Source organism: Zosterops lateralis (genome assembly GCF_965231275.1).
Source record: "Zosterops lateralis genome assembly, contig: SUPER_6_unloc_1, whole genome shotgun sequence".
Lineage (NCBI taxonomy): Eukaryota > Metazoa > Chordata > Aves > Passeriformes > Zosteropidae > Zosterops > Zosterops lateralis.
Window position 1 is genome coordinate 1571877 of NW_028154616.1, and position 144179 is coordinate 1716055.

Here is a 144179-nt window from a genome sequence, read left to right on the forward strand (position 1 = left end):
GTAGTGCTCATAAAAAAAAGTTTACATTCTTCCTCCAATTGCAGTAACTCACCAGAAAAGAAAATATTTTGCTGCAGTCCTTACACAACAGTTAATGTTGAAAATGCTTGAGCAGAGCATGCAAAACCCCTTATATTTGTGGTGCTGCTCCTTTAGTAACTGAGAGCCCTTGGCAACAGACTGAGCCACTTCAATAGTAATGGTAATAAAAAAATACATCTTAATGCAATTTGAGGAAGACAAAGTCTTTTATTTTATACTAAACTCCTCGGACTTATGCAGTCCCAACTCTTCAGTTCCTAAATCTGTCAAGTCCTATTATAGCATTGACAATTACCTAAAAAGTACTACTCACTGTTTGATAAAGAGACAAATGTGGGCTATTCGTTCAGTTATCCTAAACTCAGGTACAGGTTTTTGTCACACCCCCTTTCATGAATGTAAACCTTCACAAAATAAGTGACTGAATTGTGTAGTGAGAATTACAGAGAAATGTTGCCCAGAAGAAATGAAGGACTCCTCTGATTCTATTCTATAATCAACAATAAGTAAATTGAGACTGAGGAAAACAAGAGGTAAAACAAAATGAGATGTATCCTTATAGCCACAGCCTAATAGAATCATTACAGCACTGGCTGGCTCCTGCCAGAGGTGGAGGCATGAAAAGTGATAACTAGATGGGGAAGAAACAAATCAATATGGATCACTGAAAACCGATTTAGAGCACTAAGCTCACTCTGACTTGTCTTGCATTTTCTCTTGATTAGGCTGGCAGGAAGTGAAGATGAAAATGTTAAAACCTGACTTTGGCCTTCCATGCTGCACTTAGGCTGCACTCTTGTGTTAGAGTACCTTTCCTTGCATTTCTGCAGATCAGGCAGAGCTCTGACAGCTGGAACCTGCCCATAAGGGTGCAGAGGGTGTCCTCTGGCAGCTGACATCCTTGTCCAAGCCTGATCATAACATGATTTTATTTGAGTAGCTCAAGTTAATTAGTTGATGATAGTGCTCAACTCTCTGGTTGCAGCAAATGAGGAATCTGCAAGGAAGTTAGGATTAGTATAAAGTATAGAAAATACACTTGCTTTTACAATGTATTTCTCTTCCCATTAAGAAGCTGTGATGTTAGGTAGAGAAAAATCGGAATTCCTGTCTGCCTATAACTGCTAGAGAATATTAAGTTGAAAAAAGAACCGGGGGGGGGGGGGGGGGGGGGGCAAGGGAGAGAAGAGGTGAAAAGAAAATTCCAGAAACATAATTCAAACACGTGTGGTCAAAAAGCAAGGTCTCAAAGAAGGCCCTAAGGTCAATGTAACACACAATGGAAGGACTACAGAGTTTGGAACTCTCCCTATGACTTAAATTACAGATAGATTCCAAGAGTTTCCTTAATCAAATTTGTCTAAGGAGAAAATATTGGTGTCAGTGAGGGGAAAAATTCTGATTCATGGAAAATGGAAAAGAGAAAGGCAGCTTCAACCAGGAGTCAGTCATCAATCTATGGCTTAGACAGACTCTTGGCAAAACCCATTCTCCTGGTGGAACTTGCCTGGAGTAGAGCAGATTGATTTGACAGTCTCTTAGCCTAATAAATGCTTGACCCCAAGGTCTGCTGAATTCACTAAATTCAGTATGCAGAGAGAATTGGGAACCAATCACCTCTGGGGAACATCCTGTTCCCCAGCCCTCCCCTGCTAAAGGCCTTGACTGCTCTCAGCCTTATCGAGATGACGAGATGGAAGCTGCTCTCAAAAGAAGAAAGGTTAATCGACTACACTGCTGTTAATCAATCACTTGGAAAGATTCAGCACTTAAAATAGGTAGGTCTCTCTTCCTGCCAAGAGTTCTTGCATCTTAACCAAGGACCATCTTCTCCAGCTTGAAGGATGAGTAACAGACAGAAACACAATCCAGAGAGATGCCAGGTGCCTGATCCAGAGCCAGCTGAAGTCAATAGAAAGACTCCTGGTGAGTTCAATGGGCTTGGACTAGACCCCAAAGAAAGACTCATTACCCAAGGTTTATTCTACATACACGTATCGAGCTACTTTTAGAAGTGAAAGATCCTTGAAAAGAAGCAGATTTATCACACATTTGGCATCCCTGTGAAACCAAACTTCTACAAGCCATACTGTGTCCCAGTTACCCTGATTGTCAGATATGGCTGACATCCAGCAAAGGAAAATTACCTGCCTGGGACAGCACAGACAGACACCTATACATTTCAAAATCTCTAAGGAGCACAAAAAGAAAAAAACCCAAACTGCTAATATTTTCCTGGCCTCTTTGTAATTGCTGCTAGTCAAAATGAGAGCTTCCTCAGAAGAGGAAAACTAGATCAATTTCTAAAAAGATAAAAACAACCTGAATGAGTAAAATTAAAAACTCTCTGGCATAGAGGAGAGCAAGCTCAGTGCTGAACCACCAGCAAGGTGAAGATGACAGAACCTGAAAGAAAAAATACCAGGAAAAAACCCAAGGTTAGAAAGTATCCCTGAAGACATACTTCTATAAATGACCAGCTGCATTTAGCACCAGCATCCCCTGATGACAAAGCAGTCACAATCCTCGATGTGTCTAAATGGAAGGGGGAAATCATAGTCTGTTGTTACAAATCCAGGCCCTTGTATCCCAGTGCAGAACCACTTAGTAATAGACCTGCTGCATCACACAGCCAAAAAGCCACATGGCAAAGAGCTGAAAGCAAGACTGACACCTTTAGGACACCTATGGCTACGGGTAGCAGTTTAGAGCTTATCACAGAGTTTGTTACAGATTTGCTCCTTCACGGCATTGCTCCTGGTCTGTTCTCACTACCAGTCTTACCCAAGGCAGACTCCTGGATGAACTTCCACTGCCATCCACTCATTTTGCTGACAGAAGTCTGCTCAAATCCTAGAACAAAGCTGCTGTTGGCTTGGAATTTCTGGTTTTGGAATAACCCAGTTTTTAGTAAGAGGCAGAGACATGACAGACTGGTGCCATGGACTATTCCTGCTGTAGCTAATGAAGAGGTGCCAGGTTCTGCAGAGGGCTGGAGAGCAACACAGATACAGTGGCTATTCTCTGCTCATCTGAAAGCTCATGGCACTACAGAGCATCTGAGGATATGGGTATTTCCTCCTTATGCAGAAACAAGCAAGTGATCAGTGAAACAGAACCATCTAAGGTGTGCTACATACATGATTTCTGTGTGCTCCAAGAACTGTTTTTTTACAAGGACAGCCATCTCAAAAGTTCTTTGCCAGTAGACAGCTGTGACTGTCAAAACCTATTTCCTTGTCTTCTCACTGCTAGTTGGAAAAAACCCACAAGACAGATCCTGCATCTACATCCAAAAGTAAGGACTGGTATTTGGTGACCTTTCTTCCTTTGGCTCAACTGATAAAATAACCAGCACTGCAAGCAAAGTGAGGCAGATATCATTAAGGAGTGAAGGTACCTATCTACTTCATAAGGAAACCTGACAAGAAATTCCATGTACAGAACAAGAACTAGATTTAAGAGATACGGCAGCTTCTTCTCCAGAAAAGACTTTGGTATAGCAGCCTTATAAATCTGAATATTTCAGCCAGCTCCACAGATATGTGTCATGCACATCAAAATACAGTGGCCCACTAAGTTGTGCTCTGCTGTAAGAGTGTTGGATTTGTTTGTCTATAAGCTTTTTATCAAAATAATGTCAACAATTAACAATCTGTTAAGATAAATGGGGATACTCCAGGTCTTGTTGATGTTACTGCGGATGCAGATTCATGAAAACTGAGCCTTATTTTCTCATGTTTGAAACCAGATTTTTGCAGCTATAGCTCCTGTTTTGGAATGAGACTGTGATTATCTCTATAACTATATATATGTGCCTGTTGTATGCAGAAACACCAGCAGGTCCTGCAGTGTTTGTCATTCCAATGGCACACACAGACCCACACTGCCCTGCGATTCCTCTGCCAGTGGTGAATCCCACTGCAGCCACAAAACTGACAAGAGATCCACATAAAAAGTGATGTATTTCACCTATTGACTATTCATTTTTAACCCAGAGTGGATGAGCTTAAGACACCTGCAGCTCAGTGCTAATGACCAAGTGAGGAAGCAGAAAGGTTACTGCCTGATCAATTCTTCCTTGTGTCATTTGGAACAGTGTCCTGCAAGGCTTAGCAGCACAAACTTGGTCACATTGAACCATCAGCACCTAAAGAGAAAACCCCTTCTGTCTAAAAGGAATGGAGAGATGGATGGCAGGGAAACAGAAGGGAAACTGAGTGCTCTACTGACCAACTGACATCTGATGGATGATCTGCAATATAAATTTACTGAGAAATAGAAAACTTCTTACTCACCCTTATCATCACTCCCTCCAAAATTGTTCAGGCCACAACAAACCACAAAATTCCCTTGAAGCATGTATTTAAAAATCTTGCAATTTTATTTGCATATAAAGGCCGCTAGATATAATATCACAATAAATTTAAAGAAACAGCTGCTTTTCTAAATTCCATTAACAAGGTAACATAAAACAGAACAAAGCTCAATAGCATTTACAGTGGTGGAACAGAAATAACTATCTGCAACAATATTTTGTGCTAGTGAGATTGCATTTACACACAGTGCAAAATAAGAAAAAGGAAATAAAAAAGACAAGAAGAATATTTAAATATAAAGGACAACTAAGCCTTATTTTATTTAGGCTTGATTGTATCCATTTGACTCTATAAATGCCTGAACTACAACAAAGATTTAACTTGGGCTCTTGAAGGCCTTGAGCACTTGAAAAATGTGTCACATCCTTCATAATTTAGATGTGCTGTACAGCATAATTTTGCAGATGCCATACTGGCAATATTAAATCCTAACTTAGTTATAATGCACAAAAAATACATATATATATAAATTCATATTTAAAAGGAGTCCGCATTTACAACTTTTTTTTTTTTTTTTTTTTACTGCATGAAATACCTGCTCTTTGCAGCTTTCACCCCCAGTCTTTTAAAGCTAAAATAATTTAAAAAAGAAACAACAGAAGGTAAATATCACATACAGGCTGTGGCTATCTAGGTTAGTCTTTATAAAGCAGATAGAGACAAACAACTGAGAAGTCTATTCTCCCCTTGCTGCATTCTACCATGAATAGAACCAAATTTAAGTACATGCACACATATCAAGAGGTAAATGGACCCCAGAACACTGTTTGTGCTACTAGAAAATATTATATAAATGGAGATAAAAAGCTAACATTTAAACCTAGGGAAAAAGAAGACACTTTAAAAAAACCCAACAGTAACACAAGTTGTGCAAATTTGGGTGTAAATGCTGCCTATTTTTTAGCTTATAATTTAATATTAAAATAAGGTCTCTCACTTATTAAAAGAAAGCTTGGCTGTCCTTTTGAGAACACTATAACAATTTACAATGGCAAATTTATTGAAAAACAAAATTTGTTTTACAAATTCACAATGCTTTATCAATTTAAAATGAATGCTGCATTTCCAAAAAGCACAACCTCTAACTTTTCATCATGTTTCTTTTGCACCAGCAATTTACAAATTAAAAAAAAAAAAACAACAAAAAAACCTCAAACCCCACCCTGGAACAAAAAACCCCCACGGCTCCCCCAAAATCCCCCCCAGCCCCTATTTTGAAATAAACACATAACTGAATGTAAGTTTTGTAATTAGAAAATGGCAGTTTATAGACCTTCCCCAGTAGTGCTTCAGGATCCTTGAGGGGTGGGAAGGTCGAAGATGATGGGAGGGTTGGTGGGCTGGAAGCTGACTGTACACGTGGAGGCGTTGATGTAGGTGGTGTAGCCGTCTGTCATGATGCCATACCCTGTGGGGACAAGGGGCACAGTCACAGCCAGGGACACACGGGGCACCCAGCACTGCTGGGGGATCCCTGCTGTGCAATAAAGCCAAATTAACCCCTTCAAAACAGCTCCTTTTGCTACCTCTGCCACAAAGGCTTGACTGGAAAAAATAGTGTGTACTGTGTACTGTGTTTGAGATAGGAATGGGTGCTTTTGGTTTCTGTACAAACTTCTGTTCACCCCTGGAAAATCCTCTGTTGCAACTGGGTGTGGCAGAAACACAAACCACACATATCCTCTTTCTAATTAAGTAATTAGGGAGTTATAGTTTGCATGCTTGTCATGTCTGTCAGTAGAAAATGACAATTCAGAAGGAAAAGATCTAGAAGTAACTTTGGTTTAGCCTAAACACCCCCTCTCCAACAAATTACCTGAACTCTGCTACCTCTCCTGTGCTAGCCTTAATCACCCAGTTCCTCATCCTAGCACTGCCCAGCTGGTGTTCACACTCAGGAACTCAGCATCTGGTTAAAAAATACACACATGAACATCCTCAGGTTGCCCAGGGGAGCTGTGTCTTCCCCATCCCTGAAGTGCTCAAAACCAGGCTGGACAGGGCTCTGAGCAACCTGCTCTAGTGGAAAGCATCCTTGCCCATGGCAGAGGGTTTGAGATGAGATGGTCCTTAAAGTCCCTTCCAATCCAAACCATTATATAACTGCATTATTTTATAGATACATACATACATTTATATATATATATGTATATGTATATATGTAAAAATAATTCTAAAACTCTGTGTGTTTTCAGCTGACACTCACAAAAAGCTAACAATAAGCCTGAAAACATCTAGGGAGTATTTGCCCCCAAATGTATTAAAAGAAAAAAAAACAAAAAAAAACAAAAAACAAAAAACAAAAAACAAAAAAAAAAAAAAAAAAAAAAAAAAAAACCACCAAAAAACTCCCAGAGTTTCAAGGAGGAGGAAAGCTTTCCATTGCAAACCCTCAGAGAAAAAATGGTTTTCTTTAAAACCATTATGATACAGTACAGATCACTGCTGTCTGAAAGCTACGATAAATACAGCTGCCCACAGTGCCTATCAGAAAGAATAATTACTTCAGAATTCCTGCACTGTCCACCTGTATTACTTTTTATTTATTTAGACTGGCAATTTTAATGTACAACATCTCATGGTGGGAAAAACTTTGTTTGTGGTTGTTTTGCTTATCAACCACTGGAAAAAAACCTGCATCACCAAAATGTGTGTATAGCCTCTGTTGGGTCAAGGGAATGTGGTGCATGTTCACCTCAGCTGGAGCTGGATAAAAATTAATTGCACTTAAGGTAACGCTCTGAATACTTTGTTATTTCTTCCTGTACTGAAACAAGCCATTCTTATGTCTTCTGTGTAAGTACTAGAAATAATTTTAAATTTTGTTAGTATTCGTATAAGAATTTATTTGAATGTTGACTTTTATTATGTCCTGCCACTTTTACCAGGAGATTTAAATGTAGGGTGCTGCACATGGCTCCTCGGTGCTTTCTCATAATGATGGCCTTGTATATTCAGACACCCTCCTCTCCCATCCTTAGCACTATTTCAACATCAAGCTTCACCACCCAATGTGCCTACAAAGGCTGTAGACAATTTACACATTTTAGCTGCAAGTCTTGCTATATTAATTTATTTTTAATATGCAAGGACTAATATTTGTACAAAATACCCAATCTTTTCCTGGGTGCATTAAAGGACTGTTATTTATGCCTCTATGCAGAGGGTCATGTCAGTATTCCCAGTATAAACTCTTTATTTACAGATGCGAGGCATGGGAACCATTGTATGAAGTCACAAGAGTTTCAGAAAAACCAACTAGCAGAGAAAGCTGTCCTTTTTTCATTTTTCTTTTATAAAGTCCTTGAAATCTTTAGGCCTATGGAGAACCTAGTTAGAGACAATGGAGAAACCTCCAGAGGCAAGAATATAAAACACTTAATGTGTAATTTTGAGTTCTAGGGTCATGAAGTCTTACACTCCCAGGCAGAACTCCTAGTGTTTGTCTCTCAGCCACATGAAAGCTACAAAATTGTATTAAATATTTAAGTAACTCCAGAATGTATTTAATCTCTCAATCTCTTCCACTGCCACAAACTGAGCTCATTGTTTCTGAAGTGTCACACTCTGCCTATCCTGGCACTGACAGAGGGAGAATATCTCTTCTAAAATGTGAGACTCCTGAAGGGTGACACAGAGAGTGTAGATTGTATTACAGGGTGCTTTTAGAAATGTGTTTAAAGTGAGTTCTGGCAGTGGCTCCTCCTGATGCCTGACATGAGATGCCCTGCTTTCTGCTTTTCCTCATATGCTGAGGGAGGTGAGCAGAGGCAGCAAGTTGTTTTCACATTTTCTTTTTTTCTCTAGCATCTTTCTTAGCTCCTGTACTTGGAGTAATGGGGATAATTTTCATTTTGGCTTGCAACTGTGGGGAATCTCATCTGTTTCTCTAACCAAGTTTGTCAAAATTTGAATTGCTTTCAAATAACCTGTATAGAACAACCTTTGCACAGTGAAAGATGTAGGTGGCTAAATGTAGCACATATTCCTGAAACAGTCTGTTTAAATTCTGGAATAAATTTACAAAGTGCCGCGCACACAATCACTTCCCTGAACTCCCTCCCTGCTTTAATCCAATATGCCATTATCCACTGCAATACCCCATCAAAATGTGCTTCTTGAAATCTGAGATGAAGCAGGGAATAGCACTGCTGCTTACCTTCATGAATCCCACCAAAGACATGCAGTTTTGGCCTGACTCGCCTCTGCACCGTGTTCAGCAGCTCCACACAACCCACCCTCTGCAGCTCCTTTGGAACCCAGTCTCGAAAACCTGAAGGCAAAACACAATCAATACCACTAATTTTCCCTATTCAGGTAAGGTTTCACACAGTCTTTCAGGAAGTCATAATTCATACAGGGTTTATTACATTATCTCTAGTCATAACCTCTCCATTAAAGCACACAATGGCTTTTAAGATATGTTTCGCTGTCACTTTGTCTTCCTTAATATTTCCTCCCTCCATCTGCATTAATATTTTTCTGGATGTGATTTGTTTTTTTAAACTATAGGTTTAAACTCATCTTCCACCTTGAAATCCCAGGACATTTATTCCTGGCACTGCTGCAGATTTTTCTTCCCTTTCCCCTGGCTCTTACAGCAGTCAGCTTCCCAAGCCAGCTATGTGGTTACTCCAGAAATGAAACAGCTCAGAAAGATGAACTGAGCTACAACTCAATACAGCTGCCACCCCAAAGATTTAAAGTACAGACTCCCACAATTTCTGGAGGGCTGTGGTCTGCAAGCATCAGGTTACTTCTAAGCCCTCATCACCAGCCTCAAGCAATGCAAAAATTGCAAAACAGCTTCCAACAAGCCAGTGTTAATTGACCACATTGCCACTTGGTCTTATGGATAATACAGAAAAATGTACAAAGCCTGAGATGAGTGCCTACAGGAGCCTGCTGCCCAGACTGGCATGGAAAAGGATCAGCAGGGCAAGGTGAACAAGGAGCAGTAAAAGGGAAATCAGATGCCACATTCAGCTGTACCACCATTCTACTGACTTTAGCATAATTACAGCCCGTGCCAAGTTAATCCCAGGTAGTAAAAACATGATGGGATGTGAACTTGGCTAAATTTTAGAGTGACTAGAGAGTCCAGTTACAGCTTTACCTCCCTTAATATTTACTTAATATTAATAAGTAAACACTTATTTAAAAAGCAGTGTTTTGTCAATATTATCATGCAGGCTGAGAGCTAGAAGCCCTCATTTTAGACACAGTACTGACACCTAACCTGTGTCTGTAGTTAAGATACAGTGCCAAGCTTTTGAAACTTAACTTCATTATCTCCTTCAAAGACAAAATTTAAGCACAAATATTCAATGGCAGCACTCGTTAGTGTCTGCAGCGTCACAGGATTTCTGTACCAACCCAGTTCAGAGCAGATGGATGAACAACCCATTTAAAACAGCACCCATGAAACATTATAAACACACTTGTGGGGTTGGTGGTTTTTTTTGCTTCTTTGGGAAAATGAAGCAATTAAGAAAATTATGTTGAAGGCCCTGGTTTGCAATATCCAGTGGCTCCGCTGTCAGGGGATGCTGTGTCACTGCCTGAACACAGCAGCATGCTGGGAGCTCCAGGAAGGTTAAAAGGGAATTTGCTGATCACCTTACAACATTCTCTAAGTAGTATTAAGAAATTAACCAGAATATAAAAGGAGCAGTAAGTACATTGGTCAAAAACTTTCTGGACCATTTTTTTCCTTAGCTCGGCTTAGATTGCTGGCTCTTAACTTAATTGTGGTAAAAAAAGATAAGCATGCATTAATTCCTGACTCCATGATCACCAAGAAACACTATGAGAACACTGAGTCAGCCTGTAAGCACTTAAAATGCTGGTTTATAATGGCACCATGCAATTCTGAGAAGATTTTACATATTCACTACCATGCATGTAGTGAGTGACTGTAATTCGGTCACTTCCTGTGATTGTGTGCTCTGACTCCTTGGATTGCAAGAGCTTACTAAAACCCTGACAAAATCACTCTTCTCACAGCAAGGGCAATGAAGGGACTGCCACACTTCCTCATCCTGATCAGTCATATTTACAAAAGGCTCAGTTGTTGTAAACCCAGCTGAGAGACTTAAAATACAGTCCTAGGCTGCTTTCCCCATGTGTCTCAAAGGCAGTAAATAATAGGAGATGTTGTCTTGTGGGGCACAGGATAGAGAAAAGACAGTGGGACTTCCCAAATGGTTTTAGTGTGGGCTTTAACAGCTTCAGATATGCCAAAAGTGAGTACTCCTGCCTCTGCTGAATGAGTGCCCTGGTGTCCTTCTGAGATTATCAGAATTTAGTTTAGATCTTAAGAGTTAAAAAGGAGATTGGCAAATGACTCATATTGACAAGACAAGCAAAATTCAACTAAATGAGAAACTTTAGCTACCTAATGAAGAAACAAATTATGCATTCATAGCCTGGTGCTCACTTGTCATTAGATCAAGTTAGGAACAATTATCTAAGAACATAATTTTATTCCTTCACGAATTTTACATATTTTAAGTTTACAAGGACATTATCAAGGAGAATATGTGACTACATAGTTCCAAACTCTTGACTGCTACTCTCAAACCTTAAAATAACATGACACTGTAGTGAGAAAAGGTTTCAAAAGTTTTAGTCAATCTCTAAAAAGTCACATGGGATTGGAAACTGGTTGTCAGATGAAAACTATTCTTAAATAAAATGTCGAACTATAATGGTTATAGAGTCAGATCTTTCCTAGCTTGAACTTAATAAAAAAATTCAAGTTTTTTATGGAAACAGATCAGCTAAGCCTAACCATCATTTTCCACTTCTTTCAGAAAGGTTTTTAATCCATAGTTTTTAGTTTGGGTGCAATTACAGTATACCTTACAGCATTATCAGCTTCTTATTTTGAAAGTAATATTCTCATGCAAAAAATCACACAGAACTTTTGTTTCACTTACCAAGGGGAGGTCCATGTGTCATTAGTATATCAATTCCCTCAGGAATAAGGTTCCACTTGTCTAGCAAAGACTGACCTCTGGGTAGATTAAAGCCCCATCCATTAAACCATGGTGTCCTTTGGGGAAAATAAGACAAACTGCATCAGTTTAAAATAAAAATCTCTTCTCTTATCCAATTTTTTTCTGAATTAAAACTATTTCTGTGCGTCAGAGATTACCTGCAGACAGCCTTTTTGAAGGGGATGCCTCTTAACAGACACTGATTCAAATACATACATATGTTAAAATATACGTTTGAATATAGAGTAATGTCTGATGTTATTTTTGTACTTCAAGAGCATCCAGCCCTGGGAACATTTACTCACTAGAGAGAAAGGAAAAAACACTAAAATAACAAAGTCTAAATCTTGAGCTTTTAATCGACGTTTGAGAATGCTCAAACACAAGAAATCCTTCCCTATGATAACTACCAAAACAGCCCAAAATTTTTTTTAGAGGCAAAAATCAATTTCTCCCAGCACAGGGCAGCAGTTAACAGTTCAACAAGAGGCTCGATGTGGCAGCTAGAGGCAGCATCTGTGCCGTGACATTTGACTAAACTCAAACTTCCTCCTTTTAGCACTTTTAATACCAGAACACTGCCACCCAACTGGGTTTTGAACTCCTGAGCCTCTTCGAGATCTCCATCACACAATGTTTAGACTCACAGTGACTTTTTAAAGAGATCTTATAATTTAAAATTTATTTAGTATTTCTCAAGGGAAACTGATACCCTCAGTTTTCTCCAGCATAGCACAGAGTTATTCTGAGACACTGGTTTATCCACCAACCCAAGCATGTAGCAATGACAAGTACATTTTCTAGGAGTACTTTATTGACATATAACTTTTTCAACACATAACATATAGTTTTGATACAGGTATATCATGATAAATTCTTTCCCTATCAAATAAGTACACAAAACAATTGCTCTGATGAGATACAGGAATATTTGGATTTGCTACCGATAACCTTTTATACAGCTTTTAGTACAGTACTAATTTTAAGAGTTTGCATCCATGTGTGTGTTTCCTAGAGCTCCGGCAACAGTTTTAGACTTTGTTTTCTAGGCAGGATATTCCTGTCCTAGCCCTAGTCATATTTCTGAAAGTTTGAGCTACTCCTGAAGTCTTCTGTGTGCTGCAGTTTTGAAAACAGAAAACAAAAACTGGGGGCAAAAAACAATCACAAACCAACCTTGAAAAAACCCATACCTGTTAAAAACAGAGATTATTAGAGTTCTATGTAATTTCATTATGTAATCTGCCTCCTCTACCCACTAAATTATTCATTTTTCCAGCCTCAAATAGGCATTTAAGTGGGAATGTCCTGCTGAGATTATATCTCTAATTTTTACTTTTTTATAATTAAAGCATTTTGTTTTCCTGAGATAATAATTTGCCCGGTGAGGATTGCACCCAGTTATATGGATGATCTGCATTCCTGACAATCAGCAGTATGGAAAAACAGCAGGCGCTGCTAATATAGGGGCAGGAAGGTCACTGGTGCCTTTGTAACAAATAATAGACATATCCCATGTAGTCCTGCTGGATAATACTCATACTACACACACACACAGGAACTCATTCAGGCTAGCAAGACTTCCTGAATGAACACTAACAAAAGATAGGAAAATTAGATGTTAGTCCAACCTTTTACGTGAGCCGTGGGCTCCTTGTGCTCAGCCATAGAGCCTCACTTCTCACACCTTCTTCTGCCTTGCTTTGCACCCACTGGAGCACCCAAAAAACTTCCTGTGGTGTAAAGCAAGGTCGGTATGCCTCACAGGAGGTTTGCATGCAGCTGAATAAAAACCGAAGGTTTTGTCTTGGCTTTAATTCAACCACAAGAATTTCTGCTTTAGTAGGATTGGCTTTCCTGAAACGTGTATCTAAGCTTCCTTTCCTACAACATTCCTAGGTTAATAACCTGTCAAGATTATTGTAACCGTCAAGGCTGCAGTCAGAAGTTAAAATATCGTCTGGCTAAACATTCAGCTGCTTAAAACAAACAAACACACAGAGCTTGGGTCAAACTTTTCACTGTCAATTAATGATTCTTTCCCCACTTGCATATCTCCTGCAGATAAGACTGTAGTTATTACAACATAGTTAAACCTGAAACATGAAACCACATCTGCGATTTCTCTGGAGCTCTTTGGAGACTATGATCACAGAAAAACCTGGATTTGTCTGCAGGATTTTTATTTTATTTTCTTCTGAAGCACTGTGGAAAGAGGAGGAGGGGAACCTGAGCTCAGATATATTCCTCATTTACCAACCTCTGTAATTAGCTGTGACTAACAGGCACCACATGGGAATCCACTTGCAAGAAAACTTTTGAGAAACTGTCCTCATTATGCAAGCATGTGCACAAAAAAAGATGGTCAAGTACTTATTTAATATACTAAAGATTTTCATTCAAAATGGGTAAATGAAAGAGAAGAGACGGCATGCCTGGAAGAACACCTGGATTACAGATTTAAGCTTCAGGCATTTAAAACATGAAGCAGTACATAATTCCTGACAGCATTGCAAGCTGGCCAGGCAAACTGAGGGTCCCTGCCTTTCGGAGGGAGTTCAGGCCTTGCCAGAAAGCAAAGCATGTGTTCAGAGCACCACTAAGAAGCCAAAGAGCTGTATGGCACAGGCTCAGGTTTAGGTGGGATCACAGGGAAGGTGACCTGATGTTTGCTGTGTTGCAGTGAAGACAAGATGGGGTCAGTGTGCTGTGAATCCCGTGAGCAGACAGTGAACTGCTGCTTATCCCAGAAAAGCTTAAATATGTGCAGGAAAGACAAAGCCTGCCCTGTAGGTAGGTACTGTCCAGTCAAGGGGTATCAGAGAGAGATATTTTACTCCTGTTAGTGCCTTTTTTTGCATACATAAGAGTTAAATAGAGTACTCTCAATGTCTAAATAATTTAGAAGAAAAAAACTGCACATGAAATTAGGTGCCTTCTGCAACATATTTTCAAGCTGATTACTTACTGTGAGAAAACACTTCCTATCTAGGAAGAAACGTGGATAACTGCCATGGTTTAACTCCATGGCAGCTGGCATCAAGCACCACACAGCCCTTTGCCCATTAACTCCCAGGGGGTGGGAGAGAGAATCAGAGGGGTAAAAATACATATATCCACTCGTGGTAAATTACAATCAAGAGCAAGTAATTAATGAAAGCTACTTAGTCATTAGTAGCAATATTTCAGATCTGACCTAATTCTTTTTCCTATGGATCTCTAAGTAAAAGAATTTCAGTTAACTCCTAAACTTAGTTTTTAAGTCTAGCTGGCAATAGCAGGAAGTTATTGGCTGTTGAATAATGCCACAAAGGAGGCAGAGATGGGAAATCTACAGGGACTGGTAATGAGAGATCACAAATGATTTTTTCATTTTCCGTTTGACGGACCAGAACACGTCTTCACACCCGATGTCAGGCATGTGCAGAAGAACCTAATTGAGGCTCTGCTCATCAGAACCACGCCACACTCCAGAGCACCCCTCATGTGCCATCAAACCATCACAGGAATTCCTGATCCCCTGCTCACCTGACAGCTCAGCCCTCACCTCGACTGCAAAGCTTCCTTATCATTTAGGGAGAGCAGCTATGCTGGCACCAGATGTGACACAGGGAATATCCTTATGAAAGGCAGACACCTGGCCCATCCTCGCCCTCCTCAGTTCTTCATTTCTGCACAGGAATCCCCACAGATCCCCCTCCACCTGGCGTTTTGGAAGCTATGTTTTCTGCAATTAAAAGAGTGCTTACGCAGGAGGCTGCAAATTATCTTCACACCTTGTGCTGTGAGAGATGCAGACATGACTTGACATAATGCCAGGAAGGAGGGAATGTTAAGGTTCCCAACAAGACTCATCCTCCTTTTACAGGTGCATTGGGAGAACCCTCAGACAGGACACACAAATCCATCTGCTTTTAACAGCAGAGAGCTGCAGCTTCAGCAGGTGATCAGATCTCCCTTCTCCCAAGTAAGCACTGTATGACTTTATTATTTTACTAATACATTAAAAAAACCCAAAACAAACCCAAACCAACCTGCAAGGAAAGCACAGCGAATGGAGCATCATTTTGTGACACAAAAAAATCAACTGCTCCTTGGTGCATTCACCTCAGAAGCAAGGAGACACAAAGCCACAGCCAAGTTCATCCAGGTAACACACAAATGTCAACTTCTTCTGGAACTTTAATGATTTTAAAGGATGGTAACTCCTACAACATACTTTCATCTCTTCTCTGACTCATGAATTTCATTACCTGATCCTCAGAGTTCAACAACTCAAAAGGTAAATGTACAATGAGACCTTCTAGATTCACATTTTCCTCTTTACTCCACCAGTAAATCCATTTGTTTCAATAGTTACTTCTAAACAGGATTAGAAAAGATATCTCATAGGTCTTTAATCCCAAGTATTCACTCATTTTTAAGGCTACTCAGTCTTTTAGAAAAGCTTCAATTTTATCCTTAATTCAATGAGTAAAGTGCACAGGAGGCTGTAATTTGTCTCCTTCCACAGGAGAACAGCTGAGGGAGCATCTAAAAGGCATCCCAGTGGGAAGCATTTCTACACAACCAATAACAATATCAAAGTGCTCTCTATTTTTATCAGCATTCAAACTGAGCACACAGACCTGCCTCACGAGGGAGGGAGAACAGAAATGCTGGGACAGGACAGGGATGTGCTCCCCCAGACTGGCTTTGTTGTGGGACTGCCCTACAAACACATCCCCAAAGCTCCTGCTCCAGGCCTGGGCCAAAGCTGTGCCCTTGCTGTGGAGCAGCAAAGGGACAAACCAGGCACAAACAGTGACCTTTGTGTAGGGAGAAGGAGAGTTTTCAGTGCCCCCCCAGCTCCGACGGCACTCAGGAGTTTGCCAGGGCCAGCAGCACACACGACTCCATGCACAGAGTGCACAAACAGGGACAAGGGCAGGGAGGAGAGACAGCCTGGGCAATCATCAAGACAAAGGACTGAGCAGGGCAAGTGCACAATGGATTGAGGAAGCACATTTTACACCAGCTTCTGTAGAGGCTCTGAAACTTGCCTTCGGTGCCACAAAAGTACTTTTTTTTTTTGTTAAGCCCCTTTTTATAGTGAAGATTCAAATGCTTTTTCATAATGTAACAACCATCAGGAAATGGTAAAGGCTAAATTGTTTCCTAAATGTGCTCATTATATGCAATGTTGTGACATCAGTGAGAGGCACAGCCTGGGGGGCTTGAGCTGAATGTCATTCCCACTAGCACTTACCTGCTGTGCCTCAGTGTCCCATTTAGAAAGTGAGAATAATAACACAGAACAGAAAGAAGCATCACGAAGCCTGGTTCCTTGGGATTTTGCTTATCCTGCATCTTCAACCAGCTGAAGCACTCACAAAATTGAATTATCAGTATTGCAATTATATTACTGTGCTACTGTATGTACCTCCTTATTACCAGCCTGCACTTAAGTCAGGAAGTCTCTAAAACATAGTTCAGCTATTTTCACAAGGTTAGAAAAACCTGAAAGCTCAACGACCTGCTGGTTGTTTTGCAGGTTTTTTTTTCTCTCTCTCTCTTTTAACTCACAGTCTCTAACCTCTGAGTGCTGGTTATCTAAATGACAAAGCATTTGAGAAGCACGACCCCCCATCTTCCACCGTGTTTGGAGGGAAAGAGCCCATGCAGTGCCTCCTCCCCAGGGAGCAGTCCTTCACAATGAGAAACTGCAGGATCACCTCACCAGCCAGCGTGACCTGGCATACTCCTTGCACCAAGTCACTCTCAATCTCTAACTCAGACTGTACAAACTGGTCAGTGCAGGTTTTAGTTTAAACCCCTGTCAGATAGAGATTCATGCCTGGATCTGTGAGAGCTATGAAAGGAAAGAAAAATCCAGGACCTTTACTGCTGCCATACATCATGTTCCATGGATGTGCTGATCTGGACCAGATTATCACATAAAACAGGAACAGGACAGGAGCAAGTGCAGCTTTAGCCATCCGACAGCAGGAAAATGGTTCATAAAAAGAATTCCCTCCTGCATCTTTCCTCTATCAGTGTCTACACATCTCTGCCCTTGCTGCCCCAGCTGTTATTTTCAGGTAACTGAGCTCTTAGTCCCCAAATCTACAGTCTCCTACCTCTATGGATACCTTTCACTTATTTCTCTTCTCTGATGGTCCACACCAGCCACTGACCCACTGACCAGCCATCTTCTACCCATATCTGGAATGCTTAGTGATCCTTTTTGGCACATGATTGTCCATTCAGTTCACTTGTTTCGTGTTAACAATACCAGAACACCACAGACAGTATTTAAGAACACTCATCTGTGGGGAAGACATGTTTTAATAAAATCAAAAGAAATTGAGTAAAGAAACACATAAAAATACACAGGGGTTTAAGAGACTTGAGAGCAAAGAGCAGACAGGCAGGAGGCTGAAACTCCAGTAATGTCCCAGAGGATCACAGGACACTGAGGACAGCAGGATGCAGTAGACAGGGCTCTCAGAGGACAGCAGTAGAGAACACAAAGAAGCAGGGCAGTGAACAGCACCAAGAAGCCAGTGGATACTGGAAATGAGAGGAATGGAGTAGGTGAATTTCTCAGGCTTATGATCCACACAACTTTTGCCTAAGTATCCAAACTGCTCATCAAAGCGGAAATTTCCTCCAAACCTTCTGAGGCTTTCCAATCCCTAACTGTATTGCAATTATTTTATTTAGGGCTTTACTTAATGAGATCTGGGAGATATTTTAATATCCCCAAAATATGAAAATAATTCAAACTTGACTCAAGGGCTAATTTCATTCTACTTTTAAAAAGAACAGAATTACAAAGGCCTAGGAGTAGAAGCAAGTATCAGACCTTACATGCTTCTGTGCTCCATATAGTTGGGGCTGGCTTGAAGGATAGACCCAGTTTAAGTTAGGACCAGACTCAAATGGATCCATAGGTTAAGTACAGGGTGTTCCCCCTCATGGCAGTGGTGTTGCACTGTGGCAGCAGCTCAGACCTACAGAGTACATCCTGCACTGACTTGTAGAACTGCTTTTCACTCTGGAGTGAGCACATTTACTCCTTCATTCCCATACTGCCTCCCAGTGCAGGGTGCATGCGCCCTCGAGGCAACAAAGGATGCTGTAGCACTGAAAAGAAGTTAAATGACTCAAGCTCTTATGGTAAAATTTTGTGCTCTTCATAAAAACGCAGAGAATCTTAAAATACCTGTCTAAAGGAAGGAGCTCTCTGGTCCTGTAGCTCACCACAAAATAAATCAAATGTCTGTTCCCAGGGACATGCCAGGGGAAAGAGGAAACAAAAGAAAAAAAGAACAGCTGTCTAAAATTTTGATTCAATTTTAGTTCAACAACTGTGCATGTTTAAGAATGATGCTTGGACTCTTGATTTCTTACAGTAAGCATGATCATAATATGCTATTTTACCACATCTTAAATTAATTTTTTACATTCCTCTTATTATCTGTACAGGAAATGTAAATTGACAAAGCTTCCACCCCAGGTCAGTCTGGGAGAGGTTTTACTAGCAGTTCTGCTTCTGTGATGACAACACACATTAAAGTATAGCAAAATAAAAGTAAAGATCTCTCCACCAACACACAGTTAATAGTGAATCTCTCCAATCCACTGGGGTAGGACTGATATCTGTGTTTGACATGTAAAAAAGCAAAATCTGAACAGGTCTAATTACATCCAATAGTTTCTGTTAAATATTTTATATATTTGTAAAAGCAGCATTTGGAAAATATTAACAGAAACATGTTGGCCTTTAAAACAAATAAGCTAAATTTCAGTGAATTGTGAAAGAAATGTTGCCAGATATAAGTTAGTATAACAAATAAAACACTCCAAAGTAGTTATGTTAACCTGCCCTATAAGTGAAATTGGTTCTCGCTCCTAAAAAACATCCTCTAGATATTTAATTATTTGGAATGCACCTTAAAACAGAATTCTTTAGCATTGATAAAGTCTCTGTAGTTCCTCCAAAAGGCTATGAGGGTCAGCAGATGTGATAGCTTGTTCATTAATTAATGCCACAGAATAGACAAATTCCAGACACATATTTTTATGAAGCGTTTCAGCACTATTTTATATGTCTATATCTGCAGCCTGTACTGCTCCAAATATACACATTTAATGACACCTACAGGAAAGGGGTGTCTTTTTTATATTGAGGAGCTCTACCACATAACACCATGAAGAAAAAGGTTTGGGTCTTTGTGCCTTTATTATCTGGCTTAGTTGCCCATGTTTTCCCCATTCTAATTTCCACAATTATCAAACCAGTTTGATGTTTCTGAAAAAGAAATAAACCAAAACCAACCCAAAGGAACACACTAAGCACAAACCTACATCACAATCACAGGAACTCGAAGGCCTTCAAAAACTCTTTCAAGTGCTTTAGAGGTAATAAATAATTTAAGCTCAGAACAGTCTAGACCGAGCACTGTTTATAGAGGTAGTGTGCAGAACTAGGTTGGCTAACTCAAGAATATATTTGCCAGAATACATGCCTAAGTAACTTGCATAAAGTCAATCAGATGGTAGACACAGAATTCTGCCCTCCATGATTTTCACCATTAGTCTTTACCAACAACTCAATTATTGTCACCTACTCCAATGACTTAAAATAAGACACTGAGATTGCTTATTGCCAGATGGTGCTGTTTATCTATAAATATCATCACTATTTTTATTTATGTTTTGCTTAAAATGCTGGCTAGCATTCCTCAATAAGAAACTGAAACTTTCCAGAATGCCTGCTAGGAAAACCAAACAAGGCTCACATGTATTAAGTCTTACAGACATGCACAGCCCACAATATTTAATTGTAGGAACTTGTAACGTAATCTTCTAAATATTTACAGAAAAGAATGGAACCAGTTATAATTAGGTCACAGGATACTCCCAGCATTTCTTGTTTGTCTGAAGTCTGTGCTACCTTCCGTTCCAGCTTATTCTTGAAGCTCAATGTAAAGACTCTTACCCTCACTAACCAGATGAAAACTGAGTTTTCAGTGTCACAATACATGCTTAGTTGGCATTTAGATACAGTGTAAAATATCACAGCTTGGTCTTAAGCCATCATTTACTGGTTTACTGTTCACTTCTAAGTTTTAGGAAGTGTCCTTTATTTGAAAGCTATGCAGGTTTGGTTCATTTTCTTCATTTATTACAGACCTTGCTTCATTCAGAAATTTAATGTCTGGCATACTTGAAATTTCACCTTTGCTGAAAACCATGATCCAGCTTTGGAGTCTGCAGGAAGGGAAAGTTACCAGCTGCTGTCCAGTCTTCATCAAAAACCACTGCTACCCTATTTGCCAAATTCTGTCAACCAACAAACTTTCTCTCTGAAGTCATCTGGGGAAAGGGATGATCATGGATCTCAAAATGCACATCACACCACCTCCTGAGCTCAGAAAGCCTCAGGAGACTTGATTGCAAGTGAAGCTCATGCAAACAGAAAATCCCATACCTGATGCATACAACACGTGCACTTGTGTGTGGATACATTTATATGTATGTATAGTATAAATAAACATTCATTCCCTGCTGCTCTGCTTGTATCAGGAAAACTGAAAAACAACTTGCAGAAATGGCACAGGGCACTCCCAAGCCAATGAGAATTCCAAGTGCTGCAGCACTCAAGCATGGCCACAGTAATGTGACAAATGTTTCCAGGTTATTACCTGGAGGAGCTGTCTTATGTACGAGCCAATTCAGCAAATCAATTAAAGTAATGCAGTTACTTGATCAACAGATGAACACAAAGGGAAAAATATGACAGGAGAGACTGAGGAAAAAACAGAAGGGTCATGAAAAAAAAAAAGCAGCTGAAAAGACAGGAGAGAGCATTTGACATCACAGAGGTAAACAGAGCATTATTTTAACTGAAAAGGATCTGTTTAAACAATGGGTCACTTGTTTTTGTTGCCCTCAAGATTAAACAAGGAACTCTGATGACAACTGGGTCATTTACACAAGATTTAATTTTAAGGCCCCCACCTTCATGTTGTCCTTTCAATGAGGTTTGTGGGAGATGTGGATTACCACAGACTGAAAGAGAGTTAATTTGACTCTTCTGGTGAAAAAACTAATAATAATAGAATAATACTTCTAATAATAGAATGATTAAAAACCAATGTAGCAGAACTTCTACATCTGTGTCAGTTACTTGATCAACAAAATACTATTCATGTTCGTCCCAATTCTCACCTTGAGGGAAAGAAGATTTGACCCCCACATCTCTCTGGGGCCACACCTAATTCCTCTCAAAAGTGTTAATGGAAAATAATTAAGTGGAAGCAAACAGCAGAAAAATTATGCAGGGAAGATGTCTTTCTCAGTGACCACCAGTCAAAATTACAGATTTTATTAAAAGGCCAAATTGCCTCCTAGAGGATTGCAATGTAGTTCAAAAGGCTGATGAAACTGCTCCTCCTGGAACCACAAAGCAGCAGCTCCAGCCAGAGGCACCATGCAGTGGGCAACAACTGGTGTTTCTGGTGCTACAACCCATTGAACCAAGGAATGGTTTGGGTTGGAAGGGATGTTCAAACCTTCCCAGTTCCAACTCTCTGCCACAGGACCAGGTTCCTCAGAGCCCCATCCAACCTGGCCTTGAACATTTCCAGGGATGGGGCAGGGACAGCTCCTCTGGGCACCCTGTGCCAGGGCCTCACCACCCTCACAGGGAACAATTTCTTCCCAGTCTCTAATTTAACCCTACCTTCTGTGGTTTGAAGGCACTCGCGTTGTCCTGTCACTTCATGCCCTTGTACAAGTCCCTCTCCAGCTCCCTTGCAGCCCCATTAGGCACTGGAAAGCTGGAAGGTCACCCTGGAGCTTTCTTTTCTCCAGGGTGAACAGCCTCAACTCTCTCAGGCTGTCTCCACAGGAGAGGTGCTCCAGCCATGCTGCAGTTTCACAATTCCATATTCACCCCTTGGGATATTATATACTCATATTTTTTAAAAAGATGTATTCAAAGAAAAGTTGTAAGCTCACATTACAAGTTCTCAGCTGAAGTAAATTTTTTACTGATGAGTTACCAGCCTATGAACTGGTGGTTTATAATAGAAAGGCAGACTGACATTTAAATAGAGTGGCACTAGAATAATGGCTTTACATTAGTATTTTATGGGAGGCTGAATAACCACAGAGTTAACATACTGTATTTTCTGGCAATAAAAAAATCCTTTGAAAACAAAAGGTCATTTTATTTGATAATGTAAATGAATTAGATTTGTATTGTATGGCCAAGAGACTAAAGGAAAGATTAATTCTTAGAGAAGAAGTCAATATATCAGGGTGGCTAGGATTGGTATGGTTTTAATTCCTTAAGCATGCTGTAAAGCCTGCAGTTCATAACCCACAGCCCTATATTGCTGTACACTGGGGGTTTTAATACAGGCCCTGGACTTCAGTCTGATCTGATAAAAATCTGAAACTTGCAATGGGCCACTATGTGGGCAAACTATTCATTTTATATTCACCTCCTTGTCGTGTCAGTGCAGAGGTCATCTAAAGAGGGGGCCTAATTAATCAAACTGTCAGAGCCCATGAGGAGGAGCATGTTAATGGGACTTTTATTTCACCCAGGAAAGCAGTGGTCTGACAGGAACCAGAAAATATGGCCTTGATGTTGCTGTTTATTAGCAATGCTAAGATCAGTAGTAATAGGTTCCAAGCAGCCCATGTTGATAAAGCACTGGATGTCAAGAACCTGCACCCACCAGAAATCCGACAGACAAGAGACAGGAGTCACCACACAGTGATGACAGCTGCTGAGCACAGGTAGGGGTTTGGTGTGAGCACAGAACCTGAGCCTGCACAGGACACATCATCGTTTCTTCAAAAGTAAATTTTAAAAACAACAACAAAAAAAACCCCCAAACCAAACTACCCCTTGCCCTCAAATCCCACAACCCAGCAGCTATTTTCCTGCACTTAGAGGTGAGACTTTGCAATACTTCATTCCTATCTGGCTTGCCTACCAGGCAAGCACAGTGGCACAGAAAAACCCCTAAATTTGGGGGAAGAGTGCTGAACTTAAATGATTGCCTTGATGAGAGGCCATGGTGGTGCAAGGCCAGCACACTGCTGATACCCTCTGAGAGTTATCAGGACTGTAAAAGCTCCAAGACCAGCACAAGAGCTGACACTACCTGAGCCAGATCCATGCAGGATGCACCAGATGAAGGAAGCACAACACTGGCAGGAGTCAGGTTTGTGCACCTCTTGCCTGTGCCAGATCAGGCACTCCATGAGTTCAGCCCCGGCCCCACTAAACACAGTGATAATGCTAAAATAAACACAGTGAGGATTTAATTTCTTGCCCAAAGCCTTTCTCCAAAACTGATGTTCTTAACACAAAATGCATGCCCAGAGTAAAGAAAACAAGGATATCTAAAAGGGAGTGAGGGGAGATATAGGAGATGCTCAGTTTTTGAAGGGCTGGATTCATTTTAAGCAGCAGCCAAGGCATTTGCTGTGTGGGTGATATATGTAAATTTTTAAATTAATTATTTTACTAATGGTCCCCTACATGATTTCTCAGACTGCAATGTATTTCATACTGCAGGCCATAGTAGGCTTCATAATTAACTACTTTCTGAAGCCATTTTAATTATTTTTCCCCCCAACGCCATTATTTCCAAATTAATAGAGAACCAGCATTAAATAGCCTTCTAAATAGAGAGCTGCAGGAATCTAGTCTTGTAGGATAAAGCACTTGGAATCACTACCCTAGCAATGCCCCCAAAAAGGTTTAAGCAGCTGAAAAGAAATATGTTGTTGCCAAAGGGAAACTTTGGACACTAACAGGGCATGCAAGTCCCCAGCTGAGTCAAAATTTTTCTTCATGGAAAAGGAAAGCTATTGTGGTTTTGGCTGCTGCCATAGATCCAAACATCCTCTCCCTGAATTCTCCTTTTCTTTTCTCCATTGTCTGGGTCTTCATCTTAAAGCCAGCTGTACTAGAACTGGAATGAAAAGATTCAGAACCAAGTTTTGTGTCTCTGACTGGAGTGACTCAGCCTCCTGGGCTGCTGTGCTCCATCCCAGAGCTCTCAGCAGGCTGTGGGACAGCCCAGGGTGGCCCTGCCTGACCCCTGGGAACAGCTGCCCCTGCAAGTGGACAGGCACAATTCTATCTACAGAGAGATGGTGGCACAAAGGTGTTTTTCTCTGTCAGCAAAACTACTTAGAGAACATCCTGCTCCTCTCCTGAGCCTCCCCTGCTCCTCCCTGCCACAGGCACTGCTCTCTTCTGGTGGTACTGATGAGCCTAAGATAAGACTTCTGACAACACCCTTGTTGAAAAAAAATGGGAAGATCTTTTTGGTTATTTGGTTTTACAGGGTTCCAAACTTCAAGCAGCCCAAATCTGGGACTGGAGAATGATAGCACTGGGCTCAGGACTTGTTGTTCAGGGCAGGAACTGCTTCCCTGACAGCAAAACTCACAGCTTTACCATCGAACTACAGTTTTAAAGGGAACAGTGCACTCCTGCTGTAAATCCACAAAATGAAGAAAAATAAAGCCACTCTTCCCATCCTAATCTTCTGCTGTTGACAATGCCCTTTTGAATGGTCAAAATTGTATTTTCCCTTATACTTTCATGCTTTCTAATTTAAACATAAGGCACATCCCCTATACTTCACAGGAAATACATCAGATTGAAAATACATGCAGAAAGCTAAAATGTAGTTAAAGTTTTAAAGTTTAGATGGCTGCTTTCACAGCTACAAGGAAAATAAATGTTGATACGTAAAACCTTAATGGTTATGAGTCGCATTTTTATATTTCTCATTGGCAGTGGTGCTAAAAAACATTTAAATCCGTTCACTATTAGCAAATGGAATAGTACAAAAAATTGGGACTATGATGAGTATCTTTTGAAAAAAGTACTGAGGAGGGTTTTCAGTCGCCGGCAGTGTATTACTTAGCCATCACCATGGTACTCTGTTAGTGTTAGGATTTTATTACTTATACTGTACTTTAGCTTATTGGAGGGGAGGTCTGAATTTTTTGTAATGTCACACCTTCATTTACAAACATTGTGTCGTCAAAGCATGATCATAAATTCCTAGAATGCCTGCCTAACTTCATGGAGATATTGCTCTTATTTTGAAACAAAAGAAAACCTGCACGTTAATCCCAATTACATTGCTACAGGAACCTTATTTACAGTATGATTAAAAAATGGTCCTTTCTTACAGCCTCATTAAATCTAAGCCTCATTTAACTACTAGGACATTTTTACAATGGGTTTACTGACATACTATTATAAATGACTGTATAACATCCTTCAACAATAGCCCTGACTGCAGCCATAACCACAATGTGTATAAACACTGCATCAGCTCTAACAATGCACTGTCCTGAATAGTAGGAAGTGAAGTACCACTAAAGACATTTTTACTAAGCCCCACATCTCCAAACCTGTGTTTTGCTTTAGTTTTTTTATTGGTTTCTCTTTTGTTTTACGGGACTGCTTTGTTTTGCCTTCTTGGTGGGAAAAGAAATGTTCTCCTTAAAATGACGAGAATTAAGATGTTAAACTTTTCAAATATTACAGGACCCTTTGAAATTCTGACCTAGGCAGAAAGGTTTCCTGAAATTTGATTCTTTAGTGATAAAAGGGTTGGCAGCCAGATGAAAGCAGCCCTACCCTTTTTTCCATGTCAGAGAAATGAATGGAACAGCTTATGAATACATGTAACTCACCCATTCAGGAGCCACGCTGGTGCCTATTTGTCCTGAAATATCAGTGTCAGGTTACTGTGCAAAGCAACATCACTGTGAGCAGGCATCGACTCCATCCACGGGAACAATGAGGGCCACAATAACGATTTTGGAGATTTAACAAACTTTTCAAACTTCAAGGCAAGGCAAGGAATTAAAAGACATTTCTGTGGGAACTATGCTTTCAAAACACCTCTATAAATGGTTATCCCACTGCAAGTTACTCCTTCAAGGCACAACGATCAGGAGCACCAGAATTGTAAAACAAACTAAAATTGAACAGGCTCAAATGCTTTCCTCCTCATGGTTGGCCTCTGATTTAATTTCACATCAAATGATATCACAAAGCTGGACATGGTAAACCTACAGTATTTTCACTGGAGGCTAGGGTCTGACATTCTGTCTAAATGAAATTTCCCAGTTGTCCCAAACACTTTTTATCTTATTTCCATGCTGGCAGTTTGAAATGTCATTATGCATTGCCACAATGACAGATGAGCAAAGGCACAAGAAAACAAGAGAGCTCCTTTTTCCAATGAACTGTGCCTAGCAAATGTGAAAATTCACTTTTGCCCCTGGCTCCTGAATCCCTCCCAGGTATTGATGGTAGCAGGGGGAAGTCCTGTAATGTGACTTCATGCAGGTTGAAATATAGAGCATGAGATAAGAAAACTTTGTATGTATGTATATGTATACTCACATTATTAAAAAAAACCAAGGGTCAAATCTTGCAAATACTTTTTACTTTATTACCAGAGGTTATCAGACACTGACAGCAATAAACACCCTGGAAACAGGAGATTAAGTCACATGGCCATAATACATATTTTATGTGGATTAATAGACTGAGACCTACATGGTAGTGGTAAAAAAAATAAACATCTTTCAGAAAACATTTTTGTAAGAGGTGATGCCTCATGCTCGCAGGGATTTCAGAACCTACAGACATCCCTTCAGTGACAGTGGGAAGGAGAATACAGTAACATTTCTCACTTTATGTATTCCTACCAACTACAGTGAATTGTTCTAAGGATGACTTCAAGACCAAACTGTGAACTAGGGTTTCTCTTTGCTAAAACACTTTTTTCCTGCTGTAGTGAAATAATAATCTTCTGCTTCTAAAAAGCAACTCCTTTCTATAGGCTTGCTTATGTCATAGAGCTGACAACCAGTAGAAGAAAAATAGATGGGGTTATATTACCAATTAACACCTGGATATTGCTTACTCTCTCCCATTTGAGTCACTGCTCACTCTGCCACTCCTGTTTGCCTCACCTCAGCAGACAGGCAGAGCTGCCACTCCCTGCAGTGACTCCTCCTGTCTGGTGCTGAAAGGAGCAGGGAGCATTGGTATGCAGCAACCTTCACCCAGGAACACTCCGCACCGGGATCAGCCTCTGTGAAATGCTGCTCTCACCCAAGTCAGGCCTCGAAATTTCACCCATGATTTATTTTTCAATAAGTCATCTCTTGCTGTCCTGCTCTTTGATATTGCTTTGCTTCTGAGAGCACGGAAGATATGAAAAGGTGCATTTCTATTAGCAGTATCACTTTAAAACTTTGCACGCTACCCTCTTTTTAAGGCCCTGCTGCCTTCCATTCTCTAATACGAGCTGTTACTCAGCCTTCTCCTGCCTTTATCATCAGAAGAAATCATTTTGACTAGCACAATAATAACCCAGAGGTCACCATGATGTCATTTATAAGCATTAGGAAACAAACTTTTTAGTAGAAGGTAGGGTAAAAAATCAAGTTCTGCACCATATTTTGGCTACATTCCCCTGAAGAAGTTCATCTACACAACTCTTTTCTTTGAAAGTACAAACCCAAGGCCCCAGATGGCCAGAATTTTCTATGACTGAGATGATACAACTGAGTTATCCCATATTTTGGGGATATACTTTCAGAGCATAGTGGGATCCATCTGAAACCTTCCTGTTCCAGGGATGCAGGAGATTATAGCTGCCCCCTGCAGACCCATTGTCAGAGTCATTTCCTTAGCTTACCATTCCCCTGCTACCAAAAAAAAAAAAAAAAAGAAGAAAAAAAAGCAAAGGGATGGTGGGGTGCTGGGATGGTGACTCAAGTTTATACAATACCCCAGTGGTTAAAAAAACTTCCTCAGAAAGTTCTCATTCAGGAGGTATGAGCGAAACACTCTTTAAAAACCAAAGAGAAAACTGGAGGAACACCCTTGATGTCTCCTACATACAAAGCCAGCACCTCTATGCATGTGTGCAGAAACACAGTTACATGCAACACAGTCCATATAATTTTTCACATCTACCTACATACATATAGAGACAAGGGACTGAATAATATGCTCTGCAATTGCAATCAGGCAGTGAAATCAGCATGGTTTGGCAGGTTGAAGTAGTCTGACACACTTTGCCTATCGAGACATACAAGCCCCACCAAACTCTGCTCATCGGATTGTTAGAGCAGCTCGACTTCTGCCTGCAAATATGAACTTATAAAAGGGAGAGTAATATTCACTGTCATGGCTCTGCCTAGTTGCTTAATTGCAGTGTGTATTTGGCCAGATGAATTAGCCAACTGCTTAACACACAAGCAATGGCTGTCAGTCATTCTTCCATTGTGTTTAACATTTTGCAATGCTTACACCACTTTCATGATACCCTTACAGAGATAGCTTGATTTCTTACAAGGCATCAGGACCAAATATGACCCGTTTTCATTAGCTAGTGCATGCAAGTCTTTTAATATTGCAGCTAAATTCAGCTGTTCAGAAGTCAAATGTTTGCTGCAAGGCAGTTTCATTGGCTCCCATATGAGCAACAGAGAGAGATAAGCCCTTTTTGCAAAGGGTACAATTAGTTCATAGGCTACTGTATAAAGCAGCTGGGATGGATTACAGGTGCTGCTTTTGGTCTCCTTTAATGAGAATAGGGAGCTGAGGAACTCTTGCTTAGTTTGATCCTGTAACTTTTAAATAAAAAACAAAAATCAAGCCTCCAACCCCAAATTTACTGTACCTTAAGGGACATCATACATTATATAAAATAAAGCTTCTGCAAAAATGTGGTGAGATAGATGTTTGTTCACATGAACATGCACATATATATATACAGCACATAAAATCTGACACCTAAAAATCAACTTCTGGCAATATTGAAAACCCTTCAGCATGTTTCTTGTCTGCAATGCTTATAAGAAGGCAACTGTGATACTGCTTTTAAGCTATTTTAGCAAGGGCCCTTGACAAGCTTCACATAAAATATTCAGCATGGATGCTTTCAAGTCCACACAATCTAACTTAAAAAGCTCTCTTCTTCAACCCACATTATAAACAGGTTTATTATAAAAATGGAGTGTGGATTAGATGTTTCCTTTACCTTTCCCAAAGCATGATTGTATTGGGCTGCATCATAAGCACTAGCAGAAATCCAAAAACATTTTCTTCTTGAATTAAAATTATTTATTGAATGTTTTGACAGGTTTTAAGAAATTCAGAGGAATTTCATGTACTGTTTCAAATAGTTGTGTTTACATCTCCAACAAGTGAATGGCTGAAAAGCAGTCAGAATTAGAAGGGTACTTTATTAATTTAGTCTTCTACTATGAAACTTTATTGCCCATGCCTTCATCAGAAAGAATTTGTCTTCCAAACTAACTTTTGAAATTACATCCTTTCTTTACAGAACTGAGGAGCAAATGGTATTGGTTTCAGAGAGAGTTGACTTTCACCCTTATCTTTTCTTTTTCATCTGCACAATGAACAGATAACCTGCTCAATGTAAGGAATTTGTTTAAATAATACACTGAAATGCTGAAAAACATAGAAAACATAGCATGCACATGACTTACAGACTACAGCTACAATGAAGGACCCTTTGTAGTCATAAAGAAAAAGCTTTTTTCAAATTCTTACAGGCCTGGAGACTCCAATATATTTTTCTGAGCTGTTTAGATGCCCAAGCTGGCATCGAGATGGAGACATGGTTGAGCCTGCATGCTGTATTTCACAATGTAAATCTGCAGTCCTGAGTCAGGCAGAATTCCAAGTACAGTATTTAAATTTTTCTCATCTGTTGTCTAAGAACTTCAGGATCAAACACATGATTTAAAGCCTGCTGAGATCAGTGGGAAAATCCTATTGGCTTCAATAAGCTTTGGATGAGATTCAGAGGACCACTGTCAGAAAGTTATCTAGGGCTGAAAAATACATCTAGTGAGTTCTAGGCCAATTTTGTAGCTCAGCACCAAAACTTCTGGTCATCTTAGGGTTTTTTTCCTCAACTTTTCTACATTTCAATCCAAAACTTTACTAATCAGCTATTTTCTTTATTCAAAAACTCTAGTGTCTCTTTTCTGCCCTCCTTCTCCCCTCTTTTCTACTTGGTACATTTGGGAATTTTATCATTGACAATAGAATTTATAATAAAATAGAGACCAATAACATTTTTAACTTCTTCTAGTGTTACACAAAGATATTTTAACTGCTGCTGAACTCAAGCTATAGGAAATGGTGATTTCAAAGTGAACTTCATACAGTCATTGAAATATCTCCTATAAATATTTTAGATGGTAATTCTATTCTTCCCAAAGAGAAAATGACTTAGTTATCAGGGGCTTCTGCTCATAGTATTCATGGGAGCAGATCTACTTTTTAGCATATTTAAAGATACTAAATTATGAAAAGCAGTTCATATAGGGTAATTATTTGATAGTTCATTATGATGAACAGGACATTTATTTATAATAAGTGCCATGTTTTAGAACGATACCAAAATCAGATACTACTTCACAGCCAAAAGAGTGTCCTTTGGCACTAGCAGAGTGAAAATCCCTGCAGCCTGTTAATGCAGCCCCACTCAGATGCAGCCACACTTCCCTTTGCAGTATCCATATTGCAATCCATTCCCATGCCCAAAGCCCCCTGGATCAGTGTGCTGTCTCACAAGAGCTCCTGTGTGCTGTGCACGTGGGTAAATACACTTTGGCCATTCTCTATGTTTTAGAATCTACCATTTAACCTTAAGGCATGTGTTTACCAAAACCTCTACAGGCACAATGGCTTTCTTTAGCTGGAGAGCACCAGGCACACAAGGCAAGGTTTATACTTTTGCTTGACTGCAAAATATATCAAAATAGTCTCCCTGTTTATCCTGGGGTGGGAGGGAACAACGTTCCTCTGTCTTCTCATCCCAGATCTGACAGTCATTTACAGAGACTGAGAATTCATCTCCCACTGAAATGAGGAGAGGTCTGCCCAATGATTTAATTGAGGTGAATATTGACAAGACATTTACTGAAGTGCTATTGCAAAACACATTTCATTAATGACAATGATACTAAAACATTGGAAATCCATAAACGTGGAATCAGAAAGACTAGACAAAATGCTCACAGAAGTCAATGGAAATAAGCTCTGGACCCCACTTTGCTTACCTCATTAGAGGTAGTAAAATTTTACACAAATGATTAGTGTCATGTTACCTATTATTAATTAAAATCCCCATTTAAAAATGTAAAGAGTAGATGTGAATAGTGAAAACACAGCAAGGGAGCAGAAGGAGATCCAAGCCCATGTTTCCACAAACACAATTACTGACACTCATTCAGGGCAGCTTCCTGTAACGAGTGAAATTTTTCACACTGCAATTTGCAGGACGGACTCATCTGCTTACTTCCAGCAACCCCACGGCATATTTGAGAAATCAAGCACAGAAAAAAACACAGTGTGCAGACTTTACTTGGAGTTTTAGCAGCAGCCTTTCCCCCCTGCACAGCTCCCCAGGCACAGTGTGTCTGCCCAGCAGCACAACACAAATCTTGTGCTCAGAGCCTGGGGAGCTCCCTGTGCTGCTCTGCTGCCTTCAAGGCAGCTGTTTTAAGGAATCACTACACTAATGAAAAAAAAAAAAAAATTCTTCCTGGGACATGTTCCTGGGACAGAATATCAAAACTAGCAGTTGCTTTTCCTTTGCAAAGTTTGTCCTTTCTTGTCAGCTTTTTCTGAAATAAAAATGCATTCACCTGAAGTATAACCACTAGAGTGAGGTGAGAAGAAAGTGCAATATTATTAGGACCAAAGTGAAAACTGTGATATCAAAGTCAGAACCCCCTCCACCCCCACTATTTATTCCAACTAGAATAACATCTTCGCTCAAGCTGATATTCACCTTCTTGTCACTTGAAAAGAAAAAAGACAAACCAACTTTTAAATTAACTTACATACCACACCTCCAGAAATGATTAATACCTCTTGAAAAAGATAGCTAAGAACAGCAACAAAAGAAAAACCTAGACTACTGTAAACGGGCAGAATTTTTTCCTGACCTCACAGAAATATTTAATTGCCCATGTTGTAAGGTCAACTGCTACAAAATTCTGATTATCTGAAATAATCACAGAATTAACTAGGTTGGAAAAGACCTTTGAGCTCATTGATTCCGAGCTATGAGCAAACACCATCTCATCAACCAGACCATGGCGCTGAGTGCCACATCCAGCCTTTTCTCCAACACCTCCAGCAATGGTGACTCTTCCTGGGCAGCCCATTCCAGTGCCCAATCACTCTCTCTGTGAAGAAATTCTCCCTAATATCCAGCCTAAACTTCCCCTGGTGCAGCTTAAGGTAGTGTGAAAAACAGAGACTTTCCATTACAGAAATCAAAGAGGCAAACAAGAAAACCTGTGTGAAGTCCCTGGGGAATACCGAATGCAGTGCTTGCTTGCTGTCAGCCCCAATGGACTGAATTCATCAGCACCAGTACCACCCATGTCCAGGAGCTCCCTCTGACTGCCAAGAGCACTGCAGCTTCCCACAGCACTGCCCCTGGACACAAGTCCATGGTGTTAATCTCTGCTAGCATTACCTGTGTTCTGAAAGCATCACAAAGCTCCAGAAGCAGAAGAATATGGAATTTTAGCCTCCTGTGTGTGCAGGGTTTGTTTGCAGTGAGTGGGATGGCTCATTATTATTTGTTGTTAGTTTTCACTACTCATGATGGAAGAATGCTTATGCCTCTACTCTTTTATTGCTTGAAAAAGGCATGCAGTCTCCAAAAATATTTTAGAATCTACTGACTGGTTGCTCTCTCGCACAAATTATTTTAAATAAGTTTCCATAGAAAATGATGTTTTGGAATACACAATTAGAATAAGCAACAGTTAAAATTAAAAAATAATGGTGGTGCCCCATTCAAAATCTTCAGCACATTGTTGGTGCAACCTCCTCAGATTGTGTAAACATCAACCCGAGGTTCACGAGCAGCTGCCACCCCTGGTACAACTAAAGGAAAAAAGACTCTTCACATACTTGCAGCAGAAATTAAGATTCAAAAAACAAATGGTGGTGGCAGGACAGACTTTCATTTCTGATTTAAATATTTATTTAAATTTTTATGAGGGTTTTTTTTTTGAGTTTTTACATAATGAATTCTAGTTTGTATAAAGTAATTATTACTGCTTTGGACAGCTAATTGTTTTTAACATTTACCCTAAAGATGTAACTACCCACATGAAGTCTACACTTATAATGAAATCATTAATATATATAAAAAATAAGCAATATTTACTTGTTCCCAAAGTTAAAATTCAAGCCTCTTAACTAAAAAGTCTTCAAATAAACTCTTAGAGTTACAGTTTGCTGTAAAAATGTTACAGAATTAATTTCTGCTTTTCCAGAAGATAATATATTTTTTTTATTTTAGTTCATATAAGTAATACATACTAATGCTTGATTATGAAAAGAAAAATCCCCAAAAACTTGGGAATCAAAAAAGGAAAAGTACTACCTACAATTTATGAATAAAAACAACAAAGTACAAAACACTATGTCCATTATCTCTGTAATCTCAAAAGACTGACTTGGCCAGGAACAATAGATTAGTTTAAAAAGTTGAGACAAAGGTAATATTTTGTCTTATAAGATAAAATTTGCTGCAATGAGCATTTTCCTTATGCATTTACAAGTCCTAAGCTGGTTTCATTCTCATAAGAAAATGCATTTTAAAACATTCTCCGTGTTCATTTATAAATTCATTCTAATAATTTGCATCAAAAGACAGCTGGAATTCATGAAAAAAAAAAGAGATTAAAAAGCATAATTCACATCAAAAGACAGCTGGAATTCATGAAAAAAAAAAGAGATTAAAAAGCATAATTCATCACTTTATAATAAGCAAATATTTAAGTGTATATACAAAAAGAAGAGCAAAAATATTAATGTATTGTATTTTTATGCTGCTACTTAAATAAGAGTCAGCAGCATACTGTCCCAAGTTTAAAAAAACAACACGTTGCCAATTATTGACACTCAATTTTCTTCACATAAATAATCCCTTGTAGCGTTTGAAGCAGCAAAACAGCAAAACCAGGAGTCCAATTAATTACAAAAATCACTTGGGCTTGACCCATCCCACCGTGTAAAAAAGAAATAACTCTTCCCCAAACAGTAGCATTTATTTCCATCTCCCCCCAAGGTTTTCCCCTAAGCAACGCTGCCTGCCTAATCTTTGTGCATCTCCTCTGGGGTGCCATCCAGGGCTGCACTTCCCACAGGGTGCCCTCACCCTGCACCTCAGCCCTGTTTATCCACCTTATCAGCTCAGGAAGAAATTTCGGCAAAACTCTTCCTCTGGTCACCGATATCTCTGGGAACCGAAGCCATTAAGATATCTGTGACCCCTGCCCATGCTATTTTAACTGTCTGTTGTACAGGAAGGAACTGATAAAAATAGGATTACAATGCCCTTACAGATGAACTAGGAGGAGGCTTGATTGTGATTGATGCCTGGATAAATATACAATAACAGGCCCTACATTTCAACACGGCTTTTGATAGAAGGGAAGAGGCAGTGTCAGTTTTCACTGCCTGGACTGTAGGACTCTTTGCTCATATACCTGCTAAGTGCTTTTCATTGAAGATTGAATCTTCTACTCTTAGCCTGACTTCAAATAAAGAGCAGGAGGTGGTTATTAGTAGGTAGGAATGAATATTCATATTATTTTGTGAGATACAAAGGTGCATTTCTTCCCACAGGTGCTCAGGTGTGGACCACCCTAAATTCCCCTGAAGTCTCAATATCTCCCCCACAGATAATCAGTGCCAAGGTGAGTGTATTTAAAAAATACACAGCATCATAACAACTGTGTGGGGAAAAAAATGGGCTGAAATTGGAGTTTGGGGTGGGGAGAGGAAGGCTGGGATTGTCCACATCTTTGTCAACTCATCTGTGCCTTGGGACATGAGGTTTTCAACAGTCAGTCAGGCACAGGCTTAGCCCAGGAGCAGTTTCTGCAGGAAAGGCACATGAGCCCAACATTGCTGGGGCTGGACAGCAACAGGAGAGCACAGTATTTTTGTGCCAGATGGCTTTCCCTGACTCCATCTACTTCAGCACAGACTGAAGCCTGTCTGCTTTCTTTCAACCTTTCTTAATAAACTAACTCTTAATGAGTGATACATTTGCCACCCAAACCAGAAATTTCAGGAAGTAAACTCAGAGCATAGTTTTTATTAACCTTCCTCTTTTGGAGAAGAGGGCTTCAAGTGTCCTGAAATCACACATTATCAGCTCCCACTTCAAGTAACACAACTATCTATTGCACTTCAACAGTATCTCAAATACACCCCTTCTTATCCTGCAAAAAATAGACACCTACTTAGCTTTCCAGTGCAATGATCCAGCCAAGTACCCCAGCAAGTACACAGACTTCAAGGGGGCAAGCACTCCCTCTGGCTCCTTTGAAATCATTCAAGGAGGAAAGGCTTGCATTTGCTCAGGACCTTGCTGGATCACCTTGCTAAAAATAAGTTAACAACAATACTTGGCACTTTCACAAAGTGTTTCATGTGCTGAAACTCCTGTCTAAATGGCAATCATAGAACTGTTACTAGCTTTATTTTGTAGATGGAGAAATTAAACAAGGAAGCCAGTTATTTCTTGCACCTTATACAGTGAGACAGTGCTGGAGCTGCTCCCTCATCCACATGCTCCACCCTTCCAGCATCCCTATGTTTCTCCTAGCTGAGGGCACAGTCACAGCATGCAAAGCATCTGCCTAGCAGTCTTCAAACAAACTTTAAAAATTCAGTTCCACCTGTTACTACAGTCTGTACCAATTAATGTACATCACCAAAGTCAGTCCAACCCCCCTGCAATGAGCAGGGACACCTTCAACAGGTTGCTCAGGGCCCCATCCAAGCTGGCTTTGAATATTTCTATATTCAAAGTATTAATTCTATTCTGAAGTTATCATTCAGCAAGACAGTAAGTCCTATTTTGGCGCACCTGACGCTAGAACTCTATCGGCCCCTGAACCCCAAACCAAAGCACTGCAGCAATGAGATGCAAAGCATTTACCCAGTATAAACTTGGCCAGTTCAAAATTTGGAGCACAGGCTTCCTAATTGTACTCTGGACAATGAAACAGAGACCCAGCTGACTTGGAGGAGGCTGTGTTAAGGGGTAACATGGCAGAGCTCAGACTCAGTATGACCCTGGAACTGAGATTAAGCTGTGTTCCAATCTACCTCCCTCTCCCCAGTTTCAGTGGTGTTGAAATGCTTGCAGGGTGACATCAAAATCACTGTTTAAAGTCATTGAAGGCATCATCTCACTGCTTAGGGAAAAGGAAGAAATCCTGGCACCAAGTGGTCAGTGATGCCTGAGCACAGCACCACTGTGGGAAGACAGAGACAGATAGTGCTAAAGGCAATCCTGCCTCTGATATATTGCAGCTGTGTTAATTACCAAAGAGGGGAACAGCCTTGCCCCCACAGCTGGGTGTGATAAAAGAGTGAATTAGTTGGTAGAGAGTCAGTTGGAGTCTGCTCACTGTGCTGTGAGGACAAAGGGACAGGAGGTGGTGTGAGGGACAGATCAGGTGAGCCACTGTACAAGGGACACACAGGGATAGGTGGCTGTGCTTGGGACAGAGAGCAGTGAGCTGGAACTGAAGAAGGAAGAGAGAAGGAGAGAAAGAGCCAGAGCTTGTGGAGCTGCCCATAGGATTGCTACATAGAAAAGGTATGAAAGATGTCCAGGTAACATGGTGCTGATCCTTGGTGCCCTCTGAAGTTTTTAGTGAAGCACTCTCAGTGCCGTGGCCATCTGACTACGACACAGCCCTGTTCAGACTGCAGAGTGCCCAGCCCTCACCAGGCAGTGACAAGTGCTCTGGTTTTGTGCTACTGTAGAGCTCTGGATTAGCACAAACCTAAATCAGGCCTCTGACCCACATTTTAACTCCTTTCCTTATCCCAGATGATGATTCAGTGGTGATTTACAGAGCATGCCATTCCACCCAAAGTGGCATAAACAAGTTGTCCACGCTACAATTTATAGAGTAAAAATTGGGTTTTGCACAGAGTTTGTAAAATCAAGCCAAACATAGTAAGAGGAAGTGAAATCTCACAAGTTTGATTTCATTCAATTGCTGGATAGCACAACTTGTTATTCAGGTTAATACTGACACACACACAATGAAGTTTTGAAGTGCAAAATTTTTCCTATTCCACTGTAAATATATTTGAATTTAAACAAAATACAGATTCAGTGTGCTATTAAACAGTTAATATACCCAAAAGCTTCACTGCAAGAAAGCACTTAACCCATGTTGAACTCAAGCAAACAGATAAATCTTACAATTTTCCCAAGGATGTGCACTTAAAATTAAGACAAGAGTTTACTATTGCTTTTGCAAACATGTAAATAAAATTTCAAATAGATGTGTGTACTTATATGTATATAAAATTTACAAAATAAAAGTGACAACTACAGACAAACAAGCAGTAGACAATTCAAATTGTCAATAGACAATTCAAATACTGACAGAACAATTCCATTTATAGTAGTTTTGTATTTAAAATCAAATCCTGGACAAGCAGTGAGGAACATGGCACTGATCAGTACACTGTGAATTATGGAGCAACACTGAGAATCCTCTCCTCGTAAGTCTAAATGCAGCACAGAATAAAATTATGGTGTAACTGGGGTGAGGGGTGGGTGGGGGTGGAGGAGGTGTAATTGCTCTAAGAAAGGAGAATTATAGCTACTCAGCTGCCAAGAGCTCAAAGTGCTCCAAAACTACAGCTCTATTTCATCACATTTAATTTTTGTACATATATTAAATTCAGCCAAGTCAGTAGATTAAAATAATAAAGTAGATTGTATCACCAGACTTTGGCAAAATGTGACACAATCCCTTTTCAAAACCCTAAAATTGGCTTGCTTATGAAAACTATCACATGGCTGAATAGTGGCTAAAGGGCTACAAATAAATAGATTGCAGCAGCACAAGGGAGGTGCTAGCAGATTGCCACAGGGATTGGTATTAGGATCAGTTTTATTTAGCATCTTTATTAATGATCTGGAAGAACGGGTAAACAGTGCATTAATTAAATTCACAGATTTCAATATAGTGAGAAGTGTTATAAACATGACAGTGGGGAAAGAAATTATGCCAAAGGAGGTTAGAAACACTGAGATAAGCAAGAAAAGGGGATTCCTTCTGAAAAAATGCAGGCTAATACATCTGAAGAGAATTGAAAACCACAAATAATCAGTGAGAGGAAGAAACCCAAACCTGTTAAGCTAAAATAAAAGACCCAAGGGCAGCAGCTGACAGCAAATTATTCATGGACTTGCAACATGAATGAGGAAAAGAATAAGATGATCTGGGCTACACACGTGGTTGTACCAGACATTACAGTCTGGACTTCCTGCAGAAGCAGTGAAACACAGTCACCATCCCTCAGCAGTGCTCCAAGCAGCCAAGGATCTCCTGTCATCAGACAATAGAGACAGAATTCTGCAGTTTGGTTCTGAGCCTCTTGTGAAAATTCAAACAAAACCCGAACCAGCCCGGCCAATCAACCGACCAAAAGCCAATACTTTGGAATACCTCATCAGAAATAACAAAGAGGACAAGAGAAAAATCTGAAAGGATTACAAAGACTAAGGGTACAAAATAAATGACACAAAGCTAGAAAAGTAACATCATGAAGGTACAAGAAGCCTCTAGGCTCATTTCATCAAACATGGCACAATTTGTATTGTTTTAAAAAATAAAATAAACATAGGAAGTATATAAGCAGAATATTAGTTCCCGTTAGTAACATCTTCACTACACTGAGGTACAATCTCAAAAAAAAATTAACTGAAACTGTTTTTCTTCATTCATTAAAACTGGGCATAATATTAAAAAATATAGTGTATGAGACAATCTTGCAATAGCAGAATAATTTAATAGGCCTTTTCCATCTCTAACTTCTATGAGTCCTTAAGAGACAATAAGCAGAAAGACAACCTTCTGCAAAATTAAATCACTGGGATTCAACTGGAGAATGAAAATTAAATCACAGCAAAGTATTTTCTTCCCTGTAAGCATTAGCATTAATCACATGCAAAAGTAAAATATTAGTTAATTTGATTCCCTGTGCCTTCCAGACTCTGGTCGAAATGAATCAATGCAGGAAGACTGATTTCTCTGATAATTGGGGAAATGGTAAGAACAGAAGAAAAAAAGAAGTAAGGAGGGAAAAAAAAAAAAAAAAAAAAAGGTAGAAATAGCTGGTGAAAATGAAATTACCAAAAGGAATTTGACTAAAGAAAACTATGCTAGAGCATCTATTTCTTCTCTATTCCTAATAAGAACAGTATATGTAAAATTCCACAGTGATGGCTTAGAGAAAGTATTATCTAACTGTGGCTAGAATTGGGATAAGTCACCTTGGACAGTACCAACTGTCCAAGTCACTAATTTAGTTGATTAAAACCCCTGAAAAATGGCTTTGCTCTCTGTCCCCTTGCGGTGCTCAGCCCTTGGGTTTGCCGCAGGGACGAGGTGGTGGCACACCAGAACCCCAGCTCCACCCACACAGCGAACACTGGGCAGGATGAGCTTACACAACCGGTTTGGGAAGGCCTTCTCCTGCCCTGCTGTGAAATGAGGCACTCGGGTGTGCACAAGGCATTCCCTTGGCTGCTGGATGCAGTGTGTCACCCAGGAGGGAAGTGTCACACCACCACTTAAATCCACTCCTAAGGCCACCACGGGCCAGACTGGACAAAGCCACAGCCTAACCAAGCACTCTGTAGCTGGGGGCAGGCAGCACAAAGCCTTTCAAATTAGCAGCTAGATGATGGCACGGAGCCGTGAGGGACCGGCTCTCAACAAGAACTCACGTGCAGATGTCACTGGACATCAAGCCTGGCTAGTTTTGCAGAGGTTGGTAATTTCAGCTTGTGAGCTGGAGAAATTGATGCAAGTGCCATGGGAATACAGAAAAAATGGGCACGTGCACAGTGAGAGACAAGCCAAGCAGCTGAGACAGACCCCGCTGCCTTGGGGCCAGTGTTTTTTCCAGAGAGACAGCAGTTCTTTAGTTCAGTGACAGACTTCACTGAGCTGGCTAAGGGGTACATCATCAACATAACAAAGACTTGAGGAAAAAAAAATAATAATAAAGCCAAAGGAACAATATAGAAAAAAATAACTCATGATCTGTTTTGTTTCTTTTGATACATTTTAAAATATGCACTTTCCTCCTACAGGCAAGAAATACTGCATTTAATTACAAGAATAAATCATTACATTTTTATAGTTAGTAGTTTCTTCTACAATGAAACTAGATTAGTTTTCACTACACATGTTGTTGTTCAAATTTTATGGTAAGTTCTAATAACTGAAGTGTTACAAACAGTTCCGTTTGGGTTTGCTTTTTTTTTTTCTATTAAACCATTGCTCAGACTATTCTTTTGTTATATACATATATATTTCACAAAAAAATCTCTCTGGATTTCTACCTATTGCAGAGAAATACATGCTCTCTTAAAATGAGCCTCTGAATCTTATGAGGATAGACTTATCCCTCAAATTCTACAAAGAGTTTAAAACTTAGTCCCACCCGTGAGCAAAGTTTGAATTTTAATCCTCACACTTATAACTGGGCAAGTCCTTCACATTCAAAACACAGGTAACCAGTGGTTCTGCTGGGACAGGACCTTCTCTGCCACATGTAGTCACAAATGTCACTTTCTAATGCAATTTCTATAGGACTGTAATTATTTCCCTCTAGTTTCCCCCTCCTACAGCAACAAAATCAAGATGTAAACACAAAGGAAGTGCAGCAGACACCTCACTGGTTTCACTGCCATTTAAGACAACCCCAGCAGCTCTGTGCTCTGGGCTGATGAGGAAAGCACTTTAAGTTCTTGCAACAGAACATCCAAGTCGACCTCTTTTGCAGCCTGATTAATAGAAACAACCTCTGAGGACTAATCACAAGTCAAGCCCTGTTTTATAGATTAATAGAACAAAGGCACAACAGAATAGGGAAGGTTACAGGACTGGAATATAAATAAGAAAAGCTGTACATTCTAGGCAGATTGACTGCTAGTAATTATCAGCTAAAGGCACATCCTTACAGCAAGGTCTTGCTGTTGTGTGCTAGAACAGCTCATTTCCACATGAATCATTAGTCTATGTATCTCTGAATATTCCATCTCCAAAATCCACAAAACGATGACAAAATACTTCTCTGAAACAAATCACATCTTCATTTCACTCTTGCAGGGTCATCGATTTTCTAGGTTGATATTAGGTGATCCTAAAGTTTGTAGCAACTATACTTTTCAGCTACACATATGTGGATCAGAAATACAATACTGGCACATAGGGAACTGACTGTTACACAAACCCTGCAATATGGGACCAGATGCTACAGCCCAGCAGAGATGCCATGTACCCCATCTGGCCCTGCAAGGAGCTGTGCAGAGTGATCTATACTTGGTTTTCCCCATCATTTTCTAAGCTTTCCCAAATATTCTATCTCTCCCAATGTTCCACCTCTATACATGCAGCAATATAAGCTCTTGAACCGTATAAATCTAGAAGTTTATAAAAAAGGATCTGCAGGTTAGGCAGTGGAAGACAATATTCCTTAAAATGACACTTTGCAGATTCCTTGAGAAACACGAAGCTTATGTTATATTCATAGAGAAGAAGGAGTCAAACTTACTAGAAACTGCAAAACCAAATTCAGGGAGCCATAACTTGAGATTACAGTGTTTTAGGGCATCCCATATTAAAAATGGGAACACCTCAGGACTACAGCTTTCAGACTCCCAACTCAGGTTGCCTTTCTCATTTTTCTTGCAGTGCAGCCCATGGAAGTGTCCCAAGCAGCCCAGATGGAACACCAATAGAAGTGTTAAATAGAACACCTTTCTTGAAATTTATTGCATTCCCAGTTTTGAAAACAAGATGCATTTAAATCTGTGCCAGGAAAAAAGAGACTGAGAGAAAGCCTTCCTTCTTATATAAAGCTTACTTTATATACTACTTATATAAAACTGGAGGCCATACAGAACTGTAAGGATATTCTCAAGGTATAAACCAATATACCTGAAATCAAGAGATTAATACAGTTAGCAGCTGCAAATACCAGCTTTTGTCAGTGAGACACTGATTCCCACATGTACGAAAATAAACTGGCTTTCTGAACACCAGACCCCACAACCTTCCTGCCAGCTCTACCCATCATCCTACAATACAGCAAAACTGAAGGTGAGAGTTCTCCAGAAACAGAGGACAGACAGGCTGGCAGATCTGCAAATACGAAACTCCAGTACTGGCATTACTTGCAAAATAAATATGATGGCAGAGTTGTGAGATGATTTCAGATCACCATGAGATCACTTCCTGGGAAGCATTATTCCCTTAGTCAAAGTAGCCATTGGCACAGGGTCAGTATGGAAGGCAAACACACAAGCACATCTGTTAAGGAGTATTCTGTTTAATGTTTATCTGAAATGCTGAAGAGGAGCACAGAACGGAGCAACTCCCAGTGTTTTCTCCCAGGTACACTGTGCATGCAGACTGGAAAATTATGTCCTTGTCTGTGCAGTATTAACTGAGGAGGCAGCAAAGGTGGTGTGGCTTGTGAGACCTGAACTCACAGAGGTCCTGTGCAGCCCAGGCACGCCTGTGAAGGAACAAGGACAAGCTCTTGGCATCTTCCTGCTTGCAAACTACTTAAGCCTTCTCTGTGTGCACATCACAAACATGGCTCTCACCACACTGAGATTTTGATATTTAGCTAGTAGTGTCAGAAATGTCAGCAATCCTCATATTTTACACCTACACAAACCATGATATAGACCAGCACCCAAACGTTTTAGAGGTGGTTATAAATACCCACCAGTCTCATTGATTTTCAACTGAACCCATAAGTGTTGACCACTCCTGAAATAAGGTGCAAGATCTATTCTGCTGAACAGATTTTCATGGAAGTCTGATGAATGTAGTTGTCACTCTTGACCTTTATGTTTATGCTCAGATTCACAGTCAGTGGTCTCTTATTTAAAGTGCATGTGCAATTTTTGCTTTATTTCATGGCTTCTGTGAATTACTTTAAGCATTTTTATACACATGTCAGGGTAAAGTTAGCATTCTGATCAATAATTATTAGATAAATATGATCCAAATCATCTGGAAGACTGTCATGAGAAATATGACCCTTACCCTTTACTGGGACCTAATGAAATCTAGTCACTTACTTTTTTACTTACTTTTGGATGTAAATAAAATAAAAAACAATTGCTTCTTCATTTCTATTGTATTTTATCAGCATAACATCACATGAGCTCTGCTTGTCATCTCTACCTGTGGTGTAAATTCTTCCCATTTTTTCCAGTTTGTCCCAAATAGATGAAGTGTGAAACAAACCATTTGCAGATTGCATCTGTTTCACATACCAACCACCTTCTTTTCCCTGTCACCTCCTCCATCCCAATTTCATTCATTTCACTTCCCAGGAAGCTGGGCTTCATCACATGGAGTGCTTGCTCCAGAAGGCAAACACAGTAAATATCAAACATCATCCCCCTAGTTTCCTTAGTTTTACATCTGAGCTGATGTCATATGGTGTGGCATATTCCTTTGGTCAGTGTGGTTCAGCTCTTCCAGCTGTGTCCCCTTTCAAAATCTTGCCCAGCCTACTGAGGGAGAGGAGGGATGTTGGAGAAAACAGTGCTGCTGCTGTAGCCAAAACACAGGTGTGTTATCAACACCTTTCCAGCTCCCAAGGCACTGGGAGGGTGCTGTGAGGACAGGAGCTCCAGTTCAGCCAGACCCAACACAAACAGGATGTGCCCTCCCACAGATACATCCCATGTGTGATCTCCCTACCCTACAGCAAAGTCTTGGTATCCCACCCAGTTCCTCATTGGAGTCCTGGCTCCTCTGCTCAGCAGCTCTGCCAGAGAGCCCTGAACCCTCCCACCCTGTGCTCCAAGCAGCCAGGCCCTGATTGCACTCACCCACACATCCTCCAACAGGCCTCTCTGCCTGTCACTCAAAGCATCCACCTGCTCCCTAATTCTTCTCGCTTAGAGCATAGGGGAAATGAAGCAGTGAAAGTAATGAGGCTTGAAGAGCATTACGCAATGCAAAATCCATTCTGATGTCAGCTCATCAAAGCTGAAACCCCTCTCTTACTTCTCCACTCTCCTACCGTGAAGATGGCTGTCCTGGAGCAAAGTAATTTTTCAGTTAACCTTAACAGCTTGGTATTTCCAGCTTTGTCTTTATTTCCCTCTGTACCAGACAACCACAAAGAGGTGTGGTGCATGCGCAGGTGAAAGGAAATGGAAGAGCAGGAGTCCTGAAGTGCAGAAGCTGCATGGGAGAATTTATTCAAGCAAGCATCAACACACTGCAAGGAGTCCAGCCCTGTACAGAACAGCCTATCTCCAGATTTGGGTTAACTCTTGCCTGAACTCCTCTTTCCCAGCTCCCATTCTTTATGGGGCTTCAAGCCCCCTCCCAAGGCAAAGTCTGATGCTGGAGTTAAAAATGTCAGGAGTTTTGTAGTATTCTGTTTTCTACTGTTGGTAACTCCTCACTAGCTGTCAATGCCTCCAGCCTGCTCCTTGCACATGAATGCCACAGCGACCACTGTATTCCAGTGCTCAGAAAGGAAAGCAAACTGCTTTTTCCTGGAAAATAAAAACACACCCACCAAAGCAAAACTACAGGTATAAGCACAGCTTATCTATCAAAATGTTCTTCTGCTTGAGCAACCACACTTCAACCTACAAATGAGGAGGCCACCATAAATAATCAGTGCCCCAACACCACAGCTCACCCTCATTCTGCCTCTCTGCTGTTTTGCACAGCAAAAAATTGAACTACAGGAAAATTAAGCAAGAATTAGAGACTGAGAGCAGACTTCCACAATCATTTGTTTGTACTCCTGTGGAAGAATTCAAACCCCTGTTTCCACACCAGGAAAAATTCAAAAGAGCCAGGAGAGCTACCATTTTATGTCTCATTTAACTGGCTAGATTTCCATTCACAAATAGGCACAGTTTATTTGTTAACATGTGCAATGAATACTCTAAAGTTCTTATTCCTGCAGAAGTCAAGCCTGAAGAAAAGATCAAAACTTCATGATCTGCCCCAGTGCCAGGATGCAGAGCTGTCCAAAGAATGAAATAGTGCACGTTTGCACCACAGTATTAAAAATTGCTTATGAGCAAGTGTATTTAAAATTACAAACATCCCACTCTCTATAAAAAAAGAGGAAGAAAAAAAAGAAAGCTTTTAAAAAGTAAACAGGACAATCTTTTACTTGGAAGTGAATCTGGTATCAAGGAGACCAAAGAAAAATCAGCTACATTCCCATCAAGGCAAAAAATGTAAACAAACCACTGCAATTCTAGACCAGGGGGAATTCATTCTTTGATTCTAAACTAAGAGACCTGGTGGACAAATGCCAAGAAAAATGAAACAGAAGCCTGCACCTTTAAACACAACCACACTGCAGTGGTGGTGTGTTTGTTTAACATACAGACAGGAGACTTCAGTCTTTGCCAATAATTTTCTCAGTTGCTGACTTCTACTGCATAAACACCAGAATTCCTGAAAAACTGGTGCAACACACACAGCCCTGTCCAGTCTCCCCTGGTTTCCTCATCACTAAATGGCAAAAAAGAACTTTATTGCTGAATAGCCCAACTTCTATCCGTCCTTTTTTGGACACAAGCTAATTGCCAACTAAGACCATGAAAATAAAAGAAATGAGATTCATTTCAACCCATCACTGTATCTGAATCCCATCATGTCAGTTGCCAATTGGTTTTCCAGTCCTCACGCTCAATATCTGCTGTTAATTTGCTAGCTATTTCAAGAACTTGAAGACTGTCAGCAAAATCCATGATGCATTACAAAACTTATAATTGGAAAGAAAAAAAAAAACCTCTGACACTTTTCTGACAGGATAAACAGAGAATCTCAAAACACTGATCAGAACAAGGCAGAAGTACTAACTTAAAGCTGCTTGTACTAAAATATCATTGCAAATGAAGCACAGCAAGAAACGGAGTTAGAGAAATAATTTTAAACTGATGTAAAATCATTTGATGAAAGCCCAAGTTTTACACTGGCCTAAAAAGAAAAGGAAAAGACTGCACAAAACATTATTTTTAAAGGAGATGGCTGGACCTGTCTCTGCTTGCTTAAGGTTGCATTATCTATGCCAATTAAAACTTTGCTTCTGAAAAAGAGTTAAGGCACTTCCTCTAGAGTTACTAAAAAAAGCAAATGAAAGCCTTGGCTCTGCAGACGTGAGTGATAGTGAGCTGTTTGTTCTTGACCTCTGGATCACCCTACAGATCAAATTCTTGGACACAGGAAAAACCCACTAGTATTCATTAAAAGCAACTGGGAGGCCAGCTTTGTGCTTCTGTTCTTGAGACCCGAGCAAGCTGCAACTTGACAAACGTGCAGGATATTGCTGAACAATGCTGCTGTTCCTGTCAGGGGGGAAGAGCTTTATTCCCAGCCTCATTCAGATGAATTAATTTTCATCACAATCATGCAAATCACAGATTTCAGTCATTATTTAAATAATTGATTGTCATCTTTTACCTTTGAGGTGCTTTTCAGTTATCCCCATAAAGTTAATTCTGTTAACCATTAACACACATCAATTTATACTGAATTAGCTTTTACACTACATATTTCTTCCTTCAAAAAGATACATATATCTCCAGTATCTAAACAAATACGTAAGTTGAAAGTCCCAGATGTCCAGCTTTAGTTCTCATTCTGTCAGATACGAGTGGAATTTGCTCACATACTTTCATATCTAAAAGTGATGTAAAGGATTGCTTTGCTAGATTATTTTACACTTACAGCTTTTGACATTTTTTTGTGAAATTTTTATGCAGAACAGAATTTAAAATCCATAAATAAGCCTATTGCCTCAACTAAGAATCACAAATTTCAATGCACACACAATAAAGTACATCAGAACATTTTTTCTTTTCAACTACTTGTCTCTTTCAAACAAGCGAAAAACCACAAAAGTTACCTATAGAGCTGATCAGCAGAACAAAATAAAACAGCAAAAAAAATCCTCCCTGAACAATTGTTTCTGTCAAAATGTAGTTTAAACAAATTCCGGCTCTGGTTAACTGCCATTCTCTGGTGGTTTGAATGCTTTTAAAGCTTCATTAGAAAACACACATTGTGAGAATATTTGTATCCAAATGTCTACAATATACTATGGTAAATTCAGCCCTTAGCACGGATGAACAATTTCAAATATAATTTAAAAAAACAACACGGATTTTTAAATAACATTTGAATCTAAGTAAAACCTTGCACTAATTTACTCATGCATATTCAGCTCCCAAAGCTGCAGTAAAAACAGACTGTCTCTCCTCACCCTTTCACAGATACATCAGTATGAGTTATGCTTATGTTTACTTCACAGAGGGAGTTTTAAGATTTAAAAATTCATAAATCCATCACTGGTTTTATTTTCTGTCCTGTTTAATAAGAAACCTCAATCTCAAATTTCCCAAGGAGAAAACGTTTTCACTGGAAGCTTATAGAATTTTTTTACTGCATAAACTATCAATTATTTTCTCACCAAACAAGCCAGGTTCATAGGGCAAAGTCAGAAGGAAGAGAAAGGAGGGGAATGTTTTTGTGGATTGTTATCTATAGACCAAATGGAAAATCTTCAGCCATTTTGTTCCTTCAAGGTACATCAAAGAATCTCCTACTTAAGGTGTGAAAATGTCAGTTACATTCTTCACCTCAGAAAATGAGCAGAGCTCTGAATGTGATTTATGTCCCACCCTTGCACTTTTCTCTTTTAGGGGCTGATACACTTCTTTTCAACTTCCCCTCCAGCTAATGCCATTTAATACTCTCAGAAGCATCAGGCTAAATTCAAATTTTCTGCTCCTTAGAGGCTGTTGTTATGCACCACCACACATTCCAATTGCAAATACACATGAATGCTTCCATGTATTGTAAGTTATTTTTTACTCACAAATTCTGCTAAATTGTAAGTTAGGAGTCACTACTTGAATTCTCTTAGGTCTTTAGAAAGCTTTTAGATGTACCATGAGTAATAACACGTAATGAATATGAACTGATATTTCATCTCTGTATTTACATTGAGTTGGCAATTTACATTTTCTAGAGAGATGACTTATAGCCAGCCTTCCCAGTACTCTGGCAATTACTTCTTAGAAACCCCTGAATCTGGAGGCTGAAACCTCCAGAATCACATCTGTTATTCTTGGTTTGATCCTTCTTTTTTAAATTAAAACCAGTAGCTTCATCAGCAAATGAGATTTCCCACCCCCCCACCCCCCCGGAAACACTTACAAAACTGCACATAAATTGAATGTGCCAACTTATCTCATGTTAGGGTTGGCACATCTTCCAGGTTAATGACCAGTGTTCCATTTCTGTGACAGAATTAATTTGGGTAAGGAGGCCATAAATACATACAAAACCCCACAAATTCTCTTCCTTTGGGGTAATCTGAAGATTTATAGGAATTGAGCAAGATGTGATTGGAGGGGAGAGAGTATAAAAATTTAACAAGTGGTAAAATGCTTGTCTGATCAGTCTGTCTCAGTTTGCAGGCACAGAACAAAACTAGAGCAGATTTGCAGATTTTTCTCATATCTGATGGGACTTCTCTTTCCTCTGAAAGACTGGCTATGATACAAAATACTAGTAAATTTTCACATTTTCTAGAAATTGTCATTATAAAAAAAAAAAAAAAAAAAAAAAGGAGGACTGGGGAGAGAGCAAATGTATGGACAATACTACATTTACCACATTTCTGCTCTCAACAGACTGGCTGACTGATCTAAAAAGCTGTATTGAAAATAGTAGCCTCAACTCCACACCAACAGTTGCTCAAAACATGATTTGACAACAATTTTTCACAGTTAACACAAATGAAGTATCGTTCAAGAGAGAGAAGTCTGCACTTGGTTGGAGCTCAGTGTCAATTTCTAACAGTCTAGCTTCATTTATCATGAACCACTAATGGGAAAAATCCAGTTATCAATAGATTATAGGGAAGATGAATTCAGGTTTGTCTTCCATGACTAGGTCAGGCTACATATGCCAGTCACTTTTTACAGCTAAGACAACTAAGTGCCTTGATGTGATGTCCCTTAATATTACAGAACAAACATTCCAAATCCATGTGTACACCTGCAAATTGAAAGAACTTCTAAATGCAGCTGGAGATAAAAGGGTGGCAGATTTCCATTATAGATTTGGGAAGGAAAAGAAGAGAAAAAAGAACATGATGTATTGCCAGTACATAGGAATGTAAAAGGAAAGGTGCATGACATGGTTCTCCTTTTCAGAACACCAAACTCACTCTCCTCCAGACTTGGATTCTGTGTTATCTAGGTCTCTTCAGCAGTGCTGTAGGAAGCTAAGTTCAGGTAAGTCTTATCCAAAAAAATCTGGAAATATATCTACACTTCCTAATCACTGGGTGCCTGCAGAGGCCCCCCAAGTCTAATGCATACATACAAAAGCAGCTAAACACAATCTCTACCTTAGCAGCAAACCCTCCTCAGCTCCTCACCCTGCAGGCAAGCCTCAGACCCACCTCACTACCCAAGGCCTTATGTGCCCTGCCTTCTGTGCTATCACAAAAAAATTACTTTGAAATGTCTTCAGGAGATGTTTCCTAACCTGAATTAAGATAATCTTTCCCAATTTGCTGATATTGCAGGATTTAGAGCATTACTTTTTCTTTTTTAGCTAAGCAATGTCAGGCTGATTTAAACTCGTAGCTAAAGGCTATGACTTAAATTAAAAGATTAGTAGCTCAAGTCAAGAATGTAAGATACAGAGCTAGATCAGAGTTTTCTAGCTAGCACTAATGCATACAGTATGATGAGGAAAAAGCATTGTCAGAAGCATCAACGTGTGGTGTCACACATATCACCAGGGTCTGCTGGCAAAGACAACAAAGATGAGATGAAGGGGAAAATTTCTAATGCATGTATAGATTTGTCCCATTTTCTGGCGCAACCCCTGCTGTCCCTCTCTCCTCTCCTACTTTCACTTTAAAGCAAGCCTGACATCAAAAATAAGTTATAAGCTTATAATAAGCCCTTCTTATAGGTGTGCATAAATTAGCATCTTGGTACTTCTGCTGACAATTGAGAATGCCAAGCAACAGAATGATTATCACCATCACTCAAGTTCAGGTCTCTCTGGTAAAGTCTGAAAGGGCTGTGGCTGTTCTTAGCAAGAGAATTTAGAGCAAGTGCTACCTAAGGCTCCCCGGAAAGATGTCAGGCATCACAATTAAATGACATGTAGAAAAAACAAGGAAGAATCTCCTTAGCACAAAACTGGGCAGCAATCTTTCCTGCATGACATGCTTGACACATGGGTGGAATGAGACCAGAACTGGTTTGAAATTTTGTTATCACAACTTTACAAGCAAAAGAAAACAATGCCTAGAACAGATCAAAAATAAGGCTTAAAGCATTTGCTGCCTTGTGCCCTTATGCTGTGTGGGTGTTAAATGCCACCACACAAATCTATTAGCACAGCAGATATAAATAGCTCAGCAGTATAGAATGTAATGGGGTTTCCCTAATACATCCCAAAATGCCACCACAGTCAATCCACGAGCACAGAGTCAGTACTGACTCCACAGTTTAAGTGCATTCACCAAGCAGAATAGAAATAGTTACAGTTCCTTTTGTCTTCTTTCATACACATGGCTAAATAGAGATATCTATCCAAAAAGAAAAGGGAAAAAAAAGAAAAGCAACTGTTTCAGAATGGTTACAGCTCAGTCTGATGCTGTTCTGCAGGGCAATGCAACAAAGCAGCTTCATGCACGTTCAACAGGAATGGTTCCTGCTGTGGTTCAAGTAATAAACAGCAAAGAAAGTTTAAATTGAGACTTACCACGGGGCACCATATATTCGGAATCCTTTAACTGTTACCTCTGAATCTTGTAAGTAAATACTATTTGTCAGGAGTGACTGAACATTGTCAAAGTCCTCTGGTTTCAATTTGGACACAGAGGGAAAGCGGTAGTAATCTTGTTTAACAAGGTCTGCCATGAATTCCTTATCAAATGTCAGTTCATGATTCCCAGCAATCACTATTTTATATTCATATGGTAGGTTTCCTGAAATAACAAAAAAGAGGACTTAATTAGCACATTTCCTCCCCCACCAGCAGGGCTGGCACAATAAGCAGACAGCTAGCAGTGACAGAGTGGAACACCCGGGGCCGGTGTGCATCTCCACGCTGGGCACAAGAGACTGATGCTGCTTCTCCTCCACTCACTGCAACGGCATCAAAAATGCACAAGAATGGCACACAGAGCCTGTACTGCAGAGTTCAGCAAAACCACCTCCAAAGGTGCCATAAAACACCACTGCTGGGCTATTCACCTAAGCATGACAATGAGGCCTTTAACCAGGTAAGGGCCAGCAGTCCCCAGGAGTGACCTGCGGTGAGGAACCTGTGTGTCCATGCAGGCAGTGACCAGAGACTGCAGGATGCCTGCCATCTATGTCCTGAGAGCACCAAAGCAGACTGCTGGTTCTTTAAATTATTTGAATTAATTTGTATTCCAGTGGCATTTATTCAAGACTTAGTCCCCAAAGCTTCAATTCATATGCAATGTACTTTTATATTGTTATTATTATTGTTATTATGTTTATGGCAAGATCTCATGTCTTGTAAAAAGCACACAAGTAGAAGCAACCACAGAACTCAGCCAAATAAGACAAACTAGGAAAAAAGAAAATCTGGTTAATTCATTTACCATCAGAGTCAGAAGTAAAGAATTACATGTTTGCTCCCCTCCTTTCAGGGGAGCTAATACCATGGTTTGGAAGGAGGCATGGATCATGCTCACAGAGACAGATTTTTAGAGTTCAGAACAGATTTTCAAGCACTTGGTATCAGCAATCAGTGCCAGATCTTCCAAATAAACATACTGGGTGCTGAGCTCCCTTAAAAATACAGTCCCACACTATGGTGTCTTCACAGAAGTTAGGCTCTTTTACAAAATCTGTCCCACTGTGACTTGCCAAAAATCACTCGTAAGATTGCATCAAAGCTAACTCCTGCTGCCTTCCCAATAAGCCTGATTTCTTAGTCTCATACCTTATCCTTCATTTTGGTGTTTATTACTAATAATCATTTAGAAATGGCTGGGCTTGTTTTGGGGATTTTTGGGCAGTTTGCCTTTGTTTTTTTTCATAAAGGTAGAAAAATGTATGTAGAAATCCATGGGTCCATCTTCCCATTCTGGAACTCACAAGATCTATCCCAGGGAAGAAAGAATCAGATGTCATACATTTCTTGTGAGTACAGTTCTCCTAGACAGAAGTGGCTTTTCTAGTTTAAAACTTGTCTTTCAACTTTTAAAACTGTTTGGATTTGGGTTCTTTTTTCAAGTTAAGTCTCAGAGTAAAGCTATATAAAGTATATACAAAGATTAACTTCTCCCCTAAATAAGACTTACAGCGGAACCAGTGAAAACCCTCTGCTTTTTCAATATCTACAGCATAGAAAGAGGAATTATGCAAGGTATGTGTGCAAACTTCATTTTTGCGAAATCAGTTAATTCTGAATAGAAAACCAAAAAGCTACAAATCTCTTGAAAAAACCAAGCAGACTATGTTTTTCATAGACACCAGACACCTCACATCTGAACAAAATACAGCTTGTTCATAACTCTCTGTGGTGCTGCATTAGAATAAAAGCTGGGGAGATGCAATAAATGCTTCTCTACAGTTTTTGATTCACTCCCTTCCCACTTTCCTCCCCTTCCCCATCTCTACTACATGCTGCTCTGCAATGTATTTTTATATAAAAACTCTGTGTGGCATGTATCTACAATTCCTGCTCTCTTTGACTCTTGGGCACAAGATAAAATTGCTATTTTCTCTTCTCCCAGGAAACATAAAAGATACCACCAGCATGAAATTTGATACACTTGTCATAACAATCAATCCCCCAAAACAAGCTAGGTGTGATAATATTCTCAGAGGAGTAGGATGAAGAAGTTAAATTCAAGTTTCTGCTAAGTTATCAACATTTGCCTGTTCTAACACAGAAAACTCTTCATCTTACTTGGTACATGTCCAAGCTTTACACTTTCATTTATTTTGATAGACTTGAAAACCAGCACGTTTTGCTGATATTATGCCTAATTAAGCCTGGAGCATTTTTGCTCAACATTTTTTTTAACTTTACATTTTAAAAATAAGGGCTTACTTTGTAGACACACAGGACATGCAAAAGCAAACTAATGGTGACATCAGTAATTATTAAAACATATAGATGTAATATTATACATGTTATAGAAGCACCTGAAATCTGTAGGGGAAACCCAGACAGTATTTTTTGCACTTAGTGTGAAGACACCTGTTGATATTTTTAGGACTAAGGAGATGTTCCACTTGTTCATTTGTTGAGAGGAGGCACTGGGGAGCTGGGGGGCACTGGCAGGGAACAGCCTCCTGCTGCCAGGGAGCCCAGGATATGTCCCCACCAACAAAATCTAAGGATTAACAGCAGGACCAAGGACTGAGGCAAGACAGGCTCTGAAGAGGAGCCCTTACAGGGACCCAAGTTCATCAGCACTCACCCCCGAGCTCTGGCTCAGTGGTGCTGCACCCTGTGCCCATGAGCTGGGGAGGAACCAGTGCTGGCTGTGGGTGTGACAGTCACCAGCCCAGGCTCCTGGTCCTCCAGCAGCCACACCAGAAGCCGTGTGCTCTGTATTTGTGCCTGTTGCAATCTTTGCCACAGGGAGGGTACCAAGGCCAGGCCTTGCTCCCCACCCAGGGCCTCCAGGCCATCACCAGTCACTTTTGGTTCTTGTTCTCTGGTGCTGGCCCAGGAGCTCCACATGAGCAACACCACCCCTGAAAAGCCCAACACATCAAAAGCCAGGGCAGCACCAAGAGGAAGTTTCATTCAATTCTTCTCTCTTCCCTGAGGAAAGACTATATAGCACTAATCATAGTAATAAATTACCTGCAATCAGATTGGCTATTTATTAATCACATTCTGGTTTTTCCTTCTTGAAAGCCCTGTGGCATTGTGCAACATTCACTCTCTCTGATATAATTTCTGAAATATTTTGGTGTGATTTCTTTTGGCAGACCTGCCCTTTGTCTATAATCTGTTGACCTTGTGTTTAATATGGAAATATGAACAGTCATCTTCAAAAATATCCTACTCCATGGTAATTTAGTTTTATCTTGACCAGATCAATCTCTGTGTATCTGAATCTGTGCTGCCTGTACAGCACAACACACAGGTTGAAAGGCTCTTTCTCATTTTTCTTCACTAAATCTTTGTTAGCCACATTTGGTCTTTATTAGTCTGTTTTCCTAACTACCAAATCTTCCATTATGCATCAGTAACATCATTCATTCTAATTTATACTGTGACTCTGCAAAACAGTTAGAAGAATCCTTTTCCAAACTAGAAAAAGTTTTGTTTGCTGGATCAAGCACTTCAGAAACCCCAGTTATTAACTCCCAGCATAGTAACTGAGTTGATTTAAAATACTTAAATGCTTAACAGGTGAGATCAAAAGGCTAAAATTACAACTACCAAAAACGACCAGGGCACTATGTCTGTGAAGCAGAGTCACTTATAGTGGAGCATTTGAAACCCATATTTATGTGTATATACACACATACAGGCTGTGCATATGTGTATCTTCAAAATACACATTATTATTATACTATACATCTATTATTTTGGTCAAGATGTTTTTCAACATCTGCTCTCAACAGTACAAGCAAGGGTACAGTGTAATCAAGAAAATGCGATCAAGAAAACACTGCAATTAGACAAGTTGTTCTCTTCTGGAAGCCAAAAGGTCAGTACTGCTCTTGCTCAAATAAAGGCAACAATGGTTATCTTGAATGACTTGTAAACAAATGGAGTTGTTTACAGGAGATGCATTAATCTAGGACTCTCAGAAAATTTCTGTGACTTCTGGTCTAACAAGCCAACCCTCAAGCTGCAGTACCTTTGTCCCCCCATGGTTCACCTTTACTCCTGTGCCACGACACCTTCCTGCCAGCACAGAGGTTTGGTGGGCACAGAGCAGAGTGGACCAGGGCAGTGATCCAGATGAAAACTGATGTAGCAAAAAAGGGGTGAGGGTCTGTGAATGCTGCTAAGGCAGAACTTCCTAGCTGCAACATTTACACCACTCCAAGTGTCAGCTGAACAACAGATTTAAATATATCTATTATATGGGACAAGAGGGGAAGCTTGGGGCTGGGGAGGTTGTGGGGTTATTTTTAGCCTACATAAGTAGCTGTTCCAGAGGGTTTCTTTAAGTTCACCTTAGGCACCTGCATCCTAGGAAGCCTTAATCTGTTAAACAACCCTTCCCATTTTAATAGCATGCTTCATATGAGTACTGTTTAGTCACACAACCCAAGTTCTGTAGAGCTGCCACACATGAAAAGAAGTGTGCCTGGCAGTGAACATTAACTGCCGAGTCCCTATAAAAACAGCAAATCAGATTATTTTTGACTACTGTTACCTGCAAACCCCTCAGAGAAGTAGGTGAATAAGAAATAATGTGATACTAGCTGTCTATATAGTGATAGAAACCTGTATTTACACACAAATGATATGCAAGTGCTTTTGATGCAAAGCTCTGAATATGCATACGCATGCATTAACTAATCAAACCACACAACACTGCCATGAAACATGAAGTTTTTATCATGCCTGCTTCATAGTCTCATAAACCCTTTGGCCATATGCTGAGAAATAGGCTGAGAAGCCTTGAAGTACAAATCTTAATCCCCTCGAAAAGAGGGAAAACTGTACAGGAGAGATGCGAGTGCAAATGAATCACCTCAAATCTATGGTATATTGTATATGCCCCAAAAGTGCAAAAAAACTGGTAATGGAGCATTCCCCTAAAACCAACCCCATACATGTCCAGGGATAAACACAGAAGGAGCACATTTTGGTTTGCTCCTACAGACTTCCAGTCCCCACAGCCTCAGCTGCTGAGGGCAACCAGCACAGCCCACCTCTGGTCAGCAGCTCTGCAAATCTTCCTAGAGAGGTTTCTCACGGAAAGCCCTTGGCATCACAGGGCCATGATCACTCTCTCTTCCCAGGATTTATAGCACAGTAGCAACATACATAGTGGCTCCTTTCAGCTTTTTAAAACAAAGACAGAATATCTCAAAGGGTGTTATTTCTCCTCCAGCAGCAATAAGCGAGTTAGACTGTATAAGTACAGTTATAAAGACTCGAGCTTCTACAGGATAAGCTGGACCTATCCCATCAACAACCCACTTCAGGAACCAAGATCCAAAACTGGGTAAGAAAAGCATCTTTTCTAAGATGAGACTGGCCAACTGACTATGAAAACACTTTGGCTGTTTTAATCAAGTCAGCCTTCACAAATGCCCTCAATGGAACTGCTCAAACTGGTGTCAACCAACACACTGGCTGAAAATGCAGCCCATTAATTTCTGTGCTGTTTAGCTCCCTGTGTCTGTAGAAACCTACAGAATGAAACAATTGAAAGAAAAAAAAAAAAAAGGCAGCAAGTAAAAACAGAACATGCACAAAAACCAGAGCATGCTTCTAAAACAGTACAAAGAACTGAAGTGCAAGATCTCTCAAAATCTTCCCAGTGAAAAGTATTCCACCATCAGTTGAGATGCCTCTTTTTTTTTTTTCCCTCCAGTTTTGGAGAAGAAAAAATAAATGTAATACACACACAGGCAACACAGCAAGAAGAGAGGATGAATGAAAATGTAACTGTTTTGCCTTTATGCAAAGAAAACACCAGATCGCAGCACAGGGAGAAGCAAAGGCTGAGACCCTTGAATTCCTGCGATAAATCCCAAGCTTGTACATTAAAGCTCCCCTTTGTTGAAAACACTGTTAGACACAACAAAACAGAAATGTTAGGTAAGTGCAAGCTCTGCCTCTGACCTTTCCCTCTGTAACCGTCAGGCTTCATTAATTTTCACAAGGCCTGACAGCTCCAGTGTTAATACTCACACTTGTGGTTTAGCCACACAGCAGGTTCAGAGTCTGCTACCTTCTCCTCTGAAACTCATGCATTAGGATTTCTTCCATGCTGGCAATGGAAAACCAAGTCTAAGAAACATTAAACACAAAAAACTACGTTACAGGAATTCCCAGGCTGAGCCATAAACCCATGAAAGCAAGGAAGCCCTGAGTGAATCTTGCCTCAGGTCCTGTAACTCAGCTGAGTGGTGCCGAGGGACACATGGCCCTTCCCCAGGGACCACAGGCTGCTCCACCGCGACAGGCACTGCACAGCAGTCTGGTTTTGCAACATTACTGGTCCCTAATACCAACTGTTTCCACTCCTTCTCTCTTCCACAAATAAATGGAGTGAACTTCACACAACACTGGAGATGTAAAACATCCCCACGTGCAGCACAAGCCCTGCACCAGGGCCAGGTGCACTGAAGAACCTACTCGACTACAGGGCTGGTTTAACCACTCTCTGGCATTGGTAACAATTCCTTGCTTTTATGTTTTTATGTCTCAACCGTAACATTATTCTAATGTAATTGTTTTGTGATTAATATCTTCCTCCTGTCTGTTGAAATTAAAAATGCAGCACTACATAAGCGAGAAGCTTTTGTTTCCCTTCACTGTTCCACGGCTTCCTCAGCATTATTCTGACATAACTTGTCCTGGGTTTTGATCTCCAGCTTGTTTTGAACTTCACTGGGCTACTCTTATTGAAACACCTGTATTTTTTAAAGAAAAAGTATTTTTTTTTAAACATGGAAATCTTCACTTCACAATTAATATATTTTTTGTTGTTGTTGTTTTGAAATGGAATTTGAATTTTTTTTTTGTTTTGAAATGGAATCTGAAGGTTTTGTTCAGTCTAACCTCAAAAGCAAAAAAACAAAAACAAAAACAAAAACAAAAACAAAAACAAAAAAACAAACAAACAAAAACCACAACAAAAAACCAACAAACAAACAAACAAACAAAAAACCCAAACAAACAAACAAACACAAACCTCCAGATTTTGCAGCTCACAGCACTGCCAACTTTAGGAGTAAAAAGTCCCCCCAAATTGACTTTAAAATTATGAAATCTGAAACGCAAGCAACACAGATTGCTTGCTAGTCCCTGGAAAGGCTTTCTTTTCAGGCTTTTAATTATGCGACCTAAAAGATTGAGCTTTCAAGAGGAAATAAAATCACATAACTTAAAATCAAAGGAGCTGGCAGCTGTTAAATTTCTCTTTAAATTTAGCAAATTCTGAGACACCACCCTACCTGGAAATAGCAATAGCTTTGTCTGTCTCTTTTCATTTTTACAAGTGCTTCTCACCTTACCGGTAGTTCCTGCTCCTCTCCCCTTCCCCATAGCAAAATAATACCTAAAGGACTCCCAGGTCTGTGCCACGTGCCCCTTCTAAGGGATCCTTTAAGGGAAATGGTGCTCACTTTAAAAATTATGAGAGATTTTCAGGTGAGAACATCTTTTGTCTGGCAGAGCTGAAGGGTGCTTCCCTAAACAGAATTACCCTGTATTTACAGTGACAGAGTCAATTGCATTAGCCCACTGCAGTTCAGGGTCTGTAGTGCATGTGTACTGCACATACAGAGAAATGCAGCATTCTGTTTTGTCCAACAGAACCTTAGGTTCTTCTCTTGCAGTCAATATCTTAATGAAGCAGGGTTGACAAATTTTAGGCCAATTTCAGCACACTGTGTGGTTTCACATGGCTGTGACCTTGTACTCCAAAGACTAAGGCTGAGAGCAGGAACTGAAGCTCTGCCTTCACAGTGCCAGCAGGGCTATGTGGAAATGTCCTTCTTGGACTTAATTTAGACTTAATTGATAAGAAACATTTTTGGTTACTATTACATTAGGCTGAAACATAAAAATGAACCCTAATACTATCTAAATCTAAGAAGAGAAAGGCATCTCTCTTTCAAAATTTTCAAAGCATTCTCTCTAAATGCAACACAGATCAATTTACATGGTACTTTCGCCAATAAGCAAAACAAAATCACAGGTTCCAATTGGCTTAACTCATATTGGAAAGCGTGAAAGCAAATGCTAGAAAATACAATTACTGCAAACAAATTCCATTTTCTCCACTCAGGAGGGAATTTCAGAGAACATTTTATTGCCCTCAAATAATATTTCTAAAGGCATCAATACACAATTCTATTTTCTTTTCAGAGCCCCCCACACTATAAAACCTAATCCTCCATAAAGAAATTCACCAGATTTTGAAATAATATATTGGTTGTTGATATTACCTTGTGCACACACATACTGTATCAATTTAAATTATTTTTCTCCATGAATCTTAAGAATATAAAACCCAACTTCCACCGCCTGACACAAACAGATCTGGATGTTTCCCATAACATACCCTTTGTGTCTGTACTCTACAATTCCAATTAAGTCTTCCCCACCCCCCCAAATAAATGAATAAAAGCCACCAAAAAGGAGGTCATTTTGAGAAACAATTATACAGGAAGTAATTAAGCTAATCATAATTATCACAGACAATGTCTTGGTATTTTAATGTACACCGATTTTAACACTGCAAAAGGTCAGGGTAAGCTAAGGACAAGATTTTCCAGAAAAAGTGAAATCTTTATTTAAAAAAGAGAAAGAAGATGTGAATTCTTCACATCTTAGTGAAGGAAATGAAAACTATGAGTGCAGGACTCAGATTCAGATTCTTCCCCAAATTCTTCTACCTTACTGACAGAAACCTTTAAACAAGCAGCAGAACTTCCTTTTCTGCCCACAGGACTGACCAACACACACCCCTCTACCAGCATCCTCCCAGTATCTACCCTCCTATCTTCATCTGAACAAATAAATGCACTGGTCACCAAAACATTTTCCTGTTTCCCAAGTCTTTGAGCTGGTTCCCATTATTTGTTTTCTCATTTTTAGAAGAAAGTCTCTGAGACTTACAAATGCACAAAGCAGTAGGAAATCACCTTATATCTCCTTTTTTTTTGTATCCTAGGAAAGTGTTCAGAGCATTTCTTATGAAGACAAAAAACTCAAAATACACAAATAAGAAGCTTCTAAAAACTATTTTCTTTCTATGATACATTTTATCCTACATAACTTCTTGATTTTATAGCTGGAACTGAAATTCTTCCTTTAAAATTATGATTTTTGAGTGTATTGTTGGTAAACTTCAAAACATACTGGGGTTCACAATTAACCAACTATCAGTACCAGTGTTAAGTGGATAAATGTCCATAATGGTAAGAGGAAAGATAAAAGCACGGATAACAAGAATAATCACAAGGAAAATAAACTTAAAGAGAAGAAATAAGATAAAGTGTTTTTTTTTTTAATATCCCAAAGGCTTTAAAAGCATGAACTACTGCCTAAAAGCAGGACAGCATCTTTTTAATAACTCTGAGAATGTAGCATTCTCCAGTGTGCTGAAGCAATTAGCTGCTTTTGAGATTTTACCCTGTGATCAAGGCTTGTGCTTTTATTTGTAAACATGAAAGTATAAGAAGCAAGTTTGATATTCAAAGATAGTTTTAAACATATTTTCACATGGCAGTGCTGATGCTTGTTGGGAATTGTTTCTTCCTTTGCTAAGTTGGAAGGGCAGAAATTGAAAGCTTGAGCTAAACAACAGTTCTAGAGCCCAATATCCAAGTGACAGCATGGATAGTACTGTGTTCCAGAACCACCTCCATGGTCCTTTTCTGAACTGTTTATGGAGAACAGAACACAAAGAGGAAGTGCACAGAGAATGCAAACAGAAATTACAGTCAACTGAAATACTCAGGCAGGTCTTTAGGAACCTCCAGCGTTATTTTCTGAACCGCATCTAAATTTATTATTCTAAATAAAGCTAAACATTCCATTATAGTCTTTCAAGATGAACTTGGATACCAGGAATCTCCTGAGCCCCGTAAGGAAATTCCTTTTAATAACCCAGCTCACAGAGAGGTTTCTTAGCTACTGAGAGAGACAACCAAACCACTCTAGCTGTATCATGTTATTACAAGGAACTGAATTCCTCTTATGCAGGTTTTCTTCCTGGCCATCCAGAATTCCCTGACCAGAAGGGCACAGATCCTTTCCTTGTGAGTTTAAGCATAGTGACAAACACTAAACACTAAAAGGAGAGAGAGAAGGAAGCTTGAAGCCTGAAAAAGATTTAGAGTGGTAACTATGGACATCAGCTCTAGTGATTTCTGAGTTCTCTGTCTCACCCCTGCTACTGTTTCTTGCCACCTCCTCTTTTCTACTGGCTTTGCAGAATTTGAATTACCAGTTTATTGGCTGTAATTTGTGTTACAACATCCCAGGACCTCACAACAGACCATTCCAATTCACATTGAAGTTTTTTTAAGAATCCAAATCTTTAAATTTCATTGCAGAAAGCTATATGCTGAAATAATTGTCCTTCCAAAGGCAGGACAAAACAGAAAAAATGAAAACCAGTGCGTGTAATGTAAATTCCATTCTACAAGAGAGTTTGCATGCTTTTATTTGTGACAGAATTCAGGTAAAACTCTCGATCTTTCCTGCCCTTGTTACAAGGAGATAGGCCCCTCTGCTGCTGCCATCTCTGATCTTCAATAAGGATAATTGTAAGCCACTAACCTAGGAGTGAAATGTTTTTAAATCAAGTTAAATAAATGTGTGAGATTTATATTTATCGTTGTGCACTTGAATTTACAGCAACATTTTCACAAGGTGCTTGAAAATCTGTATCTTGCAGCATCTGTACTTTAGGGCAGAGAAGGACATGGAGACTTCTGGTCCACAAATAAATATTTCTCTGTTATTAAAAGCTATGGTTAATTGTTGGACCATGCAATTTTTCACTTAGTGTGCTTTCTGCAGAGTAGCCATCCTTTCTAGCCATTTTAGCCATCTTTTCTAGCCTTTAAAACATAAAATAGGATGAGAAACCTGCTGTAAAAAGCTATGCTATGCAGACTAAGTTTTGCTGAATAATGTGACAACTACAATGAATTAGAGGCAGTTATTAGAACAAAGCATTCAGAGAGCAGCTATTTCAGTCACTTCAGACAAAGGTAGCAATTTATTCATCATTTATCTTCCTTTCTGCTAAGGTTTTGCCCTCTCACCTCACAGGCAAGGATCCCTGTTTTCACAGCTGGTCTCAGGGAAGCAGTTGTTTATGAATAGCTGTATTGCTTCCACTCTAACTGGACACACTCTGGGAACTCACTCCAGTGCCAGACCCTTTCCAACACCAGAGCAGAGGCTTTTCCTTCCCCATCCCCGTGCAGCTTGGGTACCCACCACAGCAGGGCACCCCCTCCTGCCTTTCCCACTCCAGCTGATGGCACAGGATCGTAATTTCCAGCAAGGAGGCAACAAATGGGGAATGCCTTTCTGTATAGCGGATTACTTTGCACAGAGTTTTATGAGGGGACATCAGCCCAGGACCTTTACTCTCAGGACCACAAGTATGGCTACAGCTGCATTATTTTATCCTTAGTGACCACTGAAACTTGCAGCAAGGACAGAGGAGAACAGAAGGAGCAAATTCTTTCCCTGCCGTGCTCAGCAGACATCTCCTGCACAAAGCTGCAGCAAACTTCATGTCTGCCTTGCATCTTTTCTGCTCATCTCTCAGTAGTGAAGGCAAATGCCAAGTGCTGCTGAGGGAGCAGGGAGCCTTCAGAGTAACATATGGGGGAGAGCAGCTCAGGGAAAAGTAAGGACATGTGGGTAATTTTTTATCATTTGCAGTTTTGTTTTAAACTAAGAGCCCTTTGTGCTGTCTGGTTACACAAAAAAAACGCAATGGCAACATTCAAGAGAAAAGGAGCCACTGCACTCTGATACTCAGCCTCCCCTGTAATGGGAAAGCTTCTGGCTCATTAGAAAAGATGCACATAATTCTGAGGTCTTCATGGTTCACTTACCAAAAATTACAGGAAATTCAAAGTACAGAGTGTTCCCAAGCTCTCATTTCTTAATTCTATTAAATCAAGAAGAGATGAAGCTCTGGAAAAAGCAGGTGAAAAAGAGCCAGTCCAGTACTTTATATCCCTGTGCTTTCATTTGTCTCCCTCTTCTTTGTAGTCTCCATCCCACCCCCAGTTTGATGTTATTTTGTTCTCCTATGTTGGCTTTGCATGGCCTCTCTCCATACACTGCTGTCCCCTGGTGTGCTGCTTTCTTCCTTCTCCACTAAAGGTACCATCAGCAGCCAGAGAGGCTCTGGTGACTGTCACCTCTCAGCTGGGATGCAGGATGAGAAAAGAGACCAAAACAGCTCAGTGAAGTGAGGCACAGAAGTGACCTGAGCCTCAAAGCCAGCACCAGGCCTGAGAAACTCCCCTCCCAAAGGTGTGGAAGGGCCACCCCATGCAGCCCTCCCGTGAGCCCAGCTTGGTGTCAGGGGTCAGTCAGCACTGAGGGTCCTTCCAGGACCTCACACCAGGGCTGGAGGTGCTGCCTGTAGGTCCTGTAGCCACCCTACAGAGCAGGTGTCATGATTCCTTGCCATGCCCAGGACACAGCAGGACAAAGAAAACAAAAGTTCCTTTAGCTCTGGGAAAAGGGGTTCTCTTCTTTTTCTCCCCACAACTACAACATCTTCCCCCCCCAAAACCACTATACTCCCTAAATACAGGCAATTGAGGTTTGAAGGTCTCCTAGCAGGTATGACAGGGGTGGATGGGAGATGTGGCCCCTCTCTCACAGCCCTTTTGTGTCAGGACACATCGTTCAGACACAGGATTTGCCCAAGCTCAAACACCCAGCCTCAGCCCACTGCAACAAGAGGGTTAATTAACAAGCCACGCAGGCTGGTTATAGCCAGCAATAAGCAGCTCTCTGTTTTTCGTTAAGAAAAAAAGAAGTCAGTAATTCTTGGAACATTTATTAAACCCCTAGTATAGGCAATTATCGCAAGATAAAATTCTGCCAGTCTTGCATTACCATAAATTGCTGCATGTTGCTTTTCTACGGCACAATAGGGTCCACAACTAGTGTGAATAAATGCTAACATTTGAGTTTTAAGCTTGATTCAACCCCCTCAATTGAACATTTTTTCCAGGTCTTCACTTTTAGTGGCAGTTGGGCCACAAAAGAAATATATAAGCCAAAAAAAATCCAGGTTGGTATTTCATTGATAGACTGTTTTGTTTAAGGTAATCTCACGTATTTCCTAACTTGCAGAACAGAAAAGAAAAAGGCAGGTGGGAAATACAAAACCCAAAGATCGTTCCTGCTGTCTACTAGGTTTTGTAGTCACATACAACATAAAAAAATAGTGGCAATAAAAAAAAAGAAAAAAAAAGAAAAAAGAAAAAAAATAAAAAGGCTTTGTAATAGACAGAACACTGCCAACCAGCTTTAAATTGAATTACACAGCCTGTTAATCTTTATGATGAAATAAAATTTCTTTGAACACTACACATTATACTAAAATCCGCAGTGTTTTCTCCCCAGCCCCAACTTCTCTTCGCTCACAGCAACTCCTCCACCCCAAAACCATTGTTCTTTCCAGCCTGGAATGTGATGCTCTACTAACAGAAAGACTTATTTTAATTAGCTATTATTAATATGGTGTGCATGGTGTGAAAATGTAGGAGAGAAGTATTTTTGCACTTTGTATTTTTGACGCAACATTAAATTTGCAAGTGGAGAAATAAACTGATGTTGTACAAAGAATCCATCCTTCCACTGCTCTCCACTGAAATCATTCTCATTACAATATGTGTCTGTGGCAGCAGGACTGGAGGAAGAATGTCTATAAAAGTTTCTATCTGAGTGGATTTAGTTGTTTCATGCCTGGTCAATACAGCAACCATAAATCTCTTTTCTGTTTCAAAGTGGATTTGCGGGAAAGGGGGAATTGAAAGGAAGAATTATTTTGGGGGGTTTTCATAAATTTGGTTTGGTTATAGCTTGTTGTAAGAAACCTGATCATCCCCTCCCCCCTTCTAAGACAACATTAGCAGCCCAGGGAAGCACATCCAAGAAATGACCAAGCAATTATTGTGATTGAAAATCCATTCAAGAACTGTGCAATACTTTGCAGCGCTCACTGGCTCCTTTCTTTCATTGAAAATTACCAAATGAATATATTAGTTTAAACTTATAAAGAGCCACACACTCCAGAAAGTTATTCTCTTTGAAAGCACATTTTACCTGAGCCAAGTTTTCTAATGGCTGTCAAATAACACCTTTATATTTGGTTTGACTGACCGTGGCAATTTGTAAAGAGAATTTTATACTTTAGAGGCAAACACAATTTTAAAACTGTCCATTTCTCTGTAGACCATTAGGAGATAGCAAAAATAGATTTTTGAGAAATTGCTTTATGAAGAATTGCCAGGAATAACAAGAGCAGAACAAAAAAGAACTGATCAGATATGAATGATCTTACACTGCTCCTCAGGCATAAATTCCATTTTAGTCAGTGGAAATTTTACTACCTCAACATTCATTTTATCCAATTGCTTCTATTTTACCTCCTAAGTTATATTTTTGGGTTCTGTTTCCCACAAAGCATCTAATATCTGACTCAGAGCAGAGGACAAATATGAAGAAGCAGCTATAATAACCATGGCACGAAAGGAGAATTTTGTACTTTTTCCTACTTCTGTTTTCACATTGCACTATAGATTGTTACATCAAGAAAAATTATGGAGCCATTACCAAAAATCAATATGTTTGCATTTTCCCACTACTTTATAAATATTATAAAATTAAACATTCAAACTATTTTTGTATTCCTCTGAGAAGAAAAAAACAAAGATAAAAATTGTTAATAATCTCTCATAAAAAGGTATTTGGAAATAAAAGCTGAGCACTGATTATTAATTCAGGTAAGCCATATGAGAATTGAAAACTAAGTACAAATGGGATTTTACCATGGCATTAAATACATTAGGAGTCAGAATAAAAGCAAAGGAAATATTCTTAAGTAGTAATATGGTAATAAACCCTAAATAAACTAGGAGGAAGTCTTTTAAAACTTTATGGTAAAGACAGAGTGCAATACCTAACCCAGAAAACTACAAAATCAGTGAAATAAACACAAGCAGCACCAGCTCAACCTCTAAAAATATCTCCATCCCACCCCAGTGTCTGAAGCCTAAGGAAGCTCCTCACCAGGGCCATCATAGAAGACACAGTTGTTTCCAAAATTGGACTAATACATTTTGCAGGGAGTTGCTCTCTTCTCTCCCAGAACAGCTGTGCAAAACTCATACATACTCACAGGATTAAAGCTACGTCAGCATTTTTCTTTCACTTGCAAGGAATGCAATTTTTTTCAAGTGCTCAGAGTTTTGTTCATCAAAATGCTGTTTTATGTTTAGTCAATTGTTCATTCTAGCTATAACAAGTAGAGCAATACAGAGTTCAAAATACACTCCAGATGGTAAAAACACAAATCAGAAATAAATCAATTTATAAAAAAGGAAGAGATTTGTTTTTATTGCCCTAATTTAACTTTAAAATATTCACAAGCTTCCTTCTGGTTCTAAATTACCCCAGAATACTTTGAGCTAATACCCCTCTGAATCTGGAGAAATTTAGAACTTACTAGTTTGTTTTTTTATAAAATATTGTGATGTCAGATGCAAAAATAATTCACATCAGAAATATAGATTTCACGGAGCAAAAGCCCTCAAGAACAAACACTTCATCACACTGAAACTGTTCTCAGTGTACATTAGCAAAAGCAATACACTTACTCTAAACCCCCAATGAGCCATGCCTGGAGAGGAGATGAAGCCAGATAACTAAGCCAGACCAGAGAGATTGAGAAAGGATAAAAGTGGAATGTGACCCTGCATTTTTAAACAGCAATAAGAAAAGAGCTTGATCTTAATATTATACTATTCTGGTATGGATTTTTTTTTTTCAAATTAAATTACGCTATCTTCAATATCAAACACATTCTGGCAGGTGTCTGGCTTAACAGTTTTGAATATAATTTCAAATTTCCACAGCATTAATGCATAAGCTTAAGTGTAGACTGGAACCAAGTGTCTGTCCATAGTTCTGAGAGCAACACCAGATTTTGATTTTGTCATCCATTCCACATAACAACCAGCAATTCCAAGGTGATGCAGCTATTGTCAGTTACTAAAAGTCACACGAAAATAAACTTTTAAATAATTAACAATATTTTGCTGAGGACCACATCCACTTATGCAGAGCCTAATAAGAAAATCTCTGCATTAAGATTATATGATCATTCATTTCTTCTCACTTCAAATAACAAGATCAAGGAACTACAGCACAGAAAAAGAAAAAAAAAACCTGTTGTTTTTTTTTTAGCTCTAGCAACAATGTTTACACTAGAGGCAAGGACACATTGCAGGTAAAGAGAGATTTGCTCCCTACAAAGGCATTTATATTTGGCCACTAAACCATTCACAAAAGTTTTACAGCCATAATCACAAAGAAATTAAAAGAAATGAACATTCAGAACAAAGCAAGACTTAAAAAACATGAAACAGTCAAGTTGCTAAATCCTAGAACAACTCAGGAAAGACCTAGCTAAATTTAGCTTTCAGCTCCACAGACAATAACTAGCAGTAAGGCCACCTACTGAATTTATCCAAGTGTACCACTGCAAAATTTTGCCTAGCTTGTGCAGTAATATTCTTTATAATAGAAAGCTTGCACAAGGGGAAAAACAAAGAAACCAGAACCAAAAAATTAACACAGCATGATATAATCACTAAACAAAAAAGTACAAAATGGGCTATTCGAGAAAAATTTCTGAACTGAATTCAAATTATTCACACAAGCAAGGATATGCACAACCAGGCCCATGGTAACTGAGCAAAATCAACATATCAACTCATTAAAGATCTATCTGCCTGAATTTATCTTTGCTTTCTCTTCAGTTGTTATGAGTTACTCAATCAATTCCCATCACCCAGAAAAGGAAATATTGCACTATGAAGACAGAGCTATAATTAGATATTCTTCTATTTCATTTCACATATATGGCTGAATGAGAATGGATGGGAAAAATCTGAACAGAGATAATAATAGTAAGATGTAGTAAAAAATATATTTGGGACAGAATAACATCTCAATTCTTCCTCAGCATATAATGCTGTTTTTACTGCAAAATTAGTTAAATTAGTACGAGAGATTTTTAATGAAAACAATTATAAATTTTAAATAACTGTGTTTAAAGCATGTAATAGTCCCTAAGGTCAAGCGATTACAGCAGTTACAAGACCCAAGGGACATGTTCACACCAAAACAAAGTGAATAAATTACCTCAGACAGTGTATGTAATCACTAAGTGACCACAGAGGCTATTCAATGTATAAGCCCAGATTACTTCCATGCAAAACCAATAATGAAAATGTAACAGCCAAAGGGAAAAAGCATTTAACTAGCAAAAGTTCCTGGGAGGGCTGAGAACTTGGAAGAGCAGGAAAGAGAGTGGGAAAGGGAGTGTGGAAAGCAAGTTCCATGGCTTGGCTGTGGAGACAAGGAAGAAGGATGAGTGTTAATGAAACGGACAGACAAGATGCTGAACATTTTTTCCCAGGTGAAAGACCCACATTGTTGAAAAGAGATGCAATACTCAAAAAATATCAAACTGCAGAGCTTTAAGCTCTGTTTTTAAGTGCTCTCAGCCCTGTATAACTCTGGCATATATAATGTCCAGTGCAGTATAAGCATGGCAGGATCTCAGAATAATCATCTTTTAACTTTCCCCTTGGCTTTACTGCCAAGAAAAATTCTGGACAGTTATTGTGTTTTAGTTATCCCATGATATAATTCTAATGGAGGCAAGATCCTGTTTTTTAGCAGAGTAGGTAAGATAAGCTGCAGAATGAAACCCAGCTTTGATCTGGCTTCTCTCCCTCATGACATAAATTATACAGATGCCTTGTCTCCATTGCAGCTTCACAAAACAATTGCCAGTGGAGAAAACCAGACCCGTGAAAGACAGGAAAACATTTCTCTATAAGGATCACCTCGTATTTGATGCCAGTTCTTAGTGTGCAGCTTTGGAATAAAGTTCCTACCAACTATGCTGAAAAAAAGATGCTACTGAGGAAGCAAAAGGAATCCTGCTTCCTCCTGCCTGCCACTGGTATGTAATATTTTTACTGCACATCGTTACCTCACATCCTTGAAGGTATTAAATCTTCACCATACACACAGTAAATACTAACATAGTAAATGATAAAACTCAATTAACACATTTTGCAGATAGGAGTCTGAAAAGAGGCAAAAAGACATGCCTGACTTCTTGATTCCTGGTGAGGATGCACTGAAACAAGTACTCACCAACATTTCCACAGGTGAATCAATTTGCTGTCTCACCCTGTGCCAGGAACCTAATAACTGGTATTGCCATACATCTATGAGAAAATGCAAGTGGACTCTCTGCATGTAAAAAAAATATTTTCTCTGTATCTGAAATATGAAAACCTGAGGCCAAAGCCAGCAGGCCCTCACATAGTTAAAGCTTCCAGTTTCAGTGAAACTGACTGCAAAATCTGCTTTCTCAGATAAATACTATACTGTCTCCTACAAGAACTGTGCATATATGCTAAGAAAGCCTCCTAAAAAATTACTGAGGCTGGAACAACCTATTCAAAGGGTTATAATTCTTCTGTTGGGAATGTTAAGCCAAGGACCTATGTGCTAAAATGATATCATCATGAAACCCCTGTTAGATACAAGGAATGCCAAGTGGCAGCCAACACTGCAAGAGTCCCCACAGAAGAGTGAAAACACCCTGGCAGATTATTTGGGTTGGCTTTCTGCAGCACTGAGTATTTTCAAACCCTGGCCACAGGCTCTGGCTGTATCAAAACAGCATTTGTGAAATTACTCAAGGGCCAAAGAGGAACTCAGGTGGCCAGACGCTGCTCTTAGCAATGCACTCAGGGAGACCTGTGCTCTCCAAAAGGCAATCCCACTTCTGGAGCTGCAATTACACGCCCAGAAAAAGGATAGCTTTGAGCCTATCAAATTTAGCATCACTTTCTAGAAATAAGAACAATAAAGCTAGGTTACAGTGATATGATTAGAAAGCCCCAATCCCACGTGCACAGCAGGAAAAACACTCACTAAAATAGGGTTGTGGAAATCAGAGGTCAGGTAAAAAGAAGAGTATAAAGAAAGCGCAAAGAAAGACATCAAGACATACAATGTAGAAGTTCTTCTATTTAAAATTTCTTTTGTAAATCCAAATATTCCTTACATATCTCTTGAAGGGTCAGCCAAGGAATTCCAATGCAATAAAATGATTCTATCAAAGGCACATAGAGATGCTGCCATCACATAGCAGGCAAGCGAGAGTGCAGTAAAACCTGATGACAAAGCTATGCTTTGAAGTATTTTTTATATAATGCTGTAAATTCATTCTAATGTTTTTTGAAAATCAGCTGCTCAAGTCACCTTCAGCTCTGGGTATTTCTAGAGTAAGAGATGACCTGGCAGTGCGCAACCAGCCTGCCAGTGGCATTTACAACAGGAGCTTCCCACACAAGTTTCCCTCCTTCATTTTGGTCTTCTGCTGTTGCTATTTAATTGCCCTCTATTCTATCAATGTGCTGTCAGGGCACTGCTGTCAAATGCAGCAGAATATGAAAGGTATTCTACCAAAGAGATGCTGACTGCCTGTGATCAAAGTTAAAATGCCAGTACTCCAACTCAAAGGGGCAAGCACGTGTATATCACTCCCCAAAAAATTCTCCTCTTCCATACAGTATTATTGATTCTGTCAGGCTGTATTGTGGGAAGAAGGACTTTCATAATTTCCAAGTATGCTGTAACTTCCAGCACTGCTTTAAGTTATAGTGAAACCAAAATACAGTGAGCAGCAATTTTTGGCTGTGGATACAAAACTCCCCAGCATCTACTAATGGGACACTGTATCCTTTGTGTGAGGTGCCACCACCTCCTCAGTGCTCCAGAGGGCTACACAGTTCTTGTCATGCAACGACAGAATCTTTTCCCCAAGGTAATGCAGAAATACAGCAAAATCTCTACATTTGTCTTAATTAACAGAATTATACCGAGGCTAGAAACAGCACATCACATGAGGACAAGTGAAGCAAGGGTGGGGGGAGATTTTCGAGTGCCCTAATTCAATTAGGAGGCAGTGACTGACAGTTGGACAGGAGAGGTTAATTGGGGTCACCAAAACGCAGTAATTCCTTACCTAACCAGTCATTAAACTTCTTGACCTCGGAGGGCAGTCCCAGCTCGGTGAAATCGCCTGTGTGAAGAAGGATGTCCCCATAAGGCATCTGGATGCCATCTGTTCTGGAGTGCGTGTCTGAGACGCAGACAAAGCGCGTGTGGCCCGCTGGCTTTGGAGTGTCATATGGGATAGGGTCGACCCTAAAGCAGACACAAAGATCTTGTAACAGTCACAAGGTTAAAACCCTCACATCCATTATTTCACATATCAGCACAGATCTCTCTCCACAAAAGCATCCACACATCCACTGACACACACTACGCTGTACAACAACACTGCCAAAAACCCAGGAGGGACCACAGTGCTGCTTAAAAACTTACCTGGTAAGGAAAGGAAGATTAAAATATACACTAGACACGGCCACTTTCTGATACTAAAGTGTAATTAAATATTGGAAAAAATGGATTTAGGAGGCTTTGAATTCAGATGTGTGACATCCTGTGCCTTATACATGAGCAGGTACAGGGGCCATGAAATTACAGGTCTCACAGGTAAGCCTCTCTCTCCTGAGCTTAGCAGGTGATTTTGTTCAAGGGCATACATACTAGGGTGAGTTTATGATGCTTGTATCCCCAGTTGTCTGTTCTGTTTATGTTGGATATTGTGTTCTCTGCCTTTCAGACTGGTTCTGAGAGTGAAGGGAAAGAAAGAGAAGTGCACAGTTTGTTTGCAGGAACTGCTCTCACTCCTCCACATTCTGCTCCTGGACTGTGTTGTCTGCGACACAGACAGACAGCAGGACAGAGCTCTTCTGTGCTTTTATTTAATTTTAGCTAGCTGAGGCAGAGAAGTTCCCTAGATTGTTTTTTTTTTCCTTTTTCTTGGGACTGTTTAAACCTGCTCTGGGCTGAAAAACCCAGAAGAGCACCAGGAGCTGGCACCTGCAGCCCACCAGGGCCTGGACCTCAGCATTTCCAGTGCCAGAGGAGCTGATAAGAGACTGAGAGAGCTGAGTTACAATTCACAGCAAAGACTTTCTCAATCTGCCATCTCTCATCAGAACGGCTATAGCTTTTATTGTTTCATATTATCCATTTTTTACGTTTGTGAACACTGCTTGTTGAATAAACAGTTTTTTCCACTCTTCTCTATGGAAATTTTGTCCCAGACCAGTAGGGGGAGGGACTATATTTGGAGGTTTTATCCCAAATCTGCCCTAAACCAGGACAATACTCCTGCAGGTTCCAGCACAGAGTATTTGTTTACACACAATAAGGTACTTTGATGAAGGCTGGAAACTGCAGAACCAAGTCTAGTGACAACTTCCTTAATTCATACAAAATCCTGAACTCATCTTCCCAGAATCTATAAAATCAGGAACAGATGTGCTATCACACTACTAAGCAACTACATATAATTTTTTTTTCTATAGCCAACAATGCCAAAAATCTAAATCAATTGGTTATTTGCAAGCTACATTTGGTAATTTGATCTTATCAACTACATGTCACCCATCATAGAAGTCTGGTCTTTTGGTTTTTGGTGACTTTCTTTTTTTCCTAAGCAGAATAGAGAAAAATAATAGGTAAGAGAAATGCTGTATGCATATTTAGAGGTTAGAAGCCCTAATTTGCAATAGAATAAATTAAATACAAAAGGTAACCCATTGCCTACTTTGGAAGAGCAATTATTTCTCAGCAGAGTTACCATAATTTGATTTGCTCAACATTTGAATAGCACAGTATCTGGATTAGTGCCAGAGAAAATCCCATCCCAATTCCACAAAACTTCAATTCACTCCATTGATGTGCCACTTTGATCATGGTTAGAGCTTAGCTTCAGCTAGAAATGTTGAGGTATTTAGGAGTTACATCAGAATAATAGTCCACTTACATCTCAAATTATAAGGCCAGTGAAACCAAGCTCCAGCTAATTAAAAGCACCCAAAATAATACTGTTCTAAGACTTATTTGGACAAACAGACATTCAAAAATTGGTGCCTGGAAGTAAAAATAAAATTAAACAGGTTTTATTAGCTTTGCCCTCCACATTGAAAAGAAAAAACAGTAGACATCACTGTGAATTTGTTTGTCCTAAATCCCCACAGTTATAATGAGATGATCACTAATAGAAAATAAAACACAAACCTTAAGAAAATACTGACTTTTGAACTATTACTTTTGTTTACTGAACTGTAAACTAAATTAGTATTTAGTTTTCACTATACACTGAACTGTGTGAAAACTTCGACCAGTCCCTTGAACTTCAGTTCTCTCCATAGGTGAGAAAGACCAGAAGCATCCTCCAGGGTGCAAATCTGTTCCCTGCTCTGGGAGTTTTAGAGTGTTTCTAGAAATCAGACCCCATATAGGCATGTCCTGGTCTCCAGTGGAAAACTGTCGTCAATGCACTTACTAACAAGATATGCTGAGTTAGAATTTAATGTTGTTAGAATTATTGTATTATATTATATTATATTATATTAATTATATTTGTTAGAATATTCACAGCTAAAATAAGAATTGGGAAAGCAGTAGGGAGGAGATATTTGTTAGACTGCATTTTCCTAGGCACCATAATTAGGTCTTTCCAACCAAACTGTATTTACCATGAAAGTACCACACCTCATTGAGATGTGCCACTGAATTAATTTGCAAAATTCAGGGTCCCTAAGATGATGCTTACTTTAAAAACAGATTCTACTGCCAGCTGGATTGGAGAGAAGAAAATTTGGTAGATAACTCTTTTTGGTGTTTGTTACTGTAGCTCCTGTTCCACCCAAAGAACTAGATACAATTACTTGAGCCATGCAGCTGGTTAGCACTGTAGAAACCCATGACGAAAATCCAACAATCAATGGACATTTTTCCTCAGTAAGGGTCTGAAATTAATAAGGTTATTATTCCAGAGAAAATTTAATTTACCCATTGAATTTGCACTGGCAAACTGGGGAGAGCTGCAGTCCTCTAGAGGCCATATCGCTTTTCTATGTGGCATCTTCCTTCCAAAATATGGGGGTCCCCAAATCAACATTTCCCTACTTCCCAGTGTGTTTACTCCAGATAACACAAAAAAAAAAAAAAAAAAAAAAAAAAAAAAAAAAAAAAAACCAAAAAAAAAAACCACCAGCTTTCATCATCACCACAGAACTTCTCAGAATATCTCTGCTTGAGCTATGACCAGCACTGCCTGCCCTGGGAAGTCCAATTTTGTTTGTATACAGAAGCTTTGCTTTTGCTACTCTCTGCAGTTTGCAGCCAAACAAACCCTGTGCTGCACAAGGCAGCCTCTATTAGAGGATGACACTGACATCTGGTTTAGGATTTTTCTATTCATGCAATGACTGACTTACAGAAAATTCTATAATCAAAATTCATTAAGTCCCTGACCCTTCTTTCTCCTCTTTACAAACACTATGACGTTGCCAAGTAACCTTTTTTCTACGTCTTTGCTTCCTTCTCTTATTCAGCAGTGCTTGCCTACCAAGTATTTGGAAGTGAGATATTGAACATTATTGTGTTCAGTCCATCAATTTATCTTACTCAAAATAGTCCTTCAATAGAAACTTAATAAAAGTGGTGTTATTGCCAGTCCTTGAGGCTCAAGTTTTCTTTTCATCCACAGCTACAGCATGGCAAACAGCAATATCAGAGTCTTCTTTCCCACTGCCAAATCCCAAGAGGACTGGACTCTGAAGGCAAGGCACTGCTCTTTCACAGCTCCTGGTGACACACTGCTCACCAGCAGGCTCTGGGCTGTGAGCATCACCCCTTCTTCCTGGGCTCTGATCTACTCACAAACTAGCAGCTGGGGATTACACACTGGCAGTGCTAAAACCTCCGACAGTTATGCATCTGAGCCTTACTGCAGTTCAACAGCAGATAAAATAATTATTTCAGCCCTGTCCACCACCATTCTGCTGAATCAGAGCATGTACCTTAGAAATTCAACTTATCCTTTACCTTTGCTCCAAAAGCTGCATCCAGCTAACTGAAACTCTCCATCACCACGAACGCTTCATTTTTTCAGTCTTCTTGACATGGCAGACTGAAACACTTCACAGATTATTTGATTACTGCATTTGGGGCAGCATGCTCATGGAAAGATGCAGTAGGAGATATTTCAGAATAATTTAAATGTTCATATATTAGGATTAATACAGTAATTAGAAATCAAAACCAACATAAGTAAGATATGTTGCACCTTAGAAAATCAGGCACTTGGCTGTTTTTAAAAAACTTTATGTAAGACCCAGAATGAAATCCCATAAGGCAGTTGAGCAATGACTGCTTTGTGAGATCATGACAGTAATGTAAGATCTGTCACACTTAATGCATTTATGACAAGGGTTCAGGAATCAGAAGGGACAATGTAACCTTCATACACTTCCAGAAGAACCATGTTTATCAGATAAATACTTGGCTTCACTAAACTGCCCTTACCACCAGTGGTTCCCATTTAGAGTCCTTCAGGTACAAACCTCCAAATTTCAGTTACTCACATGCTGCATGACACAAGAGCATTATCCAGGCTCTGATTTGGCTTGCTCAGGTATCACCCAGCAGTCCCTTCCCCTCACCCACAGTTACCACAGCACTTCCAAGGCAGTGGATCTGTGTAAGTCAGGGGGTGAGTGCTACCCCTTGCCCTGCCAGCTGTGCACACAGCAGCCCAGTGCTGCTCCCTGGGACTGCTCCATGCTGGGGTTGGACCCTGTCCTCACCCATCAGACAGCCAATTTCACTATGGCTTCAAAAGTGAGAGATTAAATAAGCAAGAATAAGCAACACAGTATCGAAGGGGTTTGAAAAGGTAGTGGGGGCTGAATTCAGGAACTCACAAAAGAGGAGCACCTTGGGCCTTTCACATGCACAGGGGCAAAGGACTTGATTTAGGATGTCTTGCTAGGGAACAGACATGTTAACTGTGCATTTCAGCCCAAGCCTACACCAGTTATTCATAACGATGTCTTATAAATCAGCAGTGCTGGAAAGCTCCTCTGAGACAGGCAGGGCAATGCAGCCCTCCTACAAGACACAGCTGCAGGCACAGCCACACGGGGACCCTGCTTCAAAAAACCTCAGAAAAAACACCAGCACCATTTTCCTGAAAGGAGTCAGTTATGATGGAAAAGGATAATTCTGCATGGGTGAGTTCAAATGCTGAAAATAAAGGTCTTGGGCTAGGTTAGCCAATCCCTAGGAATGCCTGTGGTTGGAGAGCCAAACCCCACAGACTACTCACTGCCCTACTCTCTCAGGTTTTGAGATATGCAGACTCCAAATCCCCTCTTAGAGAGAGACTCCCAAGAAAGCAATCCATCCTTGAAGACAGAATAAAAATCTTGAACATTAAGCCAGGAAAAATATCCAATTCCTAACATTGAGTAAATCACAGACAAATGCAGCATCTATGCCGGACAAAACAGATGCAGAAAATCCCTCCCCCAGCCCCACTCCCCACAACTCAAACCAGTATTATTCCTGCTTACAACTCACCACTGTGCAAGCTTGGTCTGCTGGCATTGCTACAGGTGAACAAGTCAGCAGAGAAAATCTTGCAATTTTACCCTCCCTGGGCTCTCCAGATGCATGAATAGCCCCGTGACATATGTGCCCATGTCCTTCCTAGACTGTGTCACATCATATGCTGGCTTTTCATCTCAATAATTACTCCACTGGGTATATCTGGGACTGAATTTGTGGGTTTATTTTTTATGACATCTACATAAGTATTCATTATACATCCATTTAAGCACAGACTTCAAGTCTGTGTGCCACATAAAATCCATGTGTGTTCTTGCACTTACTCTGTTTTGGGAGTCACTTGGAAACATGCTATCCAGTAACTACTCCATATTTAAAACATCTAGACTAGCTTTTAAAAAGCATCTTACTCCTAATTCCTGTGAATAGTTATTGTACTTATTTACAATTTAGCTTCCTCTTGTATCATTTCACATTCTTCTTACTACTCCTATTTTCAAAATTTGGAAACAAAATATTTCTTCCAAGAGCCAATTAGTTTGGTATGCTTATTTTAGCATTAAAATAAAAATATTTTCTGCAAAAACACTTTTAGAAGCTTGTTGCTTAGTGCTGTTAGTTCCCCCTCCTCAGCTACGGCAATGGAAGACATTTTTTTGAAATGGGAAAACAAAAGCAATATATTTTCTATATCTTCAGGTTTTTTCTTCTTTGAATTCATACCTCTGTCTCTACATATGCTCCCTCTGGCATGGAAAATTCAGGAGAAAAGAATGGATTTTTCTGTGAAAACTGCATGCTACAGTGCTTAATGTATTTGTTTCTATATCCAAGTCTGTGCTGTGATATTTGTCACTGCTCTTAGAGGCAGTCCCAAGTCCTGGAATAGGGTGACCATGTGAAACTTGTGGCATAATTCATTTAGTTAAAATTTATCAATATGTCTCTCACCTGAACAAAAAAAGCATGCCACCTGCATGCCTGGCAGCATCCAAGAAATGGAACGAAAGTAAAAGACGTGTAATTGTTCTTATTTAAAACAAACAAACAAACCAAACCTCAGGACTATTAGGCCAACTTCACAATTCTCGACTGAGATTTTAAAGCCACAGACTAGAAGGACTATATCAAATAATGTGTCTACATTTTGAAAATTTAATATCCCAGTTTACAAATCTTCCAGACACGAACACAAATGCAGTGACATTTTAAGTTCCCCTGTCAGAAAAACATTTACATGCCCATACACACATAGCTGATTTTGTGATATAACACATGCTGAAGACACAAAGCCAAATACTAATTTCCTCCCAATAAACAAAATTAATGCCAAAATATAGTATTGCTTTAGTTGGCCACTGTCAGCCTTTAATTGTTTAAATCATACATATTAATGCTTTTGTTAACTTGACTCTGTCTCCCAGTATGTTCAAACACCAAGCCAACATCTGGTTTCTTCTCTGACTAAAAACAAAGGGATGCAAATACCTTTCAACACCCTCCCTGGTAGATTTTATTGGTATAAGCACACATATCTAAGAACAGACTACCCCAAATCTGCTAGCAAGCCCCACCTCTTCTGGAAACCTCCATGTACATGTGTCACCCACCAAAGCCTTAGAGGGTTCTGGAAACTGTAAAACAGAGGTCTGATATTTATTACAGAAATGGCATTAATTGTGTCTTGGTGCAACGTGGAAAAAAAAAATAAATTACATTTACAAAGCCACAGGAGGATTCAATGCAGCGCTCAGCAGCTTACTGCTAACGCTTCCAACAATTATAGCTGCAGGGAAATGATGGATCTTTTTATTACAGATTCTGGAGCTGTTTTACTTCCAGTGAGATTTATGAGATTAAACAGAAAAGACCTATATTACCCACTGTCATCATTTGGGTAAATTTAGGAAAATTCTCCTTTATAAGGAATTTATAATAATATATCTTCTCAGCGTGATTTAAACCTTAACTAATTAAGAGTCCAAACTGTTAATCCCAGATTCTGGTCAGTGATAAAACCAGAATAAGCTAAAATCCAAATTTTCCATGGTGTTCTTAGAGGAGCAAATAGTCAGCTGGCCTGTTCCAAAGTACCTAACCTCTGCATTTGATACTAATGGGAATTCAGGAATGAAATTGCTTGAGCATTTTTGAAAATCCTATTAATCATCCTTTGCAGAAAAAAAAATCCTCAAAATCAACAAAATACCTTCTAAAATTTAGCTATCAGTGGCTTTCCAGAGGTAGAGAAGTAAAACAACTAAAAAAAGTTTCAATTCCAATATCAGCATCACTCTAAGGCCCAGACAGAAGCTTCCTTTAAATAAAACAGTAAACCATTCTTTTGCTGGTATGGTTTCAATTAAAATTCATTAAGAAGCACGTTTCCCCTATTCTTTTGCTGCTGTTATTGGGGGACTGCTATAAATTATGTCTTTCTCCCACCCTAACAGAACTTATTTGCTGGCAAAACTGCACCTACTAGGAGGGTAAGTCAATAAGCTCTCTACACTGAAAGATTTTTTATTTCTCTGCTACAGGCTATCCAAAGACCAACTCATGAAATATACTCAGAAAGTACAATCTGGCAACCCAAGCTTAGACCAAATGTTAATTTAAGAACAATGAGGTTTGAAAGACACACATTTTGATACATTTAGCAAGACTGAGGCTAAATTAAGGTGTGGAATCCCTCCAATCATTTCAACTGCAGGAATCATAAAATGGGCTGAATTTACTTCTAGGATGGAATGATAGAGAGGCTTTAGCCCTTGTTTCAACAGTAAAACAGTTTTTCCAAAATGCAATGGGAAAAAAATGCACCCCAAAACAAGCAGAAGCAGATCTCCAGGACAGGTAACATTTAACTGGTGTTGCTCTAACTTGACACACCACCTTCCTCAGAAAGAGGGACAATTCTGATCAGAGGGACAAAGGACACAAGGTTCTGTCAAAACAGAATTGTATAAGCACATACTGCAGCATATATTCCATTTCTGATGCCTATTTATATTAAGAATCAAATCTAGAATGCCATAAAATGTACGGAATTCATATGCATAATTCATTGTATTTTCTTGGAAATGATAAATTCAGCAAACAGACAATAACTCTTATATAATAGGGGAACTGGGCAAGTGGACCTGAAGGTGCATAAAATTTTGAGAACTCATTCTCTTTAGAATTTGTTATTAAATCTAAAATCTATCTTCATGTTTCAGAAACAAATACTCAATGCTTAGATAACCACAGGATTAAGTGCAGAGTGTTTGCAAAGAACCACTTGAGTTTGGTTCTGATTCTTTTCCCCCTAGTGCATATTTGGTCTAAGGTATAGTGGCTACTTGAAATTTTGCTGGCCTTTCAAGCTCAAGAAATACAAGTGTTCTTCTTTAAGCCACAAGTTAAGTATACAGTGCAAGTCAGAAACTCTGCCCTCAGCCTTCTCAGTCATTTTGCTTCCTGACCTGCAGGTATCGCCCTCTCTAAGGGAGGAGATGCAATTCAATCTCCATGCAAGCAAAGGGCTAGCCCTCTCCTAAGCAGACTGCTAATCACGAGCCTCTCTGCTGCTCTCCCTCATGGTTTGACTTCCACAGGGGTGATGGAACTGAGTCAAAAAATGCTTGTTCAAAGGAGAGGCAATTCATGCTGGGCAAACACCACCAGTTCCCATTTTTGAGTTACTAAAGGCACAGAAATGTCATCAGCACACCTGTGAAATTGTCACTGATGTTAGTAGGAGACCGGTGAATAAACAGACTGGAACATATAACCGAAAAAGAAATTTCCTAGCAGCCATGCAGCATGACATACTATTTTAAAGAAGTAAATTGGCAGACATCATATATTCTCTGCAATATGAATTTGTATATGTGAACCAGTACAAAAATCTGTCTCTGTTGGGATGTATATTGTCTCCTGCCTCTGAGCTCTAACAAACTTCTTGAAGGTATTATTCATAAAATGCTTCTCATCAAAATACGAGCATCTAACACTGTGTTCCTACTAAATAAAACCCTTCAGAATAACCCTGCTGTCTTAAAAGGCCTTCCACCACTCAGTCTCATGTATATGAACTATTTCAGCCCTTATCAGAGGTTTCTTTTCATTTGTCTGCCTCCTAAGGTTTAAGAAGCTTTCTACAGGGAAGATGATAATATTCAGACACCATTTAGCTCTCTGTCTAAAGTTAAGTCCTAGTGTCTCATAGGAATAGAAAGGAGATTATTGACTGCCTTCTACCAACACCAAAATACAGATCTCTGCTCAGCATCCAGGTTAACAAAAAGCTCAGTACCACATTGAAATGGTTAATTGGAATTAGGTAAGCTTTCACACTCCGTAGTCACGCAGCTGGCCTAATATTTGTGTGCTCCTAGAAATTCTGTTGCAAAAAATTTTGACACCAGTTGCAAAATATTTTGATACCAGTTGTCTTAAACTCAATTTGAACTCTAGATCTAGATTAGTGAGAGATCTGAATCAGTCCCAGGGTGTACAGAAAAATATACACTCATCTCATATAATTTCTTTATTGTAGAAGAGGAACTAAAAAAAAAACCCAACCAAACAAAACAAAACCAGAAAGAACCCCCATCTAACAGCCAAAACCAATTTCTGCTCTTAAGATATGCTCTTAACCTTTCACAGAAACTTTGCTGGAGACACACAAACCTAAGAGACAACTTTGGCCTTAAAATTCTGCTGGAGATAATTTAGCACTTGAATGTTTCTATTCTTTATCTTTCCAGTGCAGTCGTCTTCATTACAACTAATGGTGTCTCCCTGACACACATTTAACACGAAATCCAGTCCCAGACAGAACTGGATTCAACCAAGAAAATGCTGCAATTCCTTGGTGACTGGATTGGAGGGGGCTACAGTGGGCTGGACCATAGATACTGAAAAGAGGCTCTTTTATTTGTAAAACACTGTGCCAAATACATTCCCAGCTAAAAAGATTCTACCAGATAGCTCTCTCCGCCTTTTCTCTCTCTCCAATATTAAATAACTTATGACAAGGAAGCTTCAGGTCAAATAGTATACATTGCACAATATTTCAAGAGACAAACATTAGGTCAAGTGAGAAAAAGCTTGGCAGATAAAGCTGTAGCAGGTGGGGCAGAAAAAAAAATCTCATCTCTTCACTAGCAGAAAGCTGCACAAAGGTAACTGCAGCTGGAGATACTCCTTGGAAATGCACAATTCATTCTGATTTGCTTTCTCCCCCTTCTATTTTTTTTTTTTCAAATCTCTTATTATTTGGTGCTTTCATTCATTTTCCATGAGTACTTATATATGACAGAGGCTGCTGAAATCAGGACCATTGTTTTCTTATAGAAAATACAAAATATCTCCCAGATAAAACCCAGCACTATTTTAGCTGTACCATCACTTTGACTGTGGCATTTATTTGACACACATCATGTTTATTATGAGAAGCAGTGCTGCATATACGAAGTTTTATCAATAATGTAGTTAATACACAGAGTGTTTGTGGGCAACCACAGTGTTACAGGTTATCTATGAACATTTGTGTTTTGCTTATACTTCTATAATAAAAATTAATGACTTAAAAGTGCTCAGTGGGAGTATCTAGGACATTCATATTTATCAGAACTGCTACTGACTCCTGCAATAAGCAATTATTCTTATTGCATTAAACCGTTTATTTCCAAAGATGTATCCCCAAAAATCAAATAAGTCCAAAAATGAATTATAGTCAAGATAGAAATTTACCTCAGGGATACTGTTAGAAAACTCAATTTAAAAACACATTTACTTTTGCCTCTGTGCCAGCAACAAAGGCAGGGGAAAAGAGGGAAGAACAACAGAATCATTTTGCTTTCAGTGTTTTCTACAAAACAATTCCAAAACCAAATGAGCGGAAACCTCTCAATATACAGCTTCTATCTGTGAATGGTAGTAAGGCATTGCCACCTTGACTTGGATTGTTGCTAACTGTACAGACCTACTGAATAATGCTTAATATGCAACAGAATATTCTTTTCATTATTCCCCTTTGAAAGCTTTGAAAACTCGCTGCCTCCAAATCTGTATGTTGCGCACTACCAAAATTTTAGTTGGCATGACAGATGTAGGAGCACGCTGCAGAAAGTAATTTCTGTGTCAAGTACAAAAGGCAAGGAGTTGCAGTTTGAAATTTAGAGAAGGAACATCACAATGAGAAGCCCCGGGAAGGAGGAAAACAAGCTGCACCACATAACATTTTACGATACAAAATGAGATGTGGGCAACGTAATTTCACTTATGTGATTCATTTTATAAGCAATGCAAATGCAATCCCACTGATTATCCTCCAAAACAAAAGAGGGAATTTCATTATTTCAGCCAGTACAATTAGACATGCAAAAATCACAAAACATTCTATCTGCAGCAGAACAAATAGAAACCATCATTTCACATTTAGATGAGAATAACTAAGGTGGGTGAAATGCATCCTGTTGTGGTGGCTGCTGGGAAGGCATAAACTGAATTGTGCAGCCCTTAAGCTCACACAGCCTGTGCTACATAAAGGCACAGACACAGATTAACTCCACCAAATTTGTCATAAATGAGCTAGAGATACTTCAGACCCCACATGACATGAGGTTAAAAAAAAACCCAAACAACAACAAAACTACAAAAAAAAAAAAAAAAAAAAAAAAAAAAAAAAAAAAACACCACAATGGCACACCTATTTTTTATACAAGAGTCTTATTCAGCTTTTATTTATCTGCTGGTTTCTCAAAGCTGGAAAGTAGGCGGTTACTCTGAAGTAAATCAGGCTGTGTGAATTAAGACACCATTGCTTTCCCTATATGGCTCCCCGGGGAATCTATTTATTAGGCACAGGCCTGTTTTCTGATTTAGCTTAAGCACTTTTCCTAGAGAATATGACTGTCCACACCAAGAGGAATTTTCAAGTAACAGCTGCAGAACAGCCTTTTTCTGTAGGAATTATCTTGAATCAGTTCCCCTATATGGATACACAGTATTGATTTTCATCTTCATACTCCTCTTAGTAGTTAAAAGAAGAAGAAAATTAAATGTTTTAATAGGTACTCCGATAATAAAACCTTGAGAAAAGCTTCAGCTTCTTGAAAATTAGCAATAAAACTGAAACTGCCAAAACCAAGATACATAAATAAATGGAATACCAGGGCACTCAGCTATACTAATTTGGGTGTGTTGCTTTTAGTTTAACAATCAAAACCACTTTTGCTTTGACTAAGAATACGTATAATATTGCACCCACCTACCCATTCAGTCATATTTCTCAGCACATAAACAGAATCCTAGTCCTTTTGTCTTTATCCATTAAGGAGCAGGTAAAGATAGCTGCCAGGGACAGGCTACAACACAATTCCACAGCTCTGCAAGGCTATGGGGAAGTGCAAAGGAAAAAAGAAAACAATGTTTTTATGAGTTTGTGGCAAAAAATCATTACTGAACATTCTGTAAAGGATACAACTATTAGAGTAGTTTTCAAGGAAACAGGGTAATTTACTAAGTTGCTGAAGGAGACAAGAAAGAAAAAACCCACTTCAAAAAACATGCAACTGTTAAAGCCTGGGAACAGCTGCTTCAACCATTTCTTTCTTTACATCTGGCTCTACTGGGCTGTTATTTTTCTTTAAATTTCTGCATTCTGGAATTGCCAGTGAAATTCCAGTTGCACAGCACCAGGGCTGCTTGTGCTGGTGCTTACTGCAGTCAATAAAGTCAAAGTTCACAGTGACCATAATAGGACAGGAATGTGAGCTAAGTGAAACTACTCTGTTCACATCAATACTGTTACAGTCACCTATATTATACAAAATTAGCAGTTAAGATTCTCAGTTCTTTGACTGAAGTGACTTAATTTCCTGCAACCTTTCTCCTCCTTCCTCCCTCCAAATGTTTTGGCAATCAAGAACAGACTTAGAGACTGTTTCATAACGAATACAGCCCTTAAGGGCAAAACCGGCAAGATAATCCAGCATGTTCCAGAAATCCCTCCTGCAATTCATTATTCTATCTAGTTTTACCCTACTGGTTTACTCCAGCCTATAAAATCTAGGGCTCCTTCATCTTCTGCAGATTGTGGAGACTTGAGACTAACTATACTCCTAATGGCCAAAACCATGTCTTTCTAGAATTAAAAGGCTCTGGTCTATCTACCGTCTGGAAAATCAATTGCTCTAAATCAACTGCCTGCATGTTGCTGTAGAAAATGAATGGTGACATGCTCAGAGGCTTTCCACTAACAACTACTTTTGCCTCAGAAACCATCTCCAGCATTTGCTTTTTTTCTATTGGTATCACCTACAGGAAGAAGAACCACATCTATTCCTCTCCTTGTCAAGTAACATGATAGATTTCTTTAAATAACGATCACCTTCAGCTGATGAAGAGAATACCATGCAGTTCCAAAAAGCTATGCTCATCTCACCCACACAAATGACATTTTCTTGTCTGAAATATCACGATCTCCCCAAAGACCATTTCTCACCAAAGTAATACTTTGCTGTTACTACAACTTGATAGCTGCATACTCTTTACAGTATGCCACTGAGAGAGCAGCAAATGCAACTTTGTTTAACAAGCACAGGTGCATATTTTTTGCAAAACAGCAAAATCATTTAGATCGCTGACATTCCCTGTATCACGACACAAGGCTTATACAAGGCCTATAACATGATCCAGTAAATTGCTCTGCCCTTGACCCTTGCTAAGTAACCAGGCCCAGAGAATAGCCTAAATTACAGACTTGCCTTTGAACTATGTCTCAATTCAAGGCAACCTGCCAGGTGTGTGCACCACCAGACACAAGACATCACTGAGCAGGGGCTTGCCTCGCTGTGCTCAGCTCAGGCAAGACAACTATCCGAAGGGAATCTAACCTCACTAATTCAATGAGGTCTCTGACTTGTGGCATGTGCCACTCACTTCTTCAGTTCCCAGTCTGATGGCAAAAATGGAATTCCAGTCCAAGCATGATGGGAGCATGCTTATACGTGCTTACCAGTGCAGTGTGGTACAAAGGGAATTCAGCCCTGGGACCATGCTGGTGGCAGTTTAACAGCTGTCAGGGCTGCACTCTGAGACTAATACAATGTACAGCCACTTTTACAGTTTGAAGTAAGTATGGGAAGTGCTGCTGAACTCATAAACTATGCTGTCAATTTTCACACTGCTAATCAAAACAGACAGAAGTGTTAACCATGAAGACCTGTTGTGTCCTGGATTTCCCCTGATCATTCTCAGTGTGTGATTCTCTCTTTTATGAGTGTCTCACCAAGCTCTGACTCATGGGAGATAACATATCAGGAAGCCTATCAAGGCAGTTGCCTTTACCACCCATTCCATTCACAGGTCTGGTAAAGGCCACTATTTCTTCTTCCTCTCCCACTAACCCAGAACCTACATCTGGAGCCTACAGATAGGCAGCTGATCACATCCTCCCAACCACCAATTACCAGGCATGTGCTCAGCCAAACCTCCTCCCAGCCCCAATTCACAGAGCAGCTGTTCCAACAACTTGCCTGGAGGCAGCGCTGTGAGTCGAGGCCTCAGGAACCACAGCCTAGAAAGGAGTGTTCACAAACAGCCATGCAGACCCAGGCCTAGGTTCCTGTTCTCCTGAGTTCCACCTGCCCCTTCTCATGGTGTGCCTGCTGACTTGGACTAGTCTTGGGAGCTGTGTGGCCCCTCCACAAGCAGATTCAGCTCCTCAGATGGGCAGCTGAGTCTGAGCATAAAGGAAGCAAGAGGGGCACAGGGGCACAGCCACCTCCTTTCTGCAGAAGCTACACACTGGATCAACACAGCCATTTTCCCAAGTGTTAAGTGGGGTGGGTTTTCTCCTATTAAGGCAATCTTGCACTGCATGTTCAACTTCCAGATGACTCCTTCTGTTAGAGATGGTATTAGGTTTGGAGGGGAAACAGCCTTCTAAACAGGCAAATTAAAAGCAAACAAAACGAATGAAGAAATAAAAAAAGGTAAAGCAAGTATTTTTAATATATTGAGATAATAAGAGCCCTGGCTGCAGTTTCTTAATTGTGCTAAGGGGCTGTATTTCACAACCTCCTTCACACATTCCGGTCACAATATCTCATCTAACCATCCATCCTTTTTTGTTACTTTATTTTTTATATCTTTCTTGAACCAAACTGTATCCTCACACGGTCTCATGTAGTTACTTTAACAGTAAAAGCACCAAGTGACCATGCTATATACAAAAAACCAAACTATGCTCTGCCCAGTTTTACACACTCTGCTTTTTCTTTTTTTTCCTACAACCACTTAATTTTCTCCTGAGGGACATGCTGACATGAATGCCACATTAACTGCCAACCCCAGGAGAAGAACATTTCAATCACCCATTCTAACCAAGAATCAGACCTCTGCAGTCCCCTGGCCAGGCTGTTTCATGCCCTTCCAGTAACCCTGCAGCGTGGCTATCACTGCCACTTCTTATCTTATCGCCTGTTCAAACATTGTCTGCCAGGGGCAGACAAGGAGCCAGACCTAAACAATGATGTTAAATGAAGGCTTCCTCCCAACACAGTCTTGAACTTCTGATGATACTGATCACTCCTCGGCAAGATAACAAACCCTATTGGGGGTTTAAAGGCTTGAAAATCCAAGTCAAGAGAATGCAAATAGGAAGCAGGCTTCCAAAAAACAGCAAAAGCTCTCACTGCATGCAAATATTCTCTCTGGGCATCAGGTAATCACCAACTATATGTACATGTACATACATAGACACAAATAACAAATATACACCGTGGGGATGTTTCGATTCCTCGGTCAAATTCTTTTCTGTTAAAAAAAGGAGGCTTTTTAGCTCATTAGACTTTAAAACACAGCTGAAGCAGTAACAACTTTTCCAAAGCAAAGGATTTGGTATCTTTTAATTCCATTAAAATTCAGACAATTCTGCACTAGAATTTGATGCTTGTTAGAGAAAATAAGTTTCTCGATGTTTTTATAAAAGTAAAAAATCCAATAAACATGAAACAACACAAAAAACCTAAACGCAGGAAGCAGCAAGACTTTTGCTTCCATCCTTTTTCTCCATCAGGCTACTTCCTATCAAGACTATAAGCTTTACTATCACAATCTGTGTCATTCTTAGGCAGATCTGTTAACATGATTAACAGCAGAAATACACTAGCTGCACTCGAGTGCACATTTGGCCTCTACTCAGATTAACTGCCCTTTCTCCTAGGGAGCCTCATGTAGGAGTTCCAAGGGTGGAAGACATCCTACCCTGTCGAAGGCCCCATTCATTCCACCTGCAGTGGGACCATACTCACAGTTCCTCCAAGGCCTCAGCACAGACAAGCTCCAGAGTCACTATGGAGCACTCCCAGGTTTTGAGGGGGTGGTACCTTCTTGTAGATTATATAGATTCTAAATTTATATAGATTTCTTCATCTGGAGACAAGTTTTTCACTTTATATGCCAATTAGTTATCATATAAAGTCTGTTCTTCCAGACCTTTCTGGAAATGGGCTGGAGGACTTTGGGGGCCTTGTTCCCTCCCTACAGTTCATGCCCATTCTGAATCCCATTCCTGTATTTGTGTTGTGCTTATCTCCAGGAACTAGAACAAGGATATTTGTCCCAGAAAAGTGCTGCCTACCTCCACCTGGCCCCTGTCTCCAGCCACATCCTGTTCCTTCTCACAACATGTTGTTACCAACAATCCTTGGCTGTCATTGCCAGCACCCCTTGGTTGACTCCACAGCCATCTGACTGGGCTTGAGATAAACACACTGGTCATTCTGGGCTTCTACAGACACTGCCCCACATGCAAAACTTCTGCAATCCTGCACCAACCCGTGCCTTGCATCATCACCACTGTGGCAATACCTGACAGCGGACAGCTCAGCACTCTTCTCACTTCAAAAGCACTGCTCTGGCCTGCAGAAACTCAGATTCTCATTGATCCCCCTCCACAGGTGCATTCAGGCCCTTCAGGATGTAGAAATTATATTATTTTTGTAACCTTGAAAAACGTTGGGAAATTCTTTATGTCTTGTTGGGAAATCACACAGAAGTCTCATGTTGGTTCCTTCTACCCTTGCACTTCACCTCCACAGTGAACTCTACACCATCTGACACAACAAGACAATATAAACCAGCCATTTCATGTCTGTGTCTCCTGAAATACCTTTGCAAACAAACTGCTCTTAGCCACACATTAAATACAGGGCCATCACCAATCTGTGCAGGGATACAGATCAATAACCTCACCTGTCAGCAACAGTGCCAACCTCTGCAGCTCCCAGGCCCCTCTTGGCTTGCCTGGTTCCTGCCTCAGGCTGTTGTGCCACTGCAGCTGTACAGGGACAGAGGGTGAACAGGGCTGGAGAGCTGAACTGGGCACCAAACTCCAGGGATTACTCTGAATTCCCAATTATTCCACACGTACAACGCAGACATGTGGGTGAACAGAGCAGTGCTGCAATACAGCAAGGGCCACTCCAGCCAGCAGCACCACCACCCCCAAACCAGCAGGGCAAAAGAGCTCTCGCCAAACCATTGCTTCACACACGTTAGGGTTAGGGTTAGGGGTTAGGGTGAATTCAACACCAGTGCCTTGAACCAGCCACACTCAGGCCACACTGGATGCCACAACAGAACTTAGTTTGAGCAGCCTAAAGCAGCCCCAGGTTGCAGGTCTTTGTGAAAGCACTGTGCAAATTATACTGCTGGTCCAGTCAGGAGTTTAACATCACATGTGAAGGCAGTGGTGAGCCTTGACTGGGTGTGCAAGTGAATGCTTTCTTTCTTCAGTGATTAAACCATATAAAAAAAGGAAAAAATACCACAGGAAAAGAAAAATTTAAATATTTTACCCTTTTTAACAAAATAGGTCAGTTTAGAAGAATATTCCATGGCATCTTACTGTTTCTGCAAGGACAGTGAAGGCAATCTCAAAAATGTTGATCCCATAGAAGCTTGTCACAACACTTCCATGTGCAGAGGCTGCATTTCAGCATTTCAAAACACTTCCCCAGAGACAATTACAGACTGGCCTTTCAAATGTATATGACGGGGCACGGCCCAGTTGAAGAACACAGTATCGAAGCTCTACCCTCTTCATCATTTTCATAAACATTTAAGTCAGGTGCTGCAGAGCAGCATCACTGAAAGCTCCTTTAAGTTTCATTCCAAGAGGGTCGGGATCAGCCACCTTCTCACTAAGTGCAGGAAGCAGAAGAATGACAAAGCAAGTAAAGCAGTCAATACAGGGAACTGTCTGTGTGCCGTTTCTCTATAAAAACACAGGCACTGGAGAACCTTAAAAGTCCTTTTCAGATGCTGTGTCACTACTAACAGCTAATATAGCAGAAAATTTTAAGTCAAATACCATATTAGCCAAAACTACAACAATAAATAACAAAGTTGCCATGCCTTGCATAAAAATGAAACCCTAATGAAACCTAGTGCAGTTTGTTGATACCATGTGCAGTCTAGGCTACATGCATAATGTAACAGTGCAACTGCTAACAGCAGGCTCACAGAAGATAATTTACACTTGTTTTTATGGACATGAGGAACTGATCTTTGAAGTTGTCCCTAATGAGATTCTGCTTGGCCCCAACAACATCCTGAGAGAACGTGCTGGTTTTCTACCCTGCATCTGGTGCATATTTATGATGCAAAATCCAGCCCTATTTAAGTTGCACATGTGGACCGGTGTCGTCGTGTGTCCCCCCCCCCCCCCCCCCGCCCCCTGTGCCATCGCCAAGTCACATTCTCACAGTGGGGGAAATACATGCTAAAATATCTCCATTTAGCTCCAAGTCTTTTCTGTAATTACCCACACCACCTTTACTAAGTACCAAAAGATACATGGGGGTTAATGAATATGGTTCCTTTTTCCTTTGTACAGTTGACCTCCTAACTTGATTTGAGCTGCCAGGTCAATTGGCAGCTCTATTACACGTTGCAGAAGACACATCCAAACTACAGTTACAAGGCTCTCCAGAGAAAATACAAGTGTAGCTGTGCAATGGATTTCAAAAACACAAGCAGCAGCATAAGTAAGGCAAATAGGAAAATGTTTCTGCTGTGCCCTGTGTAGTAACTGCTTCAAGATTACACTCACCTGTGATAGCCTAGATTTTACTTTCTCTTCCATACCTCTCCTAGATAGAGCTGAGTCCTCGATTATCACTGCTTCAGGCCAAAGTATTCAAGTAAACGAAGTGCAAACTAAGGCAGTTCAAGGAACTTTTTCATGCTCCACTCAAATGCTTCTTCTGCAGCTTTTGGGAGGGTGCTAAAATCAGAAGATTGGCCACTCCAGCAGCTCCCCATGCAGCTGATACATACTATTACTTCAGTTATACCATGACAGAATCAACATTTTAACTCTTAAATTTCTGGTTTTTTCTGTTTGGAAAATAGAGAGGGAAAAACAAAGTTCCATAAATTCTTTGACCATACATGTCAGCACTGTCTATGCTGTATGAATGCAGAGCATGTTGTTTAGGATTAGATGACTCAGAGGACAGATAGCAGGATGCTTGATTTTTCATTTAGAGCTCATTATCTAGCAACACACTAAACAAGCAGAAATTCTACCCCACCGAAAGCTGTTTAGTGCCTTAAAAAAACCCCAACAAAACAACAACAACAAAAAAAAATCCCTCACAAAAATCAACAAAATATAAGTAAGAATTCTGCTTGAATTCCTATAAACAACCTCCTGGTCAGCATGGCCACGCTTCTGCACGAAAAACTACAAGGCATAAGTCTGGAAGTTCAGAATCTAAAAAACTTTTTTGTTAGGGAAATAATAAAACACATACAAACAGGAAAGACAGATTCCAACCCTGCCACTACAGCAGTACTGTGATATATATCACACTGCTGCACTTCATGCTAGGGCAGGAAAGGCTTTAAACACATATGCAGGCCGTAAAATTGTAACAAAATATGGCTGCAGGTGCAGGGTGTGCTAAGAACTACACCTCAAGCCAACATCTTTTCTCTGGTTATTTCTGGATATTTGAGATCATTTATATATTTCTCAACTTCTATTTATTCTGTTTTGGTCATTTCCAGTACATTCCTCCTGCATTTGATTATATAAGTATCTGGACCCAAAGAAATGGCATGGTCTCTTTATAGACAGATACACAGAAAATTGCTGAGTCTTATTCCAAATCTTCTATAGGACCCCATGTATTTTGAACTAATTAAAAAAAAAAAAAAAAAAAAAAAAACAAAACCACAACAACAACAACAACACTCTACCAAGTTCCTGGCTCTACATATTTCAGTTTATACCTTTTAAGTCTTCACTGAATGAGATTATTCAGAAGAGGTCTTTTTCATGCTGTAGAATGACATCTGTAAAAGCTTCTGAGAGGAACTCTCAATGAAAATAGTGACACTATAAAACGATAGTATGAACAGACTATCAAGGAAGCCAGGTGATCCAAAATTAATTTTTAACTTCAATTAATATTTCTCTTCACAATCTAGACTGGATGCAAGGATTCTTTTCAGGAAAACATGCTCTGTAATAATGATACCCAAAATGAATGAACCAGAACACAAAATAAAATCCCCCTAAATACAGATCATTTTAATTCCTTCAGACCAGGGATTTCTTTTCTATCCTCCTTGAAAGAAAATGAAGTCTCCATTCTACATACACACATTTTTGAACAAATCTGTCTTCTCAAAGGCACAGAGCTCCTGGTGATAGATAACCAACAACAAATGAAAACTGCACACGTTAAAGGTCTGTGTTTTGCTGCCAAGATGAAGTGTCAGGTTCTGAGAGGAACAGCGTGTGTGATCCTTCCATTAAGGCAGCAGCACTCTCAGAAAGCAGCCATGCAGAGTAGCTGAGCAGAACACCACCAAAGGTCACAGTGGAGATAAAAAAAAAGGGGGTGAAAATAATATACCACCCCTAGCATTACCATCAGCATTTTAATTCTCAGAGGGTGCTTGAAACTCCTGCTACAGCATTTGAGGTGGGCAGTCTCATTATGCATTTCTAGGAGAAAAACTGTTCTAAGAACTTTATGCAAACAATTAAAATAACCTCCAGAACATCTAAAAAGTTACAATTTGAATCAAAACTCTCCCTCAAAAAACCGAAGAAGGTACATAAGTGGAAACTTTCAAGGTGCAGAATGGTATTGAGAGCAGAGCAAAATTAATTCTTCCTGCAAGCATACTTTCCTGTCAAAGCTGCAAACAACCCTGTTTAACAAACAAGATTATGGAAAATCAAACTAATGTCAAGAGAGATATAATCAAAATGAAACAATTATATATAAAAACTTTCAAGTAATTCAAGGGTTATATATAATTGTTTTTCATATATAATTGTGAATTTATTTAATTTATTCACTGCTTTCCACCAAGAATAAAAGTGAATGCCTGGATGACTTTAAATTTACAAAATAAACACACCACAAAGACAAAATTTCCCTCTTCCTTAGTATCTCTCAATTATCATGTTATATGTACATTGCTAACAACCAGAGAAGGTAAATCCTTGAAAGAATCATTACTTAAAATTGAGGGAGCCACTTAATCTGGTATTTTTAAGTGGCAGGTCCTGTCCCACTGGAAGCAATAATGTCATCACTAATCACTGCATTTTACAAGTATAGGACAAGGCTCCTATTTATTAAATATGCTGGATGACATAAAATTTTAATTCTGAACATTATTTTCCCCAAAACTACTACTTCACCATTCACAGGAAAGCAAATAACCCATTGTTAATGCTCACTGCTGGCCAAAAGTGAATATGCTTTAAGAAACAAAGAAGCCTAGAGTAATTAAAAAGTAATGACTTTTTTCTTTGTGCTCCCTATATAAAAGGAACAGGAGAGAAGATATACTGGACTAGCACCTTTTCCTTCCCATAAACTGATGCAATAGCCAAACATTTAGGAGTAATGTGCTGACCTTCACACTCACAGTCACTACACTCAATCCCCTATCCCAGAGAAATTGTAAATGTGGTAAATAGCAAGTTTCCTGGCTTACAAATACATCAGATCAAGTCCCTCTATCACACTCCTTCCTGCTTCCCTCCCCCATCCTCTCTCCATCTGCTGCCCTCCTGGGAAGGGAGTGCTACACGTAATGGCTGTGTGCTTTTAAGTCTAATGTGCTGGATATAAGTTAATGCCCACTACAGTAAGTGGAGACTCTGCTGCAAGGAAGCCTCTGGTGCTGTTTTTTCCCCCTGTTAACATCCAGAAGAATCTCTAATGTCAGCCAGGATGCAAGGAAGAGAGGATTTGGGAATATGAAATCCGCAACCTGTGACAAAAACAAACCTTGAAAGATACTCCACAGCACAGTAATTTAAATAATCTTTCAGTAAAAACAAGAAATGGTTGGGATTTTATTTGTCACCTCCCTCAACATAATGATTTAAATTTAGAAAATATGACCATTAGAAAATAGGGTATGTAAAAATAAGGGCAAGCATCTGTCAGTGGAGACTACACAGGTGAACTCTGTTGGCAGCAGAAATAAAATGGGCCTGATCCATCCATCAGTTATGAAGAGAACAACTGTATTTGGGAATTATGAGCTGACCTGCTCTCCAGCCATCCTCTCTGCCCCACTCTGAAAGCTTCAGCAGCAGCACTGCTCATCCCCCAGCACTTGCTGACAGCCAGACCCAGGACACACACAGCTCGCGTGGTGGGAGAAATCTCCAGCTTTATCGAGGTTATGACCAAGCTTTATGGTCTCTTCTTCAGGAGATAAATAAAGTGACTGCAACACCAGGTGCCTAAACTTTATTTCTTGGAATCCAGACTTGCCGTTTTCTGCTCCAACCGCTTGGTACTGCTCCAGGAATGTTACTGGGTGCGAGATTATCCTACCCTAACTTTTTGTTTGGAAAAGGCAGCAAAATAAAAACCATTAAATGGAGTCTAGACTCATTTACCACAGGACAGGATTGGTTTGACTTCAGTGTTTTAAATGCACACATGTTCGCTGTTTTATCTTATGTGATCTTAATTTGCTGGATTTTTTAAAATATCTTTAGCAGTTAACATATTGGTTTATATTGTGGTGGACCTGGCAGTGCTAGATTAATGGTTGGAGTTGATAATCCAGCCTAAACAAATCCATAATTCAGTCACAGCTTCCTCCTAATTAAAAACAACCACACAGTAACACAAAACTTGCCCTCTACAATACACCATCTAAAAATTGCAGACCTTAATGGCCCACATCAAAGCTGAAAATAAATGGGTAAGACTTGAATTTCCAAATCCCATCAAACAAGCTGTTTGTTCCTTCTGAAATACCTGCTGTGAAATACATATATGCATATATGCAGACAGCCTCTTTTGCAGTGCTCTGCATGTTCACATCCCAGAAAAGACCTGAGAGCCACTGTCAGGGCCTCTGCAAGCAGAAACAACCTCCATGAAGTCCATAAAACCACAGCTGCATGTGCCAAGTATGATTCAAACCACTGGAAACAAGAAGTCATTGCTCCAAGGACCACAACTCACAGCTTGCTGGAAAATCCACTCTAGGGACTTGGGAAAACCTGGTGTGAATTATGAAGGGAATGATTTTCCCATGCAGGACCGGGGGGACTCCCTGCCCAGCCCCAGCACTGCCCTCCCCCTGCCAGCAGTGTCACTTGAAGGAATGCAGGTAATCCCAGCACCAAACTGGCCTGTGCCTTCCCAGCAGTAACTTTACAAGTTCACCATGCAGAGATGCAAGTTTTAAAGGCATGTCCCTGCCTCATTGTACTTCACTGTGCCTAAAAGCATTTATTTTCTCAAGTTACATCATGGCATATTACAGAATTCAAAACCAAGCTGTTCAAGTGTTCCTTTGAGAGGGAGACACACCAGCCCTCTGTTTCTGAATTTTTCCGTGGATACCAATGTTAGGAAACTGACTCCAAAATTGAGCCACCTCTGGGAGCTCAAGATTAGAAATGTAAACTCAAAAAATTACCATGCCAACATGAGTGCAAAAAAATCAATGTCCATGACCAACACTTGATCACTTCCGAAAGTCTTGCATCAAACATAAGCAAGCTCCATACAATAATTTAACATGTAACATAGGCATCTAAACTCACATTGTTCACAGGGCTTTCCTTTTGCTTATTTGTCCAACAAAAAATTCTAGCAAGGGTTTGTAAAAGAAAAGAGTAGAATGTGTGGTAGGCAGCACCTTCCTTGGAATAGCCACGTGTCATGTGTCAAAGGGAACAGGCTCCCTCATCACTGCTCTCAGGGGAGACCAGCCTCATCCTGCCACTAGGAGAAAACCACCAGCCAAAAATTCTCCAGTGGGATTTGCAGTGTGGGACCTGCAAATTTAGTTATTAACTCTGTTTGGCAATCTACGCTCTAGAAGTTTTTTCACAGGACAGATTGTATCTCACGCTTAAAGCACTAAATAAAAGCAAGAATTTCCTGCTTCCACAACAATATCCTTACTGCCCTGATATTTTAAAAAAAGAAATTAACAAGCTTCCAGTGACAGTACAACATCCTGATTGTGACATATATCCATCTTTTTTGTCAAACTACTTCACAACAAAGAATTTCCCAGGTGAGCAGCCTCCCTCCAGCACAAGGTGCTGTGGCAGGAGCCACTGCTGCAAAAAGCATTCCTGGTCAGATCCCATCACACATCTCCCAAAAGGTGTGGGATCAGATTCTGATCATTCTGACCAGGGATCTGACCAAAACACACATTTGTGTATCGTACATAAACATGGAAGCGCAAGTCAGCTGTGTCTCAGTATGACCAACTGACCACTAAATGAACCCTACAGTTAACACTATAATGAAGTCAGATTATATAATGAAAATTTCCTTTTATAGTCCTCAGCTACTGAGATGGTGCCTTACAGATAAAGTGTTTGTTACCTGAAGGCTTCTCTGCATGATTAATACAGCATAAAAGTGCACCAATGTACATGAACACAAAAACCGGGGGTTTTTTCTCCCTCTCAGGGTTTACCAACAGCAGCCAGACTGACTCTATAAGGCGTTTTAACAGCACATTTTCATCAATAAAAATCGTCATCAGTCTTATTTCTGCACAAAAGGTGAACAAATATCCCCTTCCTTGTATCTCTGCCCACTGGTGGTGGATCCATAAGCACAGTAGTGCCAGCTCCCTGTGCTGTTGCCCCTGTGACCCTCCCCTGGTGGGGCTACACTGAGAGAGACCACTGAAGTAGCTCAGTGGAAAACAACAACAACAACAACAACAACAACAAACCACAAACAAAAACCCACAAAAAAAAAAACTCCACCCCACCCATCCAACCAAACCAAAAACCTCACCCAACTACATGGACATTTCTAACCTGAACTGTTCCAGCCCAACCAGCAGCCTCCCCAAGGCTCTGCCAGCTCCTGGGGAGGTGCAGAGCATGTGGCACAGGGGCAGGAAGGAGCAGCTGGGGAGCAGCAGGTTCAGAGCTGAAGCCTTTCCCTGTGGCAGGAATCTTCCCCCTTGCAAGCCCTATGAGGAACCCCTCAGCACAGCTTTTCTCATTCAGACAGCACAGGGAGCTGCAGAAGGCTGATGCCTCACACTGAGGGGCTGATGGATTGATTTTGATAGGCACAGGGACTGCTCTGGCAGCCTGGGCCCACCAGCACAAGAGGGAAAGGGTTTATCACCAACTGAAACCAGACCTGGCTTCTGTCTGTCTTAGAGCAGGGCAATGTGGAAAGTAATAATAAATAAATAAAGTAATAATAGAGCAATGATGACAAAAAATATTTTAAACCTGTCCTACATTTATAATAATAATAATATTGGCACTTTTACAGCATTAGCCTTCCAGGGATATTAGGCCATTTTTTTAAGATAGGTTGGTATTATTCCTTTTTACAATGACAAAAAGAAAGGTCAGAAATTTAATCAATTTTTCAAGAGTGCTTAGTATATGATGACTGCACTGTATAAGCACAATATGAGGCACCTAAATTTGAATTTTAATTACAAAACTGTAATTCCTGAGCCTTACATCACCACTGTGTGAACACTTTCTACGCTCCACACTCCAGCATCCCAAATAAGTGTAGCTTCTTAAAAAAAGCTACTTTCATTTTACACATAAAATTTAAGTTTAGAACTTTCGTGCTGCTCACATTTTTGCACAAGTAACTTTGAACAATGTAAAATCAGCAAGATGGTAGACATCCTCACTCCTGCATACACCAGTATGAGAGTTTTCTCATTCATAAGCACCAGTAAGAGTTTTCTTAATGCCAATTAAAATTGGCATCTTTGCCACCCAGCTTCCATTGTTCTGTGACAGAAGGACCACAAAACACAGTCAGTTCCTGGCCCTCTTCTGCAGTGGGGGACTTTATTTTGGGACAGTTGAAGGGCTGTCACCTCCACTGTGTCCCTCCCTATATTCAGGGAATCCTCACCATGAGCACTGCAAGGAGAGCTCAGCAGCCTCGGGACAGCTGCTGAAAGGCTCCTAAACAAAACCAGGTTTGTTTTCCTTCACACATTGGGCTGGGAACTGCTGCAGGTCAGCTAGGGAGCAGAGAGGGCAAGGAGACTAAACCTGCCCCAAGGTAAGCTGATAGTGAGCCACGAGCCCAGGAAAACATCCCAGTGTCAGAAAGTAACACTCGAGCTCCAAGTGCACTCATTCAAAGGATTCCTGTTTTCACAACCAGAGCTTAAATGTCACTTGATTGTCTCAGAGAATACTGATTTGTTTGTTTATTTATTTATTTGGAAAAATAAGTAGGGTAAAGAAACCTGTATGGTCATAAGCTGTCATAGGAGGACCAATTTCCAGCAAAACTCCTACAAATCTGTCACATCAGTACCAGGTGAAACAGCCTGCCCAGCCACACAAGGTACAGCTGACTGATGTAAGACTGAATCTCTAATTCTCTCAACCAGTAATACTACATGTACCAGCTCCACTTCTCCGTAAATGTCAAATGAGTTCGTATTTTGCTAATGCCAACTCTTTTCCCCTCCTGCTAAATATCACACACCTTCCATGAAACAAAAACCAAGAATACTGCAAATCAAATGCATGATTTCCCACTAATCTCAGTGGGAGTTTATAAAGACCATTAAATGCAGGATGGTTTCCCCAAGAAAAAAAAAAACCCCACTAAGATCCTCTGTGTCAAGGTTAGTGGTCTAATAAGATCTCTGGGTCCTAATAATGTAAGGTTTCATCCCAGTTGAAAGTTTTTTCTTCTATTATCAAATAGCTGTGGTTTTATTTTATTATTATTATTATTATATGTACACATTTACTCACAGACATTTATGTACTTTATTCAACCAGACATATATTTCTACCAATATAAAACTCTGCTTATACTCTTTGTTTGAAAATAAGAATATTCACATGGGAGATTGCTCTAGTGCAGAAAAGGCAGTAAAATTATATAGTTACAGATTGAAAAATGTATCTCCAGGTATAAATGAATAAACTTATTCAGAAGAATTTTGCTCTGGCACAGAAACCTCTATCTTTCTTACTCCCCTACCGCTGGATTCAAACCATAACAAAGTGTTAACATGCATTCAAACTACCATAAAAAGAAGCCACCAAGCCATGCTGGTGAGACCCGAGGAAACCTAAAGAGCTCCTCTGAAAGGTTCAGCCTGCAACAGCTTGGGCTACAGCTATTTTATCGTCACTAAACTCCCACATTCTCAGCAGACAGGCCTGTCCAAAGGGATATTTTCCACAACAGACACACAAGGTTTATTTCACTCTCCTCTTTTGTTTTTTTCCTCCCCTGCAGTAAATGGGGTGTTGTGCCTAAAGAGGAAGATGTTTGGCTGGTTAAAACCTAAGGAAGTAGTTTTTCATTTGAATTTGTCCCCAGGCTGCATCCTACTGCTGCTCACTGGTATTGTTGGTACCACTGCTAGCAGCCTCATACAGAATATATCTAAACAGGCTTAAAAGCTGGTTTGGTTTAACAAACAAACAAACACAACACACACCCCCCAAACACACACTTCTACACCTACGGAGCAAGAAGCACTTCCCTTTTTAAGTCAAAATTCTTGACAAAAAAAAAAATTGAAAGAAGGAAAACTTTCAAAAGAATAATAATCAACATTAAGCACAGGGAAGCATATTATATATTATAGTTGTTATTTATTATTTTGCAGCTGCCCTTGAAAGCAGGGAACTAAGATGATGCATTTAATTAAAACTAACTGAAAGTAAACAATAATTGGACAAAGCATTCAAATACAAACACTTCATAACAGTCAGAAAACAAATGAAACCTGTGGGTGGGAGCACAACTTCAGGATGACAAAATAATATTTAAAATTACATCCCTTTATGAAAAACAACTGTGCAGCAAAAATTACCTTTAGAATACCTGTTCAAATATTAATTAGTAGGGAAATGAAATTAAATAAAATAAAACAGCTGGACAAATGGATTCAAAAGTTATACTGACAAAACTGCTGTTGCTGCCAGCCCAAGCAAAGGGAGCTGTAATAAAGACACTGTTGTTTACCTGACAAATTAAGGGCTACTGGTATAATAATACATATAAAGATAACTCTATCCCAGCTGATTGAACTACATGAAAGGCACAAAATAAAAGTGTGAGAAAAAGCCCAAGACATGTGAACAGGCTAAGTATTGCCAGTAGTGCCTTACCCACCAGATTCATGCTGGTGATATTCCATGGGCTCCCCTTTACTCTATGTGAAATCAGAGTTAGGCCAAAGGATGTGGGACCATGTACATGGCCCAGTGTAGGCCAAGAAACCAGTTCTCACCTTTGCATGTGAAGATGAATATCCATAAAGAAATTACTTTTAAAAACAATACTTCCTTTAGCAAAGAACACTGCCCTTAAGCTGCACCCAGCTACTGAATTATGGCATGCAGCAGGGTCCTGCAGCAATATCCTGCCCTGCTATTCACATACATGTCACAAAACTCAGCTCCCATGTTGCTTTACTGATCTCTCTTCATCTCATGATTTTTGAAATAAATTTCTCACTAGGGAATAAAGCCTCTTCAAACTCCCTCTCAGGAAAAGAAACCAAAACAAACAAAAAGAAACTAACAAACCACACACATGCATTACTTTAAAAGACAGCAACAAAGAAAAGCAGACTGTTAAAACCAAATCAAATCAACCCTGGTGGCTGCAGCAATGTGGCACTAACAGAGATCATGGGAGTTTTTTTTAATACTGCTTTTATCAATTTTCTCTTAAGATTTCTCACTTGATGACAACTTCTTTCAGATAAACACACAAAACTTCCATTACAATACATTAAGAAGACAAATAAAGACTCCATCTGAAGCTACCACATAACCCAGTCTCCCCACCCCAGAAACAATTCTACTGTTCTTACATCACACAAACCCTCAGCACACTCATTTCTTCAGTTCCTTGCTTTCCTCTACCAACCTGGTAGGATCCCCTCTTGTTTTTCTCAACAAGTTTTCCGAAATCTGTCTTTTGTTATCCAGACCTACACCTGAACTCACCTCCTGCACTTGAACATTGCTGTCCCTGCTTCCACTGTGATTTTGAGACTAATTAATTTCCAATTTTTCCAAATTTTGAACTCCCCTTCATGTGTCACACCCTCTGCTGAAACCAAACTTCTGATTTCAGGAAAGTTGCAGTATTTAGGTTAAAAATTATTTTAAATACTGTCACTGTACCATACTTTGAAGTTTCAGCTTTTATTTCAACTACACAGTTTTTCCAAACAAGTATCTCTCAAGAAACACATCAAGTTAGTACCATTTAAGAGATACACTATGCCTGCCTGTGAGATTTTTAAGCAAAGCATGAACAATTATTACAGGGTGGAACACCACACTTACTCCTAAACTCAGCTCCCACCGAAGTCAATGTCAATAGGAGGGGGTTCTTTTTAAAATTGTCTTCTGATTTTCTCTTGTTTGCTTTGAATTCTTTCTCTCAATAAGATTTACACTTAATGTCAGAGACACAGCCTGGAGTGCAAAACACGCAACAGAAATTTGCTGACGAAAGGCCTGAAAAGAATCAAGACGTGGAAATGTTTCTAGAAGTTACATCATCGTGGTAGTAATAAATCAAATGTAATTAATGGAAAGTTTTTCACCTTGAAAAGTGAAAGAACGACAGACACTCTTCGGCATCCTTCCTAAAGTTGCCTTTAGGAACATTGTAACCACACGAAATCCTATTAGAAGGTGCTGAACTCTCTACATTGTGACTCTTCTGGCGGGCTTCTACATAACAAAAATGCAATGAAGTACCATACAACTTTCCCCCCTTATTATGCAAAATCCTTATCATATTCAATAGTGTGACATGGTTCAAAATCCAGCCTAACAATAGCCCGCAGGATGTCAAGAGATGTCGGCTTTGTTTTAGTCTCACGTGCTTTTCAGTCTATTAATGCCAGGAGAAAAAGAACCTTCACATAAATAACAGATAAAGATCAAACCCCACTGAACAATGGGAAGGAAATTCAGAGTTGAAACTGGTACTTAGCTCTTTGCTAAGCTAGCAGCCCATTGTACCTGAGTGCCACAATACCCAGGAATTACGAGGTGAGAGAAGGAACCTCCAGCTCCCCACTTCCCATGGTTTCCTCGATTCGGGCCAGGGCTGTTGTTTAGCAGAGAGTATTTGCAGTTCTCGGGAGGAACTACGGGGCAGCCCCCGACTCCTTTGTGCAGCAGGTTGCGAGTGGAACATGTGCCGCATTTCACATTCCACTCGCAACCAGGAGGACAAAGGATTCACTGATCGGGGGGACAATTAGTCCCAATTAGACCTATTTCACAGCTGAGTGTGAGCGCTGGGGGGAGCTGAAATCTTAAAGCAACGGGTCCCTCAGGTGAGTTAAAGCGAGCTCAGTAAAGTGACAAGCTTGAGAACGTGGGGCGAGTCCCACCGAGGTGGTGGCACGGAGCCTGGGGCACAGTCACCTACGGGAGAGGATGGAGTTGGCTTCTCAGCCCCAGACACGCCGGGTGGGAAACCTGATAACCACTTTGCCTTTTAGCTCCCGTGACTAACTAAGCAAATTTCCCAGTTTTCAACCCACTCGTAGAGCAGCACTCCTGGTCCCAGGCACAGGCAGGCACACAGCTCGGGAATACTCACATATGCACGTGTGGAGGCTGGAACCGGCTCTGGTTAATGTTGTAGTGTGTAAACGCCTGTGTTGGGTTGGAGCTGTACTCATCCACCGTTATGGTAACTTTGCCTTGTGAAGGAATTCCATGAGCCATCCTTCCTCCTTATGGACATGAGCAGCTCACAACTTCCCAAGGCCAGGGGCAGGGTAGGGCATCGTGCTCCAGTCAGCTCCTGATTCGCAGCAGCTCCGCATCAACTCCGTGACCTCTGCCGGGAGGAAACACAGCACACGCTGCTATGAGCCATGGGATGTAAGCACACACAGACCTATTACCCTAGGATCTCCTGATTTCCATTCAGATTTGAGATCTTTTTCTATGTTCTTGATGCACCCATCACCCCTCTCTATGCATTACTATTCACTTTTTTTTTTTTTTTAATTACCTCATCATCCAACTCCATCATCATTAGACACATCCAAAGGATGAATGCTTAAAGTAAGGCTTCGTCTTCAGGGGGTGGGGGAAGGGGGAATAAAATATCTGTGTTGAAAGCTCCAGTTAAATACTGCCCATTTCATACCCTTTCTTTTAAATAACATATTGTGTTAATTGCAACCATGAAATTACAAGTGGACCCAGCTTCCTGAAGGCCAAATTACTTTCCACAAATATACGCACTTGTTTCTAAGGCCCTGCTGTAGCTTCAGAACACTAACAACTGAAAGACTTACAAAAAACTGATGTAAAGAACATGTTACAGTTGCATAGCAAAAGGTTTGCCCAAATACCTTTGAATCAATGTACTTATGTGTCCTGAGAAAGGCGGGTATCTAGGCAATGTTAACAAAATATCCATATTATAACTTGCCAGCACTGAAACCGGTTAGCTACCAGACAGTAATGATTTATCTGACTTAAGCACGATTTTACGCATAAATATTTCTGCATAAAACAAAAGAAATAGGCTCTTCCCTCTCTTTGAAGCCCTGTCTTTCACTTCTTCAGAGTGCTCTTAAATATATTTTGTGTTAGGACTGGATCTGTACCGTAATATTAGCATAACCCAAGAGTCAGAAACATCCCAAACACGCTCTGCTGAGTTTCTTGCGCAAAATCTGCACTTCGATTTCCTCAGTCAATAAACTGAGGGTACCTCAGCTGCCTTTGTCAGAGGCACCCTGTGAAAATTGATCAGCTGATGTTCCAAGAGTACTTTCGAGATGAGCAACTCTTTAAAAGCCCCATTTATGAGGCAAATCCTCAGCTGGGACACGCTGCACTAGCTGTGAGGATTAGACGAGATCACGACACTCAAAATCCATTGATGTTCCTCCCTTTAGCTGCCACATGCAAGAGTGGAACTCCCCATATCTGGAGTGTATTTTAAAAAAGTAAATCAGCACCTTACTGGGAAGACAAAAATATGAGAAAGAGAAGAGAATGACTTGAGCCCTGAGCATCAAACTAAGTAATATTTTTCAAGTGCAATTTTCCTGGATTTCTCTTGCTTCCAGATAGAAATGTGTTTGCCATGTGTAACATTAAGCATTTGAAATCTTTGATTTGCATTCAAAATATATTTTTAATACAAAGACTAATTTCCAGTTTGGCATGAAGCATGATGAAAACGCTCAGAAAATGGCAGATGGCCTGCTATAGGCCATTTATTTTACTATTTTACCACCTCAGGCCTATGTAGGCTTCCATATGTTAGTTGGGTTAAGACATTCCGCAACCTTCATTCCAGTAACTGGATTCTATCCTTCATCTTCTTTAGCATTGGAAAAAAAAAAAAGGTATATTAAAACAAAAAAAAAAAAAAAAAAAAAAACAAAAAAAAAAAAAAAAAAACAAACAAAAAAAAAAAAGCATCAATTGAAAAGCTGCCACTAGAGATGGTAGAGCTTTGTAACTGTGGTTACAGTCTGGTCTTCCCCTGTGAGACCGAATGGACCTCTCTTGTGAGAACAAGGTTTCAGCAGCAAAATAATAGATGGTGAGTTTGCTGAAACAAATCTTAGCTGTGCTAGATGCCATGTAAGATGCTACAACTGCTCACACAATGTAGTGGTTACCACGCCAAGTTTGCAGCTGTTTCCTCAATTTCCTTTACAATCATATTTTAGTGTTATTTTGCATAATAGTAAAACACAACACCTGCTTCAAACTGCAATCCTGTTCCAAGCACTGCAGCTCTTCTGAGCAGAAACTACAAAGGGTGCACAATGCAGAGCAGCATAATTGCCCTGTACTGAAAAGTAAATACAAATGAAAACATCTTCCTGCCAGAAAAATGACTGTCATTAACGAGAATGCTGCCCATCAGAGCTCCCAGGGAAAAAAAAAAAAAAAAAAAAAAAAAAGAGTTTTTCTTTTACACTGCAAGAACTTTAGAGCCTGCATATATTAAGAAGTACTGTGAAAATGTAATTTTTTTCTGCAATTAAAAGCAACGATATAAAACAATACATTAAACCAACAACAAAAATTATGCTTGGGCTTTCAGAAAAGCTAAATGACACTGTTTTCAGCAACCCAGCATAAGAAAGGTCAGAACATTAAATTTCATATTATAGTTCACTCATGGAAGAAAAATCTAATTTGTTCATGAGAATGAATTATCCATAAAGATAATAGGCATTTTTTACAATGTTTGTAACAGTTCATGTTACAGAAAGAAATTACAACTAACTGGCATAAAACAAGTGACAAGAAGACACTTAAATAGCCGTATTAAATACTTTTAAGTTGACTCTCAGTAAGATTATAAGTGTATAAGCTGCAATTGCTTCCCATTGTTCTAATCTTTAATCTTAAAAATAAATCTCTACTAAAATTGAGACAAAGCTGAACCAAGCATCCTTTTAAAATTAAATTCAACAACAAATGCCAGATTGGGGATAAAAAAAAAATTATAATTTGAAGCTGGCTTCTGTGTCAAATCTCTTAATTTCCATTCCATACTCCATAGAGTACTACAGCTCAACTATCAGAAGTATCTAATTATTACCTTCTTTACTGTGAACGTCTCTGAAGAAAATAGAAGAAAGAAGCTGAACACTTCAAAACTTTAAAACAAATGTATTTCAGGCCCAAGATTAAAAAGAAAAGAAATTAAAAAATACTTCTTCGAATCGCTACCATTCTTCTTTCTCCAAATATGAGCACTGCTTGAAGGTTACACACAGGAGATGAGTACAAAAAAATAAAAGTTGGATTTTCCCATCTATCAAGTAACACAACACGTAATATCTTCCACGCCTTCCGAGGCAGTTTTAAGTAAGAACGACTATATTAAAAACCTCCGTGATGCTTTTTTCAGCGTGTTGCATTTTCCCAGATACACGCTCTTATCCTTTCCCAGCGTGTATTTGTGGCGGCAGCAAGACAGGAGATGTGCCATTGTACACATCTGCTCAGGGTTACAGGTGTAAACCGGCACTTTTTCGGAACGGGGCTGACTCAAACTTAGGTGCAGCTAATTGTGAACCTGTCCACTGCCGCCCTGACAAAAAACTGCCCCGAGATCTGCACAGGTAAGTAATTTTCAATGTAACGTTACATTGCACGGAGAGCCGCTCACACGAGCTCTGCGTATGTACGTGCAGGCACGCCAAAAACCTATTTCCCCAAATAAAATATTTACGTCTTCCTCATCTGAATTTCAAAAATGTGCCTCTAGCTGGGCTCGGGCTGTAGCAGAAAACGCTGAAAGGCAGGAGCCGGGAAGGGTTAACCCCGTGTCAACACCTTGTTGTTACCCCGGCACGGCGCGCTGCACCCGCCCGGGGCCGCGCCTCGGCCCCCGGAGCCCCCGGCGCTCCCGGTGCGCTCCCCGGCCCCGCAGGGACCCGGCGGCGGCCCCGCGGTCCCCGAGATGCCGCGCTGCAGTTCGCACAACTCCGGGCTCCGGCTGCCCATCGAGACCGGCGGAGACGGCGGGGGGGGCCGGACCCCGACGCTCCCCCGCCCCGTTTCCCCGGCGCCGAGTCCCGGTACCTGGGCTCCGGCCGCTCCCCACCTCCGCCCGCCGCTGGGTCCCGGGTCGCCCCGGCCGCGGCCCCGCGGGGCGCCGGGCTCGCCCTCCGGTGATTGATGGCTCCGGGTGGCCAATGGCTCCGGCGCGGCCCCGTCCCGGCGTGTGCCGCAGCCCCCGCCCCGCGCCCCCTGCCCTGCCCTGCCCCCGCCCCGCGGCACCGGGGAGCATCTCTGCCCTGTCTGCGCCCTACGTGCCGCGCCGCACAAAGTTCATATCGCCCCCGTGCCCGCAGTAGCCACGGACCGAAATGGCTGGGGCGGGAGGATGCTCGGGGGAGGGATGCCGTGAACTCCACGGCAGCTGCGGGCGAGCGCGGCGGGGCCGGGCGGGTGATGCCCGCTGCTTTTTATTCCGGCGGTGCCGACCCTGCATCGCGCCCCCAGTTCCTCCAAGGGTTCCAAGTGTCTGAGGCCTCCGGGATTAAGGTTTCAGAGCGGCTTCTCTGCCGGCGAAAGGGAAAGGGGCAACTCCGCCGGGGAACGCCGATCCGACCCGGCTTTCCCTCTTTACTTTTGCAGCATGTCCCCCCCTCGCCCCCATCCTCGGCTCCCTCCGCGCTGGCGGCCCCGTCCCCGCGCCCGCCGGGCCGCTCGGCGCTGCGCCCGCCGGCTGCCGCCCGCCCGCTGGCCCCAGCCAGCACAATGCTCCCCGGCCTACCCTCCCGGCCCCGCCGCCGCGCCCCCGGCCTCGACCTCGCGCCGGCCCCGCGGGCCGCCCCCGGCGCCGCCGGCCCCTGCCGCCCGTGCGCCCGGCCGGGCAGCGGCGGAGGGCAGCGGGGGCACGGCCTGAGGAGCGGGGCAGGGCAGGGCAGCCTCGCTCAGCGCCGCCGACATCGCCGCCTCGGCTGCGGGGAAGCGCCGCTGCCGCCGCACCGACACGACCCGACACGACCCGACCCGACCCGACCCGGTGGGCTCGGGCGGTCACGCCGGGGGCAGCGGGAGCGCGGGCGGCCGGATTTATCCTCATTATTGTTTGCGGGAGGCTGGACCCGCCGCCGCCGCCGGAGCTCCTGCCCGCCCCCCCCCGCGGCCGCCGCTCTCGCCCATGACACGGCACCTCTAACCCGCCGCTTTGTGCGCCGCTGCCCCCGCCGTGCCCCCCCCGCTCCCGACACCGGCCCGGGGCCGCTCACCTCCCCTCCGCCGGCTGCCGCTGCGGGCGGGTCGGGGATGCCTTCAGCGCGGGCAGTGGGGCCGCTCCATGGGGCTGCGGGGGCGCGGCCGGGGCAGAACCTGCGCCCGACCCCGCGGCGGCGCCCGGCGGCGGCGGCGGCCCTGGGTCCGGCTCCGGGTCCGGCTGCGGGAGCGGCTGCGGAGCGGCGGCGAGGGCGGGCGCGGTGCAGTGATCGGGGCTGCCACTGGGGTCAGGGAGCAGGCACCAGGAAACACGGCGGCCACGGCGCTGCTTGCACACACACACACACACACACACGGCTCCTCCCGCTGCCTCGCACTTCACCCCCCCGGGCAGGGAGGGAGGGAGGGAGCGATTGCTGCTGCATTTCCCAAGTGCGGCACAGCCTCCCCGCGCTGAGGCGGCTGGAGCACGGCTCCGCCAGGGTTACGGGGGGGGGCCGGCGGCCGCGGCCGGGCAGAGCCCGAGCCCACCGGGACCCTCGCCCCGCCGAGGGGCAGCGCCCGGCCCGCTCGCCCAGACACGGCCCCGCATCGCCCATCGGCTCCTCCGCTGCCCACAGAGGTGACAAAATAAATAAGTAATAGCAGCACCAAATTAAAAACCCCCAAATCCTCGAAAGAGTTTTTGGCATCTTCCGCCGCACCTTTGGTCTCAGGATGTTTGTTAATGGGGTGCCCTGCTCCTTTGTAGGTAAGCTTACCTCAGCGACCAGAAACACCAGGGTTCGCCTTGCAGGCCGAACATTGTCTTAGGGTAACTGGGGCTTTTCTACGGAAAAACAGAATCAGGGATGTGGCTGTTCTATTTTTTTGTTCCCCCCCTTTTTCCTTCCCTTCTCCCACCCCCGCCAAAACCGCAGCGATTGTGTCAACTGCCACAACAGTAACAAAGTAAAGATTAGACGGGTTTGTTCTTTTTACTTTCAAGACAGCAAATGGAAAAGGTAGGCTTCTAAAAATATATTACGAGAAGGAACAAAAGAACCAAATATTTTTCACTAGTCGAGCAGACAGAAAATAAATAGCAGGCCTCTAATAGTAAGTGAGTGACCTATATATATTAAATAAGTAATTTTGACTCTAGCCAACCTTCAGATATGCATGGCAAGTAGGCAGGTTTTTCTTTGTTGCTGAAAGCCACGAGAAGGGTCCTCTCTATTGCCAGGCAGAAATACACCGGAATGGATTGTCCTGTTTCAAAACGTGGCAAACTATGAAAAATTAACCTGAAAAAGACTAAATGTCATAAGAGGTTTATTCCCAGATTTACCCTTACAGTCTGATTTTTTTTTACCGTTGTCATTATCCTTTTTGATAGAAATGAGCACTGTGAACCACCAAGGGAAAATTCCTGTTTCAGACAAAATGGCCCACACACGGGTCGTCCTCCTACCCAAATCAAAGCAACATTTCCAGGGAAACTTTTCCTGGAGCAGAGTCTGAGGCTATAGTTGCAGAAATATTTTTAGCTAACTCGCTCTGACACAGCTGTAAAACCAGCAATCCAGCATCCAGCCGACTCCCCCCATTTGTGTCCCTGCACTCACCCTCTGGTGAGAACAGGGAACCCCACCTGGGAAACCCATCCATTCAGCACCAGGGAAAGATGTTCTGGTTTGGTGTGGGCCACTTTCCTCATCCAATCCACTTCACAACTGCACCAATTCTCCTGCTGGGACTAGACAGGGAGTGAGATGAGCAGCTGAGGGCAGAAAGAGAGCAGGTTACCTTCCCTGGTACCAGGACCAGCCTCAGTACAGGAACAGGGAGGCGGAGGTGATGGGGAGCAGCTTTGACCCTGAACCTGCTGCATCCCTTCTCCACAGTTACAGCAGGACTTTGCCTGTAGTTGTGTTTTTACACATCTGGAGCCCCTGGCACTACAAAAAGGAGCTCCTAGCACAGAGGAAAGAACAGGGTAGGGGATTAGAAATTAGGAAGCTGACAGACTTTCTCTCTGGTACCTGGTGAGATATTAGACATTTCCCTGGTGTCTCAGAGCCCTGGTACTGAAATGAGCATTCACTTGCCTCACTAGTCCTTATACACAGCAAACCCTGTGGCCTCAAAGGTGGTAGTACTTGGGTTTTGCTTATATGAGTCCAGAGTGGGACCTGCTTCTAAGTTTACAATACTACGTGCTCAGAAACAACAGCAAGCTGAAATACAAGCATCAGGAGCATTTTTGTTAATATATGACTTGACAAACTCTGGAACATTTTCTGTTAAGGGCACACAGCAGAACTTTTCCCTTTTACAAACTACTTGTTTTCAGAATGCTTTCCAAAGAGGTGCTCACCTTAGAAATGTTCTGGCCCCAGAGTTGCTAAAAGAAGGAAAAAAATATTTTGCTTAAACTGATTAAAGGGTTTTCTGAGGAAAGGAGTTGAATTCTGTTGCCTTTCTTCTCTAATTCACAAGAGCAGCAGTGAAATGCAAGTACACAAAAATAAAATATCTGACTAATAATGATAAAATATTATGGCTGGAACATGTATTTGTTGACACACACTTGACGAGGATTTCAGAGATAAATTCAGAAACGTAAAAAGTAAATGAGATGTTTATTTTGAGTGTGACAGGACTGATTTTTTTAGCTGGGTGAAATTCAAAATAGTGAATGAAGAGTTTTTCTTTACCTTAATACATTGTATTAATGATAGTGAAAGGATAGTGAAAGGATATCTTATACATGAAACTTTAGTCACATTCACAGTTGGCAGTGGATTTTGTTTTTTCACTTGTACAAATCCAAAATGAGTATCATCAAATGTACAAATTCAGGAGATGCATCTTAAATATTATAAAACACTACAGTATACAGAAAGGCACACACATTCTTCACAATCTATTATGTCATCTTTAATATATTTCATAGGTATCACTGCTTCCAGTTTCTGCCAAGCATGGGACAGACCTAACAGCTTATGACACACACAGGGTAGTTCAGATACCCTAAACTACAGACATCTACCAGATTTTGCTCTTTACTTCAGGAAAAAGATTTCCTAAGTATCTGTTAAGCAGTACAGGAAAGTACAATTTAAAGTCCACCTCTATTTAAGTTCACCTTAAATAATCAGATTTTTTTGAGAGCTCTTTTACACAGAAAGGAATTCAAACCAAATGGAACCAAAAAACACTTTCAAACACATGTAAACCACACACGAAGAGCAAATTCAGTGTTTAAAAAGGTTCCTTCCAAAGGGGCAGAAAGAGTTTTGAGGCAGACCAGCTCCTCAGAGTAGCCCACAGCAGTGTCATGAATGTTGTGCTGGCACAATACAGTGCACCAGCCTGCAGCGCAGGACCAAGCACACAGCATCTGCTACACTTCCTGAAAGAGTTAGGCTGGTGTTTCACACTATCTTTTCCTTTGGACACAGGGTTTCCTTTGGCCAGAGGGGTTTGGGTTGTTTGTTTCAGTTTCCTGGGTTTTTTAGCCATTTTAAGACCAAAGCATCAAGGGTTCTCATTTGCACTGCAGACAATTCAGTTTTGGCCTGCAGAGACTGAGACACGCTGGTACAGTACTAGAAAATGCATATTTTAATTTCCTAACATTTTAAGCAAGTAGAGTTTGGTCCAGTGGATGGCCACTGGTAGAAATCTTCACCAAAAGTCACTGGATTCACCATATGGCAGCACAGAACAGTGCAGTTCTGCGAAAAACTGTATCTTCACAGGCTCATTGCCCTCGTTAAAGCACAAATTCTTCCCTAACTGTGGAACAGAAGAAAACAGAAGAAAACTGCATTAGTTTAGGCTTCATGCCCCACTGAGCCCTACAACGTTGCAAAATTGCTGAATATAGTTGGATAGATTTAAAGTTCTCCATTGCTCTCTCCTTTCACTTGTAGGCTGTAAGTCACAGAGCATTTGGTATACACGCTGGCCAACAACATGAAAACAACAGAAAATCAGAGTATTACTTATAAACAAAAATGAAGAGGGGAAAAAAAATCCAAAACACCAGGATTCCAATTTTGCAAATTGGGTTTTTTAGCTCTTAGAGTTCCTTAACAAAACTGCAGACTGGAACTAGCAGCTAATTGAATCCTAAAAGCTGAACAAACCCCCAAACCTCATGGCTTTGGATTTTCATACTCTGTCCCATTATGAATTTTTATCTGACTTTTTCCCCCCACAAACAGGAGGCCCATAAACTAACTGGTTTAATTCTTCAGCAAACACTACATCTTCAGAAAAAACCCACAGCCTTTCCATAGAGACACACCAGCTTTTGGAGGAAAATGACAATTGCCAAAAGGAAGTGAAATTTGAGCCTTCTGTCAGAAGCTTCAGACACACAAAAGCACATCATTATTCTGCTGATAGAGCATCAGGTAAGATTACTGAAGGAAATATCACTAGTTGCCCTTTGGGCAGTCTTTTTATATTTGATGGGCCAGAACTTTGTCACAGGATAACGCTTATCTGCTGCCTTGCCCCTTTAAATTAAATTAAATTTGATCAGAATTTTTCCTACTTACCCTCTGTAGAAATAAAGTGATGCAAAAAACCTCAGTTGGAGGTGAATTGTTGGTCCTTCTAAAAACTCCCAAAGGAACTCATAGTCAAGGTACCTGGAAAGGAAATAATTCCTTTTTTTTTTTTTTTTTTTTTTTTCCTAACATTCCAGTGAACATTGTTTTTTCAGAATTAAGAAGGATACCATGGGTGATTTATTTCTTCATAACAGAGAAGGCAGTGGCTTCAGTTTTGTATGTACATAATGATCCAAGTGTTGTTTGATGGAGAGCAGTTACTGCAAAGGCATCAGTGCAGAAACTCCCAGGTTCTGGAGGCTCAGGGCACACTGCAAGGAAAGGTTTTGGGAGGGTCACACTCTGGTCAATGAGCTGTGGCAGGGAATACACAACTGTGGGAGTAATGTGAGGTGGTTTAACATCCTATTTATTACTTAACATTTTATCTGTTTATAAGGTGGATGCCTTTTCCCCCAAATGATCGTTTTATCATTTAATTAGTTTATAATACATTGAGTCAAAGCCAGTGCATGAGAAAAACCCTCAGTTTCATTCACCTGCAGTTCAGGCACTCAAAGCCCATTTTACCAAACAATTCCAAAACCTGATGGTATGTCAGAAAACAGGCATTAGTGCTACAGAAGAGTGTGTTACAAACATCTCCTCTCCTTGACCTTTAACATATTTAACTCTTCATCACATAGATTATCTCGTTTCGTGGCAGACCATGGCCACACAATGTTTCTGTTCCTGGATGTAACATGAACTGCGTCCCCATGAGTCTGAGGAGTCACAGTGATACCAGATGGCCTCCTGTCTACACTCTAACTCTACCCATGTCCTTCTGACTTTAGACAGAAGATTCAGTGAAGTGGTTTTCTATCACATTGAGTGCATTTTTCAAATGTCAAGCTCCACAAACTGAAGTTCCTGCAGACAGAGAAAAATTCTTCTCTCTATTCCTGAGAGAAGGTCCCTATTGCATGGTAAGTTATAGATGAAACTCTCAAAACCAGTTAAAATTCCACATGGAAAGCAAAGTGTAAAACTGAAATAGATGTTTTTTCTCAGTGCAAGTAAAGCATTTAACACGGTAGTGCAGAGGAGAGAGTATTACTCCTGTGCTATCTTCAAGATTTTATTTTTGAAGACAACAGATTACTGGCAAATTCATCTCATGATGATGATGACTATAGTCAACAGCTACTCAGAGATAACCTCTTTACATCTAAACAAATAGAGCTTCACTTCATGCCTTGCATAATTAACTTTATGCTTTTGACAGACATAAAGAACCATGGTCTCCAGCAAATCTGCATCTAGTTCTGGTTTATGGAATCCAGGTTCCCTTTGGGTCACTACTGTGGTGCCCTTATAGAAAATTGTAGGATGAGCGTAAGAGAAAGCCTTTAAAGGTGTCAGGTGTTCCTACAAGGACATCTTTCCAATCTGAGCAACCAAGACTCCCTAAATGAAGGAAAAGACTTTCTCAGAAGCCTCGTCACTTTTTAAAGGCCCCTGGTAACACTACTGATCTGAAAGTACACATAAACCTAAGAGCCTGAAGCCAAAATCTTTACTGTGTGCTAATTATCATCATTATCCAACTCTGCTGTACAGAAAATACAGCTCATGTTGCTTAAAATCCTCTCGTTCTGTGGGAAAGGCAAACCTTAAATTCACAGGCAGTGCTATAATGTAAGATAGGTTTATGGAAAGGGATGGTGAAGGTCCTGAAGTATCACCTCTGGTCAATGTTCATTTTATCCCTGGATTTGCCATTTAAAAATCAATATTCCATAACAGTTATTGTCTAGATTTTGAATGCATCCAGGCTGAAAACACATGCTAAGGACTGAAGGATTTTACACTGCTTCAGACACCCTGGGAAAAGAAATCCTGTATTCCAGTTATTGTCTGGGATTTGAGTTCGGTGTTGGCAAACTGGTCCTTGCATGTCTTTGAGGCATATGAAAATTGATCATGAAAGTGTCTAGTATAACTACAAGTATAATTTGACGAAAACTGGAGCAGTGAACTGTGAGAAACTGCTAAATCAGTGTCATCAAACTCTGCTTGAAAAATAATGAAACAAAAATACCACCAGGACAGATGCAATGCGATGCAAAGACTGTGACACCAGCGAGCAAACACAAAAATTAAGGAAACCTAGAAGAAATTATTTTAATTGTTATTTTTGAAACACATGCCCAAAATACAGTACAACTTTCCTGTTCAAATTCACTTGACAGAGACAGTGACATAATGTCTCCTCCAAATTGTTCAAGCCCAAAATCTTGGCACAAGCTGTTCCAATAGAATATCATGTTCAGCCCTGGCACTCTTGCCTGTCTGCTCATAACCACATGCAGAACAAGAGCAGCACCGTGGCCAATGCAAATCCTAGTTATAGCTTGAGTCCCTTGGGGCAACAGAAAAACACCAAAATAGAAAACATATTACAGTTTTAAGGCAATAATATTACTGAGGGGAATAAAACAAATGTAACCTCAGAAGTAAGATTACATTTATTGCCTAAAAGTTAACAATTTCTGAAGCTGTAAAAGTATAAATAAGGCCTGAAGATGGCAGTGAAAAGATCCTGATATTGCTTTATTCATACATTTTGAATTAAAACAAAACAAACTTACATAGAAATCTGAGAGCAAGAGGTAATCTGAGAGAAAGAAAGTATTGTAATTTTTGTATATTATATGTATGTTTTGTTTGCTGATGTTTGCCTACATCGGTAAACACACTCAAATTACTGGAAAAAAATTATTCTATTTCATTTTACCCATGTTTTGAGACAGAAAAATGTGTATGTATGCCCAAGAAAGGGATATAAGCATGCACATTCGTAGGCTTGCCAGAAAATCTGTACAAAAAGATCACAGGGAGACAGAGACAGCTGGAAAAATTGGAGCAGGGGCTCTGATTTTCATGCCAGTGTTACACCTAATGCAAAGGGAATGCAGATGATGGACTGCAAGCTATATGTTATTTCTCCTGACACATCACAGTGTGCTTGGAGAGCTGAGCAAAGACTGGGAAGTAACAAAAAAATCCCCCAACCAAACACAAAAATCCCTAAAAAACCCCACACAAATAAACAACAAAATGAAACAAACCAAAACACGCAGAAATCACAGAAACAGTGTTTGCAGTAAATAAAAATATTTATCTCTCATACTTGTTACAGTCATCAACATTTTCATGTACAAAAGACAATGTCAAGATCAAGCAGTGGACACCAAGCACGAGCTTCTAAAACTGGAAAATTTAACTAAACTGTACCTTCAATCTCACCATGACACACACAAGGCAGAAACCGTGAAATGGGAAATGACCAGACACAAACATCTCTTCAATGTCCTACATCATGTTTTGAAAGATTTGTAATGAGATGTTTCTGCACATGGATTTATTCAGATTAATTATCAATAAGCCTAATTAGAAAGCTGTCCTAACAAATATCTAGACGACTCCTCTCTATTAGGGAATATACAGATAGGAGGCTTAGTAGGAAAATGGTAAGTGGAATCCTGAGAGGACTTTCTGGTTGTTCATTCAGGTTTCTAAACTAATCTAATCTAGGTGTGGATTCTGATATCTTTTCCCATGAGGTGATCTCAAAACCTATGTGCTATAAAGTGATTTTCTCTGTTGGTTAACCCAAACTCTGCAGTTGAGGAGCCTCCTTTCAGTGTTTCCTTCCTCCCCCAAACCTACTGACCACAATCCCACCTTTCTTGATGTTATTACTGCAATTCAAATTACTGCAATCATACTCAAAAAGCTGTCTTCTCAAAGAAAAGCAGTTTATAAACTCGGTCTAAATTATAATTACACCAGGGTACCTTTGTGTGCCCCCGGGGAGGGTTCCTGTGGATTCCTGCAGTGCATTCACACTTGCACACAGCACAGCCTCAGGCAGCAGCTGGGAGGGGCTGAGAGACGCCGAGGGTCTCTTTGCACAGAGACCCATCCACTGAGATGTTTCACCTCAGGAAAGGAGAAGTGAAAAGGAAAAAAAATAAACCCACAAACATGGCAATGCAGAAGGCAAAGAAGTAGGGGTTCAGTTCCAACTTTCACAAGCCCAGTGATATACCCAGTATAGGGCCAAGCCTACACAACACTTCAGCTTTTAAAACAAATCCAGACACAAAACTTTTCCAGAGCAGCTTATGTCTCTACCCACAAGCAAGGTAAGATATCATCTGACAGTGATTTTTTCCCATTTAGAACAAACTGTTAGTCTTAAGAAGGTCAAATCTAGAATAAGCCTGGGCAAATGTATATTTAAGCTTCTGCCCAAGCTTCAGACTAAGGCCTGTAGTTTATGTTGTTGGGTCAGGGAGCAGAAGATGCAGGATCACATTCATCCCACTGAAATCCTTGGCTTCACTTCTAGTTAAATTGATAAAATTGAAAAGAGCACACATTCTGCCCTGCCTTGAGATCAAACTCCTGTTTTTGAGACTAGACATTAGCTGTGGATATAAAAAACTTTTATTTAAATATACATGATTTTTTTAGCCAGCTGTTTCATATGCAAAAACTATTAAACTGTACTATTTTATTTGCTGTTGTTGGCTTCTTTCTATTCTTTCAAGTTTAGCCTGTCATAAAGCCCTCTGTCAGCTTAAGAAGAAAACTTCCCACATATGGGAGTTCTACAAAGGGTAAATTATTTCTCCATATCTGGGGGTCTCTATCAAAATGAATAGTGTGAGCCAATGAACAGTAAGGGAAGAGATCACTGCTGTCAGTCCGTGCTTTGATTCCTTCAGTCCAAAATCCACCTGCACACACTCCTGTTACTTTGAAGCATTCCCTTATTTTCTGAAGGATTTTCGCTAGCATCCTCTTTCCCATGGATTTGTCGGGTCCGAATGCCGCAGTTACCCATGTTCAATACTGCCAAATTAACAAAGCAAAAATCCATGATTAAAGCTCACCAGCCACCACATTTCCATAGTCTGCAAACTGCTTAATTTCCATTTCTTCAAATACTTTGTTCTGGTTACACTGTTGTAAGACTCCCTGCGCTGTGATTCTGTATCTATTTCAGAGAAAAAAGTCCTGTGGTGTTGCCTCTGGGTGAGCTCTGGTCTCCCAGAGATGAGTGTTACCCCAGCTGTGCACCCACAGGGAGCTCCTCCAACATCTGATACATATCCTTCAATTCCAGGTCTCAGAGCCTCTGACAGAAGACAACTCCAAGGTTTTGGGCTCTGGGCCCTTGCACACGTTGTAATCAAAAATTTATTTCTTTGTGTGACTCACAGGAAAAAGGACCAGGCTGTCAGGATTTTAGAAGTCTGGGCTTAAAAATGGAAACAACAGGAAAATATGCTCCTAAACTGTCCACAAACTGATCCAATTGCCACTGTCTTAAAATACCCCTGGCCATAGGGGTGCTGATTTCTTCCTATTATTTTGTACTTCCCTAAGAAGAGTGACAGGATGAGAATCATCAGATGAGGTATTTCATCTGACTTATCAAATGGCAGTGTTTGAAATGACAAACTGTAGCTGCAGAACCAGAGTTAGAAGAGCTCAAAGGATGCTGTTGAGTAGGTACACCCTCAATAGACTACAATTTCTCTTTCAAACACGGGCTTCTTGCAGAGCCAAGGGCTCCTTCCAGGCCTAGCACAGCACATTTTGTCAGTTCTCTTCAGTGGGACTAAAGCAAGCCTTTGAGAAAGATGGATTGGATTCCTGTCTAGTGCCTAAAAAGCATCCCTCTCAGCACCAGCATCATCCCTCTGCAAACCAGAGCTCAGTATTAGATTTCTTTCTTCCCATCAAATCTCACTCTTTTTGGAGACAATTTGAGATTTGCAAGGAGTGTAGGATCCATTTCCTTTCAGATTCTAAATGAATATTTAGAAGCCAAAGTTGCTGCTTTGAAAGAGGTATGAGTTTTGCTATTAGCTTAAACAGAAGTGAGAGAAAGTTGCAGGTTTACAAACCTGCACCTATCAGACATTTTTCCTTTTTTTAGGCTTGGATTTTGAGTCCAAAAAAGTCCCTTCAAAAGCAAACCCAAATGTAATGTACCGGGAATTCTCCCTAACAGTGACAAGAGCAAAGGTGTCACTGTTGCCACTGTGTAACATAAGATATTGATAATGGTGTGATCCAAGCTGCACAAATCTATACAGATTCTCTTTCAAGCAGTAGCTGGTGCTAAATCCAAAGTTCCTATTTGTGAGTTAGAGACAGACTCCACCAGTGCTCAGTGATTTATGCTGCCTGCTCCAGAAGCAGCTTCGGGATTTTTTTTTTTTTTTCTGTCAAGCTCACACAGCAGTTTGCAAGTCTCATCCAAGAGATATCAAGGGAATCTCAGCCAGCAGTTCATCCACACACAGCCTCCTTTAGTCAAGCCAGGATTTCCATTTCCTATTCCAAGACAATTGTGAAGTAATGGACCCAGACATATTTTATTAACAAAAGTTTCCATGTCCAATAATCCACTTGTCACCTGGCTTAATTTTGTTTCTCACTGCACTTATTTGGTACAGAAGGCTGATACATGCTTCATTTTAAATAGCTACACTGAAAATGAATATTAGAAAATCCTGTGTTGTATTTTACCTGTCAGAGGTCATCAGAAGCTATATTTCAAGAAAACTGAAGGCATTAAATGTAGTTTGCCCAGTAGATTAATACTGAGCTGTGAACTTTCATCCTCTGCAGCAAGATTTCCATCCAACTGACACAGAACTGACATGCAGTAACACTTACAACCAGGGAGATCCAATTTAGACAGAGTTCAAATGGTTTCAAGCTACTCATAGGTCACAGAGGTAAAGTATGCATAAGAGAGCTGGCTTTAATCAGAAGGCTTTCAGTAATGTCACACCAGAAGTGATAGGCCACATTGAAAATGAGCTGAACGTTAGGCTGAAGAGTTAAACTACCAACTAGATTTAAATATTCCAAATATATTCTTTAACACACTTTCACAAGCCCAAACACTTTGTAGGTTTGGGGTTTTTTCAGAACAATACAGAGACATAGACTTTTACGTGAGCATAACAAAATCTTTCCTATGTAACATCATATCTATGATCTTCAGAAGCTTTTGGGGATGAAACGTGATCCAAACCTAAAACAAAACAGCTTCATTGTGGGTGATAAGTCAGAAATAATTTTTAAAATCCTCCACATTTTCTCCATAATGGTGCATTAGAACACAGGAAAATTGAGAGGGAGAGGCAGGATTATAGTAAGAGAGAGGATTTAGGAAAGTACATTTTTAATGCAGTTATCAAATGCTGACCTACTTGTGGAACAGGCAGGTGGAATCTCTGTTAAACATTTCATACCAAAGAACAATGTGAAAATAAGAGAACTCAATGAAAGACATGTCATTGAAAGACCATGTGTTATTCTCCTGAGGCTTTTAAAGGTTACATTCCACCCAGAAACCCCTGAATCTGTCAGGTGTCCTTATTTCTAGTTTCCCTGATCAGTTTGACTGCATCCAAATCAGCCCTGCACCCTCCTTTCCAGGCAGATAGGCTGGGAGCTTTTTTTCCATGCCATTAGGTGGAATAGGGAGTAAAGTGGGAAACACCTTGGTAATACAGCAGAGAGCATCACATCTTCGGCATAGCCATTCCTCCTGGTTTGCATTCTGCTGAGGAACTGCATCTCAGCACAAACACAACAACAATTACTGCACAAAGCCTAGCAGACAAGGTATTGTTGAGGTTCTAAAGGTTTTCACTGAGTTTTGTTACAAAAAGGATTAAATTCATCGCTGCTGTGCTGTCCACAATATTCTCTCTTCAAAATTTCAAGTCAGTGCCAGGAAGAGAAGGGGGAACTTGAAGTCTGTCAGTAGAAATACAATGCTGGATGTCACATTACAGCAAACACACGTCAGCTCAGAGCAGCAAAGCAAAGCAAGGAATGTGGCAGAATGGGATCCAGGATTTTCTTACTGAAAACTCACCCAGAAGCAGCATCACACCCAATGAGGCTACATCTTTGTAACCAATTAATTTCACTGCATCCTGCACTGATGATTCAAAGTCTGTAAGCAAGAAAGAAAACATAAGGAATTCAAACCAGTTGTTTCCTTGAACCGGATTAATTAGGGCTTGTTGAGTTCCTTACTATTAGAAACCAGATTGTTGTCAGTACCTAGATTGTTTCTTTACCTCTGCTTCAGGTAGTTCAGAGTTCTCTTTACAGAACTCTAAGATGTGTGATACAGGCACAACTTTAATCATTGGATTAGCTAAAGTGTCTCATCTCTGTTAGCAAAATAAATATTAAATTTTTTCCCCAAACTAGGAGGCTTTTAAAGACCAATTTATCACGTCTCTCTAAGTCCATGTCCATTTTTATTCCTTATACTGAATGAACATCTGGTTTATCACAGTCAGAAAATCACTTGTTTTACAAAGCTGAGACTTTCATTTGTTGTACTCATTCACCTGCCAGACTAGTATCAAAAAATTATTCTTTGGTTCTAATCACACAGTTCAGTCTCCTACACATCCTCAGCTCTGTAGGAGAAAAGAGCTTCACTATGTCAATAGTCCACAGAAGCCAAGTGTTATGAAACTCTTTTCTTCCAATTTAACAGGTCATGTAATTCTTGAATTATGAAAAAATGTGATTTTTCTTACGTGTCGCTGGCACCTTAACAAAGTAAGATTCTAAACCAACAAGAACTAGCACAAGTCCCATCACTCCAAATCCTCCACATAACCCATTCAGCCTTCCTATATTCACCCTGTGTAACTCTGAGGCCTTTGATTATCTGTGTTTCAATTTCCATGTGTAATTTTACAATTCTAAGTTGATGGACATACGAGCACAGGGACAGCACTTAAGAAAAACTCCTGTCATTAAAACTTTCTACAATGAAGTGAGAGTCAACTTTCCTTCTTCATTTTTGCTGGAGAAACATACCATGGTGTACTTGGCCTTTTAACATATCCTGATGACTCATGGCACTTAAAATTGAGTTAAATATTTTTCTTGGCACAGCTGTATTTATTTCATAATTTTACCAAGATTTCTCCTATATTCTTCCAGCTATTACTGTTTTCCTTTCATGTTTTTAATTTTTAGTTTCTGTGGTTCCATAGAAGAGAAGTTGCTGAATGATCTCTAAGCTGATGGTTAGAAACCATCCTTTATTCCACCCCACAGTCACCTAGAACCTTGGACAGACCTTAACAAACCCATTTTTGTGGGCATCTTTTCAGCTCATCTGTAAGGGAGCAAGCACTTCTGTGAAGGCTGACCTAAAATTGCAGAACGAACTGCCTTAGGAAAAAGATCATCTCAAATCTTCCCCACCATCTGCAACTTGTTTTAAATTTAACATCAAAAATGAATCCACACATATATTAAACACAAACAAAACCAGAACACCCCAAACCAAGCATAAAAAAGAAGAATAACAAACCCTACCACCCCCACCTCCCAAAAAACCAGCCTACAGAGCAGATTACTCCATCTTAACAAATAAAACACCTCCAACTGCTACTGAAGAAGTGTTAGAACCAGAACATAAGAGCCCTTCTGCAGGGCTTCCTTGAGTGCCTTTTAAGGAGCCAAGCACAGCATAGCACAGGGCAGTAATTCTGCTGTGGAAATAAAGATGGCAGAATAAAAACAACTGTGCCTCAACATGAACATGTTATCCAAGCCCTGCTCACAGACTTCTCCTCGTGCTGCTTTTCTTACATTGTCTTCCCAGGCTCTGCTCAGAGCTCACTCTACTCACTCAAATGAATCACACAGTTATGGCATGTCAGCTGAGAAGTCTTCATAAGAATAATTTTTTCTTTATTGAATTAAAAGAAATTACATGATACCCATTAAACTGATGCTGGATAGTGATGCTATAGGACATGAGATATTTCATGTTTTACAAATGGTTAGCATCAAAATCTCTCTGTAAAAATAATGACAATTACTGCGGTGAAGCCAGCTCCACTGTCTGTCTGCACACCACCTTAGAGAAAAATCAGCAGAAGGTGTTTATTGTGGTCCTAAATGTGATTTATCTGTTGACTCATCAGCATTCATATGTCTTAAGCCTCCAAACCATTCAGCTATCCCACAAGACACATATCCAAAAACATCCATAACAGCTTCCATTTCCAGAATGACAGAATGTGTGGATTTGAACATTTTGGTCAGCTAGCTCAAAGAGATCAAAAAGTTGATTGCCTGGGAAAGGAGCTACAAGGGTTAACTTGTGGGCTACCTCAAAACACATTCATGTTCTTTTGCAATAAAACACCAAACTTAATGACCATCAAATAATGGTTGTATGATCTGAGATCTGGAAAACCTAGATGCATTCAATTGCTTTCTCTGATTAAGTCTGTACTTATTTGGCATTACCAGAGATATCTCAATCCCTAAATAATTAACCTACAGCCAATACATATGAAATTGCCTCACTAAGCTCACTACCCAGGACTGTTTGCTGTTAAATTAGTAGAATAAATAATTTACACCAAAAAAGTGTGCACAGGATAGTGCCAATAAACCTGAGGGAACTCGTTTATTATTTGCAGGAAAATTGGATGAAACACAATTCCTCAAGTACAAGCCATTCTGTGGAGTAAAAGGTGTATTAGTATTATTGCAGCATGTAGGGAACAAACAAAGCCTCCTGACTGCTCTCTTCAGAGTGTGCTGTGTCATTAGCCTTCTCTCTAGGGCTGTGTAGAAATACTTGCAGTATACACTGTATATAAGAGAACATAGGAGACTGAAAGCTTGCACGCAAAGTACATTTTTGAGGGGAAAAAAATCATTAAAATATTGTAGTTTTATCATCGCTCATTTCTGAGTAAGCAAGGACCTGAAAAATAATATTTAACACCGAAATGACACTTGTGTATCATTTGGAAAATCTGCAAATAATTTTTTCCAGGGGCAAAAGTTGCTGTTGCTCACTCCAAATGCTCAAGAAAAGTGCCCTGTAATTTTGTAATTTGCAGGATTTTTATTATTTTAAGATCACTACGAAATGAAGTGTTGACAAAAGTTACGTCTTGCAAAAACTCATCTCTGCATGGTTACTCCTATAGACCTTGCTCCAGCACATCATGAATCAGTCAGCATCTTTTCACTAATGTCCCTGGGAGCTGGAGCAGGCCCTGCTGGCTAAGAAAAACAATCCTGACTCCTTGTTGAAACTCCAAAAATAGTTTAAAACCAGCTATTCAAGAGGCACATTCAGAATTCACAACTAAAAACTGTCATTTAAAAACAAATTAATAAAATTGAATAAGAACCGTTTGGCACAGAAACTGGTGTTGGGGCCAAAACAAAGTTCATGACTCATGTGAGCCCATCTCCCATTAGATTCTGTAGAACTGCAACTCCTGTGCTCAGATGGTCTGTAGTGCTGGAAGGGAATGGCTTTCCTGTCCAGTGGGACAGGAGGAAGAGGCTCCCCCTGCCCAGTGCAGCTTTGGCACAGAAGCACAGCTTCTCTGCCCTCCCTGCATCAGCCCTGACCTGAGGAACAACCTCCAAGCCCTGTCAGCCCTTCCAGATGTGTTTTTCTTACAGGGATAGTCCCCATCCTCATGCTCTTTCTGCTGGCCAGGGACAAAGCTACAGACACATTTTCCTCACCCAGAGTCCCTGGCTGGATCCATCCCCTTGTCTGAGCTGGAATCAAATGCCAAGTTTCAGCCTGATTTGTGGTGGGGTTTTTTTTGTTTGGTGTTTTTTTTGTTTTGTTTTGTTTTGTTTTTGTTTTTGGTTTTGTTTTTCTTTCTTTTTTTTTTTTTTGTATTTTATTTTATTATTTTTGTTGTTTTTTTGTTTTTGTTTTTTGTTATTTGAGAGCAAGTATCCTGGGACATGTTCTTTGACCTTGCTCTGTATTCATGCTGAAAACAAACAATCTCTTTATAAAACCCCAAACATTTCTCCTTAGATTATGAATCATGTAGTTGCATGACCTGTGTCCCAATGCTTCCTGCAATCTGTCTTATTTAATACTGAAAGAAATCATAGATATGAATGCCAGCTTGTATGTTCTTCTAGAAAACAATACTGGGAATACCAATTTCACTCATCTTTATCGCAAAAGAACAACACCAACAACAAAATATCCAACAAAAAGCAGGTTAGTCCTGTGGAGTAAAAGGTGTCTCAATGTCATTGTTGCATGCCAGGATCAGAGAAGCATTTGGGTTCTACTGTCTCTGAAGACAGCTTTATCCAAATAAAGCATAGTGCATTTTATCATTCTGTAATGGAAAAGACCTGTCACTCTTTGAATATCATCATATGGTCGGTGGCCAGCAGATAATGGACTGTTAAGTGTCAAGGTGACTGGCTTTGAATGTGCACAAAACTAAAAATTATAGACCTGTCATTCCACAGGCAGGCCACAATTAGCTGTCTATGCAACTTGAAATTCCCATTTTGCCAGCTGAATAATCAAGTGGGTACAATTTCTCAATATGGATGTGTTTTTAGGCTCTTTGCACTTAGGATTTTATCTTTTTTATAAGGTTTTTCAGATAACTGCACAGTGCATTTAGGTAGAGGAGTTTAGGAGTGAACTGCACAGTTATCTCCTCCCCCAACACACACATGAAAACACTCACTAATATTTTACAATTAACACTTTTTATGTTCATTTCCTCTCACTGTGCTCTACCCTATATTGTTTCTGCAAGAGATGTGGTGCTAAGGAACATGAGCAACACAAAATTCACAGCTTCACACTTCCTAGCTGGTTTTTCTATTAGCAACATAATATTCTTTTTCCACATTTTGCTCTCAGTCCACCCTGATACGAGTTAATAATGCAACCTGACTTGAAAATAAAATGTTTTCAATAGCCAGCTTTCCTTTCCAGAAAGGAAAACTGTTTTCTTTTGGGAAAATTTTTTTATATCACTTTTTCTCTATCACTAACAAACATTTAAGGTGGTTTTGGCAAAGCTAAAGCACGGTGATATATCCAGAATGACTCTTACTTTCTGCTAGGAAACTAAAGAAGTAATGTAATCAGAAGTATGGAGAATCCCAGGACATACATTAATGTATGTACTGTAGCCCTTTTTTGTCCTGGACAAATAGCAAGCATTTGATATCTAGCAGGCCATATTGCACTTGAGAAAGAAATTGCTTAACATTGTGCCTGAACATAAAAATAAATACGGCTAAATTCTGGGTTTATAAACAATATAACATCAGGACAATTCTGCTTCAATGCCTCTTTTTTCTTTTACTTTTTTTTTTCTTTTTAGCTCAGCCAAAGGCACTTGGAATAACAGAAATACATCTGGGATCATCACTGGACATTGAATCCAGCTGCAATATGAGGCCTTCCATTTTTATAGTGCTTCATGTATCGATAAAGCCTTTGCAGGCCTGGGAGGTACAGGGGTATTTGATTATCTAAAGAGGGCTGCTGATCACCCAAGTCTATGGCTGAGTCTGTAATTAAATGGCATTTGGGCTGAAGGGATGACTGCCTAAAGTGATAAAGGCTTCAGGAAGCCCTGGGCTTCCCTCAGACCCACACTCATTTCCTTTCTCCCAGCTCAATTTACTCTTCCTTCATTTGCCCCTTTAAGTGCCCCCCATCCTTTTTTTGATGATGACTTTTAACAGTGGTTATTTGAATAGTATAATTTACAGCAGGTCACAAAAACAGCTGTATGTACAAAGCTGAGGACGTGGCAAATTACAGCAAGAGAGCAAGGATGAGAGGCTGAGGGGAGCACAGGGGAAAGTTCTTAAATTCACACTGCAGAACTACATGGTTAGCCAGAATTTGCTCTCTGCTTTTTCCTCCTCTCTCCCTCTAGAAATAGAGGGTTAGGCCATTAGAGAATTCAATTGGTTCCAGATGGACCCTTAACCCAGTTCTTCTAATAAAAACATTTTCCTGTTAAACAACCTGTGTCACATGGAATAGATGAAATTCATTTTTAGTATGCCGCCGCTGAAGCCTGGAAAGACAAACCTAAAGCATGAGAATCTTTATCTCCAATATAAAAGGGTAATGCAGCAATGATTTATCTCACAATTAGGCAGTGGCAATTAAAAAGTAATACTAGAAAAGACATATAACACAAGCTCCTAAGGAAAGTTATAAAAAATTTTTGCTGTCTTTTTCAAAGGTAGTGGTCCATTTTTTAAGTTTTCTGTTAGAATCTTTGGAAAAATCAAAATATAACAGTATGACTTCTAAATCATATTTTTTGTGAGCTACTTCCATTGTTAAAAAAAAAATTGTTTCATTTTACTTCTGTTTTTTAATACATAAATCAGAGAGCCAGCTTTCCTTGTATAGAAATCACTGACAAAAAAAAAAAAGTCAGTGTCAAATCAGACCGTGGTCAATGCTTTTCACATATTAGAAAACGACTTATACTGTTCTAGATTCATATTTAAGGTACCTGAAAAATAAAAAGGGACTGTGAGTTTGCTTTTGGCAGCAGGTTGCTCAAGTAGCTCCCATCCTCCTTCCCCACAGCCTTCGTTGGGCTCCACGTGCCAAGCAGTGTTTTGGCTGGCACAGTCGTTTGTGTTGCCATGCAGTCAGCATATATTTTATCTTTTACCAGCTGGACCTATTCCTTGATCAAGTTCACTGTACTGCTGTGCAAACACTTGCGGCAGCAAATGCAAGAGCTGGGAAAAACCTGCCAGGAGGGGGGAGATGCCCAAACTGCCTGAGCTGTGGCTGCTGGTGAATAAATGTTCTCAGTACCACAGCCTGTGTAGGCTCTCTGTCTATCCCACCTTCTCAGAGAACTTCTATTTGGTTCCTGTTGCTTTCAAATGTATTTTATTCACACACCACCTTTGCAAGAAGTACTGCAATTCCCAATTTACAGCTGTGGAACTGAACTGCAACGACTATTTCAAAAATATCTTTCAGACAGACTTAAATTGAGAGTGCCTACAATGGTTTCTGAATGAGCTTTTAATTGACCTAGATGCTTTTGAAATTATTTCCTTAAAAAAGCAAGACAGACATGGTTTCTAAGCTAGCATCAAGCAGCAAGCTGTCCTGGCACCCTTGCTTTATGTGTTTCCTTCCATTTTCCCACCAGAGATGACTGTGATATAATTTATTACGATCATGAAACTGATTATGCATTCTGAAGTCAGCAGATTTACCTTAAAATAACACAGTGCCTCAGTGAAAACCATTACATGTTCACAGTGGAATCTGTCTGGGCAAATGAAAAAAAAAAAAAAATGCAACTTGCCTCAGATTCCAGACACCCTCCCCTAACACCCACACACACTCTCACTCTGGTTTATTCTGTTCCTATTTTTGTCCATTCTGGAAATTAAAAATTTTCCAAAGTTCGGTTAGTGGATATTCCCTTCATGTTTCTGTGGGGACCTGTGCTCAGAGAGGTTTGTTGTCTGATCCTTTCAGAGCTTTGCTTTGGGAAAAGGGAAGAGCTTTGGCACTGCAGCTGGGAGCATTTCTGCCATCTCAGGCTATGCAAGCAGCCTGCATGCTTTGGTAGATGCTAGGAGAGCTTTGAAAGAAAATGTTAAAAAATCACACATTCACGTTTCTCTTTCTAATGTCTCTTCAGCTCAGAGGCTGCTCTGTTGCCAGACCATCCACAGGAGGCTGAAATCACTCTCAGTTAAACTGGCCTTTGCTTAGACCAGTCATACACACACATGCTGCCTTGTAAAAACACTTATTTACTTGTTTTCACCAAACAGTGCTTTCCTGTGGAAGTTTATTAGCCTTGAGATAAGGAAAGCCTTACATCTCTGTAATTCCCTGTTGAGAGCATATGAAAACATCTTGGAACATCAGTTATGTGGAAACTTAGGAAAAGGGTAAAAGAGGATAAGGGGCAAAATGAAGACAAGGCATTTGCACAAAGGGGTGGGGTTTTGAATGCAGAACTGTCAAGCTGCCCCCCCCCCCCCCCCCCCCATCTCTGTGCTTTTGTTTCTTCAGTTAACACTGCTGCTGCAGCTCTGGTAGTGATCCCTTTCCTGTGTGCCCCGGTGGGCTTTCCAGGCTGGAAGGGGCAATTCTGTGACGCGAGGCATTCACCGGAGCGGCTGCTGCTCTTCTCAGTGCAACCTCAAGGAAAAGAACTGCAGCAGCACCCCCCGCCGCTGTCCCAGGTGATGTGTGTGAGATGCAGCTCCTCCAGCGCTGGATTTTATCTACAGCCCGACGAGAGACGAGGAAGTTACCATGACACCAAATCACCCTGCCCTCCATTTCACTGCGGGGTATTTACAGCTCCCATCGAGGTGAAGACGGTGAAGCAACACACAGAGCATTCATTAAGGCCGGACCTCTCCTGATGCCCAGTCCGGCCACCGACTACACCGGAGCAGGGACAACAAGCCCTTTACCTGCACCAAGGCCCCGTAACTTTGAACCAAAGGACTGCGGCTGCTCTGCACACCTGAGGGGCAAACCCCGGGCAGGTAAACTCTCGAAGCAGTAACGCCGTCAAGCCATTCAGCTGCTGAATGAGATACCGGCAAGAGATCTCGCATAATTTCTGAGAACGAGAAAATACTTGCTAAAAGCTACCACACTTAAGTTCTGCAGCTATTTCACTTCAAAAGCCTTAGGTCTCCAAAAGCCCACCGCTGAAGGAACGCGGGTTTCTTTCCTGAAGAAGAGCGTACATTTTGGCTCTACATAAAATCTAAATAATACAGCGACTTTCACGCACCAAGTTAATATTACAAACGGGGGCAGCGCGATGCATACCGAGCTGCGAGGCTGCCCACCAACCCCACACAACACTGGGGGCTTCCAGCGTGGGAAACGCGCCCCGCTCCTTCCAGAAGGGGAATTCGGGACAGGCCACGGCGGGGCGGCCCCGGGAGGGACACGGGGCTGGCAGCCCCGGGCTCCGCGGTGACAGCCCCGACATGGTGACAGCCCCGGGCTCTGCGGTGACAGCCCCGGCATGGTGACAGCCCGGGCTCCGCGGTGACACCCCTGGCTCTGCGGTAACACCCCTGGCTGGCGGTGACAGCCCCGCTGCCGGCCCTGGCCGGGGCCGCCCCTCGCCGCGGGCTCGCCAAGGTCACCGCGCCGGCCGCGCGCGGGATTGGCTCCGGCGCCACGGCGTGTTATTACTGTCTGGTTTGATCGGAGCGGGGGGTGGTCTCCAATCAAACAGAGAAAAGGTCCTGGAGAAGGTAATTAAATCCTGTCAGAGGCAATTATCGGTTCCAGGGCCATGACTCTGGCACTGAATGCAGATGATCTGAAGCTCTATTCTTGTAGAAATTCAAGAGGGCTTCTGGCGCGGATCAGTCAGACATAAAGGAAACAGCAGGCTTTTTGCAAACAATGCCGTGCTGTATTTTGAAGCTCTTTGCACATCTTTTTTCCTCCCTGTTCTCAGAGTTTGGTTACCGCTGATCAAAAATATTTCCTTCTCCCCACATTCTCATTAATTTAATAGATAAGATTTACTTACGTATGATACACGTAATGACAAGCTACATAAGAGAAATCTTGTTCTGAAACGCTGCCCACTTAAAATGTCTTTCATCAAGACAAAACCGCTTTAGACAATAGAAGTGCATAAAATTATTGATGTTTTACTGGAAAAACCAAAAGCATCAGAATTGGATTAGGTATCCAGAAGGGCAATGGCTCATCTCTAAATCCTATGGATGCCAAAAGGGAATAAATAAATTACTACTTCCTACCCCAGGATAATGATGCCAACACAAGTGTACCAGAAGTGGCCTGATGTTGAAAAAGACATGCATTTCTCTGGTACAAACAATACACTGTTTACATTTAGTCCACAATGCCCAAAGTATTATTTATTGTATATTCTTTTTATTTCACTCTGATGTGACAAACCCATCTGACAAAAAAAAAAAACCAACCAAAAACACAACATTTTTTACCAGAGATTAAAAATACCAGATGAATTTTTTTAAAAAAAAGAAAGAAAATCTCACAGTTCTTCTTTACCAAAAGCATGTTCCTGATTTTACACAAGACCTTTTTTCACTCAAGTCAGCATCAAGTTATTATTTCAGAGCCAGATTACAAGCTCAGCTGTGACACAGTAAATCAGGATTGACACCACTAAAGTACATGGAAGTACTTTAGCTTTTAGGGAGAGCAGAGGCAGGGCCCCTGCCTGCCGCAGCCTGGGGTGCAATCACTGCCACATCCAGGCACAGGGAAGGGAAAAAGAGCCAGGATGTGGGACAGGGCTTGTGGGGAATCACCTTCAGATTACAACTGCAGGTTTTCCTGAGCAGCTTCGCTTACTAGTAACACATTCTGCTCCAAATTATTTACAATCATCTCAAATTATTATTTATTTGACAAAAAACCCCAAAACATGTTTACAAAGCCCTTTGTTTCTCTAGAGTTCCGATTTCCTGAACTGACTTTGTAAACTGCAGTTTAAATACAAATATTGCTGCTGCTAAAACGTTTCCCCACGCTGCCAGTGTGAGTTCCCTGTTATTCCTGCAGGGGCCCAGGGGTTTTTGTCCAGTCAGTTCCCTGACTCTCCCCGCAGAGGCCATGCTCTTGCATGGCATCATTTCATTTCATATGGATGCACACCTGGAGAGAAGGGATTATAGCTGCCGGTTCACTTTCCTCATGCAGATAAGGCACAGGGCTGGGTGAAAGAAATGAATTTAAGCTTTTCTTTAACATTTCAGTCATCTCATAGTGTAGGGAGAAGGGCTGTGTGTGTGTGTGTGTGTGGTGGGTCCTATAATCACCAAGAAGGCAGCAGATTATTTCCCCTCATGAGCAAGCACAGCAGAGGGAAAGATTTTTCTCCCTTGCACCATGCCTGGAGGAAGATCCTTCTCTTAGCCTGACCCACAGCTCACTCAGGGTTGTGTTCCTGAAGATCACGGAGTCACAATGAGGGTCTTCCTTAGGCCAGTGAGCCCATGCTAAGAAAACTCCAGAAAGAAAATTGTACAGAGAAGCATAAAGGGAGAGACACTCCCATAAGTCTAACAGAGCTAAAACTCAAATTCCATAAGTCTTTATAAATCCATTTGAGTGCTTTCAGTTGCAGAGAGGAGGGCAATTACAACTGTAGTGGCAAAGGAACATGTAAGTCTTTATAATTCACTCATTCTTGAATTTCAGTGCAGGATTACTGACAAGCATTTCGGTTGGTGATAACCACCACAACAGTTTCTGGAATTCGTGGCATTTGTCAAGGGTTGAACGAAGCATGAACTTGGTTTACACAACTGTAGCTGTCAGAGAATGACTCCTTCAGTCACTCCCAGCTTCCAGCAGGGGCTAAGTGGTGACACATTGCCTATCACCAACTAGTCAGGCCTTCCCCACACAATGATCACTCAGTATTGGCACATTTTCCACAATTTCCCTGTGAACCCTTTTGGAAAAGGAAAATCTTGCTTCTGACTAATATCTGTGAAGGACGATAATGCTGATCCTGATTTTGAAGAATAATTTTTGAGCATAAATTGGCAAAAAAAAGAAGCAAGTGGGCTTTAAAGTGCCATCTCTGTCCCAGTGATGTGGTAACACAGACCATCATCCACCCCACTTTAGATCCTCAGCCTTGTCAGCATAAATATATGTGCATACTCCTGAACCTTTTTAAAATGGCTTTGGAGAATTAGAAAAGAACTTAAAAAATTACTGATAGCTTATATAGGACTGAACAAGATTTTTGAGAGAGCAAGTTGCCTTACAGGAGCTCATTTTCACTGTCATTATCACACACTCTGGTATTCTCTATAAAGGCACATCAAACGCAAAAGATTGAGCTGGTTCCCTGTTCTACAGCTGTCAAAGCTGACATCAGGGTTCCATACATTTCCTCTGAAGTTGATACCATTCTGATTAATTTCTTGTGAAGCTGATATGATCTTGATTATGCAAATGCTTGGCTATTAGAAGATAAGAACAGTGCCTTAAATTTGTACCTGTATTTCAAAACATACTCATTCGTCATTTAACTCTTTTCATATACAAATCTGTGTGTAAGAGACAGAGCCCATATTTCTGTTTTATGGGCCAGTAGTTAGGCGAAATATCATTAAATGTTGTCACAACAAAATATTTCATTATTGATTCACAGACACAGTGTGGGACAAATTCTTATTTGTACAAAAGCGAATCTTAATCATCTCAGTAAACCAGATATTTTGTTGATAATTTAAAAAGTGTTTTGTTTCATGGGTACTTGAAAATATTTTCAAATCTACTCTTACACTTAATAGGAAATTTGAACAAGAATGACATTAAAACTTGGAAAAAGCAGAAAGAGTGAATATCAACTTAATTACAAATAAATACCTCCTAAGCTTTTTTTTCCAGTATTTATGTGTCATTAATATTAATACTCTTTAAAACATAAAAGCAGAAAGGTCAATAAAATAGCTGATTGCACCAACCATAAAGGGATAGATTCTTTCAGATAATCCACATTACATACGTAAATTTCAAGGAGCCAATATCTGATTTTCTGTGGTTTCTTTCTTCCCACATATGTCACACTTCAAATTCCTTTTGACATCTAAACAATGTTTCCTTTATTTCATTATAATTCCCTTATCTAGAGTCAAAGCTTCATGACAATTCCATACAAAGAAACATTAAAAGACTTCCTGGTGGATAGGTTCCTTATTTTAAAGATTTCTTACAAAGATACTTTGACAAACAATCCAGCTGCATGGGGTTTCACAGGCAATATCTAACTCTTCCCTCACTCACAAATCCCACTGTAGATCCAATTCTCTTGATAAATATTCACCCTCCTAAAAATATCCCCAAAACACCCTAGATTATTCTTCACACCTCATTTCTGCATGTTGTTTTTTTTTTTCCTTGAGGCTGAAGCATCTGTGTTAATTCCCTACCATCAGCATATACATTTTTTATTTACTAAATGCAATAAAAATAATTAGCTGTCATTTTTTGTAAGATATACTCACTTATACTTTTTTCATTTTATATATAAATGTAGTTTCATTCATAACCATATAAAAGCCTTAAAACATATTTCAGGAGGAGATGCAGCCACTGCTTGCTAATGCACAGCAGCAGAGTGAATTGATGCTTACCCAGGCTCCTATCACCCAGTGACTGCAAAAAAACCCGAAGGCTTCCCAGAAGAAAGCTGCAAAAATTAATCAGGAACACATTCTGAGACCAGTTTTCATGGCAGTCTAAGGATGTTAATTTTCATGGCAGTTCAAGGCAGACATCCTTGAGTCTGAGGATGTCTCCGAAGGAGCCCCAGAACTGCCCAGCTGTGGTTCCCAAAAGGGATGCCCCACCTTGCAGTGACTGGTGAAGTTCAAGAGCCCTTTAGTCCTTGCCCTCCAACTCCCACATCCACTCCTGCAGTGCCAGAGGTGTCAGATTTATATGATGCAAGCCCATAAGCTGAGGAGAATGAGGAGAATAGGTCTGGGGATTCAGACCTACTCCTCAGTGCTCTGTAAGGAAGGCTAGAACTGGCCAGATACTCTGACCTACATTAGCACAGCAAAAACGCAGAAAACAGGCAGAAGGCAGATGTAGAAGCAGCAGACCAGCAAAGTCATAACCAGTAAAGAGCTCAAGAAAACAGTCAGAGGATCTTTAAAAATCTCAGCTGGTGTATCCTCTGACTATGACACAGTTGAAAATGACATCATTGTTGTTCCCTCAGCGCCATGCCATCATCTTCAAAATGCAGAGACAGGTGGAAAGACCATTTAATGAATCCCAAACACAGGGCAGGAAGGAACCTCCTAAATCAAAATTAATTGCCTGCTATCACAAGCCACATCATCATATAATCTGGCTTATAAATTAATCATATTTCATTTAAATAGGGCCTTGGCATCTTTTTCCCAATTCTTTCATCAAACAGCATTTCTGGCATCTCCCTTCTCCAAGGATAAGAGATCTCCTCAGAGATTTCCAGCCCAAATATCTGCATCTAAGACCAGGTGATACACAACTTGTCCTTGTGCCAGTATTTTCCCAGTATTTTCTTAAGCAGGGAAGGGGTTTTGCTTTGTCTGGTGTTTACTTCTTTAACCTGTAAAGAGTGAGCTCGTTCTCCTATAGCTTCCCTTTGCTGGGCTGAGCTCACCGAGCTCTTTGAGTCTTCTCTCAGCAGAGATGTTCTCCATCCCATTGGTAATCCTTGCAGCCTTTTCCTACACCTCTTTGATTTGGAATCATATTGCTGGAGCAGGGGCATGCAATAATTTAGATTACATGTGGCACTGTCACATATATCACCTTGGCAGCTTGCTGTGCCTTTTGGAAATACTTGTGCAGGTGCATCAAACCACTGTTTTCTTCAGCAGCCCACATGACAGTGGCAGCTCCTCCTTGTCCTGTGATCTGATAATAGATTCTTCTTTTTGTTGTCATTACCAATTGATCAGCCCAGATCTTGGAAAAGAAATCCTTATGACTAGTTTTTAAAACCACAGCATTGTGCTCTGTGGCATTAATTTACTTCCCATTTCCGTTATCTTCAATCATCAAATTTGTTCTTTATGAAGTCAACCTCTTAATAACAATTACTTCATATTTTAATTAGGCTGTACCTGCTTTTCCCCAGTGTTATTATAACAGTGATACAAAGGTGGCCTTTAAAGAAACTTCCAATCAAAAGTTTCTACTTTTAGAACATTCTAGAATTCTTCAGCTACTTTACATGATTTCTCTTATTTACCTCCCTTCCTTTACTGAAACTAGGTACAAATAATAATAATAATAAAAAAATCCTTTACATGAATAGTCTAATTCATCAGAGAGATGTGGCATAATTTATCTTTGGTAAATTCAGTATGTGCTATCCAATTTTAAATCAATCGCCAGAAGTTTTTGTTTGTTTATTCTATCTTCTTTACGTTCTGGTTACTATTAAATCTTAGAAAACAAACTGTTACCTAGGCAAATCTTCATCTCCATGCATTACACTTCTTACACAAAACTTTGATTCTTTTGCTTTTGGCACCATATACAATTTTATTGGTCTTTAAAAACTAAAAGGGAACTACAGGAACCATAGTTTCACATGGCCTCTTTTTAAAGACTTATTCAGGTTTTTCTTTTCCCTTCTTTCTTCCTCCCAACTTTTTAGATCATGCTTTCCAAGTTTTCATTTTATTTTGGCTTTACTAAGATTATATTTTCATACATTCTATTCTCTTAAAGAACTGTGTTGCTTCCTTGACAACCCCACCATCATCACCAACTCTAGCTGGTTTGCCAAAACTAGATTATCCTTGGTCTCTATCTCTTTTACATTAAATACAAGTTCCACTTTCTCTCAGCAACTCCTTTTCTTTAAACATATAGAAAAATAATGATTTACTATTGATTGACACTGATTTTTTTTTCTCAAGTCAAAGACGTCTTGACTTTGGCACTTGTCACACTTAGCAGACAATTTTCCTACCCACAACAGATCTCTTCCTCTGTTCATTGGCTTCTTTCCTAAGTTCCAGTGGATTTTTATCCTTCATAATCCTTCAGATCATTGCCCAGATTAACACCACAAAACTGGGCCTCAAAACCTCCCTTAAAAGGTTATACCCTCTGGCTCAAGATGCAAATTGCCAACGTTTTCAAATCAAAAGTAGTGGTTTCTGAGTTTTACAGTCCAAGTGACTCCAATGAATAACTCTTTACTTTGATGTCTTTAAATCATTTCTTCAAAACCAGTCCTATATTTCTCTTTAATTTGAAATTAATCAAAGGATGAACCAAGCAAGAGTTTTCTCTGTGAACAGCTCCTTAGTACTCACTGCTTAAGATTGCTTTTTATTTTTTCTACAGCAACTCCATAAAGAAAAGCAGCATTCTCATGCTGAATTAAAATTGAGTCCTACCACAAATTTCTCAGTTTTTCACCCAGTTTTATGTGGAACATTAAATCTCTGCACCACCACACAATTTTTGCACTGCTCTGTCCAACCATGTAACAAGGCTTTTTTCCTGCCAACCAACAATTAGCCTGGTGGCACACAGCTCACTGCTCATACTCCTCCATCAGGTCATTGTTTAACTAACAGTGAGGCATTTTAGTTCCAAACCCGTTGTTTCAGCCATCCTGTTGTTTTGTGTTACTTCACATGTTGATTAGCACACAAAGTCCCCTATCACCTCAATTTCAATATTTCCTACAGGTGTACACCCTTGGAGAGCTGTGTTTCAGACCCCACTGCTGCTTGCCCACCTTGCTTTCAGACTGCAGTGCCTGGTGCCCAGTTCCTGCCAGGTATGTCCAGTCATCTCACTGGTGAGGCACTGCTCAGCCCATAAACACTTCTGAAGTTCCTCAGGTCATCTGCCAGTTCTCTAGTTGCATTAGACATTTTTCTCAATTACCTTGGCACATACCTGATTGTTGTTGCCATACCCTTATACCTCTCCTGATTAACACTCCTAACAAGTGCCACAAGGCTACACTGAGCCAGGGGAAGTGTCACAAATTGTTCTGAAGTTTCATTTTCTTTTAATGATAGATTAGTACACTTTTCATCTCCTTAGCTTCCATTTCAGGGTAATATTATTTCACACGGTTATCAATAGTTCTTTATATGTATATTAACACACTAAGGTAAGCGGCCATTGTTGTCATAGAGACTTTCTTTATAAAATTTCCCGTTTATTAAAAGAACTTCTGTAATTGTCACTCTTCTGCTTGAAAAGGCAGCAAGACACTGTGGCTGATAATAATTAGCTCAGAGTCTGAGAGTGACATCAGTGCAGCCAATCTCCATTCACAGCAATGGGATCAAGATTTAATTCCTGCTAGAGCTGCAGGGAAGCATTGGAATCTACTACAAGGTTTGGTGTTTGAAATCAAACTCATTAGTATGAGTTTCCTTGGCATCTAATTATCTATCCTAATAATTGTATAATTAAGTCCACCTTTGCAAATTCTCTAGATGTTATGGCTACTACTTAAACAAAAGCCCTGAGTAATATTTCTTATCTACAAGAGATTTGGAAACAAACTGGATCAAATAATAGGGCACCAAAAAAACCCCAACAAACAAACAAACAAAAACCCACCCAAAACCCCCAACAAACAAAAACCCAACAACAACCAAACAAACAAAACCAACCAACCAACCAACCAAACAAACACAAACAAACAAACAAAAAACCCAAAAACCAAACCCACAAACACCCCCCCCCAAACAAACAAACAAACAAAACCCAAACAAACCCAAAAACAAACCCAAAACATTTTTGTTATGGACCTTCCCCAACACAGACTTTAAAACAGAAGAGAATTGTTGAGAAATTTTACGCCTGTTCCCTATTTGACACTAGTTTATTACTGCATGATATGAATATTTCATTTTGGAGCACATATTTCTTCTTGGGAAGTACAAGATTTATAGTTCTAGCAAAGGTTAAGGTTTAGGGTTTTTGAAGAATTCTTCTTTTTCTGTGATGTTTCATGACCCTTTTACCTTGAAGCACGCCATCAAATGACTCAGGCTGTCAAGGATATGTTAGAAAGTTTGATTCTTTTACAAAAAAAAATAAAAGTAAAGAAAAAAGTTAATTGCAGGCTGCATGCCTTTCAGAAAGCTGTTTTATCTCTGGATTAAGAAAAGTCTGATACTTTGGGACCACTGTTTCTGGAGATGAGTAAAGTTGTTAAAAGGAAGTCTCATTAGAAGGACATAGTCCTCTTGCCACTGAACATCTCAAACAAAATAATGTAATTGAAACCATCCAGCTTTAAGAGAGAAAATTCTGTGGTATTTACAGTTCAGCTGTGTAACAGGTGTTTATCCTCATGTACAAAATCCAGACACAAGAAAGTGATGGGAAGAGACATCCCACTTTGTTTTCTTCTGATACCTCTCTATTTCTGCCTGACCCAAACAGATATCAAAAAGAAGCTGACAAAAATTAATGTAACATTTGAGAAGTAATTAAAGCAAAAATTAAATTGAGGGTAAATAAATCTCTGTTGATTACTATATGGACTTTCAAAATCATACAGATATCATCTCAACCCCTACTGATATTTACTTGGAAGTGAAATTGTTTTATACACAACTGACTGAAACAGCAGAGAGAAGTAGAAAAGTATTTGCCCAAAAATGAAATTACAGTAATACATAAAAAAATTTAGCTCTGGACTTACAGCTCTGGTCAGCTTTATACCTAATTCCTATTGCAAAAATCTGGGTGTAATGTTGCTCCATTTGCAGTACAATGAAAAATACAACTCAACCCTGACCATCGGCAGAGGCTGTCTGGTAGAACACAGTACATATAAAAGCAGGTAGGAGCAGAAACCAACTGGCAACAGTGAAAAAAATCAAAACACCAACGGGTCTGAAATGCTTACCAAAGCCCTGGTAATACTGACTCAGCATGGTCATACATGGAGGTGTATCCCATCTGCAAGCAGCTGCAAGCCTTCCTACCTCTTTTATATTTGATGTCTCACATCAGCTACATAGCACCAAGGTGTCTTGGAGTGAAGCTGCCACTGCAAGTCTGGAGCAAAAAAAATATGCTGAAGAAATAAGGTTACTGCTTCCCAAAAATATTCTGTTAAATGCTTTGCTGCTCTCTCCTTTCCCAGGCAGCATAAGGGATTATTTTTCCATCAGGAAGAGCTAGGTTCTGTAATGAATCCCTAAAATTCATCCTATTGTGCTAAATAGCCAGAAGATTGCTTGCACTACCATGTTTAGCACATACTGCTGGCTTTGTTACAGCTCAGAAAAGTTTTGCTGTAGTCTGGTCATCAGTGCCTACACTGTCCCTTTGAAGGTACTGACAGATTTTCTGACAATGCTACCCCAGTGTAGCAGCACTGGACTGCAGATACCAAAGTCAGGCTGCTAAAGCAGAGATGTCTTACTTGCTTATTAGTGATGGTCACAGGTAGGAAGGAATTGGCTGTCTCAGACTTTACTCCATGTGAATCCCCTCTGAGAATCCCAAATCTGAGAGAAAAAAACCTTAATTCCAGAGAAATGTCACACGTATCTTTAGTTTCTGTACTCTACAACCCCTTTACTTAAGGATACAAACATTTTCCCTCTCATGAGAAAAACTATGAATTTCTGAGAGAATAGTGCACATATGGAAATAAACTAAAAAGCACTGCTTAAAATAAAAGCTTTTTCAAATTATTTCAATCAAATAATATAAAAATTGGCCATATTTACAAATGTAAAAGCTGAGCACAAAGAAACCCAAACTGAATGAGGACAGTCAACTTTTTTATTCAACATTCACTGTGGCCACCTTATTTTCAATTATTCTTCATCTGAGAATTGTTTGAAAGTTAAAGAAGTTTGACCCCAAGAGAATGACTGTGATTTAAACAAGGATAATATTGGTGTAGTTTTTCACTGACAAATTCATAAGGAAAATAGAATATTTTTTAATTTTATGTTGATACATATTGCAAGAATGATAGAATAGGACCTTAGAAGAGAAGACTTTTGCAGCAGCTTTTGTTTCTACTTTTCATTTAGAAGAATACCTATACTGGCCAGACAAATGCAGTGCAAACATTCCATCTTGGGGGGCTGTGGGGGCATCATCACAAAACTTCCAGGTAAGAAAAGAGGAAATTCTATTCAAAACATGCATGAAAGCTCCCTGAGTGTGATCTCCACATGAGTTTTTGCGTTAATTCTATGGTATTGTACCAAGTGTCATTAGTTATGCTACTCCCTGTAAGTAACCAAAACATGAAAGAACTTGAGATGTCTAAATGATAGAATATTTTGGGTTGGCCATGCTGGAACAGATATCCTGGTAGGACTTGTGACCCCTTTGGGGACTTACATGGGAGCAGGCTGTTCTTGAAGGAATGCATCCCATGGGACAGTGACTCACATTGCAGGAGCAATTTGTTGCCCATGGGATGGACTCACATTGGAGAAGTTCATGGAGAACTGAGTCCCGTGGGAGGGACCCCAGGAGCAGGGGAAGGACTCCTCTCCCTGAGCGGAGAGAGGAACAATGTGTGATTAACTTATCAAGGCCCCAAAACTGTGACTCCCTGCACTGCTGGGGAAGGAGGAATATTCCCATAGAGGACCTTAAAAATCATCTTGTTCCAAACCCCCTGCCATGGGCAGGACACCTTCCACAGGACCAGGTTGCTCAGAGCCCCATCCAACCTGGCCTTGAACATTTCCAGGGATGGGGCAGGCACAGCTCCTCTGGGCAGCCTGTGCCAGGGCCTCGCCACCCTCACAGGGAACAATTTCTGCCCAGTATCTAATCTAACCCTGACCTCTGTCAGAATGCAGCCACTCCCCCTTGCCCTGTCACTTCATGCCCTTGCACAAGTCCCTCTCCAGCTCTCTTGTAACCCCTTAAGGCACTGGAAGGCTGCTGGAAGGTATCCCTGAATCCTGCTCCTCTCCAGGGTGAACAACCCCAACTTTCAGCCTATAAGAGTGGTGCTCCAGCCCTCTCAGCGTGTTTGTGCCCTGCTGACAGATCATACTGAAGATTTAGCTTATCACATCTTCATACAATCCAGAATAGCCTCACCATCCACCTGCACATGCTGACCTGCACAGGTGTAAGCAGCTAACACAGCTTTAACCAAAACCTTTAGATAAGATCAAACAAGTATTTAATAAAAAGAATTGTTTGTATGATTTTAGGTACTTTCTCTGGCAGTAGTTTTGTCCTTTGTAAAATGCAGTTCAGACATGCACCAAAAACAAAGCATTGACCAGAAAGTTGCATTACAATCTTAGTTAGTATTGTTCCAGTAAATTGTTCAGACACAAAATAAACCAAAGGGAACACCTTACATGGTTTTTTATTTTTCCATACTCATGGTATTAGAAAGCCATTAAATACTTGCAATAGCAGTAGTATCTAATATTTAATAGTTCACATACAGCTTAGGCAATTAGAAGCTGTTTCCTTTGGAAAGAATGCATAATTTTGGCCTGGACCGCATAAGGATAAGTCATGGTGTTACTTGTGTGAGACTGACTGCGATAAGGAGATTATATGAGCTTGGCAAAGTGATAAGCTTCTGTGGATTGAATAATTTCAGAAGCTTGGGAAGAATGGAAGACCTTTTGCTGCACTCAACAGCACAGGATGTCCAGATTCCTAAGCCAAGCTACCTGCAGAACCAAGGGCAGAGTACTCACACCAGGGTAATACTGTCCCATGGCTAATTAATTACCCATTTTTGCAGTTCACTCTAATCATTCGGAAGAAGGGGTGCATGTGGAATAACAAACAGCATCAACAACAAGGGAAAATAAATAATAAAAACTAAATATACTGGAAAGAACCAAACCCAAAAGACCCACACTTATCATGCAGTAATAATTTGTCTGAAATTTTCTCCTGCACACTTGTAACTTTACCTGATTTATTCAATTTTGTAAACAGAATAAAAGAGTGGTAAGGCAGACACACCAGGATATTATTCTAGAAAGCCACGTACAAATGGCAGAATCAGCTTCAGTGATTTGTGACCACTATTGAAGAAATTAGAAATAATTGCAACCTTTCATTACAAAACCTGTCATTTGGTATCTGCAAGCAATTTGGTGTAAAACTAATCTTGACGACTGAGTCGTTGCCAAACCTAATAATTTCCTGCATAAACAATAAACCATATAATTGCTCAAGGTGAATGCAAGAATCTGTAACATTAACTGTTGCTATATCAAGACCAAACCAAGCAGTTCTCGATTCAAAGAAATTGGAACTGTAGGATCAGGCTTGCTTTTTTTTTTTTTTTTTTTTTTTTTCTCATTGAACATAATGAGGCTTAGTATTAACTCAAATTTCAAGAAAAAAAAATCCATTCCTGAAAGACGTAACAACATTTCCATTGAGCAAGCTTATTTTGGATTACACACATGAATTGCTGAATTCACAAACACTGGGCTCAGGATTTTGCAGATTTACACCTAAACTGCTTCAGCAAAAACAACTGCACAATGTAAAGGATCCATTAGCATTTATCGCAAATCAGATTAAAACCAACAGATTTTTTCCACATGTAGACTGTGGATCAAAGATCCTCAGCAGACACAGGTTATAGTTATGCCTGGATTCTACATTCTCCTTCCATTTCTAAACATTTTCCCCTAGATGAATACCTACTCAGTATGCAATTTAAAAAACCCAAACCCAGCAGTGTGTTTTATATCCTAAAATACAATTGATCTGTCCCTTCACCACCAGAACTTTCACCAGTGTCTTGTAAACCTGATGTTAAGGCAGCATTTCTGTCAAGGAAATGTTTTCAAAAAGCTCCATTTGCAGCCTATCCTGTCTTGCCATCTACCATTGTTGTACCTTACACTGTATGAATGTATTTTAACACACTGCTGTGGGTTTGAGCCCAGCTAGACACCAGGACACATACCTTTATGGATCTCCTGCTTTTCTGTCAATTCTCTTCCAAGGATTTGGAGAGAAAGATGGATTGGCAAGGGATTTCAGATGCTCCCACAACATGTGAAAATAAAGTTCAAGTCACAGCATGGTGCAAAGCATTATTGGAAGAGAAAAAGAAAAACTTTATACTACAATGTGTTGAAAGCTTCCCAAATGCTGAGAGATATTTCAGAAAGTTTATTTTAGGTAAAAATAAGCTTTTTCAAGGAAGTGGTAACATAGGATTACACATTACAAAAGGTTGCTTTCCAAAGCAAAGTAGAATTATTTTACTCATACTTCTCTTTTCAATATTTCCTACTTCTCTAGGATAGAGAGAAAATGTCTGGAAAAGACTAGAAAACATCACCTGGTTGACAGTCCGTATGTGTGTATGTGGGTAGATTTTATTTTTTAGCAAAACTCTAAGCTAGAAACTTGTTCCTCTAAAATATACAATTATTAAATGAAAAAAACCTCTCCCACATGTTAAATACTTGAGTAAAAAACATGCTGAGTTTCCACAGAACTATAAAGATTCCTCAAAACACTGTTTTTTACACATGTCAAGGAGCCTTGCAAAATGAAACATTAAAAATTCATTCTACCAATTCTACCCCAAATCAAGTAGCTGCATCCTGAGGCCCAAATATGGCCTGTGTTCTTTACCTTTAATCTGACAGGATCTCAGGAGCTAAACAGTTTCTTTCCCTCCTCTCTTACACTTCTGAATGAATAACTTGGAAATTAATTTGACTGTGCTGTTGTGAAGCAAAACTTCCAAGACAAATAGACTGACTTTTCGCAGTAAGCCTAAAAATAATATGAAATCTAGGA

At 40.4% G+C, this 144179-nt stretch overlaps 1 protein-coding gene across 3 annotated transcripts; it reads right to left on the reverse strand.

Moving 5' to 3' along the window:
- Positions 1-4450: 4450 nt before the first annotated feature.
- MPPED2 (metallophosphoesterase domain containing 2) lies at positions 4451-108612 on the reverse strand. 3 transcript variants are annotated; one of them, XM_083885324.1, is made up of 7 exons: positions 108449-108612; positions 103297-103539; positions 71688-71869; positions 51416-51641; positions 11363-11478; positions 8581-8694; positions 4451-5829 (listed from the first exon to the last, which is right to left on the reverse strand). In XM_083885324.1, exons 2-7 carry the CDS (start codon positions 103422-103424, stop codon positions 5711-5713), a joined length of 885 nt encoding a protein of 294 aa, XP_083741450.1. In that variant the 5' UTR covers positions 103425-103539; positions 108449-108612; the 3' UTR covers positions 4451-5710. The 3 variants fall into 3 exon arrangements, with proteins under 3 accessions (XP_083741450.1, XP_083741451.1, XP_083741449.1); XM_083885325.1 differs by lacking the exon at positions 108449-108612 and adding an exon at positions 107274-107288; XM_083885323.1 differs by lacking the exon at positions 108449-108612 and having other exon boundaries at positions 103297-103932.
- Between the last annotated feature and the right edge of the window lie 35567 nt (positions 108613-144179).

Excerpts from the sequence above, each read along its gene's own strand:
- MPPED2 (XM_083885324.1), bottom strand. The coding sequence starts at position 103,424 with ATGGCTCATGGAATTCCTTCACAAGGCAAAGTTACCATAACGGTGGAT. Across the intron at positions 71,870-103,296 it reads CAGCCTCCACACGTGCATAT|GGTCGACCCTATCCCATATG; the intron begins GTGAGTATTCCC and ends TGTCTGCTTTAG. Across the intron at positions 51,642-71,687 it reads GAAGTTTAATGACTGGTTAG|GAAACCTACCATATGAATAT; the intron begins GTAAGGAATTAC and ends TTGTTATTTCAG.